The following is a 144,179-nucleotide window of genomic DNA, read 5'->3' as shown; positions in this document are numbered from 1 at the left end:
ATGCAGTAAAAGTGCTACACTCAATTTGCCAGCAAATTTGGAAAACTCAACAGTGGCCACAGGATTGGAAAAGATCAGTTTACATTCCAATTCCAAAGAAAGGCAGTGCTAAAGAATGTTCAAACTATCACACCACTGCACTCATTTCACATGCTAGTAAAGTTATGCTTAAAATCCTACAAGCTAGACTCCAGCAGTATGTGGATTGAGAACTACCAGAAGTACAGGCAGGATTTTGAAGAGGCAGAGGAACTAGAGATCAAATTGCCAACATACGCTGGATCATGGAGAAAGTTAGGGAGTTCCAGAAAAACATCTACTTCTGCTTTATTGACTATACTAAAGCCTTTGATTGTGTGGATCACAACAAACTGTGGCAAGTTCTTAAAGAGATGGGAGTACCAGACCATCTTATTTGTCTCTTGAGAAACCTATATGTGGGTCAAGAAGCAACAGTGAGAACTGTTCACAGAACCACTGATTGGTTCAAAATTGGGAAAGGAGTCCGGCAAGGCTGTATACTGTCGCCCTGCCTATTTAACTTATATGCAGAGCACATCATGAGAAAGGCAGGGCTAGATGAATCAAAAGTTGAAATTATGATTGCTGGGAAAAATATCAACAACCTAAGATATGCAGATGATACCACTCTAATGGCAGAAAGTGAAGAGGAACTAGAGCTTATTGATGAGGGTGAAGCAGGAGAGTGCAAAACTTGGGTTGAAACTTAACATTAAGAAAACCAAGATCATGGCATCCGGCCCTCTCAATTCCTGGCAAATAGATGGGGAAGAAATGGAGGTAGTGACATATTTTATTTTCCTAGGCTCCAAGATCACCACAGATGGGGACTGTAGCCAAGAAATTAAAAGATGCTTGCTCCTGGGGAGGAAAGCTATGGCAAATCTAGACAGCACACTAAAAAGCAAACATCACCCTGCCAACAAAAATGCATAGTCAAGGCCATGGTTTCCCCAGTTGCAAAGTATGGCTGTGAAAGCTGGACCATAAGAAAGGCTGAGCGCCAAAGAATTGAGGCCATTGAACTATGGTGCTGCAGAAGTCTCCTGCAAGTCCCTTGGAGTGCAAGGCAATCAAACTGGTCTGTCCTAGAGATCAACCCTGACTGCTCTTTAGAAGGCCAGATTCTGAAGTTGAAACTAATACTTTGGCCATGTAATGAGAAGGAAGGACTCACTGGAGAAGAGCCTAATGCTGGGAAAGATTGAGGGCAATAGAAGGGGACAACAGAGAATGAGGTGGCTGGATGGAGTCACTGAAGCAGTAGGCACGAGCCTAAATGGACTCTAGAAGATGGTAGAGGACAGGAAGGCCTGGAGGAACGTTGTCCATGGGGTCATGATGGGTCAGACACGACTTCGCAAATAATACTAACTGAAGAGGCATGTTTTAATATCTCTGTGGAAATGTAATAAGTTGGAGTGAGGGGAGGCTAGTTGTAAGGATTGGAACCATCATTGAGAAGGCTGAAACAATACTTCCTGAAGATGGTATTCTCTGGATGGTGGGATCCTAGTTGGTGGGGTCTGAATAACGATATATTGGCTTGCTTTAAGACTTTTCTTTAGAAGCCTCAACTACACTTCTTTAGAAGTCTTAACTTACATAAAATAAATGTCTATGGAGATCCTTAGTCATCCAAGTCATGGTTGTCCCAAAAGTGCTTCTCAAAAGGCATTTGGACTTTGTTTTTCCTTGAAGACATTTTGTTTCATTCAAGAAGCTTCTTCCATCTTCTTGGATGAGAAGTTAAATGTCTTCAAGGAAAAGCAAAGTCCAGTTGCTTTTTGAAAAAGCACCTTCAGAACTTACCTAGAATACTATGAGCAAATGTGGGGTTTTCTTGTGCTTTTGGTATATCGGTCAAAATGTATCCAAAATGATCACTATTTTTACTACTGGCATGGAATATTGCAATGTGATATGGCTATGATAAAACTTCTTAACATAAGATAGTGAAGGAATAGACTACATTAAGTTCATGTGATTGTAATCAATATCCTATGGTAATAAAAATGCTGAACCTTATTTCATGAAAATGTATACTATCTCTCTTAGCAGAAAGTTTCACTGTATCAAAGCTGGCTGCATCCTTTGTCATTATCAAGTTGAAATACCATTTAACTATAGTTATGTTAGAATTTCACTTTACGAGGAAAGGGCCAATGTGAAACAAAACAAGTATATTGGGCAAGGCATGAGAAAGAAGATGAGACAAGAAAATGTTTGCATTTGATTTGGGAGGGGCAGGGACATAAATCTAAAAATCAAATCACTAGATTTATTGTACGTAAATCTTAATAGATTTCCAATTGCACATATTACTTATGTTCTGTCTTATTGTAAAGACTCCACAAAGTCATTCAAAAAGATAGTTGATCCATTTTTTTTTTGCAAATAACTGATCCATTCTTTGCTCCATAATATTCATAGTTGGTTGAAGTTTTGGGTAAATGGCTTTGTGAATACTAGTACCCTATTTTCTAAGCATGTTGATTTAGTAAAAATGCATCAATATAATTACTAAAGCAGTATTGCAGACTTTTTCAACATTAACTGGATGTAAACAGCTTTTCATGAAGGCAGCATATACATAGATGTGTAAAAAAAATTCAAAATACAGCATATACAATATAAAAAAAATCAAGCTTTTTTAATTTCAGAGGTAAAGAGTTTTTAGCATTCTCCCCAAACTATTCTAAAACGTAATTTCAAATTTAAATAATTTATATATAGTAAACAACAATTACAATTCATTTCAAAAGAGCAAGTTGATCAAAATGCTGTGCATCTAAACAGTATGGCTTTACACAATGTATCTCAATCACATAACACTTTTTATGATTTATACATCCTATATTATAGTATTTATATAAAAAAAAGAACTAGCAAGTTCTTTCACTATCTTCTAGTCACCCTCTCCCCCAGTATAGAACACAGACAGTAACATCCATTCAGCCGCTCTGGAACATTCTTCCATTTGCTGCGCTAAAATTCTCAATATACCTCCACTCCAATTGTAGAACATTTGATGATTTGATACATGTATCTAACATTTTACTGAGTCACTATTTGTTTGAGTCCACAAAAAAGTGCAGCTGTCCGAAGTATGGACAAAGTACATTTGTTGTTGCAATAGAGGACCTAAATTACCACTCCCAGAAATAAATTTTACAAATAGAAGCCTTCTAGATAACTGATTACAAAAAAAGCATGGGACATTACAAAATTTAACCCCGTAAACTATTTTGTAAATGTAGTATTAAGCTTTCTGTTTTCTAGAAACTGATCCTTTGTTTATCTCTGAGTTAAGTAATAGTCAGCAGCTCTTCCAGGTTGTCATCCATAAAATTTGGTAAAACATTCAAAACAAGTACCAAAATTAGGGCTCCCAACATAAATGCTACTCAGTAAAAGGTTCATTCACTCAACACAACTTCAAGTTTGAGTCCCAAAAAAATGTAAGAAAGAGACATACTTAAGACAATTTAAAGAAAGATAAATGTTGGATTGAGCTTTTCTGCCGGCAGGAATATTGTCTGAATGAAGTTCCACTCAGAATGTTATTTTCCCTCTGCACAACACAGCAGCATTTGCTTTATTGTTCTGGAGAATTCCTCAGTCTTGTGCAGATTTGGGGAAGCATAAGTGACTTCAGGGGGAGGGAAAATGACACCAACAGCTTCCACCAGCGGGGCCTCTCTGTGAGTAAGGTCCTCCATGGGGAACGGATTCTGGATCCAACACTTTCAGTTCTACATTTACAAGCTTAGATGTAAGAGCACAGAAACATGGCTGGGATCAAACCGTTAAAAGTCAAGAGGCTTGGCAGTTGGGAGTAGTTTTGCTGTGGGGATTGGGTTTTTTGGCGATCCTCTATACCGAGTCTTTGTTCCTGCCATTTTCCTGAGAACATATTTATCAGGTGTAGCCACTGAAGCATTTGACCTTGTGCTCACTTTGACAAGAGTTTTTGGTGCTTCGTGGTTAGTTAAGTCCTCAAGGGCAGATTTGGAATTATTATTAAACGTTTCTTTGATGGTTTGCTCTGATGAATGTATCAACTGAGGATAAGATTTGGGAAATAGAGCCAACTGATCACGCTGTTCTTTGCATGTCGCTTTAGAAGGTAGTGAATTTGTCAATGAATTGTCTGTAGTTACTGCACAGGAAGACAGTGCAGTTTCGTAGCTCACTGATTTAGCAAGAGAAGTGCAGCCATCACCAGCTTTTTTGCAAGCAACTGATTGTTTATTAGTTTCCAAGAGGGAATTTATTCTCCTTACAGATTGACGGACTGGGGTACGTTGAAACTTGAGCTCTGGCTTAGTTCTGGTTGCAGAATATGGTTCCTTTAATGAAAGTCTGTTGAACCAGTGTACATGATCAGCCACTTTTCCTGAAGGGGAAGATTTAGATTTCTCATAGGATTCCGTTTGAAGAAACAGTTGGTCATTTTTATCTCCACCTTCTGAGAAAAAGGTCTCTTTCTTTGAATTACAGTATTTAGATTCCTTTTTTCCAGACATAAATTGCTCATTTGATTCCACCATCTCCTTCTGCACATTATTTATGTTATTTAATTGAACAACGGGAGATGTAATCAACTGGTCTTCTGGTTCTAATCCATCACTTTGGTTTAAAGTATGGGTCGGATGATCACTCTTATTATTTTGGAAGAGAAGTTCATTAATAGCATCCACCTGATCAATGGTATTTGATTTAGTGACTGATTTGGCAAACTCAGGCTCCTGCTTAAGATCTATTTTCTGATCCGTTGTTTGAAAGAGATCTTTCTTTAATTTTAGTTCTGGGTTCTTGAATTTTAGTAAATTTGATGCGGAAGACTGCGTTTCATACAAATCATGAAGGTTGCTTCCAGATTCAGAAAATGCTTTCTTAATTCTCAGCAGCATGTCTTCAGTTAAGTTATTTTCGTCTTCACAAAAAGATGTTTTTTGTTTACTGCTATCGCATTCACTATTTGCAAACATGGGCTCAGCAGGAATAACTAATGGCTTTCTATTGGCAGGAGCAGTTTCAGAAGAAGAGATTTCGGTTTTAGGACATCCCATTAATGAAACTCTGGTCTTCTGAGAGTCTGTGGTTGCAGGACCAATCCAAGACATTCGATAGTTTGCTGCAGTCTGACGGCTTGGAATTTGTAAGTGTTCTTCTGACTTGCTGAGGTTTTTCAAACCTTAAAAAATAGATACTTTAAAAAAGAATCAGCAAAATCAAAATTGTATACATTAAATGAACATTAATGCTATAATTCCAGACAACATATATCAGAACTCTGCTTTTCTACCATAGTACTATATAACACCATTGTTATAACATAACTGGCCTGGTAAGGGTTACAAAGAATCAAAAGAGCCATTAGTGGGCTAGCGTTAAAAGAACATATACACGTAGTAGTCACGACATTCTAGTCTCTTCTTTCTAACTTGGGGACACATTGTACTTCTCCCAGGTGAATTCTAGTGCCATATATGGATTATGTAGGAAGGAACAGAAATCTTAATGTTTGGAAAATGAAGCAATCTCCACAGAATCATTCTATACATTTAGAATGTATACTTAAAACTGAAATGTCAAATAGTCACATACTAGGAAAATCATTTGTAATTGCTCCATATCTCAATACACGGCCAGAATTAATCACTTGTGCTTTGAAGTGCAAGTCTGTGGACTGATCCTCCCCAATTATAAATGCATTAGTCTCATTTGGAAAGGGACAGTACACCAATATCATGCTATTGCTGCCTGTATGGAAACACAGTAGGACTATAAAGGTAAAGGTAAAGGTTCCCCTGCACATGCGTGCTAGTCGTTTTCAACTCTAGGGGCCGGTGCTCATCTCCGTTTCAAAGCCAAAGAGGACATATCCGTGGTCATGTGGCTGGCATGACTAGACACCAAAGGCGCACGGAACGCTGTTACCTTCCCACTGTAGTGGTCCCTATTTTTCTACTTGCATTTTTACGTGCTTTTGAACTGCTAGGTTGGCAGATAGGACTATATGAGTACATTTTTTTGAGAAAACAGATGCATCTGGACTGAGATTGACTCAACCCATCTTAGCCTAATGGATAAACTCAGTTCTAATAGTGACTACCTTTCTTAAATTCAAAGAGTCCACAAGATAGCTAAATACTGCATGATATTTCATTATATGGATTTTTTTTATCCCATTCTTCAACCAAGTAGAGTTCATAAAACAATTTAGTTTAGATCAAGAATTAACAGTATAATGAAACTCCCTTCCTCAGTTATGTTCCAAGAATCTGGAAAGTACTTGGTTGCAATAGAAATAGAACGTAAAATGCAATAAACATTTAAATTTCACATTGTACCCTAAACTCTCACTCTGTAATGTAGTGCAACATAATACTATTGCTACTAAAAAAGGTTTGCTATATCAAGGATTCATTGTATTTACTTTTTTAAATTATAGACTTACCAACACATGGGCTTAACAATGCTGTAGTCTTTGTAGTTCCCACTTCATTTTCTTTATCTTGATGACCAGCTAGTCGGTGACCAATGTTTTCAGCTCTGTTGTTATCTTCATGCTCCACTGCGGTATTCTTAAAATAAAAAAAAAGTTTGATAAAATTTTATTCAGACGTTTCTTCTATTCTTCTACATTCTCACAAATATAGACAGCACCTGGGATTTCTAACAAGAAGCCATATCATAAGAGAGAGTGGACTAGCAGACAGTGGCCATTAAGAAGAGGATGACCTGATAAGAAGAACGAAAGCAAGACTGAAATGCAGTAAATTGGCAAATGGTAATAATTAAAAACAGGTAAGTTTAAATCAGAAACATAGCAAACTTCTTCATGGAGATAATATCAGTAAGCAATTCTTCAGATGTTTAGACTATTTACCACACATCCTCTATCACTTAACAGATTGAATTACCCTTTAGTCTTTATTACAAATAATAAACCAACAATATTCTGCAAAAGACTGTTACTGGCCTAAAATTATGAAAGTGGGCTTCTAGGAGACGGTCAGATCAAACTGCTCTATTTTCCTCCTCATCGTCCAATCATAACCAGCTGTAATGATTTTTTTTATATGTGTATCCGTGTGAGTATTGGTTGCATGGATTTTATAGAAGCTACTATTTCCATTAAGGAGTGAAACATGGTTATTATATACCTGTCTGCTGCTTCGTCCAAGAATGAACTTTAATCGCAATGACCTGCGTACTACTTCTTTCCGGCTGATTTTAGGTGAAAAACAACCTGTTTTCCCAGATTCAACTCTGAAAGGAAAGAAAGATAAGTTGGCTGAATACTGTTCTAAACTACTGATGATATCGTGGTTAAAGTGCTGGCCTAGAAACAAGGAGATTGAGTTCTAATCCCACTTTAAGCAAGAAAGATGGCTAGATAACTTTGCACTAGTCACCTTTTCTCTTTCCGCTCAATGCACCTCATAGGATTGTTGTGGTGGGGAATATTGTGTGTGTTTGCTATCTAAAGGTAGGATAAAAATAAATAAAACTGATATTCTAAAATCAGTTAATTTACAAGGAAAGTAACAATTTAAAAATAAGCTGGTTATAAAGTAAAAAATTACAACAAAAGTGGGAAACTACTGAAAATAGGTTGTGGCAGCTCCATTCCTGAGTAGATAATAGATTAGTGTCAACTGCGGAACAGATATTAGTATTTTTCATATGATAAACATTGAATTTTCAATTTAATTCCTGGATATTTCATATAACTTTCCATTCATGAAACAAATACTAAAACTAAGGACAGCGCTAAATATTTCTAAATATATTTATCATGGATCTTATATTCACTATTCATAAATATAAGGATAAAGGACATGTATGTACATAGGAAAAATAAATAGATGAGGTACTATAGTAAAATAATATGGGAATCAAGAGAACAATTAGCTTTAAAAAAACCTAAAGGCCATAAGATTTGACTCATTGCATTTAATACTGTTCAGAATATAAAATATATTAACACCTTTAATTATAAAATATATATATATTATTACTCCTTCTATGCCAGAAGTGCCTATTTTGACAAACATACCTTTGTACTTTTTTATTGGCAATCCTTTTGCTCCTTCGACTTCTTCCATTAGAGAGAGATTTCTCACAAGTAGCTGAAGTAGACAATGAAGTTTGAGATGCATCCAGAGACACAGAAGGGCTATCTACAAATGGAGCTGTAGGATTTACAAAAGTAGCAGCTTATTTTAAAATTATTCTACTTAAGAATACAATTATTATACATAAAAATGTCACTGGCCCCCACTTCTTGGTAACAAGTTATAGAAATAGCATTTTTTTTTTAAAAAAATAGCTATTTTTAAAATCAACATGTATACTTTCATATGCCTATTTCTATTTCCCTTTTCAAAAGAACATAAAGGAAATTCTTCTTAGTCAAACCAAAAATTTATCTGGCCCAAAAATATACCTTTATATAATATTTTAAAGATAACCACCCCAGAGTTTATTAAAAGTATTAATAGCAGTTTTCATTTTATTTCCAACTCATCCAAATGTTAAGAAAGAATGTCTACCTCCATCAGGAGAATAAACCCCTGAAAAACACAGAACTGGACTAAATATGGTGTTGGAGGAAAAGTTGACAAAAGAAATATCATGTTAAAAAAATGGACTGGATCTGGCTGGGCATTGCAGAGAAAAAAAAATCCTGAAAAATATTTGCAATACATTCCTGTGGCAAAGAAAGTTGGGCAATGCTTCAGAATGCTTGAAGCTATTGTTTTAAGTCCCCTTCTCTTTGTACCACTAAGGTAGTACTACATCTGTTTATTTACACCGTGCCAACACAATCCCAAAATGTTGTAGTATATTATGGAATATAATGTCATCTATAATTATCCTCATGGGCAGTTCAGTTATTGATGACTGAATAGGAATTTAGGAATTTGTGCCAGAAAGAATAGCATGTTAAGAATTTAAATTAGTCTTCAAAGATTCAAGACTTTCAAAATTACTTCAAAATTTTTGTTCTTTTCTAACAATGAAATCTTTTCCAGAGCCTTTAGATATATACCGTATTTTTCGGACCATAAGACGCACCCAGTTTTTAGAGCAGGAAAACAAGGGAAAAAAATTCTTTCTCCTTCTCTCTCCCTCTCTCTTTCTCTTCCTCCGTCTCCCATTGTCCCTTCCTTCCTTCCTTCCCTCCCTGTCCTTCCCTCTCTGCATTAGAGCAGTACCCGCGGAGGCGGCCCTGCAGCCCGGCTTTCTCTTGCAGAAAACAAGCTGAAACGGAGTGAGGGAGATTGCCAGAAATGCGAATCGGCCGATCTCGCGCTCCTGCAAACTCCCTCGCTCGGTTTCAGCTTCCCTTGCTACAAGAGAAAGCAGGCTGAAACGAGGCAGATTGTAGCAGCGCGAGATCAGCCGATTCGCATTCCTGGCAATCTCCCTCACTCCGTTTCAGCCTGCTTTCTCTTGTAGCAAGGGAAGCTGAAACCGAGCGAGGGAGAGTGCAGGAGCATGAGATCGGCATTTCTCAGCACGTGCCAATTCGTGCTCCTGTCAATCTCCATTGCTTTCCACTTGCGGAGGTTGGGGCTGGCCATACGGATCACCTTCGGACCATAAGACGCACCCTCGTTTCCCCCCCCTTTTGGGGAAAAAAGTGCGTCTTATGGTCCGAAAAATACGGTAGTTCAGTGAAATGTCTGCTCAGCAATACTACACCAAACTAATTTATTTGTAAATTATTCTAAGCATGTGAAATTCTTTGAACGCTATATAAATGCTATTACGCAATGCAAGAAATTTAACAAATGTCATACTGTAGTAGTGTTGTTTGTACAGAGTATTTCTGCATTGCTGTCTGTAATAAGTGTGCAGAGATAGGAATTTGAACACCCGAAGAACATTGCTGAATATTTTTCACTCTACCTGATCCAGGTGTTAAGCTAATGTTAAAAAGGCTGTTTGGCAGCATTTCAGGACCCATGTTATGCCCAACGGATCGCCTTTTCTTGCTGGATAAACGTTGACAGGATTCAGCAGGATATTTACGCTTAAAATTTGGAGTAACCATTACTGGAGTCACTGATGAAAACACTAAAGAATATACATATATATGTATATATGCAGTCAAATATTTAATATGGGAAAACATACACATTATAGATTATTAATAGTAAGCATATGGAGAACAATTGTGCATAGTAATTATTTGCTTCATCCTGAAATTAGCAATGGGAAGAGCAAATGAAAAGGATAAACTGAAAAATTGGGAGGAGGAGGAGAAGACTTACTCTTCACCCTAAAAAAAGGACCTTGTGGAAAACTGGAACAGTCTACAACATCTATTCTTTCACATTAAATATTTTAAAATTGACAACAGTATTCCTTCAAGTATGAACTAAAATTAGGGCTGCAAATAATTATATTTTTAAGTTTAAATCTGTCCAGTTCAACAGACAAATAAAATGGCTTTCATTCGCTGGAGGCAAACAAGCCAAGTCTATATAGCCACTTGTTTGGGATGTTTTCATTTGGATTCCTATGCTAAGCAAAGGGTTAGATTTAGTGGTTTAAAGGGCTCCTCGCAGTTCAAAACTCCCTCATCGGTGCATATTGTTTACCATGTTTTGTAATGCTTAATTACATGCTTATATTCTTCTTTTCTTCCAAGAGCTCAAGTTGGTCTACATGAGCATTTCCATTTATTTGCACAACAGCAACCCTGAGATATGTTGGGCTGAGAGAGACTGACTGAGTGACTTCAGTTTCCATGGCTAAAGGTGGACTTGAACCTGAATCTCCCTAGTCCTAATCCAACACATTAACCACATTACATATATAAAATTAAGCACTGCATGGCAAGATAAAAATATTTCTATTTTCTGTTTCTTTCCCGAACCGTTTGCCATTATTTATTTTTTTAAAAATGCAACAATTACCATGTTTTGTTTTACAGATATTAGAACAAAGCCATGCAATGTAATACAAAAGAAGGATTTCTCATTAGCAATATAATAAGTAAAATGCTTTTGGAGCAAGTATGCAAACTGAAATAACAGCTGAAATATCCTTTTAGGTGTTATAGTTGCAGAGTACAAAATGGCACTCAAGCTTTAATATGCAGCAAAATAAGCAGGTCATATCTTAAGTGTAAAACTCAGCTCGATGGAATAGTACATGTAAGGATAAAACAAGAATTACTGACTTCTTTACATTGTAATCTACCATATACTATTCCTGCACTGTAATATTGTTAATATGTTCAAGCCTTGCTGACATGAAGTGCTTCATGCAAATGCACTATACCTACCACATTGGTCTCTCTGAGGTGTAGTGGAGGGTGTTCTGTTAGATTTAAGTTTATTCAGAGCTCCACTAACAATATCTGAAATTGAAGATACATCAAGCAATCAACATTTTAATGCTTAGTCTCTCTTTTTTTATGTAGCCCTTGATAAACATTTGCATTTTTTAAAACTTGAGGATCTTTTTTAAAAAAAATATGCAAAAGTAATTTACTTATTACCTCCTATGCTCTGCTGTCTCCTTCTCAAGTGTTCAGACGGAGTTTCAATTTCGCTTTCTTGATCATCATGGAGCGCAGGTGTAGAGACAGAATCATCAGTGCCAAGCATGGACGGTATTTTTTCCAGGATAAACTTTGGTATTTGTCCTGAAAAAGGTATAATTATGTTCCTCAAAAAAAAAAGAGAAGACAAAACAGTATTCTAATGTCATAATGCTGACCATCATCACCTTACCTATGTCTTCTGCATGATCAATCAATGTCTGCAGAACTCCAGCCTGCAAGCGGAGTTTCTTCTCTGTGTGCACAGACATTTTTTCAATTTCACTTGATTGGAAGAGGTTTGGAGCAAAAATTACTGCTAGATTACAACTATCCATCTTGTTCTCAGCAGATCTAGGCAATGAAAAAAACAGAATAGCATCAGATTTAATATTTGTTTAAATATAACTAATACTATTTAATATTCATTTTTCAAAATGCTAAATCAGCACTGATACCGAAGAGCTCTCAATTACAAACTAGTTACTGCAACTTTGGTTCCAGCATGAATAATAATAATAATAATAATAATAATAATAATAATAATAATAATAATAATAATAATAATTTAATTTAATAATATTTCTATACCGCCCTTCTCCCGAAGGACTCAGGGCGGTGAACAGGGCAAGAATAAAAATACAGGATTACAAAAGTTAAAAAATAATTAAATACATGCCCATATACTAAAAACACATCTTAAAACCCCAATAAAATAACAATAACCCCCCCCCCAGTCCCCCATCAGGCCAGGCCAGCTTGTTCAAAAAAGTATGTTTTTAGCTCGCGGCGAAAGGAGCGAAGATCGGGCGCCATCCGGAGCTCAACCGGTAGCTGATTCCATAGCTCCGGGGCGCCCACAGAGAACGCTCTCCCCCTGGGGGCCACCAATCGACATTCTCTGACCGGTGGCACCCTGAGGAGGCCCTCTCTGTGGGAACGCACAGGGCGGAGGGAAGTTGATGCCGGCAGCAGGTGGTCCCTAAGGTACTCCGGACCCCTGCCATGTAGGGCTTTAAACACCATTACTAGTACCTTGAATCTCACCCGGAAGACAACTGGTAACCAATGCAGCTCGCGGAGCAGAGGTGTAACATGGGAGTATCGGGAGACTCCCAACACAACTCTCGCGGCTGCATTCTGTACCATTCTGCATTCTGTATTATTATTAATAATAATAATAATAATTTTATTTATATACCGCCCTTCTCCCGAAGGACTCAGGGCGGTGAACAGGGCAAACATATAAAAAATACAAAAATACAAAAGTTAAAAAAGAATTAAACATATGCCCAAGCTAAAACAGTAAATACATATATTAAAAACAACAATAAAAACCCAACCCATCCCCCATCAGGCCAAGCCGGCTTGTTCAAATAAATGCGTCTTCAGATCGCGTCGGAAGAAGAAAGCTTTCCCAAGCTTGCTTCTATCTTATGCAGATATGCCCCCAAACAAAACAAAACAAAATATGAAAGTCTATCAAAGGCCTGGATAGGGTTTGCAATTCTTGGGGGAGATACATACACTTTGGTGCAAATCTCAAAGTTTAAATTATTTCAGAGAGAAATCTTAGAATGAAATATTATAATCATAGCATGATTTAGTCATTTATGCTTTTCTTCTAACTACATGCTCCAAAAGAAAAAGGAGTACTCTTCCTAATGAATCTAAAATTTTCTAAAATTGCCTAGAAATAGTTAAACTGTGATATCGTAACAATATGATGCATTTTGGGGGAAAATTGCTTACTAAAAATAAATATCAAAAATACATATACACGTAATACAACTCTGATTAGGTTAGAGCATCAAAAATATTCCAATTTAAAAGCAGAAAAGACTCTAAATCACTTCTATAGTTCCATTGCAGGCATGTAACAGAGGGCAAACCAAAGCCAAATCTTCATGAAACCTGCAACTTACCTTAAAGACACCTTTTTGAGAAATTGGAAGAAATATCTTAGAGTTTCAATTATTCCCTCATTTACAAGGCAGGAGATGAGCAATGTAGCAGAATTCCGCTCCTCGCTGTCTAACTTCTGGGCCTTAAGAAAAGCTTCTTGCAGGTTATATGGAAGGATTGGCTCAGGCAATTCTCTGAAGAACTGCTTCATAAGTCCCGCAACATCACATGGTAGTGCACTGGATAGGCAATTTTCACCTTTATCCAATTTATTCTAGGAATGGTAAGAAAATAAATTTTGTCAATGGAGAAAACAGTATACTTTGAGAAATGGCAATGGAGATCAGGAAACAGGCTCAAGTCTACTAATTCAAGGCATCTACACATAGACAACATATTTTGGTTTTGGTATAAATTTGTGGAAAGCGCACGCAGCAACATTAAGCACTTCAGTGTTTTTTTTTTTGTTTTTTTTCTGCCCAAGATGGCGACGGCCGCAACTTAGGCTTCGGGCGCTCTTTGAGGGCTTCAAAGGATTTAGCTCGGGGAAGCCCACGGTATGTCGAGGCAATTCTGGGGGTGGGGGGTCTAAAAACAGCTGCTGGGCGCTGTTTTTCTGCGGCGCTGATCCCCCCCCTTCGAGCTAGCGGCTTTTGATATCGGCCGCCTGTCAACCTGCCGGCTCATGATGGCGCCGAACGCTGCTACGCTGTGAAACCCGAGATGTCAGCCCTGCTTCTTCATCTGCTGCTGGCTGAGGCGACTTCGTGCTGCTGTTGGCTGTGGCTACTCCGGGACTCGGGGGTTTTTAAAACAGCTGCTAAGCGCTGCTCTCTGTGGCGCTGAGCCCCCCCCCCTCCGAAATAGCGGCTTGTGGATTCTAGCGAGCGGTGCCGAGAACTGTCTGTCGACTTGCTGAGCCTCATCATGGCGCTGAGCGCTGCCACGTCGTGAAGCTCGGGACGTCTGCTTTGTTTTCATCTGCTCGCGGGCTGAGGCAGCTTTGGGGACTGGGGATTGTTGGAACAGCTGCTGGGCGCTGCTTTTCGTGACGCCGAGCCCCCCCCCCAACCAGCGGCCTGCTGATTCGAACGAGCAGCGCTGAGAATTTCCTGCCGACCTGCCGAGCTCCGTTATGGCGCCGAGCACTATTACAGCGCCGGGAAGCCCGGGACGCTTTGCCTGTCTTCCTTTCTCTGCTTACTCGCCGTGGATACCCTCTGTTGTGGGAGGGGCAGCGGCGATGATCCCACCGGACGGAGATTCTTCTACTACCATCGGCTGGCTGGCACCGTTTTCAGCGGTGCGGAGCCTCCTTCTCCTCCCGGATGGTGGTTGCAGACTGTGGGCCTGGTCATCGGCCTCGGCGGACATGCTAGCGAACTTTTTGATTCAATATAGCTGCTGGGACTACCTCTTTCCTCCGTTGGAGATGGTTTGGACTGGCGGACGGGCATTGACTGACGGCGCTGATTGGCGGTGTGAGGATCAATAAGAGGCTTGGCCTCCTTGTCCTTTACTTTTTTGTTGCCAGGCAGGTGTTATGACTGGCTCCGTACCTGATGGGAATTAAGATCTCCCTATTGATAGTCTAATGTGGACGGGACCGAACCGTGGTGGGAGGACGGTTTTGGACTTGTCAGCGTCCACCTCACTGGTGTGAGAGACCAGTTGGGGTGGGCCTGGCTCAGGATCCCCTTTTTCTCTCTCTGCTCCAGTCAGATGCCTCAGCCGGAGTGAGAGGACGGCTGAGGTTGTCTTCTGGATTTCCATCTCAGGTGAGAGCTGAGATGGCTCTGCAGATTGAGAGATACGTCCACTGGACTTTTTCTTTTTCCATCTATGTACCATCAACGAGCAATCCTCTTGATATATTTGCAACATCGGCCCTGAGAGACTATTCGAGCGCAATATGATTTATCGTTATTCCGAAGCGGACTTGTATGCCCTTAGGGCGGTTCCTGCCTCATGGGCGCGACCTGTCGCCTGTTTCCATACTCCCCTTAATGACGGGTCCAAGCTTTGGGACTCCGAGAGGTGGTTGGGCTTGGACAGGGGCCTCGAGTTAAGACGCGCTAAGAGGCCCCTGATAAGATTCTTAGCCGGTTATTTTAAGAGGTTAGGGAGGGGGAGGGTGGGGAAGGAATCTATAACCGGCACTCAGTCTGGACCTGTTAGAGGTCCCGACGGGACGGGGTCGGGGGAGGTGGCTGCTGGCGCTGGGAATGTGGGGGTGGGGCATCGAATCCCCACGGCGATAGGGTATGGCAGCAGGTGTTTGCGCGGAGGGCCATATCAACATCTGGGATCGCGCCCCCGCTATCTCCGAGCGGTGGCGCGCTCCGACCCTCCGGTTAGCACCCTCCTACCCGGGGATGAGGGTGATCAGGCCCCTGAGCTCAGGTTGGTCTATTTTAACGCTAGATCCGTAGTTAACAAAGCTCCCCTCATCCGTGACCTGATCGAGGAGGAATGTGCGGATCTAGCGTGCATCACGGAAACTTGGTTGGGTTCGGAGGGAGGGGTGCCTCTCACCGAGTTATGCCCGCCAGGTTTCCGGGTGCTGCACCAGCCACGGGCTCAGGGCAGGGGTGGTGGGGTGGCAGTGGTTATTCGGGAGACTTTGTGTCCTCGGGAGGCCACCATTGTCCAGATGGCCGGGAGTGAATCCCTCCTCTTGAGATGTGGTCCTCGGGTTCAGCTGGGCTTGTTGCTCACATACCTGGCGCCCAGCTGTGTGGCAACAGCCCTGCCTGAGCTGCTCGACACCCTCTCAGGGTTGGCGGTGGAGTTCCCCAGGCTTATAGTCCTGGGTGACTTCAACCTGCCATCACTGGGGGGGTCGTCGGAGTTAGCTCGGGAGTTCATGGCTTCCATGACAGCCATGGGCCTGACCCAGGTTATTGAGGGCCCTACTCACGAGGGGGATCATACTCTCGACCTGGTGTTCCTGTCTGGACAATGGTTGGATGATCTGGGAGGGGGTTCTCCGTCCATCACCCCTCTGTCATGGTCAGATCATTACCTCCTGAGGCTGGTTTTCCGTCATGCCATCCCCCGCCGCTGGGCGGCGGAACCGACCAGGTGGTTCCGCCCCAGGCGCCTAATGGACCCGGACCGGTTCCAGAGGGCGCTTGGGCCGATACCTATCACCCTTACCCACAGCCCAGTCGATGCTCTGGTGGAGGCCTGGGAAACGGCTGCCACCAGGGCACTCGACTGTGTTGTACCCATGCGACCTCTGACTCGGCGCAGATCCCGTTGGGCTCCATGGTTCTCTGTGGAGCTCCGGGAGATGAAGCGTCGGAGACGAGGTCTAGAGAGCGGTTGGAGATCCAGCCGATCCGAACCCGACCGATTGCAGTTAAGAACCTTCATAAGGTCTTATCTTGCGGCGATAAGGACGGCGAAGTCTAACTACTTTGCCGCCCTTATCGCGTCCGCAGATAATCGCCCGGCCGCCCTGTTTAGGGTGACTCGCTCCCTCCTTAACCAGGAGGTGAGGGAGGATCCCTTGCAGGGACGAGCCGAGGAGTTTAGTCATCATCTGACGGACAAAATCGCTCGGATCCGGACCGGCTTGGACTCTGACTGGGCAGAGTCTGATGTGGAGGAATCAGGCGGTCTTGAGCACGTTATCTGGACTGAGTTCGACCCTGTTTCCCCTGATGATGTGGACAGGATCATGGGGAGACTGAGCTCCACCACCTGTTTGTTGGATCCGTGCCCCTCCTGGCTAGCTTATGCGGCTCGGGAGGGAACACGAGGCTGGTTCCATGCAGTAATAACTGCTTCTTTGAAGGAGGGTGTCTTCCCTGCCGCCTTGAAGGAGGCGGTGGTGAGACCCCTCCTCAAGAAGCCTGCTTTGGACCCGGCTGTTTTAAACAACTATCGTCCAGTCTCCAACCTTCGCTTCCTGGCGAAGGTTGTTGAGAGTGTGGTGGCGCATCAGCTCCCTCTGTTCCTGGAGGAAACTGATTATCTGGACCCGTACCAATCGGGCTTCAGGCCTGGACACAGCACGGAGACGGCATTGGTCGCGCTGGTGAATGATCTCTGGAGGGCTAGGGACAGGGGTTGCTCCTCTGTCCTGGTCCTATTAGACCTCTCAGCGGCTTTCGATACCATCGACCATGGTATCCTGCTGCGGCGTCTCAGGGGGCTGGGAGTGGGAGGCACCGTTTTACGGTGGTTCTCCTCCTACCTCCGGGGCCGCTCGCAGTCGGTGTTGACAGGAGGGCAGAGATCCGCCCCGAGGTCTCTCATTTGTGGAGTCCCTCAGGGGTCGGTTCTCTCGCCCCTCCTGTTCAACATCTACATGAAGCCGCTGGGCGAGATCATTCGTGGTTTTGGGGTGGGGTATCACCAGTACGCTGATGATACCCAACTTTTTCTTTCCACCCCGAACCAACCCAGTGATGCCCTCTCCGTGATGTCCCGGTGCCTGGAGGCGGTTCAGGTCTGGATGGGGAGAAACAGGCTTCGTCTCAATCCCGCCAAGACTGAGTGGCTGTGCATATCGGCGTCTCGGGTTAACCAAGTTATTCCACCTCTAACGATGGGGGGTGAGGTGTTACCCCCCGTTGATAGGGCTCGCAACTTGGGCGTCCTCCTGGATTCACGGCTCAATTTTGAAGATCACATAGGAGCCGTGACCAGGGGGGCTTTTGCACAGGTTCGCCTGGTGCGCCAGTTGCGCCCCTATCTGGACCGAGACGCCCTACGCACAGTCACTCATGCGCTTGTGACCTCCCGTCTGGACTACTGCAACGCTCTCTACATGGGGCTGCCCTTGAAGACCACTCGGAGGCTTCAACTGGTGCAGAATGCGGCCGCGCGAGTTGTAATGGGGGTTTCCCGATACTCCCATGTAACACCTCTACTCCGCGAGCTGCATTGGCTTCCGGTTGCCCTCCGGGTGAAATTCAAGGTGCTGGTTATCACCTATAAAGCCCTACATGGCCTGGGTCCGGGTTATTTGAGGGAACACCTGCTGCCGGCATCAAATGCCCTTCGCCCAGTGCGCTCCCACAGGGAGGGTCTGCTCAGGGTTCCGCCGGTGAGAGATTGCCGGCGGGTGACACCCAGGGATAGGGCCTTCTCGGTGGGAGCGCCTGCCCTCTGGAACCAGCTGCCGGTAGAGCTGAGGACTGCTCCTGACCTCCGATCATTCCGCCGGGGCCTGAAGACCTGGCTCTTTGAGCTCTCGGGCCCAGGCTGAGGAGAAAATTTTAACTGGGGTTTTAATCTACAGGGTGAATTTAATGCTTTTTTAATTGGTTTTAACTTTTGTATGTTTCGATTTTAATTCCCTGTAAACCGCCCTGAGTCCTCAGGGAAAGGGCGGTATACAAATGCAAATATTAAATTAAATTAAATTAAATTAAACCCATCAAAGTTGTTAAAAATAAAGCAGAATGGGCAAGTGCTGTACCTTTAAAGTTTTTAAGCGAACAACTGATCCAGATTTTCTGAAGAGTCCCTCTGTTTGAATATGTGCTTCCAAGTACTGACAAGCCTCAACTATAAAGCTGGAAAGAGAGAGATGGAGGTACACTTGAATTTAGTTTTTGCAATCCTGGTCTTAATTTTCTTATAATCAGATTGGTAAATATTACAGATAGAAGGATGAGATATATAAAATATACACTGTTTATTTCTGGACGAAGTGCAGCTTCCTTTATTCTGTCATTAGCAGCTTTGCAAAAATAAAAATATATAGTTACTTTTACCCTGAATATCTATTGTTCTTTCTCATCCTCTCCATTATTGCACTGTAATGGTAGAAACAAATTGTCAATCTATTAAGAAGTCATTATGTCTCCTGCTTAGACCAGAAACCAATGTTGCAATTTCCTTTTCCTTAAATAAGTCTCTTTCCCCAAGTATAGCATGCTTATTTATAAGAACTGACTGTCATATTTTGCCAAAATCTAATTTAAATATTATCTAACTTAAATTTGCCATACTTGTGAAGACTCTATAGCCAGATAACTTACCAAGGTATATTTCCATGTTCACATACAACTTGAGGTAATTCATGAAGTGGTATTCCAAATACTTTTCCCTGAAAAACCAAACAGAAGATTTAATAATGTAGAAAAATATGTTTCACTAACAAAATAAGGAACTAAAATCTAAAAAGAGGCTTCTAGTGTAAATCCATTTACCTCTTTTTAAATGTAGATATATTAGCAAACAAGAAAAAAAACTTGTAGTTTACAAGTCACTTATTCTAGGTTAGTCACTAGACAATCATTCCAAAATTAATAGTTTAATGACTATTTCATTTCAAACACTCTAACTCACCTTTTTCTGACAGTTAGAACAATTAATCAGTGGAACAACCTGCCTCCAGAAGCTGTGAATGCTCCAACACTGCAAGTTTTTAAGAAGAGACTGGACAGCCATTTGTCTGAAATGGTATAGGGTTTCCTGCCTGAGCAGTGGGGAGGGTTGGATTAGATGACCTCCAAGGTCCCTTCTAACATTATTATTACTATTATTACTATATTATTATCTTAATAAATATAAAATGCCTAAAACTGAAAAAGTCAACCTTCCAGAAACCTCCTATGAAAGTCTTCTATATAACTTGTATTATAGCAGTAGCTTCTTGAATACTATCTTATGTGATACAGCTTATTTAATCAGTTGAAGTTCCCCAATGGTACGTTGACCAGAAGAATAAACTATAGATAGCATTTATCTAATCACATTGTGCTCTTTTTGGGCATAGATATACTTGCTGACTCATATAAGAATAAGTAACCCCATGCTTGCTTACTTTGCCTTATAGTTCTAAGATACAAGTTATAACTATATCACAAGGATATGTAACAATGAACTTCTTTCTCTACTACTAAAATCACATTAATGTATCTATCTTTAAATGTCTCTTTTAAATTTTCCCTTTTTTAAGAGCCTACCAAAAAGATATATTTATTACCTAGAATTTAAAACATAGTTACAGAGCAGAGAAGGGAGGGGATTGATTCTATTATGCTTATTTGGACAGGGGGGAAAAATCTAGCAAAGTGCACTTCTAATTAAATCAAGATGTTTTCTTTTGCACCATTAACATGTAGATAAGCTTCTTAGCAAGAATATTTTTATCCTTTTAGAAATATTTATCTTTTCTGGTTGTAATGCTTTCAATGATGCAATCTGCCCAGAGTAGGTTTGAAATGAGAAAGGTGGCAAATAAATCAAATAAATAATAAAGTCATTACTTGTTTTTTATGCATGTTAGATCCTAAATCATTGCAACCTACAATCTCACACTGTATCCCTCCATGGGTAGTCTTAATAAATTTCTTTCATAGAATCAAATAGCGTGTTAGGGGAAAATATTCCTCAAGCAAGGAAAACTGCAAGAAGTTTTACTTCCCACATCTTAAGTACTCTAAATAGATCAAAGTTTCGGGGGCTAAAAATCACTATCAGATCCGACCTTTGAAGATAACTGCTATTAATTATACCAAGACACAGACCAACAGACTTTTCCATATTTCCATTTTCAAAATCAAAGTTGCATTTATTAATCAAGTTATTTTATGGAACACAGAATAGGGTTAGGGTCCAAATCTCTTTTCAAGGAGGAGACCTTATTCCACTCTGGACAAGTAGCTGTCCAGTTGCTTCTTGAAAACCTCCATTGATACGGAGCAGCACCTACAACTTCCGTAAGCTGCCTTCCTGATTAATGTTGTCAGGGAATTTCTCCTCAGTTCTAGAATCTCTCTTTAATAATCTTCCACCCGTTACTTCAGGTCCTGCCCTCAGAGATACAGCAGGCCTTGTTTGCTAATGCAGATACGCAAGAGCAAATACAGGTAATCCTCAACTCACAACCACAACTGAGCCCCAAATTTCGGTTTCTAAGTGAAGCGTTTGTTGAGTTTTGCCCCATTTTACGACCTTTCTTGCCACAGTTGTTAAGCACTGCAGATGACAAGTTAATAACCGTGTGGCTAAGTGAATCTGGCTGCCCCATCGACTTTGCTTGTCGGGAGGGTCACCCAAACAGTGATCACATGACCTTGGGGCACAGCAACGGCCATAAACGTGAACCACTTGCCAAGCATCTGAATGTTGATCACAGGATCGTGGGGAAGCTGCAAAGGTTGCAACTGCGAAAAATGGCCGTAAGTCACTTTTGTCAGTGCCCTTGTGCTTTGAGCAGTCGCCAAAGGAAATGCTGTAAGTCGAGGACTACCTGTAACTATCGCTTGCGGATAGCCGCTGTATTCCCACCCGAAGTCGTTATTACACAACCCGCCTTCTCCATGCCGTCCTTTCTTTCTGGGTTCTCGGGAACAAGTCAGGGGCACCTTCCAGCCAAAGGGAAGCTCCCAAACCGGTTGCAAGAAGGCAGCTGCTCGCTTCCAGCAGAGGCGGATCGCCTCCAGCCCCCCGCAATCCCCCACTGCTTCGCCGGCGCCTTCAAGAGTCCGCAAGGACGCCCGATGGCGGAGCAGCCCCCCATCCCACCCCGCAGGCCCCCCCCTCCAGTGTCTTCCGACTCACCCCTCCCGCGGCAATCGGCCTGGACGTCTTCCTCTTCGCCGTGCGGTTCTTCAGCTTGATTCCGTAGGCGGCTCGGAGCTGCTGCTGCACGGCCAAGCGGGCCAGCCTTTTTCCGGGACCGTCCATAGCCGCCCTTCCGAACCGCCGCTGCCCTTCTCACCGCTCGACCGTCATCTGCCCAAGCCGCCCTGGCCTCTGGCGCAGGCCGTCAATTAGCCATTCAAACAGAGCGCCTGCCCAGCCCTGCGATCTGATTGGATCGCTCCTGTCTTTCGAACGCTTCAGGACCCCTTGGCGCCTTCAACGGCCTCCGTGGTAAAAAAAAAAAGGGAAAAAAGGCAAGTCGCGTCAAAGCCCGCCATCCCTGGAGCAAGATAGGGGAAGGTGGTGGTAACGATATACTTTAGGTGCGGAGTCTTTGCGTTTCTTTCCGAGTCGCGTGTAAATTAGTCGATTTTGGAATCGTGTAAGAGAAAATAATAAAGGAGCCAAACATTCAGGCGATAGCTGTAGGTACCTAAAGGTCCTCGCATTTAAAAATGAAACGTAGACACAATAAAATGTAGATTGACTGTTCCTATTTTTTGAACCGGTTTGACTTCTGATTCGAGTCTTTCTGATAGTTCTACGGACAGATGCATATTATCATGAATTTCTTTAGAAATAGTTAAAAAAAAGTTTTAATACCATGTTTAAGTTACTTTCGCTTTGTCCGAGGTACAGTACTTTGTGGTTCATATATGGGGAGGAGCAAAAAAACAAAAGCCATCTGGCAAAGGTATTCGGTGTTTGTCAACAAAATTCGACGACTGAGTTCTTTCCAACTCCATACCAAATGGGTGCCTGAGTTTTATGGGCAACGTAACAAAACTTTAAGATCTGTGCCAATTCATCCAATGAAACTGAATAAGAGACCATAGTTTGATAATTAAGTTACGATTGGCTAGCTAGGGTCACTCAATGCAGCAAACCTAAAAGCTTGGTGTACAGATTGGGGAGGCTGAGTATGCGTAACGTGCTAAGCTCATCATAGATTACCTTTTGAGGGATAAGACTTAGGACTGTTACTAGGAAAAAACAAATAACTTCCTTTAATCTTGGTCATAAGGAACAAGGTAATTCAAGAAGTATTTTTTGCCTTGCAAAGCAAAATGTTGATTAACTTGCTAATCATTTTGTGGCTAGCAGCATAATTAGATCATTTCTGTTTACAGTATGGTAAAATGTGATATATAACAGAAGGGGGAGCTCTTGTCTGAGACTGAAAGTTCCTTCTGTCATCAACAATACAGCCTACACACGCTTGGTTGTTATTATTTTACATCATATTTCACAATATAAATTGTATTTTATTTTTATATATCTTTATATGTGTAGATTGTTACAGGTAGTCCTAGAGTTATAACTACAACTGACCCCAAGATTTCTCTTGCTAAGCAAGACAGTTGCTACATTTTACAAAGTTTTTGGCTACAGTTCTTAAGTGAATCATTGCAGTTGTTAAATAAATTGTGTGACCATTAACCAAATCTGGCTTCCCCCTTTGTCTTTCCTTGTCAGAAACTGCTGGGAAGGTTACAACTGGTGATTACATGACCCAGGACAGTGCAACTGTCATAAATACATGCCAGTTGCCAAGTGACAGAATTTTGATCTTGTGACCAAGGGAATGTTGTAATGGTCATAAATCTGAAAACCAGTAATAAATCATTTGTTCAGTGCTGTTGTAACTTCAAATGGTCATTAATGGTTGTAAGTCGAGCACTACCTGTACTTGGATGTTTCTTGGAAAAATATATTTTAACTCTACAAAACTAGATATTGAACTAATCAGATAATTGGTAGAGATTCTGTGTCTTCTTTTAATTTAATTCAGTTATTGTGGTATCAGTTCTGAATTAAGTTCTCTGTTGTGATCTCAACCTATTCTGAAATCTCTATTCAAAGTGATTTTAATTTAAATCCCTCTTCATCAAAGAGCCAAGAAGTTTGAATTCTTTCCTTTCAGCTGATGTGGAAAGATGAGTGAGCTGTTTATTATGATAAGTACAAAGGAATGCTCAAATTATGTTATTAAAAAATTATGCTACAAAATTGTTCTACTTCAGTTGCCGGAGATGTGTATTAAAATTTCAAGATATTTTCCTAATGAAAACTTTCAGACTTTTTATATAGAACAAGAAAGACTTAAAATAGTGTACAGTATTCATAATTTATAGAAAGTTTGGTGAAGAATCCAATAGACCATATAGCTTTTAAGATTTATTATATTTAGCTACTGCTAAGCTTGTAAGCCGCCCTGAGTCTTCGGAGAAGGGCGGGATATAAATGGAATTAAAATAAATAAATAAATAAAATATTTATTATATTTATTTATTTATTTATTAATGGGATTTATATCCCGCCCTATCTCCCAAAGGACTCAGGGCGGCTTACAACAATAACATATAAGTACAGAAATTAAGATAAAAATAAAATTAAAATTATCTGTGCAATAAATTAAAATTAAAAATTAAAAATAAATTAAAAATTGTAAATATAATTAAAATGCCTGTCAATCCAGGTCAGCCAGGTGAAAAAGGAGTGTTTTGAGGCCGCGGCGAAAGGACTGGAGATTTTGGGCCATCCGAAGCTCAGGGGGGAGCTGATTCCATAGGACTGGCGCTCCCACAGAGAAGGCCCTCCCCCTGGGGGTCGCCAGCTGACATTGTCTAGCCGACGGTACCCTGAGGAGGCCTTCTCTGTGTGAGCGTACCTGGCGATGGGAATTCGTTCCCGGTAGGAGATGGTCCTGCAAGTATCCCTGGCCTAAGTCATGTACGGCTTTAAAGGTAAGTACCAGCACCTTAAATCTCACCCGGAGGGCAACCGGTAACCAATGCAGCTCATGGAGCAGAGGTGTTATATGGGAGTATCGGGGAGCTCCCATCACTACCCGTGCAGCCGCATTCTGCACCAGCTGAAGCCTCCGGGTGGTTTTCAAGGGCAGCCCCATGTAGAGAGCATTGCAGTAGTCTATACGGGAGGTAACGAGTGCGTGGGTGACTGTACGTAGGGCATCTCGGTCCAGAAAGGGGCGCAATTGGTATATTAGGCGAATCTGGGCAAATGCCCCCCTAGCTACGACTCCAATATGATCTTCAAAACTGAGTCGTGAATCTAGGAGGACGCCCAGATTGCGTGCTCTATATGTGTGTGTTTGTGTGTGTGTCTTATTTTCTTAAAAAAAATCAAATAATAAAATCAAGAAACAAGAGCAAAAGTATATTGAATGGTATTACCACTGAGAAGGCCCTACTATATAGTTCCTGTAGATTGAATTTCTTTAGGGATGAAATCCCTGACAAGGTCTTTCCAAGATCTCATAAGATGAACAGAGTCTCTTTTGAGGCTTAATATTATGGTTGGTCACACATACCGTATTTTCCGGCGTATAAGACGACTGGGCGTATAAGACGACCCCCAACCTTTGAGATGATTTTCATGGGTTAAAGTCTTATACGCCGGAAAATACGGGTAAGTAGGAAGTCAGGGCTGCTTCTCAATTAGGTGAAGGTGTCGCGGCCCATGGGCGCGACATTCAGCGGGGGCCCTCTTCGCAGCACGGCGCACGGGCCTTGCCTGTCTCCCCACGGACGCGCCTTCCTCACTACGGGAGCCACCCCCGCCATCCCCGCACGCCACTGACGCAGGCCCACCTCGACTTGTCGTGAGCCAGCCTTCTCCCGCGCGTCGGCTGCATCTCCCGACCGTCCGACCCCGCCTTGGAGATCACCCGGCAGCTGGCCAGCGCGTGCATGTGCAGGACACCTCTGCCGGGACTCTCCCGATGCTGGCGGGCTCCGCAGCATCCTTGCCTGGGACCGGGACCGTCCGGGTCGCAGCGAGCCTGGACACAATGTGGGAGGGGTCAATGGCGGCGACAGTCTGTCTGAGCGGCAGCTTCAGAATGCGGTGATAGAGGCTGCGCCTGTTACACCTACTAGCCTGGCTGGGAACGCGGCGGCGTCAGAGCCCGTGAAGGCTGAAGAGGGGTCCATGAACTGGAGCTGGGAGGGGACCATGCACGGGTGGGTGATGGGCATGGTGGGAGGAATGGCGGGCCACGAGGAGGTGGTCCCGGAGTACAATGGAAGTTTACCTGGCGAGCGGAAGACGCCGGGAGGCAGGGGTGAGGCAGGAGACATTGTCAGGGAAGGGTGAGGTGGAAAAAGGGAGTGGGCGGGTGTAGGCATGTATGGGTGGGGTGGGCAGTTTATTTATGAGGAGGCCGTCTTTCGCCATTCTCGAGCGCTGGATTTGTCCATTTCCACTAACGGCTCTGCTCCCGAGGATTTACTATTTTCCGGCGTATAAGGCGACTGGGCGTATAAGACGACCCCCAACTTTTGAGAAGATTTTCATGCGTTAAAAAGTCGTCTTATACGCCGGAAAATACGGTAATATGGATTTGGCTTTTTTATCCAGGTATCGAAACCTTCCTAAAGATAGGCAAATGTTGTTGTTTGATGGATTGTAAGCTGTTCCAAGTAGCTGCCTCTATCTATCTATCTATCTATCTATCTATCTATCTATCTATCTATGTATGAAAGGAAAGAAAGAAAGAAAGAAAGAAAGAAAGACAGAAAGAAAGAAAGAAAGAAAGAAGAAAGAAAGAAAGAAAGAAAGAAAGAAAGAAAGAAAGAAAGAAAGAAAGAAAGAAAGAAAGAAAGAAAGAGGTTTTCAACTGATGTTCCAGAGATTCCACCTAAGGTCCTTATTACTATTGGTACTATCTTGCTTTCATTTTTTTTTTTCAATATTTGTATAGTTGCAACTGGTAAATAACTTTTCTTCCAGTAATCCTGCAGCTGCTGTCCCTGATTGCTCAGCAAATAGTCCTGTAGCCCATTTGTCACCAGATGTCCAGGAGCTCCAAAACCTAACATGATCCTTGTTGATCCAGGTGATGATTGATCTAGTGTGGTTTCTTTAAATTATGTCTCACCATATTGTTTATCCCCTTCATGGATTACTGCCTTGTCGTGGCGAAGGGGCTTGCATAATTCAATGAAGCTATGAGCTATGCCGTGCAGGGCCACTGAAGACAGAAAAGTCATAGCAGAGAGTTCTGACAAAACGTGATCCACTGGAGAAGGAAATGGCAACCCACTCCAGTATCTTGGACTGTCCCTATGGACAGTACCAAAAGGCAAAACGATATGACGCTGGAAGATGAGCCCCTCAGGTCGGAAGGCATCCAATATGCTACTGGGGAAGAGCAGAGGGCTAGTACTAGTAGCGCCAGAAAGAATGAAGCGTCTGGGCCAAAGCCGAAAGGACGCTCAGCTGTGGATGTGTCTGGTGGTGAAAGGAAAGTCTGATGCTGTAAAGATTTTTTCTCCATAGGAACCTGGAATGCAAGATCCATGAATCAAGACAAGCTGGACATGGTCAAACAAGAGATGACAAGACTGAACATCGACATCTTAGGTATCAGCGAACTAAAATGGACAGGAATGGGTGAATTTAATTCAGATGACCATCAGGTATACTACCGCGGGCAAGAATCCCTCAGAAGAAATGGAGTAGCCTTCATAGTCAATAAAAGAGTAGGAAAAGCAATACTGGGATACAATCCTCAAAATGACAGAATGATCTCAGTTCAAATCCAAGGCAAATCAATATTCAATATCACAGTAGTCCAAGTCTATGCCCCAACCACCAATGCTGAAGAGGATGAAATTGACCGGTTCTATGAAGCCCTACAGCACCTTATAGAACTAACACCAAAAAATGATGTCCTTATCATCATGGGGGATTGGAATGCTAAAGTAGGAAGCCAAAAGATAACCGGAATAACAGGCAAGTTTGGCCTTGGAGTGCAAAATGAAGCATTGCACAGGCTGATAGAATTTTGTCAAGAGAATACGATGATCATAGCAAACACTCTTTTCCAACAACCCAAAAGACGGCTCTACACATGGACATCACCAGATGGTCAACACAGAAATCAGATTGACTATATGCTCTGCAGCCAAAGATGGAGAAGCTCTATACAGTCAGTAAAAACAAGACCAGGAGCTGACTGTGGCTCAGACCATGAGCTTCTCATTGCAAAGTTTAGGCTTAAACTGAAGAAAGTAGGGAAAAGCACTAGGCCACTCAGGTATGAATTAAGTCATATCCCTGTTGAATATACAGTAGAGGTGACAAATAGATTTAAGGAATTAGATCTGATAGACAGAGTGCCTGAAGAACTATGGACAGAGGTTCACAACATTGTACAACAGGTAGCAACCAAAACCATCCCAAAGAAAAAGAAATGCAAGAAAGCAAAATGGTTGTCTGAGGAAGCTTTGCAAATAGCTGAGGAAAGGAGGGAAGCGAAAGGCAAAGGAGAAAAAGAAAGATATGCCCAATTGAATGCACAATTCCAGAGAATAGCTAGAAGAGATAAGAATGCCTTCTTAAATAAACAGCGCAAAGAAATAGAAGAAAACAATAGAATAGGGAGGACCAGAGATCTTTTCAAGACAATTGGAGAGATGAAGGGAACGTTTAATGCAAAAATGGGCATGATAAAGGACCAAAATGGCAGGGACCTAACAGAGGCAAAAGAGATTAAGAAGAGGTAGCAAAATTACACAGAATAACTGTACAAGAATGAGCTTAACATACCTGATAATCACAATGAGGTGGTCACTGTCCTCGAGCCAGACATCCTAGAATGTGAAGTGAAGTGGGCCTTAGAAAAGCTGAGCAACAACAAAGCTAATGGAGGTGACAGTATTCCAGCTGAGCTATTCAAAATCTTAAAAGACAATGCAGTAAAAGTGCTACACTCAATTTGCCAGCAAATTTGGAAAACTCAACAGTGGCCACAGGATTGGAAAAGATCAGTTTACATTCCAATTCCAAAGAAAGGCAGTGCCAAAGAATGTTCAAACAATCGCACCATTGCACTCATTTCTCATGCTAGTAAAGTTATGGGTCGGACACGACTTGCAGCTAACAACAACAACAAATATTGTTTATGGGAGACACATTCTTCATCTGATGAGACCTGTCTAATACGATTGAACCTCTAGCTTAGTTTTCACATTCTTCAGAGCACACAAGCCAATATTCTCATCAAAGTAGCAACAATAATGTATTAGAATATCTACAATTAATACCATTTGCTTGCAAATAAGGACTGGCAGGATCACAAAATAGACAAAGTAATAGAAAATGAAGATGCTAAAGGTCTTTGGAACTTTAGAATTCAAACAGACAAACCATATGGGACCCCAAATTTAACATTTGTCAATAAGACAGATCAAAAAGTACTTGGAGACAGCACAATAGAAGAAAAAGAGCTGGAGAAAATCATAAACTACAAGGATCTGCAAATATAAGTCAAATGACTATGGCAAAAGAAAGCAAAGGTAACAAATATAGTAATAAACTCCTTGGGTGTAATTCCAAAATATATGGAGCATCATTTGATTGCCATCAATATTTACAAAAGCTTGCATTTTGCTATGATAGCAATAGCAATAGCACAGACTTGTATGCAGCTTCATGGTGCTTTACAGCCCTCTAAGCGGTTTACAGAGTCAGCATATTGCCCCCAACAATCTGGCTCCTAATTTTACCAACCTCTGAAGGATAGAAGGCTGAGTCAATCTTGAACCGTCGAGAATCGAGCTGGTGGCAGTCAGCAGAATTAGAATGCAATACTGAATTCTAACCACTGTGCCACCACAGTGATACCTTTAACACCATTAAAAAAATCTGTCTATCTCAGGTCTGTGTGAAGGACTTGATAGGCGGATGAAAATGCCAAATGCAGTCTAAACATCTGGCTGACTGTGACGAACTGTAATAACTATCGTCATCATCAAACTGAATGCTGTCCAACTGTCAATGGGTTGGATTTATCATACAGTTTGTCTTTGAACTCTTAGGACCTAGTCTGCCATATTTTTTTTGGTGTGTTTTTTTATAGGTAGAAATATTTAGAGAGCCAGTTTGGTGTAGTGGTTAAGGCATCAGACTAGAAACCAGGGTGTTTACGTCCTGTTAGATACAAAGCCACCTGGGTGATCTTCAGCAATGGAAAACCACTTCTGCAGGTCTTGCCAACCTGGCAGAAACTTGTCCAGGTAGTAGCCAAGAGGCAACACTCTGGCTAAGAAATTTTGGGAGTTCAAGTGCCAAGTTTGAAAAATGCTGCAGTAGTGGGATACAATACTATATCTTTTATCATCTCAAAGTAGAAGACACAGAATAACAGAAATAGGAGAGCAGATTCTGATCGATTGGTAGAACAAAACTTCTAGTGGAACCATTTAGTCAAAGCTGTGATAGGCTGCTCTTTGCTGTACTGAATATGTTCATATATACTGAATATGTTCATATGGAAGTTGGTTGACTATCCATTGTGAATTATTTAATTTGAATCCCATTCCTAAATTGAATAGAGATTTATTCTCAGTGGCCTCTCTGACTCTATTACTCCAAGACTAATGTCATGGTTCCGACAGATAAAACTCTTCAAAAGAACTTTGAGGCATTGTTTATCTTAAAGAATCTTTTATTCAAGAAACAAAGTATCGGCACTACATAGTTGAAGACAAAAACTGAATTCCCCTCCCCTGGGCACACAATTCCCTCCTCCAATTAACAGACATAAATCACATTCCCCAATTAGTTTGAAGTGCAGGCTTTCTCCCCAGCTCTCCAGCCCACCAAATTTTTATCAACTCTGGGCACAATAACCTTGGATTCCCACAGCTGAGTTATTATTGTTATGACTAGGTGGACTCTCATCCACATCCCCCCTCCCAGCATCAACTAACTCTAGAAGCAAAAGAGAAAAGATGGCTACATTTCCATCTGTTGTCAGAGCAAGGACATTCAATGTTAACAGCGTTGACACTATGAGTTCAAAGAATTACTGGTAGATATACTGTCATGGACCCACTGATAATAGAGCAAGTATTTCTGTTATATCTCCACACTAGAGTTAACTGAACTAATTACTCTCAAAATATGTCATTCACTTTGTGTGTTCCTGCCCTGTTCCCCTCAGCCCTCATTAAAGTAAAATTTAGAACATGCAATTCATATATTAGCCTCTAAGAGTGATTAAGTTTCAACTTTTTTATTGTAGAAAGCAAGCATTTAGCGCAGATAAATTTGTAAAATCTACATTCTACAGCATAATCCTGCATATCATTTTTCAGAAATGTCCCTCTGTACTGAACAGGACTTCAGGATCTGATCTCCAAAGATTTTCTATAGTTGCATATGCATACATGTAATTTTTCACAATAATCAATCTAAGCTGATTGTGACATTTATCAAGAATCTCACAATCAGTCACTGAGATATTATGAAAACCCTAGAGTCTTCAGTTTGATTACAGTTCCTTAAAACATCCAGTGCAAAAACACTCCTAACCTCTTTGCCAATTATAATTTTAGCTAAACTACTACTCTGTTTTGTTTCACTTTAATTTTTTCTCTCTTTCAGTTGTTTTTTTTTTGCAAGAGCTCAGCTAAACAAGGCTTTGAAGATGCACAAAGCACCAAGTGATGGGTTGCAGTTGCATGTCCTCTTCAAGGATAGTGGTTTTGCTGCTACTTGACATAGTGAAAGCAGGTCTCTATATTAGTATGGCAAGCTGAAGAAACCACCACATCTAAAATTTGCTTCCTGTTCAGAAACTATGAACTACTGAAAGGCAAATGCTACAGGTCTTTAAAATAGGCTTTATCGGTGCAAGAGCTGTGATCCCAACACATTTCAAGTAGACTGGGCAAGATTCAGGCCTTCTAGTTGGGGACAATACTGCCAGCTCTTAGGGGTTTCTTATATTTGATCACAGAACAGCAGATTCCAAAGAAAAAGTAATATTTCTGTCAATTATGTCAAAAAGAATGTAGATTCCATCTCATTTTTTAAAATTAAAAAGAAAAGTGCTTTTTTTTTTGTTTTAGAATGAGAACTGAAATTTATGGCACGTCAGAAGCGTGTAAAACTAAACTAATACCCAGCACCTACAACAAACACACATCTAACAAACTGAAAAGATACAGAATCGGAAAAGAAAAACTTCATTTGAAAATTGGATGATATGGGAATAAAAGTGGTCCAGGACATGTAATAAATTACTGAACTGAATTCCGACTACCTTCACACAGGATTTTCTCTCAGTCACTTGTTTTTTGCACAATGTTATAATAAACCTGAAACGTTGTCATCAACTTCCTTCACACATTGAGCAATTAATCATTAATATAGCTAATTGGCATGAGAACGGAATAACTGTGCTTAATGAAAGTTATCTTCTCTTTAACTATGGAAGTGATTTCTACTTTTACGTTATTGTGGCATTACTCTTATCCAGATTGGGTAACCATAACTTCATAACCATTCAGGCGTAATGGTATAAGAGAAATCAGGTGTTGCTCTAAAGAATACAATTATAGTATCACTTACCAGAAAGCCCATCTGAAAATACACCTGTATTCAACCTGAACATACATTGTATGTTTTTATCATTTATATTTGCAGCCTTAACTGATGTTTTTTGTCATATTTTAAAAATATTTCAGAAAGCCACCTTTCCTTGTTTAAATGAGTGTCCCACAAAATAGTGTAGACATGTATCTGTATTACATATTTGATCACGTGTTTTTCAGTTTCTGTTTAAGGCAGACATGTCAAACTCACCACGTCACGTGATGTTGCAAGACGTATCGGGACTGTTTTGCCATTGCCGGCAATGGGGTGGGCGAGGCTTCCAGATGACACATCCGGCCCGTGGGCTGGCAGTTTGACACCCCTGGTTTAAGGTATCTTTTGAAAGCTTTATTATTCATTTGAATTTACAACTTGCAGTATGTAGGAGGATATGTATCAATAACAATTTGCCTGATATCTATGCTGAGATTTGCAGCTTGGATTGAGACCTGACTCCTGTGGGTAAAATCAACTCCTGAGCTTCAGTTAAATATAACTTTGATGGTCTTCTGAATGACAGAAAATATAAGGCTGTTTCTTGTTAGTTTTTTTTTTCTTTCTGCAGACCCTTCTATATTAATAAGCTTCTCTTGAGGTCCTTAAGAAAAGTCAGATAAAAGGAGACTCATAAGAAGAGACCTACCCATTGATATTGGCATCCCATAGCTAGGTCAAAAAATTGTATGGATAGAGTTTTTTCATCTTGAACCTGGATTCCTCCGTTCAGCTGACGGTTGGCCGGATGGCCGGATGTCTAAATTACTCCTTCTACCTCCATGATTTAGTGTGGAAGGTCCATCCAACTGCACATCTTCATGAGAAATAAATCCTATTTGATTTAGTGGTGCTTACTGCTGAAGAAACCTACACAGGGATATGCTGGTCTTTCTATAGCAAGCAGACCAAAGTGCACTGTCAGAAGATATCATTTGTCATACAGTCCAAGTATCTGGCATCTGGAAGTCAGTTTCCTTCTATTTTTATATATATATATATATATATATATATATATATATATATATATATATATATATATATATATATATATATATACACACACATCTGCTTTAACTCCCTTGTTTTCCAGTTGGTGATGTTTCTTGCAATAAGGGCACACATTAAACACATGAAATTTGTAGCTGGTGTACAGTTTGTACCACCTTGACTAACAGATATATTATTAACCCAATCCAAAGGAATGAAGGAATTCCATCCATAAATGGAATGCAAACCAATGAAAACTTACGCTGGGGCAAGGTCTTTCCTTCCTCATGCAATACCCCACACTGCCTGCTTCAAGGAAAAACAAGAGAACAGTAGGGAGAAAGATGAATCCTCAAACATGCCCTCCTCCTGCCTTCCTCTGGTGGGAAGTATTCTGTTCTGCTCATAGTAACTCAGGATGCAGCATTTCATTCAGTCTCATTGTAAGAGAAATGCTGAGCAGACTGGACAACAATACAGGATGAATTCAGTACATCTAGGATATGAAATTCATCCTATATTAACAGCACTATGCTATCAGAGGAATCTCATCTCTGAATGCCAATTGGAGGGGGGAAAACCAATGAAAGATGGTCTTGCTGTGAGCTTTTCATCGCCATCAGGTTTGCCACTGAAGGTAAAGAAGATACTAGTTCAAACCTGGTCTGATCCAGCACCGCTGTTTCCAGCATACCTCTTTATGTATCGTATCAGTCTCTGAGTACATAAATCTATAATATTGTAACTATTTATTACTGTATGTTTATTCCCAAGGAATTCCATTCAATTCAGTGAAGCTTATTCCCAGATAACTATCCTTATCCTAAATGTGCACCAAAATAATTGTATGGAAAGGAAGAAATATTTAGCTCAAATTCAGAAGTAAATCCAAATCACATCTATCTAAAGTTTACTTTTTTCCCCCCTGCTGAGTTAAATTTTATAAAATGTCTATGTAACATAACTGTCCCTGGAAAAACGTTTGCACATAATTGCTTGTTTCCAAAACAAATTTATCCAAGTTTACTAAAAATAACATTCTCTGCTATGACTCATTAAAGTTAATTGAACAATCTTTTGCTTCCAGTGTGAATTCTATTGGCTAAAAGTCTCAGATTAACAGACTTGAAAGATATCTAGCACTGATGCATAACCTTTGTCTGCCCAGAGCAAGCTGACATTGGTTGTATGTTCTTTGCATGGATGGTTAATTTTTAACTGCAATTAATTTTTAATCTTTTTTAAACTTGCTGGTTTATACAAAATATATTTAGTAACATTGTACTATGAGAGGATTACAGTATCAGTAACAATGGTAATCATATTATAAGCACTTAAGAGAAAGAAATTATTTAAAAATTCAATAAGCCATCTACTATTTAACCAATTAATTAAATAACATTTGCTTATGTAAAGCAACTATGTTATTATCTTTTCAACATTTGTTTAACCTTGCATCTGATGGATTCTTATAAATTCGTTTTATGGAAGACTAACAAAATCATGGAACTGGTGAATTAGTCAATCCCTATTGGATACTGCAACTACAGTATAGAAATGGTTCTGTTTAAGTATTGACCATGATGAACACTTTATCAGAAGTGGTATAATTAATTTGTTAATACATATTTGTTAGTAAAAAACCATGGCTTATAAACAAGTGGCTTGATTCAGACATTTTAAAAACCCAAACAGCAAACTATATTGTGTTTAGCAAAATGGGTGAACCCAACCAGCCTATTTTGTTGTCAGTAGCAGATTCTGCTTTCTTGTGAATTCTATATTTTTTTCTAGTCCCGTCATCTAAAAGAGAAGGGAAAAGAAGAGAAAGAAAGACAGAGTCCATCCCTGGTAATCAGGCAGATAACTGAAAGCCTCTACTATATTTCTCCTAATCTTGTCTTTTCCAAGTTACTAGATGTAGCTTTAAAAGCAACCTATCTTCACTTGAGTTTAGATGGTATTTACATCAAGTCATTGTCATGGATGGAGTATTTCTCCAATACTCCATCCATGACAATGACTTGATGTAAATACCATCTAAACTCAAGCACAGTCTGCCCCTGCTTTGTTTATTCTTACCTAATAAAGAGTCAGTGGGAACTGAAAGATTGCAGTTGGTTTGTAAACTTTATTTGTTGGCCTAATATTATGTCAGTAGCATTTTTTTATTTTCCACTCACATTTAAGGCGTTTGTTTGTAAGTCCATAAGCTCTTCAATCCTCTCGTATTGTGGTTTGGTATGCTGGTCTGACAGCCATGGATAGGAAAGTATTACAGAGGGTGGTGAGCACAGCACAAGACATTGTGGGCTGTCCCCTGACACCACTGGATGACATCGCCAGGGCTCACTGCCTTGGAAGAGTGAGGAAGATTCTCAGGGATGACTCACACCCTGGACGGTATCTCTTTACTCTCCTACCATCGGGTAGGAGATATAGGAGTATAGCCAGCTGTACCAACAGGCTGAAGAACAGCTTTTATCCATGGGCTTTTAGGCTTTTGAATGGGAAATAATTGTATAAACTTTATGTATAATTGACTTGCAAGGCCGGTGTGTTGTGCAATTAGCTCACATGGTGTAATAAGATGGAGGGTTTGTGTCACTGTAAGTTGGGGGTAGAGGCACGAAGGGAGGCTCAGCCAATCTCAATGTATACATGGTTGTACTTTGACAATAAAGGTTCATTCATTCAAATTTATCCCCCCACACCTCAAATTTAGGAAAACCAGGGGAAAAATTTCTATATCACACATCAGAATGGTGGAGGACCATTGTCAAAAATAGAAAGTGTATATAAGTTATCAGATGGAGTTTGCACAATCAAAAGACTGATTTTTCTTGAAGATTTTTTAAATGTCAAGCTATTTTGCATAATTAAACACTAAGAGAAGGTATTTATGAAGGTAATAAATGTGAAGCTTTGTTCCTTTCATTTGAAAACCTAAAATTCTTTTTAACAGGAACTTTACATGTCACCCTGATTACATGTACCCTAGCAACCAGAAAATTGTTAAAACATTAAGTGCATGAGTCACTGCAGGAGAAAAATGGTGAGATGTGAATTTTAATGTGTGTGGTACATTATTCTTACAAGAATTTTTCTTGTAGAAAATGAACCCCCAACCCCTTTGTGCTTTCATAAATATTCTTTTAATCAGATGGTTGTTTAGAAATTTTTTTAAAAATCTATATATGAAGAACAGTTACATTGCACACATACATATGTTCTGCCATCATTCTAAGGATACAAGAAAATAGATACATACATGCATACACTTTTTTTCTGTTTCATCTTCACCTGCCATGTACATGTGATTAGTTCATGCACAGAGCAAAGGTTTTTCCATTTCTTTAGTCAAAGAAATTTTGTCTAATTTCCTTTATACCTTTCATCTTGAGGTAATGACTTTCAAAGTTCTTTTTTAAATATGATGAACTGCTTTTTAGGAAATTATTTTTTTTAAATTCCATTTATATCCCGCCCTTCTCCGAAGACTCAGGGCGGCTTACAAGCTTAGCAGTAGCCTTCATTCTATGTATATGCCTGCTTATTAGGGCTTTCACACATACCCCAAGCGGCATTATTACAAAGTCAGCTTAATTGCCCCCAACAATCTGGGTCCTCATTTTACCTACCTCGGAAGGATGGAAGGCTGAGTCAACCTTGAGCCTGGTGGGACGCGAACCTGCACTAATTGCAGGCAGCTGGTGTTACTTAAGGAGGCATTAGCCCACTGCTCCACCAAGGCTCTTTTAATTTGGTGAAATTTGGTGAAATCTTCTTAACAAACAAACAAACAAACCCCAGCAAACATTCTACTTAGTTATCTCCAGTCTCTAAAATGCCTTTTAGACTGTACCTTGAAGAATCCTTTCAGATCTTTTCATTGTTACTAACCAAATTTTTACTACTTTTTAAGGTGGCATCATAGCAGTCTTACAAATGTTGTCTTTATGTTCATTTTTTAAAACCTTCAAAATTCTATAGTCCTACTCTGTCAGAAATTTAGAAATTGTCAGGAGCTCTGATGAATGTAGGAAATATGACATACAAAGTCAGAGTCAAACTTATCCTAATGAACTGTATGTTTTCAGCTGAAATAAGAAAATTAAATATACACATAGGATTACATATTTAACCTCAAACATGTTCTCATTATACTTACTCAAGAAAAGATATAATTCAGAACTATTCAGCTGTGTTTACTAAGTGGATGATGATTATAACAGAGAGGAAGGCTCAGTTAGAATTAGTATGTTTGTGGACTTCTTGGGAGAAAGTCCATACATATCGTTTTTTTAAGAGTTTAATCAATTTATTTTCATGTCTGTATAAGTAACTCTGAAAGCCATTTGAAAATCTTTTTAAGCATCCTCTCCTGCAGCTGGTGCATCACCTCCCTTGGTGTTTCGGGTGTAGATGACCTGTACTCTGTGCTTGGAGACCAGTTTAATTAGACCTTTGTCCAGGAGCTCCTGCAGTGCAGCTCACACGAGCAACCCCCAGATCTTTATTCTCTCCGAGACCATGGTGGGCATGATGAGCTTGTAGTTGGGCACCTCCTTGCAGAGCTTGTCGTAGGTGGCTTTTCGAAGAGGACTAGGTTGTTCAGCTTGTCCCTCACCTTCCCCTTAGACCACTTCTTCTTGGCTTTGCCACTGGACGTGATGGGGTCCTTGTCCTTCTTGGCGGAGTTGCCCGCGTCCTCCTTCTTCTTGTTGTCTTTGGGCGGCATGGCGCAGCTTGCAGCGCAACGTCAAAAGTCCATACATATCTATCATCTTATTGAAATGTCTCATATTTATAAACTTGGAAATTTAAATCTCAAATAGTTAATGTGTAGCAACCCTAGCAGCATCTAGTACTGGCTAATTATGTATAGGTATTGACATCACTGCTTTCAGATTAATCTTAGAGAGTAGTAGGGAGAGTTTGGTGGGAAAGTGAGAGCAGGTATTTCCATCAATATCATGATAGTCAAGAAGCTAAGAGCAGGCCACTGAGGGTATGGTAATGGAGACGTGTACCTCCAGCCCTCATTATTCACCCTAAGGTTGAGGATTCTTGATGGCTGTAAGCTGCACTTTATATTATTGAGTCTTAGATTGTTGTGCAATAACATTTGCCCTCATCCATGATTTGATTGTGAATGAGGAAAGTGTATTTAAGGCATGGGTGGTACCAGAGGGAAGAGTTTCTCTCGTGGCCTTACTTCCCACTGTGTTTCAAATTAGCACCAACTATGAGTTACGCATTGAACTGTGGTGGCAGCTGTCGTCCATGAAATCACAAGAGAAGCTTTGCTCCACAAATGTGAGATCCTCTAGTTGAACTTGGTTTCTAGAGACCAACTAGTTCTGATGCTGCTCTACTGTCCTCCCTGCTGCACAGCAAAATACCTGCCTGAGCTGCTAGATTTCATTGATTGGTTGGCAGTGGAATCTCCAACTTATAGTTTCTAGGGATTTCAACCAGCCCCAGACCACAAGGACAGCCCAGGAATTCATGGCAACCATGAACCTGATTCAAGTCATTGAGAACCTGACACATAATAGTTGTCACATACCAGTCCTGTGGTTTTTTTCTCCCTTCGAGACAGTTCCAACATGATCTGGAGAGGGAAAGTCCTTTGCTGTGTCAGATATTGTCTGATAACTTTTTGGCTCACTGTTGTTTCCCCTTAGAATGTTGGACTTACTAGACTGCTTTGCCACAGAAGCATAATAAACGTAATAGGGTTATAGAGGGAGCTTGCATTCCCCTGAGAATATAATAAGATGAAACTTAAAGCTTAGATTCACCTGGAATTAGACTCCAATTGGACAAGTTTTGTTAAGGAGGCAGAAGTATTTTGTGCTTACTTAAAGTGAATTTGAATCTGTAAATCCTAAGGAAATAGATAAATCTATTCCCGTGTACTAGATCTATGCCTCTCCTGGTCAACCCAGGGAGTTCATTAGTTGGGTCCATATGATAACATGAGAGAGGAAGCAGTACTGTCTTTCAAGGAGGCAGTCATATATTTCCTCCTCCAAAAATCTTACTGAACTTAATAGTCCTGGACAATTCTAATCCAGTTTCAAACTTTCAGAGGGCTATGGTGGATACATTGAAATGATTGACCAGTGGAACAACCAGCCTCCAGAAGCAGTGAATGCTCCAAAACTGGAAGTTTTTAAGAAGAGACTGGACAGCCATTGGTCTGAAATGGTATAGGATTTCCTGCCTGAGCAGGGGGTTGAACTAGATGACCTCCAAGGTCCCTTCCAACTTTATGTTGTTGTTGTTGTTATTTATTGAAATGTATAGATAGATTAGCCGTTCCAGCCTGGTGTGCTTGAGATATCTTGAAGTCTGAAATTTCCACTTACCATATTACAATGGAAGGTTGATACAGAATGTTATAGCAAAAATAATTACACTACTAGAGTCAGGTAAAATTATTTTATAAGGGAAATAGTAGTCAATCCTTCCCCAGCAATAGCTGATTCCAATTTCCTACTAGAAAAAAAATGAATTGATTACAAGTAGTTTTTGGGTTACAATAGTTCATTTAGTGACCATTTAAAGTTACAAAGGCACTGAAAAAAGTGACATGACCATTTTTCATGCTTACAACTGTTGCGGTATCCCGCATGATCAAAATTCAGATGCTTGGCAATTGATTCACATTTATGGTGGTTGCAGTATCCCAGGTCATGTGATCTACATCTGTAACCTGAAAAATAAAATCATTGAGGAAGCCAGTTTCACTTAACAACTGCAGTGATCCACTTAACAAATGTGGCAAGAAAGTTCTTAAAATGGGGCAAAACCTACTTAACAAATGTCTCATTTAGCAACAGAAATTTTGGGCTTAATTATGGTCATATGTCAAGGACTAAAGGTAAAGGTAAAGGTAAAGGTTCCCCCGCACATGCGTGCTAGTCGTTTCCGACTCTAGGGGCCAGTGCTCATCTCCGTTTCAAAGCCGAAGAGCCAGCGCTTGTCCGAGGACGTCTCCGTGGTCATGTGGCCGGCATGACTAGACGCCAAAGGCGCACGGAACGCTGTTACCTTCCCACCGGAGTGGTCCCTATTTTTCTACTTGCATTTTTACGTGCTTTCGAACTGCTAGGTGGGCAGAAGCTGGGACGAGTAACAGGCGCTCACTCTGCTACGCGGCACTCGGGATTCGACCCGCCAAACTGCCAACCTTCTGATCGACAAGCTCAGCGCCCCAACCCACTGAGCCACCGCGTCCCTTTGTCAAGGACTACCTGTATCTTATTTTCCTGATTTCATTATTCTAATTTGTTTTGTTCAGCAAGGAAACAAAAGAAGACTTTTAAGTGTATTGTTTATTTCAAACAAATATGCAGAGAAATACTAAACAAAAATTAAGAAATTAAGGAAGAAAGGAAGAAGGTTTCTGGAAAAGAAACATAGATAATCATTCACAGATTCACACATGCACAAAGTGACAAATACTTGATTGGTTGTGACCACTGATATTATTGGATTTTTAATTTAAAATAGGCTTTTAATGTTTTGTTAAAGAAGGATGATATCAACAATTGTCTACATCTGTGAAATAAAAATCAAGGTGCCTCAAAGACTCTTCAAAATATACTAACCCCACCTTATTCATTGAGTTTTACAGGTTGAAGTGATCTTGCCTTTTATTTGTAATTATTTTTTTACATTGTTTTCCCATTATTTTACTTTTCCACACAGATATACAGATACACCAATTATGGAAGAAAAGATGGAATTGCTACACCACCAGAATGACTGGAAAGATACATAAAAGCTTCCATGTCGTGGGGTGCATTTCTAGCAGAGTTTATTAGCTATTAGCTAGCCCCAGCTTCCCCAGTGTGGGAATGCAAATGCCCAAGGAGACTTCCCTCTATGCGTATCATACTCCCTGACCCTTCTGAGTTCCTACCTTTAAACCTAGTTTTAGAAGAAACAGCCATGATTTAAGGAAAAGTGCCACTGTCTCGAGTATCATCCAAAGAATGCCTCTGGATCCAAAAATATCTAAGTAAAATAAAATAAAAATAAAAGGGAACTGTAATCCATCCTTTTCCAGCTGGAAGTTGCTCAGCTGCTTGGAAAAAGATAGACGTAAGCATTGGTTCTAAGGATGCTTGTGATCAGTAGTCACACAACAAATGTAAAACAGTATTTTGGTTACATGGCATCTAGCAATGTGGTAATCTTCTGTTCCCCTTCATTGATTACTGACTTGTCGTGGTGAAGGGGCTTGCATAATTCTGTGAAGCTATGAGCTATGCCATGCAGGGCCACCCAAGACGGACAGGTCATAGCAGAGAGTTATGACAAAACGTGATCCACTGGAGAAGGAAATGGCAACCCACTCCAGTATCTTTGCCATGAAAACCCTATGGACAGTACCAAAAGGCAAAACGATATGACTCTGGAAGATGAGCCCCTCAGGTCGGAAGGCGTCCAATATGCTACTGGGGAAGAGCAGAGGGCTAGTACTAGTAGTGCCAGAAAGAATGAAGCGACTGGGCCAAAGCTGAAAGGACGCTCAGCTGTGGATGTATCTGGTGGTGAAAGGAAAGTCCTTCTCCCGAAGGACTCAGTGCAGTGAACAGGGCAATGCATGTTAAAAGACAAAATACAGAATACAAAAATTAAAAGGGATTAAACAGAATGCCCACAACTCTTACAATAAGTTAAAACACAATAAAAAAGTTAAAACACATTAATAAAACCCAACAGTGAACAGTGCAAAGAAATAGAAGAAAAAAAATAGAATAGGGAGGACCAGAGATCTCTTCAAGAAAATTGAAGAGATGAAGGGAATGTTTCATGCAAAAATGGGCATGATCAAGGACCAAAATGGCAGGGACCTAACAGAGGCTGAAGAGATTAAGAAGAGGTGGCAAAATTACACAGAAGAACTATACAAGATTGAGCTTAACGTCCCTGATAACCACAATGAGGTGATCACTGACCTCAATCCAGACATCCTAGAATGTGAAGTGGGCCTTAGGAAAGCTGAGCAACAACAAAGCTAGTGGAGGTAACAGTATTCTAGCTGAGCTATTCAAAATCTTAAAAGACGATGCAGTAAAAGTGCTACAATTTGCCAGCAAATTTGGAAAACTCAACAGTGGCCACAGGATTGGAAAAGATCAGTTTACATTTCAATTTCAAAGAAAGGCAGTGCCAAAGGATGTTCAAACTATCGCACCATTGCACTTATTTCACATGCTAGTAAAGTTATGCTTAAAATCCTACAAGCTAGACTCCAGCAGTATGTGGATCGAGAACTACCAGAAGTACAGGCAGGATTTCAAAGAGGCAGAGGAACTACAGATCAAATTGCCAACAAACGCTGGATCATGGAGAAAGCTAGGGAGTTCCAGAAAAACATCTAGTTCTGCTTCATTGACTATGCTAAAGTATTTGATTGTGTGGATCACAACAAACTGTGGCAAGTTCTTAAAGAGATAGGAGTACCAGATCATCTTATTTGTCTCTTGAGAAACCTATATGTGGGTCAAGAAGCAACAGTGAGAACTGGACACGGAACCACTGATTGGTTCAAACTTGGGAAAGGAGTCCAGCAAGGCTGTATACTGTCGCCCTGCCTATTTAACTTATATGCAGAGCACATCATGAGAAAAGCAGGGCTAGATGAATCAAAAGTTGGAATTAAGATTGCCAGAAGAAATATCAACAACCTAAGATATGCTGATGATACCACTCTAATGGCAGAAAGTGAAGAAGAACTAAAGAGCCTCTTGTTGTAGGTGAAGGAGAGTGCAAACGTTGGGTTGAAACTTAACATTAAGAAAACCAAGATCATGGCATCCGGCCCTCTCAATTCCTGGCAAATAGATGGGGAAGAAATGGAGGTAGTGACAGATTTTATATTCCTGGGCTCCAAGATCACTGCAGATGGAGACTGTAGCCAAGAAATTAAAAATGCTTGCTCCTGGGGAGGAAAGCCATGGCAAATCTAGACAGCACACTAAAAAGCAGAGACATCACCCTGTCAACAAAAGTGCGTATAGTCAAGGCTATGGTCTTCCCAGTTGCAATGTATGGCAGTGAAAGTTGGACCATAAGAAAGGCTGAGCGCCAAAGAATTGAGGCCTTTGAGCTATGGTGCTGGAGAAGACTCCTCCGGGTCCCTTGGACTGCAAGGCGATCAAACCGGTCAGTCCTAGAGGAGATCAACCCTGACTGCTCTTTAGAAGGCCAGATCCTAAAGCTAAAACTCAAATACTTTGGCCACCTAATGAGAAGGAAGGACTCACTGGAGAAGAGCCTAATGCTGGGAAAGATTGAGGGCAAGAGAATCTTTTAGAGAATATTCTTTTAGAGAATCACTGAAGCCATTTAGAGGTTTACCTGTGCCCTCAGGGTCACCTGAGTAGTGCAAATGTGTGTGGAGCCTTCTTGGTTGCAGGATGTTTTTTGCCCTTTGTCCCTTCGCTGTTGAACAGGGCGTTTCAACCTTTTCACCCATTGTGCCACTTTTAGGATATGGCAACATCCAAGTACCAGCAGTTGCCTAGCAAGGTGTCAAAACCTTGATGACCAAAAAAAAAAAAAAGAAAACGAAAAAAGTGATGAAGTACAGATAGTCCTTGACTTACAACAGTTCGCTTAGTGACTGTTCAAAGTTACAATGGCACTGAAAAAAGTGCCCTCCAAGCCACAGCCGAGCAAGACACCTGCCTGCCTGCCCGGCAGCGCTAGTCCTCCTGTCTGAGATTTTCATTGTTGTGAGCATTTCTGTTGAGGATTGGCAGCGGGGGTGGAGTGGGGGGATGTTTGGTTTTTATCCCCCCCATCTGCTGGGTGGTTACAGCAGGTTTTGGTCACTTCACATGACCCTGGGACACTGTGACCATCATAAATATGAATCAGTTGCCAAGCATCTGAATGAAAATCACAAGACTGTGGAGATGCTGCAACATTCCAGCTGATTGGCGCTTCTTCTGGGCTTAGCAGAAGCACTGGGATCAGCACCGAGCTCCAGCTGGAGCCTGGCGCTTCCGCTGAGCCCTGGCAGCCCTACAGCTCCACCCATCTCTTGGTCAGGCTTGTGTGGTGCTGCCACCAGTTCAGCTCATTCCCCTCCCCTGCTACTTTTCTAGGATGGTCACGTATCATCTGCCAGGTTCCAATGTACTACAGGTGGTACCCATATCACTGGTTGAAAAGCCCTGCTGTTGAAGATAGGCACTGGCTGCTGGGGATGAATCTATGTTGTCTGCATCTCAAACTGAACTGCAAATGGTTCCTGTAGTCTGCAATGTTTTCTGGAAATCCATTCATACTCCCTCACCATTCGAAGAGTGTTCATCCCAAAGTGCATAGCTAAATGTCTATGGAGATTCTCAGTCATCCAGGTCGTGGTTATCCCAAAGGTGCTTTTTCAGGAGGCAACTAGACTTTCTTGTTTTTCTTTGACATAAGAGATGAGATGAGCATCTGGTCATAGGAGGTATCTGTCTGTGTTGTGAAAAAGTTGTCCCAGGGAAGTTATGATTGCTGTCCTAGAATTCCAGCATCCAATATGAAGACTGTTCAAATAGATACGGAGAGCAATTTGTTGTGTCTAAAGTGAACAATTTAATATGCAGGGAATCACTTCTTTAATATGTAAAAGCGGGTTTAGTACAGAACCTGGGCACTTTATGACCCACAAACCATATCTGGCCCTTGGGGGGCAGCAGTGGGGGACAGGGCAGCAGTGGGGCAGCAGCCCTCCACAACGGTTCCAGGTTCTCATGTGACCCTTTGGGAAAATTGCCCGCCTCTGGTTTAGTATGTATGAAGCCCCACCTTGTCAAGTAGTAAGGATTTATTAATACAGTCTTTTAACTGTTCTGTAGTTTTATCAGTTTTATTTTAACAACTTGTCCTTTATCAGAGATCAGTTCAGAAATATGTGGCTTAACCTGGGCTTCTGCATAGTCTTAATGTGGGTGGTAGTTCCAGCGTCATGTGTTTTTTTTTACAAGAGCATCAAAGTCTTTTTTTTTTCAGGAATTCCAGACCATTTTTCACAGCTGACAATAATAACGCCTTGCTTTGCCCTAAACTCCACTGAATTTTCTGGTGGGAGTCTCTCTGTATTCTGCCTTTGTATCTTACTTTCAAACGTATTTATGTCCCTTGAGGTTGGCAGGTGAATTAGCAAGTTACACACAGAGTGAGAAATGGGGAGAGAATCCAGATTCTAATTTAGCTCTTCTCTGCCAGATAGTGAAAGATCTAGCAGCTGTTGCTTTTTTCAGTTCTGTTTGAAGGTCGCATTCAAGTGATCCAAGGGCTACAAACTTGTTAAAGGTGAGAGGGAAAATTTGGTTTTACTTACAGATTTCCTTTTGTAAAACATATTCTTCTCTTTGGCTATTTAGCAGATTTGGTTAAAAAAAAAAGGGGTGGGTGGGTGGGAAATCCCAGAATGACGCCACAGACGGTTCTTTTTCCCATGTTATTCAGATCCATTCAGAATATTTGCCTGCACCGTTTTATCTCACTTCAACGTTAATCAATCTATCTATCTATCTATCTATCTATCTATCTATCTATCTATCTATCTATCTATCTAAAAGCTAGTAAACCTAATAAAAATCAAATAAAGCTATTGAAACCTAGCATACTTACCATAACTTGGAACGAGCTAAAAAGAAACAAAAGTAGCTAAAAATGTGCTGTAGATTATAAAGTAACCTGAAATTGAAAGGGCAGGCCTCTGGCTTCTCCGAGATTACATTACAGGCGCTTTTTTTTCGGATATTTAAGAACGGCAACCCGAGTTGGGACTGCTTTTGTTTCGGAGTAGAGAAGGCGTGCCCCTTCATGGATTACTGCCTTGTCGTGGCGAAGGGGCTTGCGTAATTCAATGAAGCTATGGGCTATGCCGTGCAGGGCCACCCAAGACGGAAAGGTCATAGCAGAGAGTTCTGACAAAACGTGATCCACTGGAGAAGGAAATGGCAACCCACTCCAGTATCTTTGCCATGAAAACCCTATGGACAGTACCAAAAGGCAAAACGATATGACGCTGGAAGATGAGCCCCTCAGGTCGGAAGGCGTCCAACATGCTACTGGGGAAGAGCAGAGGGCTAGTACTAGTAGCGCCAGAAAGAATGAAGCGACTGGGCCAAAGCCGAAAGGACGCTCAGCTGTGGATATGTCTGATGGTGAAAGGAAAGTCCGATGCTGTAAAGATTTTTTCTCCATAGGAACCTGGAATGTAAGATCCATGAATCAAGGAAAGCTGGACGTGGTCAAACAAGAGATGACAAGACTAAACATTGACATCTTAGGTATCAGCGAACTAAAATGGACAGGAATGGGTGAATTTAATTCAGATGACCATCAGGTATACTACTGTGGGCAAGAATCCCTCAGAAGAAATGGAGTAGCCTTCATAGTCAATAAAAAAATAGGAAAAGCAATACTGGGATACAATCCTCAAAATGACAGAATGATCTCAGTTCGAATCCAAGGCAAACCATTCAATATCACAGTAGTCCAAGTCTATGCCCCAACCACCAGTGCTGAAGAGGATGAAATTGACCGGTTCTATGAAGCCCTACAGCACCTTATAGAACTAACACCCAGAAATGATGTCCTTATCATCATGGGGGATTGGAATGCTAAAGTAGGAAGCCAAAAGATAACTGGAATAACAGGCAAGTTTGGCCTTGGAGTACAAAATGAAGCAGGGCACAGGCTGATAGAATTTTGTCAACAGAATACGATGGTCATAGCAAACACTCTTTTCCAACAACCCAAGAGACGGCTTTACACATGGACATCACCAGACGGTCAACACAGAAATCAGATTGACTATATGCTCTGCAGCCAAAGATGGAGAAGCTCTATACAGTCAGTAAAAACAAGACCAGGAGCTGACTGTGGCTCAGACCATGAGCTTCTTGTTGCAAAGTTTAGGCTTAAATTAAAGAAAGTAGGGAAAAGCGCTAGGCCAGTCAGGTATGAATTAAATCATATTCCTGTTCAATATACAGTAGAGGTGACAAATAGATTTAAGGAATTAGATCTGATAGACAGAGTGCCTGAAGAACTATGGACAGAGGTTCGCAACATTGTACAACAGGTAGCAACCAAAACCATCCCAAAGAAAAAGAAATGCAAGAAAGCAAAATGGCTGTCTGAGGAAGCTTTGCAAATAGCTGAGGAAAGGAGGGAAGCGAAAGGTAAGGGAGAAAAAGAAAGATATGCCCAATTGAATGCAGAATTCCAAAGAATAGCTAGAAGAGATAAGAATGCCTTCTTAAATGAACAGTGCAAAGAAATAGAAGAAAACAATAGAATAGGGAGGACCAGAGATCTTTTCAAGAAAATTGGAGAGATGAAAGGAACGTTTCATGCAAAAATGGGCATGATAAAGGACCAAAATGGCAGGGACCTAACAGAGGCAGAAGAGATTAAGAAGAGGTGGCAAAATTACACAGAAGAATTATACAAGAATGAGCTTAACGTCCCTGATAATCACAATGAGGTGGTCACTGACCTCGAGCCAGACATCCTAGAATGTGAAGTGAAGTGGGCCTTAGAAAAGCTGAGCAACAACAAAGCTAGTGGAGGTGACAGTATTCCAGCTGAGCTATTCAAAATATTAAAAGACGATGCAGTAAAAGTGCTACACTCAATTTGCCAGCAAATTTGGAAAACTCAACAGTGGCCACAGGATTGGAAAAGATCAGTTTACATTCCAATTCCAAAGAAAGGCAGTGCCAAAGAATGTTCAAACTATCGCACCATTGCACTCATTTCTCATGCTAGTAAAGTTATGCTTAAAATTCTACAAGCTAGACTCCAGCAGTATGTGGATCGAGAACTACCAGAAGTACAGGCAGGATTTCGAAGAGGCAGAGGAACTAGAGATCAAATTGCTAACATACGCTGGATCATGGAGAAAGCTAGGGAGTTCCAGAAAAACATCTACTTCTGCTTCATTGACTATGCTAAAGCCTTTGATTGTGTGGATCATAACAAACTGTGGCAAGTCCTTAAAGAGATGGGCATACCAGACCATCTTATTTGTCTCTTGAGAAATCTATATGCGGGCCAAGAAGCAACAGTGAGAACTGGACACGGAACCACTGATTGGTTCAAAATTGGGAAAGGAGTCCGGCAAGGCTGTATACTGTCGCCTTGCCTATTTAACTTATATGCAGAGCACATCATGAGAAAGGCAGGGCTAGATGAATCAAAAGTTGGAATTAAGATTGCCGGAAGAAACATCAACAACCTAAGATATGCAGATGATACCACTCTAATGGCAGAAAATGAAGAAGAACTAAAGAGCCTGGTGTTGCGGGTGAAGAAGGAGAGTGCAAAACTTGGGTTGAAACTAAACATTAAGAAAACCAAGATCATGGCATCTGGCCCTCTCAATTCCTGGCAAATAGATGGGGAAGAAATGGAGGTAGTGACAGATTTTATTTTCCTTGGCTCCAAGATCACTGCAGATGGGGACTGTAGCCAAGAAATTAAAAGACGCTTGCTCCTTGGGAGGAAAGCCATGGCAAATCTAGACAGCACACTAAAAAGCAGAGACATCACCCTGTCAACAAAAATCCGTATAGTCAAGGCTATGGTCTTCCCAGTTGCAATGTATGGCAGTGAAAGCTGGACCATAAGAAAGGCTGAGCGCCAAAGAATTGAAGCCTTTGAACTATGGTGCTGGAGAAGACTCCTGCGAGTTCCTTGGACTGCAAGGCGATCAAACCGGTCAGTCCTAGAGGAGATCAACCCTGACTGCTCTTTAGAAGGCCAGATCCTGAAGCTAAAACTCAAATACTTTGGCCACCTAATGAGAAGGAAGGACTCACTGGAGAAGAGCCTAATGCTGGGAAAGATTGAGGGCAATAGAAGAAGGGGACGACAGAGAATGAGGTGGCTGGATGGAGTCACTGAAGCAGTAGGCGTGAGCTTAGATGGACTCCAGAAGATGGTAGAGGACAGGAAGGCCTGGAGGAACATTGTCCATAGGGTCGCGATGGGTCGGACACGACTTCGCAACTAACAACAACAGAGAAGGCGTGACGTGGAGAACCGGTATGCCAACATCGGTGTCACCACAAGCATTGCTTTTTCCCACCTCTTAACAGCGGCGCTGGGAAAACACACACACACACACACACACACACACACACACACACACACACACACACACACACACCAGTCGGCAGGCAGAAACTCTGGCGTTGCAGCCTCGCCGCTTGGCGGGCAAAGCGCCTTTCTTTCTCCGGGCCGAGCGGGAGCGCCTTCAGGCTGAAGGGGCACCTGGCGACGCTGAAGAAAGCCAGGCGGCCGAGACACGTGGTGGGCGCTTCCGCCTCGAGCGGTTCGGAGAGCCGCGCGCGCAGGAGGAAAATCTGAGACGTCGGCCGGGCTCGAACCGCTCCGCTACTTCCTCGCGCTTGCAAAGTTTTCCGTCGGTTCCGCCCCCCTCGGCGGTCCGCCTGACCGAACTCGGCTCTCGTCGCTCCAGCGGGTGGCTCGAGGCGGTTCGGACGGCGAGAGGCAGGAATGCACCGGCAGGTCCATCCTGGCTTCGGACGTGCCGTGCTGGGCGGGGTTCTTCGGCCAATCCAACGAGGCTGAGGCGAAAAAAAACAAAAACAAACCACGAGTCGGAGCCGGTAAGTTTGTTTGTCTTAATTTCCTCCCCTCCTCGCGCGGGCGCGCCGGCGCGCGCTCCTTCCCCGTCGTTTCGGTAGCAGTTCCTTCGTTCCTTCATTGGTCAGCGAGGCTCTTCCCCCTGGCGTCCCGTGTTGGTTTTGGGAATGGGCGTCTTTTAATACAACCAGATGGGAGTTTAGCTGCCGATGGGGAAGTCTGATCCGGGAGCAAGCAGTCAAGATCCACCTTTCTCTGTTCACACTGTTTTTGGGACGGCTGGTATTGAGTGTGCTGTATATGGGTTGAATTTTTCATATTGTAATTTTTCAAAAACCAAATAGGAAGAATGCCTCATTTCTGCTAGGCTGTCCCATGGCATCTTCTTTAAGAAGGCTTTTCGGATTCTTAAAGACATAGCATTATGGTTAATATATTTTCAACCCAACATTGTAGGCTAACTCCATTTGCCTAACACTAGGGATTGCAAGAATCTAACTAGCTGGTATGGCCGTATTGACAGGAAGCAACAATACCGGTAGCTGTTGTTCAACACATCTGGGAAAATAAAAAAAAAAAACCTCTGAAAAAGTTTGCACTGCTGTGCTAACTTGTCATGGGGATACATCTGTAGTAAAAGTTCTGTATTCATTACTCTTAAAACAGGTTGAAAGTTTTTGAATGTTGTTTAGGGAGCTAGATGTAAAAGACTCCTCAATACTTAATGGAAAAATACTTCCCTTCAATGTCATATTTTCCTATTTTTACCAGTGCTAAAATGTAGATGCTCTTTATGAAATCTAGAAACAATTGTTGCTATGTATCACTTCTTAAAACATTTCAATAAGAAATGTTGCTTTTCTGGGAGAGGCTATGCCAGTTGAATTATAATCCAGTAACTGAGTTCACACAACATAATTAGCCATGGTTAACTTGATCATGGCTTACTCAATTGACTAATTATCCATGTTTCATAAGCCACTTGTGCTGGGCTCCCACAATGTGCTTGTCTCCAGTTGTTTAGTTTGCTCAAATGTTAATTCTCATGGGAATGGTTGCTGCAAGGATAGCTTTTTAGCAGGTAAATATGTTGCACTCATAAAGATTCAGAAGATGGAAAACAATGGCCAGATGAGCCAAGAAAGGGTAGGTTTAAGGGTTGCTAAGGGCTTGTTAATGAGCTAAATGATATGCTATGATAATCTTTTTGAAAAGAATAAAAGGGTAGTAGAGGAGGCAGGGGACAAATAAGCCATAATCTTGAAGAAAGGAGTGCAGTGACAAGGCAAGTTAGTCCTGAGGGGAAAAGGACTAAAACATGCTGATTAGGGAATTCTGGAAACTGAAGTCCACACATTTTAAAATTGCTAGGGTTGAGAAACACTGCTCTGATGTGTCCTATGTATCCTTCACTCTGTGGGTTTACATTTAAACAGACGTTGGGATGAAACACATTTGGCTTGTAAGGAGGGGCTTAAAAAGATATAGCAAGTGGAAGACAAAATGATGTGATATCTATTTTTTTTTTCTAACTTGGCAGTCTCTGCAATCTATCTGGCCATAATGTAACTGACAAAATAAACATGCAAACGTGAACGTGAGCTTTTGAGTTCTTCTGAAGACATCCCTGAGCAGTGTTTGCCAATGTGTTCTTCAGTTCCCCCTCCCCCAATAGGAGCTTAAGGTAGGAAATGGAGGAAATACTTTCCTTAATAGATACATCAGAGATAGCTAAAACTCCTACACAAGTTTTAGGAGAAACTTGTTTGATCCTTACAAAATATGGGGAGGACATGCTACTAAATTTACCCTTTGTGAACACACATGGATACACATACACCAAGCTCAATTCCCAGCATTTTAGAACAGAGGGTAATGTGTATTATCATGGATGTTTTTGCCCTCTCTCTCTCTTATAATATAACTAGCCATGCAAAACCTTCTAGAATTTCTAAGCGTGTCTGTAAAAATTTGGTTGTTCTTTGTGTGCAGATTTTCCACTCAGAAGGACACATTAACATAAACATTGACTTGGCTCCCACCAAAAAGAGCTGTAATAAATAACTCTGTAGAGTTTATGAGCTCCTCTCCTCTGCATTCAGTATCCCAGCTCTTTCTGTAATTGATGGCTGACTCTTACCTTTAAAAAAAAACAAAACAAAACTGTATACATATTTGGTATTAGTGTAACTACTATAGTATACCAAATATTGGAATTGCACTCCTATGGCAATTCCTGTGGAAATGAGTTATCTGTCAGTGCCTGGTGATTTGATCAATTATTTATTAATTAATTTTTGAAAACTAATAATGGCCTTCTAGATGATGGCCCTATGTTAAAATAGAATAAGGTATCTAAAATATAATAGAATGAAGTTACCAAAACTACAATATGTAGTAAATTGCATAAACAATAAACCATCAGCGCTTAAAAAGACAGTAAGAACTGCTGTATAATAATAGTCCTTGTAAAACACAGATAAGAACTCACTAAAATAAGCATTCCTCAAATTATTATGCTACAAGCTAGAAATAATGTTTAGAACCTTGTGGAATACTCTTTGTTTAAAGATTTCCCAATAGCTGACTTTTGCTGATCTCCGAAGCTAAACACGGTCAACCCTGGAATAGTTGGATGACTGATTGGTATAGGTTATTCTGGGAAGTTACATAAACAGCTTTGAAGAAGGTAATAGCAAAAAACAAAACAAGTCTGTGACATTGCCAAAAAAATTGTATGGATGTCACTAAGAGTTGAATGCTAATTGAGGATGTCTTACCAACATTTCTGCATGGGGGTTCTTTATCCCTTCACCAAAATATTCTCCCTTCAGCTCAGTTTATAAGGAAGATGATTTGGATTTTTCTGCCAAAAACTAAGAAGTACAGAATTGAATAAATCTTGCCAGACCTGAAATACCTGGGTAACTATGCAGCCATGTGTCTTGCACACAGGGAATTAATCGCTAGTTTAATGAAGAGAAGGAGGGGGGGACATATAGCAGTGTTCCAATATCTCAGGGGCTGCCACAAAGAGGAGGGACTCAAGCTATTCTCCAAAACGCCCAAAGGCAGGACAAGAAGCAATGGATGGAAACTATCAAGGAGAGAAGCAACCTAGAACTAAGGAGAAACTTCCTGACAGTTAGAACAATTAACCAGTGGAACAACCTGCCTCCAGAAGCTGTGAATGCTCCAACACTGGAAGTTTTAAAGAAGAGACTAGACAGCCATTTGTCCGAAATGGAATAGTGTTTCCTGCCTGAGCAGGGGGTTGGACTAGATGACCTCTAAGGTCCCTTCCAACTTTATTATTATTATTATTATTATTATTATTATTATTATTATTATTATTATTATTATTATTATTATATTTAATTATTACCTGTTTCAATTTGCTTATTACCTGTTTGAATAAGCGAGGTTTCAACATACATTGAGAGTTCATTCTATAAAGAGTGTCATGGTTCCAACAGATTTATTTATTTATTTATTCAATTTATATACCACCCTTCTCCCGTAGGACTCAGGGCGGTTCACAAGGTATTAAAAACAGATACAACAATTACAAAAATCTTAAAATCAATTATATAAATTATAATTATATAAACCTTGCAATAAAACCCCAGTTAAAAACAGTTAAAATCCCAATTAATATGCTCAGACCAGGCCAGAGAGCTCAAAGAGCCAGGTCTTCAGGTCCTGGCGAAATGAACGAAGGTCGGGGGCAGTCCTAAGCTCTACAGGCAGCTGATTCCAAAGGGCAGGCGCACCCACAGAGAAGGCCCTCCCCCTGGGTATTGTCCGCCGGCAACTCTTCAAAGAACTTCGAGGCATTGTTTACCTTAAAGAATTTTTATTCAAGTGGCATAGCATCGGCACATACATGGTTGAAGCCAAAATCTGAATTCCCCTTCCCTGAACACATAGTATCAAAGCACAATTCCCTCCTCTAATCAGCAGTCATAAATCACATTCTCCAATTAGTTTGAAATGCAGACTTTCCCTCCAGTTCTCCAACCCGCCATTTCTTATCTTTTATTTCAAACAACCTTGAATCATACACTGCTACGATATTGTTATGTCTAACTAATTCCCATACACATTCTTCCTCCTTGCCCCCAGTATCATCTAATTCTAACTCTAAGAGTAACACATAAGTTAAAGAAAAAGGCTGCATCTCCATGTGTTGTCAAGGCAAGAACATCTGATGTTAGCAGCGTTGACAAAGAGATTATAAAGAGCATAAAGAGAAGAAATGGGGGAGACATCATAGTAGTATTCCAGTATTTGAGGGGCTGCCACCAAGAGGGGATGACGTTATTCACCAAAGCACCAGAGGGAAGGACAATAAACAATGGTTGGAAACTGATCAAAGAGAGAAGCAACCTGGAATTAAAGAGAAACTTCCTGATAGTAAGGACAATTAACCAGTGGAAGAACTTGCCTCCAGAAATCGTGAGTGCTCCATCACTGGAGATTTTTAAGAAGAGGCTAGACAGTCACTTGTCTGAGATGGTATAGGTCCTCCTGTTTGAGCAGGGGCTGGACTAGAAGACCTCCAAGGTCCCTCCAGCTCCATTCTATTCTATCTGGATTTTATTCACTATTTGTGAAACAAGTCAGGCTTTTTGGACTACATTTGCCTGTTCATTTTTCCCATTAAGGAAAATGTCTATAGATATTCTCAATCATGTTTGTCCCAAAGGTGTTTTTTCCAAAAGGCAACTTGACGTTTTTGTTTTTTTCCTTTCAAAATGTTTCATTTGTCATCCAAGAAATGTTTTGAAAGAAAAAAAAAACCCAAGAAAGTTTAGTTGCCTTTTTGGACAAAATACCTTTTGGGAAACACATGAAGGACAGTTTCCCATCTCTGAGACTCTGAATCTTGTCAACATGAGCTTCCTGCTTATCAGCTTCTCATTCAATTACCGGTACTATATTTTTGTGGTTACTAGACATAAGTAAATAAATATAAGTAAATGTCCTCATCATTTATGACTGTTTTACCCTATACAGGTAGTCCTCGACTTACAATGGTTCATTTAGTGACCAAAGTTATAATGGCACTCAAAATAGTGACTTATGACCATTTTTTCACACTTAGACAACTGCAGCATCCCCAAGTCAGGTGATTTACATTTGGATGCTTCACAACTGACTCATATTTATGACAGTTGCAGTGTCTCGATGTCATGGGATCCCCTTTTGTGACCTTATGACAAGCAAAGTCAATGGGGAAACCAAATTCACTTAACAGCAGTGTTACTAATTTAAGAACTGCAGTGATTCACGTAACAAATGTAGCGAGAAAAGTTGTAAAATGGGGCAAAACTCATTTAATAAATTTCTCACTTAGCAACATATATTTTGGGCTCCATTGTGGTCGTAAGTTGAAGACCACCCTTTATTGGTTATTTTGCTTGTATACTATTATTCTGTAGAAATACTAAGAAGATTACAACATTAGGAAACATTCAGACCACACAATCCAACCCATATCTTACTTAATTTATTTAGAGAAATTGGATCTTTTCTTTTAATATGAACCATGAGATCTGAACCAACAGGATCAGATGTTAAAAGAGGAGGAGTGTTGGTAGCACAGTACAATTTATTCAGAAGCAGACAGAGATGGATTTTTCATTACTGGAGGCTTTTAAGCAGAACTTTGCTGAGTGCCTTTCAAGGATTCTATAGCAATGGTTTCCTTTAATGGCAAGAAGTTGAACTACAGTACAGGTAATCTTCAACTTATGACTGATCAGATAGTGACCATTCAAAGTTACAATGGATTTTGAAAAAGGAACCTATGATTTGAATTTGACTTCCCATTTCCACTTGGCAACCAGCCCACATTTATGGCCATTTTTAGCATCTATAGTCATCTGACTACAATTTATGATGTTTTTCCAGAAAACTGTGTTTACTTCCGGTTTCCGGCAAAAAATGCCCCATAGTGAGCATTGAGTTTGGTTAATGATGAATGTATTTGATTTACAACCACTATGTTTGCTTAATGACTGCTGTAAAACAGGTAAAATTGGGTGTGATCATGTGATGACCCCGTTACAACTTATGACCAAAATTGCAGGCTCCATTACATTCATAAGTCGAGGCTACTTAGAAATGGAATTGCTCCACTTCTGTGGTTCTGTATTAGTTCATACCATATGTTAAATCATAATGTGCTTGGTTTAGTTTTAGATAATAATAATGATGATGATGATGATGATGATGATGATGATGATGATGATAGAAAGGACCTTTGAGATCTTCTAGTCCAACCCCTTGCTCAGGCAGGAAAACCTGTCCTATATCATTTCAGACAAATGGTTGTCCAGTCTCTTCTTAAAAACTTCCAGTGTTTGAGCATTTACAACATTCTAGGGCAGGTTGTTCCACTGATTAATTGTTCTAACTGTCAGGAAATTTCTCCTTAGTTCTAGGTTGCTTCTCTCTTTGGTTAGTTTCCATCCATTGCTTCTTGTCCTGCCTTCAGGTGCTTTGGAGAACAGCTTGACTCCCTCTTCTTTGTGGCAACCCCTGAGATATTGGAACACTGCTATCATATCACCCCTAGTCCTTCTCTTCATTAAACTAAATATACCCAATTCCAGCAACCGTTCTTTATATGTTTTAGCCTCCAGTCCTGTGATCATCTTTGTTGCTCTTCTCTGCATTCCTTCTAGAGCAGACATGTCAAACACAAGGTCCGGGGGCCAGATCTGGCCCACGAAGTGGTTTCATGCGGCCCGCGAAGCCATCCTGGAAACAGTGAGGGAATGGCCTCCACTGCCTTGGCCCTGGCCCAGAGACCCTCCTTCTGCCAGAGACCCTCATATCTGTCCCACTCTTGCCCAGGCCCCCATAGGCACCCTTGATGCGAACGATGTAGAGCTGGCCACGCCCACCTAGTAGGCCATATGCACTCTAGCCACGCCCACCCAGTAGGCCACGCCCACCCAGACCATACCCACCCGGCCCCCTGAGGGCAACCGCAATGCTGATGCGGCCCTCAATGAAATTGAGTTTGACACCCCTGTTCTAGAGTCTCAACATCTTTTTTACATCATGGTGACCAAACCTGGATGCAGTATTCCAAGTGTGGCCTTACCAAGGCATTATAAAGCCGTATTAACACTTCACATGATCTTGATTCTATCCCTCTGTTAATGCAGCCTAGCACTGTGTTGGGTGTTTTTTTTTTTGGCAGCTGTAGCACACTGCTGGCTCATATTTAAGTGATTGTCCACTAGTATTTCAAGATCCCTCTCACAGTTACTACCATTAAGCAAGGTACCATCTATACTGTACCTGTGCATTTGTTTTTTCTTGCCTAAATGTAGCACCTTGCTTTTTTCACCATTGAATTTCATTTTGTTAGATAGCACCCAATGTTCAGGTCTATCATGATCCTTCTGTATCTTAAGCCTATCTTCTGGAGTGTTGGCTATTCCTGCCAGCTTGGTGTCATCTGCAAATTTGTGTGAAGTTAGTTATTATATATTATGCTTTAGTATATTATCTAAAGAAATAAAAATGTGATTTCTTATTTGTTCATAGGTGAAGGGACTATGACTTAGCACAATGTATGCATATATGCAAGCTATGATTTTGGTTACTCATTGCTTCTTTTTCTTACGGTTTCTTGTGTATGCTTAAAGACTTAAAGAAAATGGACAGAGATTACTGATGGTTGTATAATAATAGAGAGCTTTGCGTGCCATAAGAACCACATGTGGTTCTTTAGAAAACATGGACTAATGAATACATTTATGGAAGGAAATATCTTCCATGGAATCTTTGATGTATTAAGTGGGAAGGGACTGTTTCAATAACCCAGTTCCTGTGATCCTGGCAACTGTTGTATTTTATAACCTGCTGCAGAGGCTTTTGTGAGATGTTATTCTATCATGTGACTGGTGTTCTCTCCCTGTTCTTTCTTTAGGAACGCTTCAAAGATGCAGCATTGATCCAAAGGCAGCTACTGATCTTCAGATCTTGCTGAAACTACTGAATTCTGCATAATGATGTCGTTGGGACACTTAAGCAAGGGAGTCAGCCTAGATGAACTTATTGATACATGTATTGATTCTTTTGGTGAGTTGATTGTATTTTACCCATTTTCACAGTTCTTGAACAGTGTTTTTAGCTTTTGAGTAATTTACTTTGTAGTGTTTGATATATAATTATGTGTGACTTGACTTTTAATATTATTATTACCAAGTATAAACCATTACATGTTTTAGCAGTACTGATGATGCAAGTGCTGCCTTTGCAAAAATTAACCAGTCCACCAGAAATATCACAGGTGCTATTCCATGCAGTCTATCTCTGTCCAGCTCTGAATAATTTTACTTATATGAATAAGTAAAAAAATGTAGATGGTATTTTGCAGAACTGAACTAAGTATCAGATAAGGATATTTTTTTCTATTCTGCACTTTTAAAACATAGCTCACAACTAAATTGATAACTAATTTGAAGAAAAGTACTTGTTCTATCATAGAAACAATATTTCAGCCTTGTAAAAAAAGAATATAATTTATAAAACTGTGTTAAGCCTTTAGTTGGCATATCCATTATTCATGCGTTTCAATATTTTGTTGACAGAATAACTTTGAATAGAGATAACATTGTACAGCCAATCCAATGCATGCTTTGGAATATGTCCCTGGGGGTTGAATGGGGTTTAGTCCCTGGTAAGTTATATTCAGTTGGATTTGTAAATGTTTAAAATCTTTTTATTCTGTTTATCAGTTTCCTTTAGTTTATAAATTGCTATTTATTTTGTTCATAAGATGCACATAAATGCAATAAAATTATTAAGTGAAAAATGCTGGAATTTTGATTTTTGTGACTTTATATTTCAAAGTATTGTCTACATTGCTTCTTACATTTTCATTTGCTATGCCTGTTAGGTTGTATTTGTGATCAATATATAACTGTAGGTATATTATTCTAGTAGCAGGTGAATAAGCTGCTTTTTGTCCTTGTTTATTCCTCCTACTTACATACAAAGCACGACAAGTACAGATAGTTAATCCATTTGAATTATAGTTCATTCATGTGCATGTAAAATAATACACTTTGATAGCTTTTTTTTCCTTGTGAGCAATTTAGAGCAGTGAATAGACTTAGCAGTTAACACCAAACCTTCCTGACTAATTCCACCATTACATTCAGAGGAAAGCCTGCACATTATTTATTTATAACAAAGCATTTATAAAAAAATATTTGATTAGTGGAATTTCCAACAAAATTATTGTTTTCTATTGTTTGTCTCCATATCATATCTAATTCATGTAATGGTTATGCTTTATTCACAGTGTGATAAAGAAGTGAAATCTATACTTTCACAATTATCAAAGTAATACATATTATTCGAGTTTCTGCTTTAACAAATTAAATGTACTAAAGAACATAGTACCCCTTTTGCTGATGTGTTAAATAATTGAATTGAAGGGAAATTTTCTATGTATATTGTTTACTTATTTGATTTTTTAAAAATCCCATCTTTTATTATTTTATAAATAACTCAAGGCAATGGACACAAATAATAATCCTTTCTCTTACTATTTTCCCCACAACAACAATCCTCAGAAGTGGATTGGGTAAGAGTGACTGGCCCAATGTCACACAGCCTTGTTTCATGCTTAAGGCAGGACCAGAACCCACAGTCTCCTGGCACCTAGTCTAGTGCCTTAATTTCTGGATCAAACTGGCTCTCATCTTTCATTTAATATTAGTAACTAATTAGCTTTTTTCCAAATATGATAAAGATTGCATTGAGGGGTCCTTGGTGCTCTCTGAGCTTGTTTGTTTTCTTCCAGATGTTTCATTACCCTAACTAGGTAACATCATCAGTGCTAACTCGTTTCAACCCTGAGCTACAAATATTCTCCTTCAAAGATTGCATCATGAGACTAATGCTGGGCAAACTGACATGGGGGTGGAAATGCTACTGGAAACTTAAAGATTCACAGATTTGTTTGAGCTTATGGGTTGACTTATCTATTATGTTCCTGTAAATTAGTTGTGAAAAAGGAACAATTAACTGTGGATTAAATCACTTTATATAGTACAGTATGTTCAAAAACTCTGTTTCAGCTTTTATTGTTTCTGAAGTGTTCTTGTGCTGTTTGTTTTACAAAGCTCAAGAATGCCATTAAAAAAGTGGGTTTTGAAATGAAACACCTATAATTTCAATGGTATACTTGAGTGAAATTGGTTTGGAGAATGTACATTGTGTTGAATATGCTGAGCGTTTCCAATAGTTCTATACAATGAAGAACTGAGTACAATAAACCAGAGAAGTTTTAAAGAAGTTTCTCAATTACTTTTGGAAACTATAAGTAATACATTGGTGGCTGATCTACTACAATATTTCAAATGCAAAAAACTATGTGTTCAGTTAATAATAGCAATAGTAAGTATAGTTCAGGGATGTCAAATTGCCAGCCCACGGACCAGATGCGTCATCCGGAAGCTGCGCCCACCCCATTGCTGGCAGTGGCAAAACTGTCCCAATACATTGCGCGATGTTACGTGACGTTGCGAGTTTGACATGTCCGGTATAGTTGATACATTGGAATTGCTATCAATACAATTTTTGCAGTTCAAAAGGTACATAGTTTAAATTCAGTATTATGCAAAAGCATTTTGTTTCACTAAGTTTAAATTATTTAAAGTATGGCACGAAGGATAAATCCTTAGGATTTTGAGCTCAGATAATACCATTTAGGTCAAAATGTGACCGCTACAAATTGTTGATTATGTAAGATAAATTACTTTTGGAAGAGGTGGTTCATAAATTTCTCACTTGGAATTAAAATGAGTTTTAAGTCCAATATGCACACATTTAGATTTCTGAATGGATTTACAGATATGTATCTGGCTGGGTTTTTTTAGAGGGGATCTGAACATAGTTCAGAAATATATGTCAGGAATGGACAACATGTCACTCTTCAGATGTTAAGGAATGATGGGAAATACAGTCCAACATTGTATGGAGGAGCATACTGTGTGTGTTGACCATGTAGGAATTTTACTTCCATTATATCATAATTACTAAATTAGACTTGTGCTTGACTCTGCTACTAGGCAATACTTTAGTTGTATAAATACTTATTGTGTTCTTTATAAAACTATAGATCTTACTGCTCCTTTCCATTAATAATTTTTCTGATGTCTTCTAAGCTAACTACCATTCATTTAAATACTGGTCGAACTTCTGCAGACCTATCTGAGGAGTATTTATAACTCAGAGTAATACTACTACTACTACTACTAATAGTAATAATAATAAACCCCAGTGAGGCACTATCTTGACGTGGTTGTGGGGCTTGTGTACTCTGAGGAAGATGAGAGCTATGCCAGAGGTTGAACCATAGAGTGTCTCTCCCATAAAAAATATGGTGAGACGTAAATTTCAGAATGCCATACTGGCTCAGATGTCGCCCGGGTTAACAAGGTCCGTGCTAGATGTTGGAGTTCCTGGATATCTGGTGAAAAGTGGGTTACAGGACTCAGGACTGTTGGCTGAGCAACCAAGGCCAGCAGCTGCAGAACTACTGGAAGAAAATGTGTTTACCCATCGCAAATACACAGTGATTGAAGGAAACTGCCCCAATAGCAGAGGAACAAAAGATCAACTCCTAATAGACAAAATGATCTTGGAAAACTGCAAGAAAAGGAAGACCAACCTGAATGTGGCATGGATTGACTACAAAAAGGCATTTGACTCTCTGCCACATGACTGGATAATCAAGTGCCTAGAAATAACAGGAGTCAGTAGAAACATCAGAAAATTTGTGCAAAGATCAATGGCACAATGTAAGACACAGTTGCAGGTCAATGGTGAAAGACTGGGAGAGGTTAATATCAAGAGAGGAATATTTCAAGGAGATTCATTATCACCACTACTATTTGTTATTGCACTGTTTCCTCTGTCAGCAATACTGAATAACTCAAGACATGGCTATCAAACATCAAAAACATCTGCCAGACTATCCTACCTCATTTACATGGATGATCTGAAGCTGTAAGAAAAAACATCATCTGAAATAGAATCCCTGTTGAACACTGTCCGTATATATAGCCAAGATATTACAATGGAGTTTGGCTTGGACAAATGTGCCACACTTACTCTCCAACAAGGAAAAATAGTGAAAACTGAAGGAATAAAGATGCCTCATGAAAATAACATTAAAAATCTGGATGAGGAAGATTACTACAAATACTTCGGTATTTTTCAAGCCGTCAACACTGAAGTGAAGAAAAAGATTAGAGGTGAATACATCAAGAGAGTGAAGAAGATCTTAAAGTCCAAACTCAATGGAGGAAATACCGTGAAGGCAATCAACACCTGGGCAATTCCAGTCATTAGATACACAGCTGGAATAGTGGACTGGACTCAAGCAGAACTAAAAGCAATGGATAGGAAGACAAGAAAAATAATGACAATGAATCATGCCCTTTATCCATGCAGTGACATTGACAGACTCTATCTACCGAGGCAAATAGGTGGACGTGGAATGCTGCAAGTACATCAGATGGTTGAAGAAAAAAAAGGCTTTGGAAGAATATCTGAAGGACAATGATGAAGATGCACTGAATTTCGTATATCAGGAAGGCTTACTGACTACTGGAGAGACCAAACTGGCCTACAAGAAAGACCAAATGAACAGAATAGAAGCATGGGAAGACAAAGCACTACATGGCTTTTAAAAAAATAGCTGGGAAAGCAGATAATATCAAGACCTGGCAATGGCTAAAAGCAGGAAAGTTGAAGAAAGAGACTGAGGGACTAATTCTGGCTGCACAAGATCAAGCCTTAAGGACAAATGCATACAAAGTCAAAATTGAGAAGACAGCAATAGACAGTAAGTGCTGCCTATGCAAAGAAGCTGAAGAAACAGTGGACCGCCCGGTAAGCTGCTGCGAGAAGATCACACAGACTGACTACAAGCAGCGGCATGACAAAGTAGCAACAATGGTGCATTGGAAGACCTGCAAGAAATATCATTTGTCTGTAAGCAAGAACTGGTGAAATCATAAAATAGAGAAAGTCATAGAAAATGATAAAGTTAAACTGCTCTGGGACTTCAGAATTCAAACAGACAAGCACCTGCAACATAACACCCCGGACTTAACAATTGTCGATAAGAAAGACAAAAAATTCTGGATAGTGGATGTGGCAGTGCCTGGAGACAGCAGAATAGATGAGAAAGAACTGGAGAAGATAACGAAATACAAAGACCTACAAATAGAAATAGAAAGACTGTGGCAAAGGCAAGCAAGGGTAGTACCAACAGTAATAGGCGCCTTGGGTGCAATCCCAAAGCAACTGGAGCACCACTTGAACACCATTGGCATTGACAAATTTGCCATTAGTCAATTGCAAAAGGCGGCCTTACTAGGAACTGCTTCCATCCTGCGACGATACCTGTAATACCATCAAAGATCCATATCTGCCTATCCCAGATCCTTGGTAAGGACTTGATAGGTAGACAAAAATGCCAAATCCAGTCTGAACATCTGGTTGACTGTGCAATGATTAATAATAATAATAATAATAATAATAATAATAATAATAATAATAATAACAACAACAACAACAACAACAACAACAACAACAATAATACAGTTGGAAGGGACTTTGGAGATCTTCTAGTCCAACCCCCTGCTTAGGCAGGAGACTATCATTTCAGACAAATGGCTGTCCAGTCTCTTCTTAAAAACTTTCAGTGTTGGAGCATTCACAACTTCTGGATGCAGGTTGTTCCACTGATTAATTGTTCTGTCAGGAAATTTCTCCTTAGTTCTCGGTTGATTCTAGATTCAAAGTTCTGATGGTTTCCACATCTGTGGTCACATGACTGCACTTCAAGTGTTTGGCAACAGGGCTGCATTTACAGGTGTTTACAGTGTCCCATGGTCATGAGACTGTGCTTACAACAGTTTTGTTGAAAACCTACATTTACGTCTGGTTTTTAGCAAAACTGTGCCCATAGTGAACCATTGGTTTGCTTGACAATTGTGGATTCGCTTAATGACTGCAGTGATTCACTTAACTCTGCCACAAAAAAGTTGAAAACTGGGCCTGTCACATGACCAACCTATTTTGGAACTGTCAGGAATTACAACCGTGATGGACAAGCTCCATTACGGTCATAATTTGAGGGCTATCTACACACAAATCTGTTAAGGGATGAAAAATGAGTTGCAAAATGTATTTTGTTCCTAGTACTAATAACTGCGAGTTCAATTTTCATGGAGGAAAATGTCTAATTCTCTTAACAGAACACTTTTTAAAAAAAAATACTATTTAAATTTGAAAAGTTACATTATTTAAATGGCTCAATCATGATATGCTTTAATAAGATATTCAGATTCCATGGTGAATGAAAGCTTATGTAGCATTACTACTCTAGAGCTTTTTTTTTTTAGCAAATGAAAAGTTATATAACAACTTTGTAACTGGGGAAAGAGTAAGAATTTGGCAGAAGGTAAATCAATCAGTTCTTAATTTCAATAAGAATTGGTGCTCCCAACGTAACTGGCATTTCAGAATTAGGTGGAGGAAGAGCTCCATATATGTATCTGCAGTAGATTTTTAGCTTAAACACTTAATAGTCAGAAACTACTTGTTTTATCCTAGTATGTATTGAACAGGTCTTCTGGTATCATAGGAGACAATGGGTTTCATGAATAAGTGTGAATGGCCTACTGGAAGAAAGACAATCCAATTTTTTTCCTCCAGCACGAAGGGAGAAATGCTTGGTTTTCATGCTGACTGACTATATGACTATATTTGTCTTTGTATCTAAAGAGTCCTAATATTCTTCTAAATACCGATTTTGAAAACAGAAGAAAAAGACTGCCCTGGTTCACAGGCGGGATGAAAACACAACCTATTAGCAAGTTAATGAGAAGATTTGTGGCTAAGTAGCTTTCTTTTGAAGATGTAAGACCACATTGTGTAGAACTTATAAGCCTTGTGAATTTTTATAGAAGTGGAAACTGCATGAAGCCAAAGGAAGACTGAGTCCGTATACTGTTTAGCCAAAAGAAAAACAGCCCCAAGTTTTAGATCTTCCTTCCCTCTGATAAAAAAAAGCTTATGTTAATAATTTGTGAATTTAAGATGACTTTCCCATTTTAAAATTAGACATTTTGAAGAAATGTCTAACCTTTTCAGATAAATACAGAAGTTGGTTCCTGTGATGTTTTGGAGGATGTGGAACAAGGATGCAGAGTCTCTCGGAATTCTTCCTTCTAGAAAAAAAAATACTGTATGTTTGGTATTTCAAGAACAGATAACATCTTTTTAAATGCTGTACTTGTCTATTTATATATCAAATTATTAAGCATGAATATTCAGAAACCAAATTAACCAAGGCTTCTCACCTGCGCTTAGTCAACTTCATTGAACTCCATCATATATCTGTGTAATATATAGTCGGATTCCAAAGTATTTCCAAGTGTGAAAGTCAATCAGTTTCACTCAGTATACAGTATGTTACTGAAATTTAACTTGGTTCATAGAAATTCTGGTAAATTGTAAGTGTAAGTGACACTTAATATATTTTATGTTGTCTCTATGTGCCTTAAATACTGAAACAAATTTGTTTTTGTTTATTTTAGTCCTTTTAAATGTTAATATATGTATTAAAATATTGGTCCCCGAACTGTAGTTTAAGGTTCTGTTCTCAGCAAACTGCCCAGATTTATTACTATGTTTAAATGAGATTAATCTTGTGCTTTTAGCTCATTGTACTGTAATTTTGTTAAAAATGGCATAAAAGCCTTAATGTTGCTTGGCAACTGAAATGAAGTTAATGGGAAACTAACCATATTATGGTAATACAGAACTTGTTTAGAATTCTTAGAATACTAATTTAGTTAACAAGAGATGATTGTGTTTAACTACCACAAAGTAGCTATCAATAAATTAACATTTACCATAGAAACAATTAAATGAAAATTCAGTCTCAATTATTTTTTTAAAAAAAAATCAAAATTAGAGACAGATTCACTGACTTAATGAGCAACAAGAGCATTTATTTAAATGTATTTAATATCGTATAACTTGATGAAACCTGTTGAGATTAAAATTGTTATTCTAGTGCTTGGAAATCTATGACTGAAATCCTATTTTATATATTAAAAGGTTGTTAATGTTATTTAGGTTCCTTTTCTACAGAAATATTCTTAATCTTTTTCCCCCCAAGGACTTCATTAAGTGAAGCAAGAAAACAAAGAATGTTGCCAAATTCTAAAAAGATTCAGGCACACATGAATTAAATAAATTTGTTTTCTAATAGGAAAAATGGCCAAATGAGCCCAACTTTTAGTGAAAAGTAAACTTGTGTTGCATGTACATTGGGTTAATATTTATATACAATGCAGTTTGTTCTTATATCTATTTATATGTTTATTATTTTCATTTATACATCGCTTGGTATATATTTCCCAACTTAATGGTGCTCTGGATGGTACTGAGAAATCTAAAATACCAACAGAAGTAGACTAATTCCATGTTACCAATCCAATATTATAAAATGTAATAATTTATAGTATATCTTGTTAATATTTACATGAAGTTGACCCTCAGATTTGAACAAATTTAATGCATCTTTTGTGCAGCAAGGCTTTTGATTAATAATAAATCATTCCATGTTTGCTAAAGTAAAAGTAGTTTCTTTCCTAGGTGAGTGAAACTCTTAATGTTGTCCTAGTAAATAGTTTTTCTTTCAAAAGAATGATAGTGTAGCTTTGTTAATTAGCCTTAATATTGCATCCTCCGCGAATCTTCATATGGATGGATCATTTATGGCTTCATAAAGTGCTTCAGAGAAGTTGCCACTCTGGCTTGTGTTTGTTTGTTTGTGTGTGTGTGTGTGTGTGTGTGTGTACACACACAGGCATGGACACACATAGGCATGGATGGACACACACATACTCTGTCTATGTATACGTGGTAAAAGAAGAGAAGTTATATCCTGTGACATCTTTAATATGAAATATTCTTTATTACCTACATGAAGTTGCCAGGAGTGAATGTTGAGAATATTCTTAATGGATTTATGATCCTCAAATCTAGTTTTGTTTCTGTCACCTGATACTGGTGATGTTCTGGAAATGTCAAACTGTTGAGAGGAGTTTTGGAATGAATTGGCTAAAATTTAAAATCTTACATTTTTTGCTCTCCCACTTTAAAAAATTGTGCAGAATCTCAAAGGAGCTTTTATTTATAGGGTTATATTTATATATATATTTACCATAGTCAAAGTTAAAAATTATACATTTGTGGGACATTTATTGAATATGTAAAAATAACTATTAACATTGATAAAATATGTTTCATGAAAAAAGTCAACATTTTTTTAAAAATCAAACTGTTAATGAGAACAGTGAAATCATTTTGCATATAACTTCAATATAATTTTTATTTCTTAGACCCCCGAAAGGGACTTTGGGACCACCGCAGGTCTTTGTACCAGTATTATAGGCTTTATCTGTGTATTGGAATATTTTGTAATCCACATTTTAATTCCTTCCTTAAGTAAGTGCCATATAAAAACACAGAATTTTCCAGAAAATAACCTTGAAGGTACAAAGTGCTGTTCACTCTTTAAGCTAAATAGGTATGGGCCTAATTACTAGCTGAATGGGAAATCATGAGAGTTTTTCTTTATATCAATCTAGAAGTCTAATAAATGTCATTTAAAATATATAACTAGACAATTTCAGGTGTTGGGAGTATTGAGTCAAATAGTTGAGGATCCTCTGGTGTAAGAGCCTACGCATCTTGCCACCAAAAACTGTATTTCCAAGGAAAGAAATTAGTTGTAAAGTATTATTTGGAAACATATTTCACCAGCTTGTAATGTTTATATTATTTTATTTTGTATCCATAAAGTACTATGTTAAAATTGGGTATCAAGCATGTGTTTCTATGCTTGCAGATCTTATACATCTCCTTCACCAGAGATTGTATTCTGTTGAAATCAAACAGTCTTCATCTTTTAGAAGAAAGGAGAGATCTTCAAGTGCCAGTGCCTCGTTTCTTTTAGTAATAAGTTTAAATAATAAGAGTAATAATAAGTAATAAGTATTTAGTAATAGGTAATAAGAATAAAAATTAAAAATAGATGATTGTTTTGAAGTATAAGGATAAACTAAACCAGGGGTCTTCAGACTTGGCCCTTTTATGACTTGTGGACTTCAATTCCCAGAATTCCTCAGCCAGCATGCCTGGCTGAGGAATTCTGGGAGTTGAAGTCCACAAGTCATAAAAGGGCCAACTTTGAAGATCCCTGTACTAAACCAACATAGCTAGTACAAAGCATTGATTGCTGAGTGATTCAGCAGTCAAACTAAAGATGAACGAGGACTTCTAAACTGCAGTCTGCCAAACATTTTATTTATTTATTTATTTAATCCCATTTATATCCCACCCTTCTCCGAAGACAGGGTGGCTTACAATCTAAGAAGCACAAATCAATGTGCTTAGCAATAGCCTTCATTCTATGTATATGCCTGCTTATTAGGGCTTTCGCCCCCCCCCCAAGCGGCATTATTACAAAGTCAGCTTATTGCCCCCAACAATCTGGGTCCTCATTTTACCTACCTCGGAAGGATGGAAGGCTGAGTCAACCTTGAGCCTGGTGAGACTCGAACCTGCACTAATTGCAGGCAGCTGGTGTTACTAAAGGAGGCATTAGCCCACTGCTCCACCAAGGAGCAGGTCTGACATGTATATCTATTTAGTAATTTTAAACTGTACCTAGAATTTAAGGACAGCGTATGAGTAATTATCTCATTGTAAGTACAACCATAAAACAGATCAACCCCACTAATTAGTATCACATTGATTTAATACAAGAATCAGTAAATAATTCCTCAAACCCTGACTCTTCCACAATTTATCTAAAGCTACATATATTAACTTCACGAACCAGATCATTATTAGAGAACTGCCTAGAGAGAGAAAAACTCACTGCTGCCAGTGGTTAATAAATTGTCCAGTCAATCAATACATTTTAGGAAAATTAGGTGGATCTATCCAAGAGTTGACAGCCAGTTTGGCATAGTGGTTAAGACAGTAGGCTAGATATGCATGAGTTCTAGTTCCATTTTTTGGCATAAAGCTAATTGGGTGGCTTGGGCCAGTCATTCTCACTCAGCCCTAAGAAGGTGGCAATGGCAAACCACTTCCAAAAATCTTGCCCAGAAAACTGAAGGACTTGCAAGGACACTGACTTGAATATACAAAAAACAAACCAAAACTAGCCCTGAATATGTTTCACTCATACTTCAAAACTACTTTCTTGAACTCCAACCCCCAAATCTCTTGGGCAATGTCTGCTCGTTTACTGATAGTAGTTGGAGTGAAAACCACTGTTGCTAAGCAATGCGGTTTAAGGTACAAAATCACGTGACCATGTTGACTTGCTCTGACAGCTATTGTTAGCCAAATCCCGTATGGTTGCAGCATCTCACAGTCACACAATTACCACTTGTGACCTCCTACCAGCTTCTGCATTGTCTTGGTTGTTTTGATAGCCGGCACTGAAGATTGCAAATGTTGATCATGTGATCACAGGATGCTGCAATGTCATAATTGCGAGCAGATTGCTGAGCTCAGAAATTGCGATCAAGTGACCAGAGGCATGCTGCAATGGCTGCAATTATAAGTACAGGTCATAAGTACCGCTCATTCAGTGCTGAATGAGAAGACGTTAAATGAGGACTATCTGTAATCTAAATGATCACTACGTTGCAGTTAAGAGAGAAATATTTTTTGCTTGATACAGTATCTAATAGTCAGGTTAATACTCCTTAAAAATAGAAAAAAATAATTGGATAGAATCTGCATATATTTCGTGCTGATGTGTTGTACACACAGTATGTGTGAAATGTGTGTAAATACAGCACATGTTCAACAGCAGCCACAGCCCCATTTCAGATATGCTTTAATGGCATACTGTAGGGGTGGGGTGATTTAAACCACATTTTTTTCTTCACATCTCTGAGACAAGAAGAAAGCATGGCAAAGCAGCTGTAAAGAAGAGCCCTGGAAAATCATGTTTGTTTGTTTGTTTGTTTATTTATTTGTTTATTTATTCATTCGGTTTATTTATTTATTCATTCAGACCTACTCCCAAAGGACTCAGGGCAGTTTACAAGGCAAAATTTAAAAACGATACAAAAATTAAAATTAAATTAAATTAAGTCTAGCTGCAAAAATTAAAATCACAATTTTATTATGTTAATATATATATTAATATAAACAGAAAAGCACTGTTTTTAATAAAAAATTTTTTTATAATGCACTGTTTACTTCTAAAATAGTTCAACTGCTCCACATTTTAAAGCATGTCCTTAATACAAAGTACAGTACTTCTTGAATATTACTTATTTTAACATTACCTCTGTGGGGATCTCACTCAGTGGGATATATAGTGGTACTGACTTTGCTTGCTAAGACTGAGTTCAGTTCCAATGAATATTGAAACAAATTACCGTGTAATACTTTTAATAATGAAAAAATAAAATGTTCATAGTATTGTTCTAATGTTACCATGGATACAGTACGTAACTTCTGCATGAAAATTTATGGATAAAACTGGATTCTGTAATTGGGAATAATTCAAGTTTTGACTATAGTTGATGATATAATAAAGGATTTATGAATAATTACCAGTGGTGGGAATCAGATATGTGAACAATCGGTTCTCTGTGTGGATGCCGCTTCTGGAAGTCCATTCTGCGCCTGGGCAACAAAAAATTAGCTACCGGTTTTGCCGAACTGGTGCGAACCGGCTGAATCCCACCACTGATAGTTACCCATTAAGTAGTCTTGGATGCTACATATATTTCAGTGTTTTTTAAAAAAAATAATTCTCCATCTCTTTCTAGTTGTCAAATAATTTTGTCCCAATTGCTTTGCAAATACATTGATGAAGACTTAGATGAAACCTTTATAATCTACTTTCCCAAAATGTCCTCTGTTGCTGAATAATATCAATAGGAGCTAGGAATCTCAGCAGTTCTTATTTATTACTGTATTTACCCAAATGAAGATGAACTTAAGTCAAGGACATTCCCTCAGACTTTTCAATGTCTGTTTGCCCTTATTTTTCCTTTCAGTATTGTTTGTTCTTTATATTCCTCTGGCCTTCATTTACATCCTTGCTAAAGGTTGCTATCTCCAGGCCTTTAGGGAATAAATCCTACAGTTCTAAAACCAGGTTCCTGGTTTATTTCCTTGTAAATGTGATGGCTTTTAAAGAAGCTTAAACACAGTTTTTAATTGCTCTGTGAGTTAGTGTATGGTCTGGTTGTTTTCTTATTTAGTTGTTGATTAATTTTTTTTTAAATTCCATTTATATCCCGCCCTTCTCCGAAGACTCAGGGCGGCTTACAAGCTTAGCAGTAGCCTTCATTCTATGTATATGCCTGCTTATTAGGGCTTTCACACACACACCCAAGCGGCATTATTACAAAGTCAGCTTAATTGCCCCCAACAATCTGGGTCCTCATTTTACCTACCTCGGAAGGATGGAAGGCTGAGTCAACCTTGAGCCTGGTGGGATGCGAACCTGCACTAATTGCAGGCAGCTGGTGTAATAACCCTTGTTTCAAATGATTATCTGTTTACCCCATTCCCTACACAGACATTTTTTTTTATCTCAGAGCATTGTTTGAAATGTTGTTGTATTGGTTGTTTTAGGGGTCATATTGTTTTAATATATTGCACTGATTATTTCTTTGTGGGTTCTGAGCTAATTTTATTGAATTGATTTTGTGTGGGGTTTTCATAAAGAAGCATAATATACATTAACAGTGAACTGATTAGTCTTGAACAGAACCATCTGGCATAAGGAGGGAACAAATTTTTCCTTTGTCTGGAATTAATTCATAGACCATTTGTATCTATCAGGTATTGCTCAGTATAGTTTTTTTTAAGCTATCTTAATATATATTTTTTCCATTCAAAGTGAGCTCACTTTATCCTTGCAGCTTGCAAGCTCTTCATAGTCAAGGTAACTTCTCAGCTTCTCCATGGTATCAAAATCGGAATTTTTAGAAAGTTTGATATCCTTTAAATTGTCTACTCTAAGTTTATTAAAGCTATCATTGAAGTTGCAAGATACAAGTGAAGTTGTCTTCATTCAACAATTGCCTTATTTAATGACCATTCATAATTACAGCAATGATGAAAAAGTAACTTTACAACCAATTCGTGCATTTATAACATTTGCAGGTCTGTAAAGCTAGGGATCCCTTCATGGATTACTGCCTTGTCGTGGCTTGTGTAATTCAATGAAGCTATGAGCTATGCCATGCAGGGCCACCCAAGACGGAAAGGTCATAGCAGAGAGTTCTGACAAAATGCGATCCACTGGAGAAGGAAATGGCAACCCACTCCAGTATCTTTGCCATGAAAACCCTATGGACAGTACCAAAAGGCAAAACGATAGGATGCTGGAAGATGAGCCCCTCAGGTTGGAAGGCGTCCAATATGCTACTGGGGAAGAGCAGAGGGCTAGTATTAGTAGTGCCAGAAAGAATGAAGCGACTGAGCCAAAGCCGAAAGGATGCTCAGCTGTGGATGTATCTGGTGGTGAAAGGAAAGTCTGATGCCGTAAAGATTTTTTCTCCATAGGAACCTAGAATGTAAGATCCATGAATCAAGGCAAGCTGGATGTGGTCAAACAAGAGATGGCAAGACTGAACATCGACATCTTAGGAATCAGCAAACTAAAATGGACAGGAATGGGTGAATTTAATTCAGATGACCATCAGTTATACAACTGGGGGCAAGAATCCCTCAGAAAAAATGGAGTAGCGTTCATAGTCAATAAAAGAGTAGGAAAAGCAATACTGGGATACAATCCCCAAAATGACAGAATGATCTCAGTTCGAATTGAAGGCAAACCATTCAATATCACAGTAGTCCAAGTCTATGCCCCAACCACCGGTGCTGAAGAGGATGAAATTGACCGGTTCTATGAAGCCCTACAGCACCTTATAGAACTAACACAAAAAAAATGATGTCCTTATCATCATGAGGGATTGGAATGCTAAAGTAGGAAGCCAAAAGATAACCGGAATAACAGGCAAGTTTAGGCAAACAGAAGTAGTTTTAAATAATTAATCTAGGTAGGACACATATCTTCAAATCAGTCTAACTCTTGTAGCTGAAGGAATAAGATTTTAATCACCTTTTTCATTTTTCCTATATGATTATATCTCTCTCTACTACACTGTACACAGAATAAAGTAGCAAGAAGTTAATTGCTATGAATTGCTTATACTGTATATAAAGTTCAAATTTGAAAGCAAAACTACTGGTTGAAATTCTTGTAATCTGCTTATAATCTTTCCTGAAAAGATCAAAGAGACTTGGTCTTTGTTGTTGTTTTCTCAATCCTGACTGTTGCTAGAGAAATCTGGCAGATGCATCCAAAACTGTATAATCATGCCTCTTATCTAGTACACTAGCCAAATGCCTTAAAATTATCACTGGTCTTAAATATTTGCTGAACAAAGACTGCATAGCTATTTTGCTTATCAGTTTTGCTTGGATAATATAACAGAATGACAGAGTTGAAAGAATAGAATAGAATACAGCTGGAAGGGAGGTTGGAGGTCTTCTAGTCCAGCCCCCTGCTCAAGCAGGAGAACCTATACCGTCTTAGACAGGTGAATGTCTAGTCTCTTCTTGATTGATTGATTGATTGATTATATTTATATGCCGCCCTTCTCCCTAAGGACTCAGGGCAGCTCACAACAATAAAAACTAAAAAAGAACATGAAAACACAAAATTTAAAAAAGAATTAAACAGTAGATATGTTCAATACATAGTAATTTAACCCCATAAAACCATTTAAAACCATAGTCAGTCCAGGCCCAATTGTTGAAACATCCATGTCTTCAGGTCACGGCGAAAGGACCGAAGGTCAGGGGCCATCCGCAGCTCTGGAGGCAGCTCATTCCAGAGGGTCGGCACACCCACAGAGAAGGCTCTCCCGCTAGGGGTCACCAGCCGGCATTGCTTAACCGACGGAACTCTGAGTAGGCCAACCCTGTGGGTGCGAACCGGGCAATGGGAGGTTGACAATGGCAGCAGGTGGTCTCGCAAATACCCGGGCCTAAGCCATGTAGGGCTTTAAAGGTAATTACTAGCACCTTGAATCACACCCGGAGGACAACCGGAAGCTAATGAAGCTCGCGCAGGAGTGGAGTAACACGGGAGTTTCGAGGAACTCCCATAAGTACTTGCGCGGCTACATTTTGCACCAGCTGAAGCCTCCGGGTGTACTTCAAGGGCAGCCCCATGTAGAGAGCGTTACAGTAATCCAGGCAAAAAGTGACAAGGGCATGGGTGACTGTGCATAGGGCATCTCGGTCCAAAAAGGGGCGCAACTGGCGCACCAGGCAAACCTGTGCAAAGGCCCCCCTGGTCACAGCAGTTAAATGTTCTTCCAAATTAAGCCGTGAATCCAGGAGGACACCCAAGTTGCGAGCCCTTTCAGAGGGGGGCAATACCTCCCCCAATCAAAAGAGATGGAACATGTTGGACTATACGAGATGCTGGTATCCACAGGCACTCAGTCCTGGAGGGGTTGAGCCTGAGCCTGTTCCTTCCCATCCAGACCCGTACCGCCTCCGGGCACTGGGACATCACGTCAAGGGCATCACTGGGTTGGTTTGGGGTGGAGATGAACAACTGGGTATCATCCGCATATTGGTGATACCTCACCCCAAAACCACAAATGATCTCACCCAGTGGCTTCATATAGATGTTAAACAGGATTCTTAAAAATCTCCAGTGATGGAGTGCCCATGATTTCTGGGGGTAAGCTGTTCCACTGGTTGATTGTCCTCACTGTCAGAAGGTTTCTCCTTAATTCCAGGTGCTTCTCTCTTTGATCAGTTTCCAGCCATTGTTTCTCATCCTTCCCTCTGGTGCTTTGGTGAACAACTTGGCTCCCTCTGCCTTGTAGCAGCCCCTCAGATACTGGAACACTGGTATCATGTCTCCCCTATTCTTTTCTTTAGACTAGTCACTAGCCAAACCCAAGTCCCGTAGCCGTTCTTTGTATGTTTTAGTCTCCAGGCCTTTGATCATCTTAGTTGTTCTTTTCTGAACTTTTTCCAAACTCTCAACATCTTTTTTGTGATATGGTGACCAAAACTGGCTGCAATATTCCAGGTGAGGTCTTACTAGGGTTTACTAGAAATTTACTAGAACTTACTAGAAACCTTGGAGGTCTTCTACTCCAACCCCTGTTCAAGCAGGACATTTCAGACAAATAGCTGTCCAAACTCTTCTTAAAAACCTCCAGTGTTGGAGCACCCACAACTTCTGAAGGCGAATCATTTCACTGATTAAGTGTTCTAACTCTGAGGAAATTTATCCTTGGTTCTATTTTGGTTCTGTTCATGATTGGTTTCTCAGGATATCTCAGGATGGCTTTTGCTAATTATACAATTTTCTTTGTGGTTTTATTTATACCTTTTCCAAGCTACTGAGTAAGATGTAATTGTGATGTTTTATTTTTATGAAATAGATTAAACTAAGAGATCCATAGTAGTCCAATATAACCAGTGACTGATTGGCTATAAAAAGCAAGCCTAAGTTCAATACTCTTCATTCAAAGTACAAGAATATGTTAGACTCCCAGCATTTATTTAGCATACAATTGAGTTTCTCCACACAGAGGCTATATTTCATGATAATATTATTTGATATTAATATTTGTTGTTACTGGCGGAATTTCATTTAGTGGTCACATTTATTATATTTTACCCAGTTTTATTGATATTGGAAGAAACTTCCAATTTTACTCCAAACCAACAGTCTATCTTAGGCACTATATGAGTTGCACTCTTTATCTGCAAACCAGAGTTATAAGTGGCCATTAATACTTACATATAAGTCTTCCTTTTAGTGGTAATACTAAAAAAATATTCATGTTGATGCATCTTGCAAAGAAATGTGTGTGTCCTTTTTTTAGTACTTAGGTGTTTTGTGGGAAAGGAGGTGTTATGCCTTTTTTCAAATAATTTTAGAACCTAGCTAAATTTTCTTGGAAGAGCTTGTTCAGTTGAGTGAATAATAACTATGACTATGTCCCCTTCTAAAAATCATTGCTGTTACAACACATTTATTTGATTAGCATATGAATGGAAACTCTTGAAAGTAAATGATTAAGATGAGTATAAAAAAGTCAAGGACTAGTTTCTCTGCCTTATGACTGCCCACAGTTGAATTTTGAGAGAGGGTTGTTGCAGTAGAAGATAATATATATACCTCAGGGTTGAATTGGTTGAATTCTTGGTGCTTTCTGAGCTTGGTTGTTTGTTTACAGATGTTTCATTACCCAACCAGGTAACATCAGTGTCTTCATCAGAAAGTTGTTGATTATTCTTTAAAGGTAAAGGTAAAGGTTCCCCCGCACATGCGTGCTAGTCGTTTCCGACTCTAGGGGCCGGTGCTCATCTCCGTTTCAAAGCCGAAGAGCCAGCTCTTGTCCGAGGACGTCTCCGTGGTCATGTGGCCGGCATGACTAGACGCCAAAGGCGCACGGAACGCTGTTACCTACCCACCGGAGTGGTCCCTATTTTTCTACTTGCATTTTTACGTGCTTTCGAACTGCTAGGTTGGCAGAAGCTGGGACGAGTAACAGGGGCTCACTCTGTCACGCGGCACTCGGGATTCGACCCGCCAAACTGCCGACCTTCAGATCGACAAGCTCAGCGTCCTAACCCACTGAGCCACTTCTTAACTAATTATGTTAATTACATGGATTTAAAAGCAGGACAAAAGTATAGTTCTATATCAGGTGTGTCAAACTGCCGGCCTGTGGGCTGGACGCATCATCTGGAAGCCGCGCCCACCCCATTGTCAGCAATGGCAAAACTGTCCCAATACAGTGTATGACATCACGTGACATTGCGAGGTTGATATGTCTGTTCTATATTGTTATACAAGTTAGATTTTATGAAACCATTTCCCAATAAATACATTTTTAAAAAAATCACACAATACAATTAGTTTATCTCTAATTATCAGGATCCCTGGTGTCCCTGTATTCTTTCAATTTCTTTTCCCACAATATATTCTTGCTAAGCTATTACGTATATTCTTGCAGATCTACCTTAGTCAAGAAAAGAAATTGCATGCACACAAAACAAGCAAAACAAGTTAGAAGAGGGGATATTTAATACAGTATAAGTCAGAGTTGCCTGCTTAGCAGGAAGCAACATTCAGCCGATATGGGCTAATTTCTGAAGCTAAGCAGAAACAGAATTGCTTGGTATTTGGATCAGAAATTTACTGGGGATTTTATGGCTTTTGGTTAGATTAAGAAGAAAAAAAATCTCACAAAATGGTAGATGAAATCCATTTTTATAACATTTCTTAGGGGGGTTATGCATGTATCAGAAAATATTCCAACTAACACTAAGCTGCTTAATATTTTCAGATGCAGATGGAAACTTGTGTAAAAATTACCAGCTCCTGCCAGTAATTTTAACCATGCACCGACTTATCATCTCCTCCTCTGAAATACTGCGAAAATTAATAGATCTATATCCTTTTATATTTTTTCAATTAATACTTTAATTGGTAATATAAAGCTGTGACAACACAATGATTTGAAAATAATATTCCAACATAATATTTTTCTTTAGATTAGAAATGGTATGTGTGTAAATCTCTATATTATTTTTATATATTTAAATAAATCAGGTCTCTTAAATATTCTTGACCTTATTTCAATCTATTATTTTGAAAAATCTGAGCTTCAGTTAGTAATAACAATAATGGCTGTATAGACTAAATTTTGATACTATTAAAATGTTTTGGCTATTGTATGTCTGTGTTTCTATTTCTCCCCTTTCCACAACCTTGTATTACTTGGAAATGTATCCTTAAAGTCCTTTCTGAGCAGGTTTTGTCTGTTTCAAAATGAAAAGTTACTATTCCTGTTACATTTGCCAAACTATTTTGCATTGTTTTCAGTTTCTGTTTATATTAATTTGCCCCACAGAATTTGTTGTGGATTTTATTCACAAGCTCTATTTAATTTCAGTTTTCTTATAATATATTTGATTGACCTATTCCCTCTTGTAGAGTTTTAATATATCAAGCAGCTAGTCCTTTGTAATATTTTTGAAGTTAAACTAGAGGTTAAATGCAAACTATTTTTAAATCAAAATAAAAAGATATTTAGTTACAAAAAATAAATGTTGGGTTAGGTAGGACCACATAACAAGGGATCTCTATTTATGAAAATGCATAAGGAAAAAAACTGACCTTCACAGCTGATTAGAAGTAGAGAACTGATTATTCTGGGTTTTTTTTCCCTAGCAGGTATATTGAGAACCCTTGGTGCAAGCTAACACTACATGTACCTGATAAGATTCAGTCTGTATATCTGTAGAATCACTGACACTGTTTTCTAAAACTGTAATTAGGTACTTTTTATTTCTGGACTTTAGACACCTGGTGTGGGGCTCTTGTAAGCTTTCCCATTTTTCCTATATGATTGTCTATATGGATCTTATTGTTTTTAAATTATAAAGAGAATTAGTCCTGCAAAAAAAAAAGAGTATATAGTTGGAGAAAACCCTACTTATCTGGAGGGGTACCCCCACTTCAAATAAACATGCATAACTTATCTAAATTAGAGGAATAGGGCGTGTTTATCTAACCCAAAATTGGCACTTGGAGTTCATGTGATCATCAGAACCATTTTGTACCCTTCCTGATTGTATCGTTTAATTTGGTGGCAGAATTGCCAAATTTTAGCAAAGTGATTTGAGGCCTTTTTCAGATTTTCGGTTAGGTTTGAAAATGGAAGTTTACCTGTGGGTATTCTTCCTCTCCCATCTAACCTTTTCAAGCCAATATCCTTGGCCAGAAAAAAGAATGAAAATGTTTCTTTTGGTTATGTCTCAGCATAATAAGAAAATGTCTTATAGCTCTTCAGACACTTAGAAGGACGAGTTGCTGTCCCAGTGGCATATATCCCTATGGTTATTTCCCCCCCACACAAAAAAATATCTGATTTTTAATTGGTCTTTCTTTTCTATTTGATAGTCTGAATTCCTTTGTATAATTTTATTTATTATTTTATTTATTTTATTTTCTTTTAGACCTCAGGAATATGCATTCAAGGGACTAAAGTTCTGAAAGAATGTACTTAACTTTTGTAATAATGTCTTGGTGGGAACGATGCAATATGCATAGTTTGCATAATGATATAATGATGCAAATGATTTAAATCTCTTCAAATTATATATTTCCACATTTGACAAATATTTGTGAATAACCCCCTAACATAAAATATTTTCTCTCCTAATTAAAATTGTATATTTTCGTTATTAATATGGCATTTAATTTCTTATTTTTCTTGTGTTTTAACATATTTTCCTTAGCATATACCTACATATAAGGGTGCCTTGGAAAATAATTCTTTGCTCTGCTATAAGATATGTTACCTTGTGAGGTGAGAACACATTTTTTATAAGAATTAACCTGCAAAATCTCAGTTTATTGGATCTCAGTGCAATAGCTTTTGCATGCAATGGATCTGATTTCTGTGGCGATTCATATAATTCGCATAATATAGTCATTTTGCAAATTACCAATGAAGTAATTTTTATAATTTTATTTCAGCTTGCAGGTTTGTGTATTGACATTTTTGTGCAAATGAGCAAAATTGTGACAATGACACACTTACATATTTAACCGACATATAATTTGCTATTATGAATTCTTTTTGTGAATATCCCAGGGCCATCTTTCTTTTGTTTGTTTATTTCTGCACATGTAGCTAGATATGCTAATAGTCTTGGCCCTACACATTATGCTTTAGATTGTCACAAATACAATTTTAAGCATACTTAACTGGTACTGGGAATGAGCACCACTAAAATTGGTAGAGATAAATTTTGAGAAAACCTCCATAAGATAATACTGTAAGAAATGGAGAGTGCTCATGTTGTAACCTTAACCTAATATGGAACCATATTTTAGGTGCATGATATGAGTTGTTAATTGTTTTTAAATGTTGATCACAATATTTTTAATTAAATATATGTACAAAGAGAAAATTGCTCAGGAAGTGCAATACAGTCATATATTTAATTATAAAAGGGAATATTTCCCAGAAGTAAGTAGAAGTAGAACTCAAAAATCTGAAGCAACCACAAATTAAGAAGGAATTTGAGGAAACACTGCTAAAAGTGAAAATGCCAGATATTACATAATAAATGATATGCAAGGAAAAAAGTGAACAGAAAATTAAGATGCAATTTTCTTTAGTCATAAGTAGAAATCAAATCTATTTTTTGCCCAGGTATTTGAAAGATATCTGATTAATTAAGTTAAATTAACACTGCCATTATCTATTAATTTTTTATGCTTCATTCATTTGCAAGGCCTTAAGAAAGCACAGATAAAAAATATATAGGATAACATTCTTATTTGCATAAATACAAATAGTATCCTTATTGTCAGCCAGAATAATTGATGAAAGCTTTAACAGTGAATTTGTGACATGGCTAAGTTATTATTAACGTGTATTATTTTATTTACTTGTTTAGTTCCACTGTTATAGTTTTTTAATATTTTAATAATTATTATATAATGGTTTTAGGTAATGATTGTTTTATATTTATTGTTTTATTGGTTTGTTGTATGCTTGGAATGAATAACTTTCCAAGACATGGGCAGCCATATAAATTTGATAAATATATAAATAAAATTGTACAGAAAAACAATAAAACAGAATATATTAAAAGAAAAAACAATATAACACAGATCCTGACTAGAATATATTTCTCTTTCCACCAAGGTAGCTACATTTTTTTTTGAAGAAAGAGCCCCCTCTTTTCTTGTACCTTCCTTTTTTCTGGAAATTGTACCTTTAATATGAAGTTCTGGAAAACAATATTAATCCTGTTTTTCCAGCAAGCACTCAAATCTTCAGGGAGAGGCCAGAGTAACATTTTTAATCTACATGACAAAGAGCCTCTATCCTTGTGAAGATGTGGATTCCAAGTCTACAGTGTGCATAGGGCAGGGGTCTTCAAACTTGGTCCTTTTATGACTCTTGGACTGGCTGAGGAATTCTGGGAGTTGAAGTCCATGAGTCATAAAAGGACCGAGTTTGAAGACCCCTGGCATAGGGTGATATTTAGTGGGAATGTTTGAGATCTGTCAGCTGACTATAAAACTGCATTCATGAGTGTATTACCAATTTTGCTATTTGGAAGAAATAACATCAAGAAAATCTTGAATACATATACATAAAGAGCTGCAATTTGCAATTATATATAGTATATAATTGCAAGTACCACGTTTCTTTCTTTTTTGTACACAGGTATTGGATAAGAGAATTCTGGATCATGTTTAAAACAGATACCAATCTTACAAATACTATGGAAGAATTTCAGGAATTGGTGAAAGCTAATGGTGAGGAGTTACACTGCCGCCTAATTGACACATCTCAAATGTGAGTGTCAGTGCCTTAGTATAGAATCCCCAGTAAATAGTTTATATGGCCATTGGTGTGTGTGTGTGTGTGTGTGTTTGTGTGTGTGTGTGTGTGTCAGAGAAAGGGAGGGGGAGGGGTTTTTTGTATGAAATGACTTCTTCATATGATTAAATGGCAGTGGTTAAAAACCATACTCTTTTTAGTTTGTATATCTGTGATAATTGCAGGTAGTCCTTGACTTATAACCATTGTTGGTGACTGAAGTTACGATAGCACTGAAAAAAGTGACTTATGACCATTTTTCACACTTATGACTGTTGCAGCATCCCCATGGTCATGTAATCAAAACATTGTAGGATGTTTTCAATTTAACTAGGGATACTTTTTATTATTAAAATGTGTAGTATATTTTTACACATGTTTTAGGCCATCCAGAGTTGCTTGGACAGTAAGATAGAAAGCATATCAATTTAATGGTTAAATATTAATCCACACAGACAAATATTTTTCACTATGTTTAAAATACAAACAAAGCAACCTCTATATGAATAAAATCAGAAAACTCCACAAGAGACACATGTTGTATGATTTTAGCTTGGTTTTAGCTAATTGCAGAAACTCATGCTATGAATTGAAATCTATTTTCTAGCAGTAGTATAACATTCATCCACTAATTCAGATGATGATACCTTTTTAGATAAAAAGATACAATTTCTAAGCTTCTTAACTTTCAAGTACACTTACTTTTGCCATTTTGGATTCATCTACTACAGAGATAAGGGACGTGGTGGCTCAGTGGGTTAGGACGCTGAGGTTGTTGATCAGAAGGTCAGCAGTTTGGTGGGTCGAATCCTGAGTGCTGCGTAGCAGAGTGAGCGCCTGTTACTCATCCCAGCACGTAAAAATGCAAGTAGAAAAATAGGGACCACTACGGTGGGAAGGTAACAGCGTTCCGTGCGCCTTTGGCGTCTAGTTGTGCTGGCCACATGACCACGGAGACGTCCTCGGACAAACGCTGGCTCTTCGGCTTTGAAACAGAGATGAGCACCGGCCCCTAGAGTTGGAAATAACTAGCACACATGTGCGGGGGAACCTTTACCTTTTTACTATAGAGATATAAGTTAGACCTGCTAGAAGTTGTTCAATATTACAGTAGCACTTCTTTTCATTGCTGGTACTTGCATGATTTTGAGAGACAAAGGAACATGCTAGTAAATATTCTTGCAGGTAAAATTTGATTTTCCTTTTTCCTTCTTTCTAAAGAAATGCTCGAGATTGGTCCAGAAAGATAACCCAGAGAATAAAATCTAACAGCAGTAAGAAACGAAAAGTTTCACTGCTCTTTGATCATCTGGAACCAGAGGAGTTGTCAGATCACCTCACTTACCTTGAATTCAAGTCCTTCCGAAGAGTATCAGTGAGTCAATGACTTTTTATAAGTTAATTGCAATTATAATTTATAAATAACTTATAAATTATGCAGTTTCTTTGAATAATGCTTGTAGTGAGGTAAGTTCAGTGTGGAAAGATGAAAGTAATGAAGTAATCATGCTGAAGCGGAATAAATTTTCCACCTACTTTTACATTTCTGAGAGCAAGGAAAGAGGTTGTGATGAGTGTAAATTGGTGCATGCTTAATAATATCCATTGACCTGTTATACAACTGACAACTTTCCAATAGAATGCAAAGGTAATTAATTCAAGTAATTCAAATTCAAATAAGCTTAAAGGTTTATTATGCAAGGTATGGAAATTATGAGAAAAGGCTTTCTTATAACAAGCACACTTCTTAAACATCTTGTTTAGAATAGAGAAGCAAGAGTCCATTTGTTAGTCAAAAATTTGAAGGAGTTGGAAGTATCTCCTTCCCATTCCATCTTGAATTAAAATTGGTCCAATAAATGTAGTCATACTGGGAACAACAGGCAGTGGTGTGGACAAAATTAATAAGTGCACCTTTCAGTTGTAGTATGTATTGTTTGTGCACCTTGAAATTTAGTTGGTTGAAATTTGACTGGCCCTCTCCCTAATTATCATTCAAAACCAGTGGAACAACCTGCCTCCAGAGGTGGTGAATGCTCCAACACTGGAGGTTTTTAAGAAGAGACTGGACAGCCATTTGCCTGAAATGGTATAAGGTTTCCTGCCTGAGCAGAGGGTTGGACTAGATGACCTCCAAGGTCCCTTCCAACTACTTCTACTACTACTACTACTACTACTTCTTCTTCTTCTTCTTCTTCTTCTTCTTCTTCTTCTTCTTCTTCTTCTTCTTATTATTATTATTATTATTATTATTATTATTATTATTATTATTATTATTCTTATTCTTATTCTTATTATTATTATATGTTGGAAATAGATCTTTCTTAGGACAAATGACACTGTTGATGTATCTGTGCTCTTAAGTACAATTAACTTAAATTATTGTTTGGCATGACTGGCCTTCTTCCATTTCTAAGTAAAATTTTCTAATGATTTAATTGTAGAATATATATGTATGTATGTATGTATGTATGTATGTATGTATGTATATGTATATTCTACACACAATGTCAGAATCCATTTATATCACATTTCATAAATGTATAGGTAGAACAATGTGCTTATTCTGGGGATTCTGCCATCTCTCCGAAGGGGGGGGAGAGGATAGACTTTAGGCGATCTTCAAACAACAGGGAACATTTGAACTGGGGGAGGGAGGGGGAGAGACAGATCTGGATTGCATCTTCATTTACAACTAAAAAGAAAAGCAATAACCATAAAACCAAGGAGAGTTCCCTTTCCCATGGAAGGACCTGACACCTAAGCAAATGATGAGAGCCTGACCAAATGGATGAGGGGAGGGGCTGAAATGGGAATGCTTTATATACTGTAGGATTGAAATGTAACTTTGTTAGATTCCGTCTTGTATTGCCACAATCGATTCCATCCTAGTAAACATTTTCCTTTTGGACTAAACTTGCATCCAAGAGTTCTTATTTCCTAAGATGTGGATTGAGGTGGGTCCTGACACACACACTGTGCGCAATTATTAGGCAAGTGAGTATATTGACCATACCATCATTTTCATGCATATTTTCCACCTCCAAGCTGTATAAACCTGAATGCTTAGTGGATATAAGCATATCAGGTGATGTGTATTTATGTAATGAGGGAGGGTGTGGCCTAAGGAGATCAACACCCTATATCAAAGTGTTCGTAATTATTAGGCAGCTTCTTTTCCTCAGGCAAAATGTGTCAAAAAAGAGATTTAACTGACTCTGAAAAATAAAAAATTATAAAAAGTCTTTCAGAGGGATGCAGCACTCTTGAAATTGCTAAGACACTGGGGTGTGATCACAGAACCATCAAATGTTTTGTTGCAAATAGTCAACAGGGTTGCAAGAAGCGAGAAAAAAAGATGCCATTAACTGCCAAAGATTTGAGAAAAATCCAATGTTAAACTCCCAGGAACCCATCATCCTCCAGTGCTGTCATATTCCAGAACTGCAACCTACTTGGAGTGCCCAGAAGTTCAAGGTGTTCAGTGCTCAGAGACATGGCCAAGGTAAGGAAGGCTGAAACCTGATCACCACTGAACAACACACGTAAGTTGAAATGGCAACACTGGGCCAAGAAATATCTGAAGACAGATTTTTTTCAAAGGTTTTATGGATGAGAGTGACTTTTGATGAACTAGTTGAATGGGCCTGTGGCTGAATCAGTAATGGGCACAGAGCTCCACTTCAACACAGACACCAGCAAAGTGGAGGTGGGGTACTGGTATGGACTAATATTATTAAAGATGAACTAGTTGGATCTTTTAGGGTTGAAGATGGATTCAAAACATTTGATGGTTCTGTGATCACGCCCCAATATCTTAGCAATTTCTAGAGTGCTGCATCCCTCTGAAAGATTTTTTACAATTTTTGACTTTTCAGAGTCAGTTAAATCTCTTTTTTGACCCATTTTGCCTGAGGAAAAGAAGCTGCCTAATAATTACGCACACTTTGATATAGGGTGTTGCTCTCCTTAGGCCGCACCCTCCCTCATGAGACAAATACATATCTCCTGATATGCTTATATCCACTAAACATTCATGTTTATACAGCTTGGAGGTGGAAAATATGCATGAAAATGATGATATGGTCAATATACTCACCTGCTTAATAATTGTGCACACTATTTATGCATGTATGTATGTGATTGGATAAATGAAATAGATGGTTGGTAAATAAGGAAGGAAGGAAATATACTGTATTTGTAAACAACTACATCTAATAGTCAGTATGCTCTTACAAAACATGCTTAAGCTTATGTAAAACACAGTATACCCAAATTTGCCAAATCTTTTTCTGTGGTCCATATTTCATATAGAAGGACAGTATCTCTGGAAGGGAGTGATTGGACTAAGTAAGAGTGGTTAGCAAAAATTATATGTCTTATTTTGCATAAGTTGAAGGGTTTTCCTGTAGCAATGAAGCCTTGCCTCTCAGCCTACGGCTCCTTCTCATCCTACCAGTTGTAGTGCCTATGCTTGTGGGAGAACTATTCCATTGAGTTTAAAGCTAAGAACATAAAATCAGGTGAGCCAGGAAGCGTGGTAGGCTGAAAACAAATGCAACTGGCCACATTGAGCCCACGGGGACCAACATATTAGTTTATAGTGGTATGTCAGCAAAAAATAGCATTCATCAGGAAGGCAAAAATGGAGTAGGGGTTAGTTACTAAGCAAGGACAGATAATTTATCAATATTGGTTCTTTATCTCCTTTTGCTTGATTGCTTCAAAGCTTTGGAATGAGTCCCTGATCAAAGAATCAATGTATACTTGTCTCCACCTATGTAAGTTTAGCAATTCAGGTGATTCTCACTTAGTCATGCGTCAGTACTTTTTATTTTGAACTCTTGTTTTAGGGCTTTTCTCATGTGCTTAGTTAAAATACAGTATAATGGTCGTGGAAACTGGCCATATCATCATCTAGTAAACAGCAATCCATTTACACAAAATTGATATTTAAGCTTGTATATAGCCTATTTTTTCCATTTAGGTTAATGGCTGTTGGCTAAGAACAACAATGCCTTGTCTTTTTTAATAAAATCAATCTTGATTGCATTAAACAGGCCATTTGGTTACATAACAGAGTTGATGATAAATGAATACTAAGATAATTTTGTTTATGTACAAATGAAAGAACTACCGTATTTTCTGGCGTATAAGACGACTTTTTAACCCATGAAAATCTTCTCAAAAGTCAGGGGTCGTCTTCTACGCCGGGTGCTGAAAGTTTAGGGACAGGGCTGGCTGGAAAACCTGGAGTGGATCTCCCATTTGCTCTGTGGAGGGAAAGCGGGACCAATTGGAGAAGAAGCTGCAGTCTGTTATTTTTTACAGGCTGGGGTCTTCTGGGCGTCTTTCCTTCTAAAGTTGAAGAGCAGCTGCAGTCTATCCCAACTTGAAAGGCAGGTGGGGAATGCAGCAGCCAGAGCAGCTGCTTAGCTCTAAGGACACATTTGACTCAGGAACTGGGCGGGCTGGCTGGAAAACCTGGAGCAGATCTCCCATTTGGTCTGCGCAGGGAAAGTTTTAGAGTGAATTAGATAAAAGGTAAAGGTTCCCCCGCACATGCGTGCTAGTCATTTCCAACTCTAGGGGCCGGTGCTCATCTCCGTTTCAAAGCCAAAGAGCCAGCATTTGTCTGAGGACGTCTCCATGGTCATGTGGCTGGCATGACTAGACGCCAAAGGCGCACGGAACGCTGTTACCTTCCCACTGTAGCGGTTCCTATTTTTCTACTTGCATTTTTACGTGCTTTCGAACTTCTAGGTTGGCAGAAGCTGGGACGAGTAACAGGCGCTCACTCTGTTACGCAGCACTCAGGATTCGACCCGCCAAACTGCTGGCCTTCTGATCAACAAGCTCAACGTCCTAACCCACAGAGCCACCGCGTTCCTTATGCATACCTTTAAAGAATGCCATATTTAGTTAAATGTTTTAATAATTTTTGTCTATGCCACAAGTAATGAAATGTTAAGCTTGAATTAGGAAAAGTTTAATCCACTTGCACTGTTTTATGTTTACATGTTTGATGACAAACAGCCTTATGTTTATAAGTGAGTTTTCCTACTAAGTACCTGCATGTCATAAGCATTTGAATTAAAATTACCATATTAAAATCAAATCTGATGTTTTTTAATTTTTATTTGGTGTGCGTTGGAAGAGGGGTAGTCTTATACTGTGAGTATAGCCCAAACCCTATAATTTAACAGGAAATGTAGGGGGTTGTCTTATACGCCCAGTCGTCTTATACACCAGAAAATATGGTATTTTATGCACTGATGTTAAAATAAATAAGCAGTTGCTTTTGAAAGAGCATATTTCATAGTAGTGTCCATGTTCTGTTGCTTTGTTTTTGTTCAGGATCTCATTCCCATAATAACTGTGTCAAATGTTGTAAATGCCAGGGGAAAATACTTTAAATGAGTCAAAATACTTTACTGTGGATCTTGCATATAAAAATAGAGGGCAAATATCTGTCTGTATAGAAATTGATAAATAAAGCAGGAAATTGATTTGAGTAGATTATTTTTTTAAAGCAAGTTTCAGCATGGAGATTCTTAAAATAACATATCCATCATAAAGGGCTTACAGCATTTGACATAACAATAAGAGATTTTTCTAATCAATTTTCCAGACAATTGTTGTTTAAAACTAGCTAACTAGCTTCAAATTATACTTTAATAACCGTAGATTTCCATAAACTTAAGTACAGGTAGTTCTCCACTTACAACCACAATGGAGCCCAAAAATTCTGTTGCTAAGCGAGACATTTATTTAGTGAATTTTGCCTCGTTTTACAATCTTTCTTGTAAGGGAATCACTGCAGTCATTAAGTTAGTAAGATGGTTGCTAAGTGAATCTGACTTCCCTATTGACTTTGTCAGAAGATCGGAAAAGGTGATCACATGACCCCAGGACACTGCAACCATCATAAATATGAGACAGTTGCCAAGCATCTGAATTTTGATCATGTGACCAAGGAGTTGTTGCAATGATCATAAGCATTAAAAATGGTGATAACCTGCTGTTATAACTTCAAACAATCAAAATGAACAGTTGTAAGTCGAGGACTATCTGTAGAGATTACATAAAATAATTTAATGTAAAACTATATTTGTTTAACCTGTCAATTAATAGTTACTCTACCTGAAGTTTCCAGATTATCAAAACTACATCATAAATGGATGTGTGAAGGACAATCCGACAATGGAACGCTCAATCACACTTTGTAATGGTATTTCACAGTGGGTGCAACTAATGGTATTAAATAGACCAACACCACAGCTTCGAGCTGAAGTATTCATCAAGTTCATTCATGTGGCTCAGGTCAGCTCAGTTATGATTTACTTTCAGTTTGTTTTAGTCTTTATTTGTTCATTTAATAATTGGTGTTACCTTCAATTCATCATCACCATCATAGCTCTCAAGAGGTTATCAGTGCCTGCTGCTAAATGGGGTGTTTAGAAATGCTGCAGTGATCAGTCATTTCCCTTTTTGAATGGGCTTAGCTGACATTGCCAGCATTATTAGATGGGGGCTGAATGGATTGATACAGAGTATTGCATTGTGAGAAATGCATAAAAGCTGCCAAGAACATTAGTACCACTGTCCATAGAAATATAGGAAAAGGAAATGGGCAAGATAAACATATGCCTGGGGGGCGGGAATTTCTTGGAGCATGTGGCTTGGTATCCATCTGTTTATATTAGATACTGATGCTAGGTCTGGTTCTTTTATCTAATCAGATCACGTTTCCTATGGGGAAAAAGTCAACATTAAAAATCTGTAAACTAAAAAAAAAGCATTTCTCTAACTCAAAGTTAGTGGGTTAGATAACTACAGAGCAAAATTTTGTTAATAACACTGAATAAAAATGTATTTAATGTATTGGGAAAATGTTCCTTTAAATATTATTGAGATAATACCCAGTTCAATTATATTAATCAAAAATAGTATATTTTTCATCAAGCAATTGTACTGGCTTTTTAAATACAGAAACTTCATCAGTTACAAAATTTCAACACATTAATGGCTGTGATAGGAGGGCTTTGCCACAGTTCCATCTCTAGACTTAAAGAAACAAGTTCTCATGTTCCTCATGACATCCATAAGGTTAGTTGTGCTTTTTCCTGGTTTTTGTTCATTCCCCAATATCCATATTAAAGCTGCGCAAGCAGTTTAGAAAGACACCAGGCAAAGTGAGCTCCAATTTTCTGAACATGCTGTTCCAAATGTTTAGGCACTGTTTCCTCTTGCCAAGTTATTCTATTTTGGTGGTAATTCCACTGGAAGCATCTTTGTTATATAGACATACATACTGAGAGGGTTTTTTGTCATTTCATACCTTGAGCCACAGGTTGGACAACATCTCTGCCATTTTGTTATGCATTATTGTGAATGATTTGCAGAGTTTTAATTAACACACCATCTTTCAGGCTATAAGGCCATTTAAGACCATTCACCAACATGGTGTCAAAGATTAATACGTCATAAAGATGATGAACTTCATAAATATTTTAAAAATATTATTCTATTGAGCAGTTTGGAAATAATGATTAATTCGTTGTGGTCAAAGTTTGCCACTGAAACTGTATTTTCCAAAAGAGATTGTTATATAGGATTCTGGTATGATTGCAAAATGCTTGAATATATGTCTCAAATGGCTATAACACTAAGCCATAATTCAATAATATCAGAACCTGTCATAATATCTTTCTGGAAAGAAGAACTGCAAATTTTAGATTAACTACATGGGAATCTGAGTAAGTGTTTAATCTTAAATATAATGACTGAAATTCTAATTTTTGAGGGTGACTTTCAATGGACTATAGCAGTGGTTAATTTAAATTGTAAGCAGAGACTTTTAATCACTTTCTTGCAGTTATGTCCAAGGAGGGTGGTTCATGAATTTATTCTTATTATTCTTAATTATGACGGCATTATATCAAAACATAAATGTTATAGTGTTTCATTGCAAACTTGCTACAGTGATTTACGGTATTTATTATATTATACTAAAAATTTATTATATTATACTAAATTACGAACAAAGCTGACTTAATTTGCTTTTGTTGGTTTGCCTTTAGATATTCAATGAAATGACTGATTTGCTATCATCTGGTAGGAACTATGATAATTACAGACGTGCTTATAATGAGTGCAGTAACTTTAAAATCCCTATTCTTGGAGTACATCTGAAAGATTTAATTTCCCTTTATGAAGCTATGCCAGATTACTTGGAAGATAAAAGAGTTAATATGCACAAATTGTATTCTTTGTACAATCACGTTAATGAATTGATACAGCTGCAGGAGATAGGTCCTCCTCTGGAAGCTAACAAAGATCTTGTCCATCTCCTTACGGTAAGTGTCGATATTTATAGATTGCATTTTATGTAATCTGCTTTCACTTATTTTAGAATGTTACACATTGAAAGTCTCTGTTCAACTCTATACAGTACAAATATTTAACTGATAGGAAAGCAATCCCTTTCATTTCTGAAAAAAACAATGTTAATTTGTTTTCTACATACTCTTTGGTTCCACTGCTTTGTGAGCCAGCTCCTACTGTATGTTGCTTAGTACTGTGACACATATTTCTGTAGAATACTTTAGTCAGGGTCAGAAATGGGTTTCATTTATTTTAGATTTCTGAAGATTTAGAATTATAGAGTTGCCATCCTAAAACTACATTGCTTAACATCCATGTCAGTGGTCCCTCACTGTGAATATTGAATGGAATGTAGCTGATCATATAAGAAGCTGGTTGAACATTAGTAGTTGCTTTGTGCTTTGAACCCTTGAAAACAGATTTTGACAGCATAACACTCTGCTACTAAGATCTGAATTGGCTCTAAGACCTTAATCTTAAAAACATTTTTCTAATTATATTTCAGCAAAATGATACCTGCTCAGAATTAATAGATTGTAATCTTCCACAGAGCTAGTGTAAAGCTAAGTGAGAGTATAAATACAAATGGTTTCTTGTGAAAAATGAAATAGGATTTTAATTACTAATATTGCTCCTCTAAAAATACTGTCAATATTATTTAACTAGTTCCAATCCTCCCTACTCCCCTCTTTCTCACACTCACTCACTCACTCACAGATACATACAGTGTCACCTCTCTTTGGATCAGCTTGAACAGTCAAAGGGAAAGATTGTAGGAACAATGAAAATTATGTATTAATTTGCCCATGATCTTCTGCTTCATTGTGATAGTTTCTAGAAAACATCGAAATCAGGGACAAGAGAGAAGACTATATACTTGTCTTTCCTGATACCACAACTAGTAAATGTGAGCAGATGTCACAGAATAAGGTCTGACAGGAGGTTGTTTGACTAAATTGGAAAGTTTACATCCCATGAACCTGAAATCCTCTTGTAATCTATTAAGATTTGAAAGTGGGTCAGTGGGCTAGGATGCTGAGCTTGTCGATCAGAAGGTCAGCAGTTTGGCTGGTCGAATCCTGAGTGCCGTGTAGCAGAGTGAGCGCCTGTTACTCGTCCCAGCTTCTGCCAACCTAGCAGTTCGAAAGCACATAAAAATGCAAGTAAAAAAACAGGGACCACTACGGTGGGAAGGTAACAGCGTTCCGTGCGCCTTTGGCGTCTAGTCATGCCGGCCACATGACCATGGAGACGTCCTCAGACAAGCGCTGGCTTTGAAACGGAGATGAGCACCGGCCCCTAGAGTTGGAAACGACTAGCGCACATGTGCAGGGGAACCTTAACCTTTACCTTTTTAAACTTTCCTTCAAAGCAGATCTGAATTATTTTGTCACTGCTTGCATTTCCAGTATTTTTTTTTGTTTCCAGAAAAATATATTTAAAATGAGAGTAGATTTTGAATAAATTGCTTTGGGGGCAAGGTCAATTGCTGATATCAGAAACTCTCATATTTGCTCTGCTCTGACCTACAGCACTAAAATATATTTGGGTAAATGCTGGAAAAATGTGTTCATTTTTTGATTGTGATGTTTAGACTTATGATATCTAGGTGTTTGTGCTATATTAGAGACGTCAGATTCAGAAAAGCACAACATTTTTGGAGAACAGTATAGCTTTTAAAAAGTAAAACTGTTCTTGTATTTATTTTCAGTTGTCACTTGACCTTTACTATACGGAAGATGAAATTTATGAACTTTCATATGCACGAGAGCCAAGAAGTCACCGGGCTACAGTAAGAAATTTTACTCCAAAACAGGATGTAGAGCTAATTTAATTATATCACAACAACAACAACAGTTATAATAATTTAATATAGCATACAATAGTAATTATTAAATAAGGGCAATACAAATGCACTTATATGTTGCAAACATACATTTATATGTTGCAGTAGCAGTATTAGCTACTAAGACATGTACTGTTTAGGGCAGGGGTAGGCAACCTTGGCTCTTTTATGACTCATGGACTTCAACTCCCAGAATTCCTGAGCCAGGATGGCTCAGGAATTCTGGGAGTTAAAGTCCACAAGTCATGAAAGAGCCAAGGTTGCCTACCCCTGGTTTAGGGCAAAATTTAATAGGCAGTCAAAAGCAATTCAGTATCCAAGTACAATAGCAACAACAACAACAACAAAACCTTTCCTTAGGAAGTCAGTGTGCTAGAATAGGGAACCTTCCACTGACCAAAGACCTCGCTTAACTTTTTTGAAGGGAAGAAGTATGTGAAATTAGAGTTTCAAACCATTTTTTAAAATTATGATTTATTTGTTAAGTATAATCATCAGAAGATATGATACATACAAGCCAAAAAGTTTGTCCTGCTAGTAAAATATTTTAGTACTTACACAATAATCCTTAAACTGTGCCATCATTGTCAACCGTCTTGACCACAAACGTCTGCGAGGGCTGTAAAAAAGAGAACTAGAGCTGCTACTGCTAAATGAAATCATAAATACGAAATACCTCCAAATCACAAAATATCTAATTTTAGAAATTGCTGACCCACAGTCTCTTTTTCACAAACTCAACAGTATCATGGAAAAGGCCAGTCCAACCTTCACACCATCAGCAATAATGACAGGGGAGGATAGTTACAAATGCATTCTTAAGAGATCTTCTAAAGCTGAGGGTCTTAAATAATAAATAATAATAAATCCGACTGTCTTCCCTGTATGAAAGGATTGGGCAACTCCCAATTTGGTTTTGTGACTTGAAGTGTCCTTTCCCCAGTAATGCCTCCATTTCTGGTGACATTAGTTTTATGCCCCCTCAGAAACAATACTTTAAAAAAAATGAAGGGCAATCTCCTAGAGTGCAGGGGATGAAGTGGCTGAAAAAAGGGTATTCACAATGCCCTTTTTGCCTTTTTCAAAGACAGTCTGCCTCACAAGAGGTACTTTGCTCTATGGTAGTGGCTAATGATGCTGTCCAATGTTGTTCCCGATTGAGATTTCCAGACACAAGAGTATTAGTAAAAGTGTAGTTTTCGTAATTTGGGAAATTAATTAACTAATTAAATTTTTGTAGCACTCAATCCTCAGCAACACTGTATATAATATATAAGAGAAAAATATTACACAAAGTTGAGTTACCCAAACCGGCAGCTTCACTTTATTAATGCTTACTAGTATCATACTAAATATTGAAATATTCTAAACATATCACTGCTTTTAAACATTTAGGAATGCTTTTCCTCAATAAATATCTAAATACATTTTACTTTTTTAGCCACTGACACCTTGTAAACCACCAGTTGTAGCAGATTGGGCATCTGGAATTGCCCCCAAACCTGATCCAAAGATAATTAGTAAGCATGTCCAGAGAATGGTAGATGTAAGTATGCTGTTTTATTTATTATAATTTTTTTATGTAGTCTTCTGAGTCCTGATTCATGCTATATTGGTTGCAGCTGTTCATTGCAGAATTCCCATGTCCATTAGGGTATTACTAGAAAATATGTTTGCACTACTGCTGTGCTTCTAGATCTTAATAACTTATTTTTCATTTACTTTATTTCATTCCAGTTCTTTGCTTGGAAACCCCCACAAAAGCAGCTTTTCAAACAAAGAGGCTGGGAAGAAATATATGGCTACCCTCTATCCATATACTACCATCCCTATGGGTATTAGACCATTATGTACTTACAATAAATAAAATCTAGGGCTTCATGGGCTTTATGATAATAGAATAGAATAGAATAGAATAGAATAGAATAGAATAGAATAGAATAGAATAGAATAGAATAGAATAGAATAGAATAGAATAGAACTGGAAGGGACCTTGGAGGTCTTCTAGTCCAGCCCCCTGCTTGAGCAGGAGAACCTATATACTATTTCAGACAAGTGACTGTCTAGTTTAACCCCTTTGTCTCAATTCATGATGTGAAGGAACATTTCTGCTAGCAGCTTCCCATGATATAAATCCAGAAAAATGAACTTCAGAGTAACCTAAATTAACACTCTACATGATTGCAAATCTGAGACCTGGCTACAAAAGTTTGAAAAATGTAGCTTGAAAATCATGGTGCTAAACTCTTGAGAATAAATGGTTAAGTATCAGACTAGAAAGCAGGAGACTACAAGTTTTATATTTATTTATATTTCAAGTTTCCCGCCTTAGCCATAAAAGCAACTGGGTATCTTTGGGCCAGCTACTCTCAATCATCCTAACCCACTTCACAGGGTTGTTGTTGTGAGGAAAGGTATGTTGGATATGTTCACTGCCTTGAGTTGTTTGTAAAAATCATAAAGGTGGAATACAAATAAATAAAGTAAGAATTGAAGGGAAAGAAGGAATAGCACTGCAAAAAAGGGCATTTGCATCATTTGATGTTAGAACTAAATTATTTGAAATTTCTATGAAATTTTTAAATAAGTACTTGACTAAGCTGCATGCTGTGATTATATATTATGCAGAGGACTAAGTGGGGACCCTGTATTTTAGTAGAGAGTGCAGAAGCTAAATACTGTATATAAATGAAACACTTTTAAATGCCAGATAATTTTTAATGATTTTAGAGAAAAGGAGAAATTGATAGTTTTCATTGTTTGATACTTTTTAAAAAGTACTTTAAAATTAAACCATGTAAAACACCCCAAATCTCTATTTTGCTATTTGTATATTGAATGCTATTTCATAGAATTGGAAGGAACAATATAAGCAATAGAATCCAATTTCCTAGTTAATTAAGGAACTTCAAGTGGTATTTGATTTATTTCAACTACAGCTTTTCTTACTTTCTTATTACTTCATGCAGTCTGTTTTTAAAAATTATGACCATGATCAGGATGGATATATTTCTCAAGAAGAATTTGAGAAGATTGCTGCGAGCTTTCCATTCTCCTTTTGCATAATGGATAAGGACAGGTATTTACTAATAATGTATTCTTGGTTATCTTTTTACGGATATCATTATTCAAAGAAAGTATTGGACTTGTGTGATATAGAATTGTACATACTTATATTGCCTCCTTGTTCTTACCATCTTTGAAGCCTTAAGTTTGGTTCTCACTGAGGATGGGATCATTCCTTGAGCTTTTGACCAGTTGACAAGCCTTGTCTATTACTCTCTTTGTGTGATTGTTGGATGATGTTAGTGAAAAGCTTGCTTATTATGCAAGGTTTCAAATAATTGATCTTAGAGCAAGAGATTATAAATGCTTTTATATTTAAAGAACGCCTAGCGTGCATTTTTCCTTCTCCTTTAAGCTTGTTCATTCTCTCAAACAGACTTAGAATTCATAAAGAGCAATTTGAAGGTACCGTATATACTTGAGTATAAGCCGAATTTTTCAGCCCACTTTTTGGGCTGAAAAATTCCACTTCGGCTTATACTCCAGTCAACAAAAAAAACTTACCGAGGACTTGTGCGCGGCCGAGGCTTTGGTGCTTCCGGGATCGCCCGCACCTCTCCCAAGCCACCGCCGTCCGAGACCTGCCGAAGTTTGGGGAGGTTTGGGGAGGTGCGCGCGCACCTCCCCAAACTCCGCGCCTTGCCTGCCTGCTTCTTTCCGCAGCGGAAAGAAGCAGGCAGGCAGGGCGCGGAGGAACGGAGACTTGCCGACGTTTGGGGAGGTTTGGGCGTCTCCCCAAACCTCGGCAGGTCTCCGTTCCTCCGCGCAGACCTGCCGACGTTTGGGGAGGTTTGGGCGCCTCCCCAAACCTCCCCAAACCTCGGCAGGTCTCCGTTCCTCCTGCCGACCTTTGGGGAGGTTTGGGCGCCTCCCCAAACGTCCCCAAACCTCGGCAGGTCTCCGTTCCTCCGCGCAGACCTGCCGACCTTTGGGGAGGTTTGGGCGCCTCCCCAAACGTCCCCAAACCTCGGCAGGTCTCCGTTCCTGTTTGGGGAGGTTTGGGCGCCTCCCCAAACCTCCCCAAACCTCGGCAGGTCTGCGCGGAGGAACGGAGATCTGCCGAGGTTTGGGGAGGTTTGGGGAGGTTTGGGGAGGCGCCCAAACCTCCCCAAACAGGAACGGAGACCTGCCGAGGTTTGGGGACGTTTGGGGAGGCGCCCAAACCTCCCCAAAGGTCGGCAGGTCTGCGCGGAGGAACGGAGACCTGCCGAGGTTTGGGGACGTTTGGGGAGGCGCCCAAACCTCCCCAAACAGGAACGGAGACCTGCCGAGGTTTGGGGACGTTTGGGGAGGCGCCCAAACCTCCCCAAAGGTCGGCAGGTCTGCGCGGAGGAACGGAGACCTGCCGAGGCTTGGGGAGGTTTGGGGAGGCGCCCAAACCTCCCCAAACAGGAACGGAGACCTGCCGAGGTTTGGGGAGGTTTGGGGAGGCGCCCAAACCTCCCCAAACAGGAACGGAGACCTGCCGAGGTTTGGGGACGTTTGGGGAGGCGCCCAAACCTCCCCAAAGGTCGGCAGGTCTGCGCGGAGGAACGGAGACCTGCCGAGGTTTGGGGACGTTTGGGGAGGCGCCCAAACCTCCCCAAACAGGAACGGAGACCTGCCGAGGTTTGGGGACGTTTGGGGAGGCGCCCAAACCTCCCCAAAGGTCGGCAGGTCTGCGCGGAGGAACGGAGACCTGCCGAGGCTTGGGGAGGTTTGGGGAGGCGCCCAAACCTCCCCAAACAGGAACGGAGACCTGCCGAGGTTTGGGGACGTTTGGGGAGGCGCCCAAACCTCCCCAAACAGGAACGGAGACCTGCCGAGGTTTGGGGACGTTTGGGGAGGCGCCCAAACCTCCCCAAAGGTCGGCAGGTCTGCGCGGAGGAACGGAGACCTGCCGAGCTTTGGGGAGGTTTGGGGAGGCGCCCAAACCTCCCCAAAGGTCGGCAGGAGGAACGGAGACCTGCCGAGGTTTGGGGAGGTTTGGGGAGGCGCCCAAACCTCCCCAAAGGTCGGCAGGAGGAACGGAGACCTGCCGACGAGCCGCGGCTACACAGGGTATTCCTGTGTATTCAGGCTTGCAAAATGGCGGATCGAGCCTCTGCTGGCGGCAGAGGCTTGCAGAACGGCGGATCGGCTTATACTCGAGTCAATAACTTTTTCCAGTTTTTGGGGGTGAAATTGGGGGTCTCGGCTTATACTCGAGTCGGCTTATACTCAAGTATATACGGTACATTGGAGGTAATTATTCCCCGGCCTGCTTCTTTGTTTTGATAATTGTACACCATGCTCAAGATTATTTGTGAAGGCTACTTCTCAAGCTGGTTTTGAAGAACTATGAAGGAGCCCTTGTGATCTCCTTGGCAGGATCATGTAGGGTGTGTGCTTGTGTGTTTCATGTACTTCTAAATATTCTTTGCTGTGAAAATGAAATTAGTGCTTTTATATTAATGAGCTGATAGATGTGTGGCTGAATTGAAATGAAGGAGGGAGACACTGTTAATTCCTTCTGATTTAGATACATTAAGCCTCAACTGACCTGTTTGTTTGTTTGTTTGTTTGTTTGTTTGTTTGTTTGTTTGCAGGGAAGGTCTGATTAGCAAGGATGAAATAACAGCCTATTTCATGAGGGCCAGTTCAATCTATTCAAAATTAGGCCTTGGCTTTGCCCACAATTTCCAGGAGACCACTTACCTAAAGCCGACATTCTGTGACAACTGTGCTGGATTTGTAAGCTTGGGGGTAGGGGGGTATTTGAAAAGTAAAATTATATCTCACAGTGTGTATAACAAATTGTTATCAGGTAATGTTTGGTTGAAATAGTAACTCCAGCTTTTTGTTACTATGGAATTTGTTTCATTTCATTTCATTTTTGTGCCCTTAATACTTATTTACTGTTAACCTGTAAATTCCCTCATTATGAGCTGCATGCTTTGCATAATTAAGGTTTTAGGTCAAATTTCAGAGATTTTCAGTTTTAGCTCTAGAACTCTGAGTCCTCTGAGTATATGTAAATCCTGAAAAGTTGCTGATGCAACATCAGATTAACCAATGATCTGATTCAATGGAGGCATCTTTCCATCATAGAATTCAATAGAACTGAATGTAAATAAATGTCAACCATTAGATGTCCTTTGAAGGCAATGACAAGGCATTCTCACCTTCTATATGTGTCCTTAAGCTTTGAAAATATATTTGGTTATTGAAACATCTGTATTATTATCAAAGGTAGTTTACCATGATGATATCTCAGAGCTCTCACTAATCTCCAGACATTTATTTCATAGCTTTCACTTATAATTTATGGCAGAAGTTCCTGGTGTCTTCATGGGGAGGAGATTTAACTGTCCCTGGCTATAGTATTTTGATAGGAACCATTTAAGCCATCTGGTCTAACTTTTGCTATGCATAGGAATCCAAATTAAAGCAACTAGTTGATATCTAACCTCCTTCTCAACACATTAACAAAACCACCGTTGCTTTTGTTAATTGTTCTACTACCGTGGAACCACTGTTACTGTTAAAGGATTATGTTTCACAGTCAGTACTTTGCCTTCCTTTAACTTAAATATTTTGTTGCGTGTCCTGCACTTTGGAATGAGCTAGGAAAAATGTGACTTTCTTTGATGTGATACCCTTTCAAGTATTTGAAGGGTGCTTTCATATCGACATTCCACAAAATAATGTTTACTCAAAGCTAAACATACCCTCCTCCTTTGATCTCTCTTCTTAGTTTTAGTTTCCAGTCTTCTGCTTATCTTTATGCCGTTCTCTGAATCTGTTTCTATTTGTCTGAGTCCTTGTTAAAGTGTGGTACCCAGAATTTGGATACGGTAGTTGGAGTAGGAGTCTAACCAAAGAAGAATGAAATGGAATTATTATTGCTTGTGATTTGGAAATCATGCTTTTTTTTGACGCAGCCTAAAATGTAATTTGCCTTCATTATAATCAAATTATTTGCCTTCTTTACAACTATACCATTCACTTTTCAATCAACTGCTATTCTAATACCTCTTTTGAAAGTAATTTTGCTAAATCAGGTATTCTGTCTCCCGTATTTATAACATTTGATTTTGGTTTTCTAAGTGAAAAACTTTGTCATTGTATTTGTTAAATTTCATTCTGTTGCTTACAGTACATTTCTAAAATCTCAAATAATTGATTATTATTTTTCATTTCTCTCTGGTGATATATTACTTATCCCTAAATTATTATTATTCTGCAAATTTGATAAGCATTTCTTCCATTTCACTTCATCATTCAAAACAATAATAATAAAAAGAGTAGAATTCCAGGATTGATACTTGTGGCCCCCACTTAATGCTTCTTTTCAATTTGATGATGAACCATTTCTAAGTGTTCTTTGAGTGTGGTTTACAAGCTGTTTAATTTGTCATGCCATCCATTCCACATTTAAATAATCAGCATATTATAGGTACTTTGACAAATTCAAATATATTATGCCTATAGTATTCCCACAATTTTAAAAGGAAGTTACTTAATCAAAAACCTGATGGGGTCTGGCTAGATTTGTTAGTCTGGCTAGTTTAACAAATCCATGATGACTTCTGATAATGGTATTGCATTTTGTAATTTTTGCAATGTTTTGTAGACTTATACCTTTAGTATTTTTAGGATCCAGATATTCCTCTGTAGTCTCCTGGTTCTTTTTCTCCCCTGATCCTTTTTTGTAGATAAGATCAGACTTTCACTCTTTCAGTTCTATAGTCCTTCATTGCTCTTTGAAAATATCTCAAAGGTAATACATAAATATTACCTCAGTAGTAGAAGTGATTCTTTTTGTCCTAGAGATTTAAACTCATTCAAAATAAATCAGTATTCATAATCTTGTTTCTACCAGCCTCAAAGGTTAGTCCTTCATTTTGTGCTTCACTATTTCTTAGTAGAATACATATTTTGTTGAAGAATACTGAAACAAATGAGAGTTTGATAGTTCTGTTTGCTTTGTTTTCTGCTACACTTTTGTGTTCTTTACAAAGCAGTTGACCTTTTGTTTTTCACTGTACATATCTGAATTTTTTTGCGGTTGTGCTTTTGAGATCTCCTACTTTAGAAATTTGCATCCATGTTGAGGTTTTTTTTTTAGCTTCACCTACTGTGGGATCCTATTATCATTGCTTTAAGTTTATTAACATTACTTTTTGAAGTCCAAAATGAATATTTGACAATGTTCAGTTTTAATTTGTCTTTAATAGTAAGGACTTCAGAATTACACAATTTCCACCTGCTCCTTCTACTTTCTTTTCTAAGCCTCCCTAAAGTTTAGTATGAAATCAAAGTATATCCTCCAATTGCTATATTCCAATCCTGACCGTCTCTTCAAATAATTCATTAAACCTGTTATATTTTCTTCTGTACTATAAAGTCAAATTCTTTTTGGTTATTTACCACATTCTGAGCATGAATATGAAGGCATGGAATGCTACCCATTTCTAATACTTTTAATCTTGGGGATTATTTAATAGTATTATTCTAATAATATTGAGACCTCTCAGTAAAAACAGCTTTTGGAATTCCTTGCACTGAAAGTAGCTTTAATGTGAGTCAGGGAAAAAGATCTGTATTTAAATTTTGATAATAATCCACAGACCAGCAGCTAACTATTCTTAACTTGTATAAATTAAGTTGAAACTCTTGCATCTTCTCTTGATCATTTTAAATGCAGTTTGCAAATGAAAATAAAGATGGAATTATTTTAAAATACTGTTTTAAATGTTATAAAAATTGTAGACAATGATTAATAATTAACTAAGACACAATATTTTATGTTGTGTCCATTAGCTATATTGTACTGTTTGGGGAAGATTTTTAATTTTATTCCAGGGGGAAAAAGAAGCTTTCTTCTTTCATTGGTTTCCTGCATGGCATTTTTGCCTGCTTATATAGTCATATGTGTTACATTTTTGATAATTTCACGAAACTAAAATTTGAAAAAGAGCAGCTTAAATTTATGTTGTAACTTGAATGCAATATTGTAATGTGTTTTTCCTTATCTTTTTAGCTTTGGGGTGTTATTAAACAAGGATATAGGTGCAAAGGTAATTAACTTTGAGTTAAATCATCTTTGATGGCAAATTGGCCATTGTGGTGCCTCTTTTTTTTCTCTTGAATAACAGATTTAACATTATTTTAGAAATAGGATTTTTAGCATAAACAACCTAGAACCTAAAAAATTCTGCATCTGTATCTATATCCCTCTATTGCTATGTTCGTTTCCTGAGTAACTGCAAAATCTGGGGAGAAACAACCAGGAAAATATACAGTGATTGTTATATCAGTTCATGTTCATCTTAGGTTATTAACTGGCAGGTAATTTTATTAAAAGGAGTAATTTGACTTATAAATATATAACCTGCAGCATAAACAAAGAAAAGCCGATGACATTGCAGTTCTGTACATGTACAATAGTGGGATTAAACCACTTTAGGCCTTGTCTCTAGCAGATCTGAATTACAGTTTGTGTAGCAGTTCTTTGGTCTTTTGCAAAATTTGGAAAGAAGTAGGAAAGGAGTTGAGATAGAAGAAGAATTAGTATGTGGAATTAGTATTTTACTTTTTGCCACTAAGCCAATGAGCTGACTTTGTTTTTATTTGTTTGAAGACTGTGGAATGAACTGTCATAAGCAATGCAAGGATCTGGCTGTATTTGAATGCAAGAGAAGACCCAAAATGACCACTGTGGATAACAGTCCAGCAACAGCTCTTGCATCTAGCCTCTGTCCCATGGGACTTAAAGAGCACATGCATGGTAAGTTCAGTTTAATGTAACTGTAACTATGTTAATAGTTTGTCTATTTTTAAAGAATAATAATAGTTAAGGTTAATAGGTAGGAATGATTTTCAAAATGGCCTCCCACTGTTAATACATCAGCAAATTGCATCTACTCTGCAAAAATTCATCAGGGCTTCAGAAAACATATATATTTAGGAAATAATTGTTATGTTTAACCTTGGACAGTGGAGGATCTCCTTTTCTATGCAATATCTTTGTTTTTGAAGCCAACACAATTAGTTGTCAGTACTAAACCAAGTAAGCAATAAGTAGAACTGTATTACAAGGCAGGGAGATGCTCCTTTCAATATTTCAGCATAAAACAATGTTACTAATTAAAATATATTATTTGTAATTAACATCTAAACTCTAGCTAGAATTCACACAGATTTACAAAGATATGTATCAGTTTTTTTTACATCATGTGTAATAGGTAAACCTTCAGGTTTCTGGGTTCTATAATCTCCCAGGACCTGAACTGGACACCTAACATTAGAACAATCATTAAGAAGGCACAATAAAGAATGTGTTCTTCCTGTATCAACTTAGAAAGCTCAGACTGCCCAGGGAGCTGCTGATACAGTTCTACAGAAGAATTATTGAATCTATCATCTGTAATTCTATAACTGTTTGGTTTGGTACACCAGCCAAACAGGACAGATACAGACTTCCAACAGATAGTTAGGACTGCAGAAAAACTATTGCAACCATCCTACCTTCCATTGAGGACCTGTATACTGCATAAACCAGAAAAAGAGCTGAGAAAATATCTACAGATCCCTCACATCCTGGACATAAACTGTTTCAGTTCTTCCCCTTAGGATGCTGCTATAGGCATGCCAAAATAACTAAATACAAAGACAGTTTTTTTTCCTTGTGCCATCACTCTGCTTAATTCCCACACCACTGTCTTATTACCGATGTAGTAGGGCTATATTACTATTACTATTATCCTTCTCATCTTTTCTTTTACCTTCTACTGTTGGTATCTTATGATTATATTACTTTGTTGTTTGTATGTACATTGAGAGCTTATGCACTGGAGACAAATTCCTTGTGTGTCCAATCACACTTGGCCAATAAAGATTCTATTCTATTCTGTTCTGTTCTATTCTAAATTTCAGAAACTAAATATGATTTTTAGCATGTGTATATAATGAACCTAAGACATTGTTGTTTGTAAACCATAGATAATATGATGTGTGATCTAACCACAGTTGTTCATTAAGAAATGGTGGTTAAAACAAGCCATAGCTTAATGTCATGTGTGATCTTATTTAGAAGTGATCACTACGAGCATGTTATTATATTCCATTATATTTTTTTCTGTTGTAAAACCTTCCTACTCTTAAAAAATCAGTAGTAGGATATAAATGTTTCTCACCAAAAAGCACTGAGTTATAGGGCCAGTATTGTTAATGTAATGGACAAATTACATTATGAAATGTAATGCTAGGAATAAAATTAAGGAAATACAGTAAATAGTGATCTTTAAATATTTCCCTTATTATTTTCACTGAACATTCCAGAATATTGTGTCGCTCATTAAGATCCCCACTGCTCATTGCTTGTGTTCTATGTTTTTCCCCACCTTAGGGCTGGAGGAAGGAGGATTTCCATTTCCTAATGGTGAGATGGTTGACCATAATGAAGGCAGCAAAGATAGAACTATTATGCTTATGGGAGCCTCAGCCCAGAAGATCTCAGTAAGGCTAAAGCCATCTGTGGTACACAGGAGTACACAAACTGATGTAATGATGGTGCACGGTAATGACATGTCTAATTTACAAAGAGAGTCTGGAACATCACCTGAAAGTAGTTTTCTCCAGCCATCTCCTGTGTTTCCATGTCCAAGTCCAATCCTTGGCCGTAAAAAGGCGTATGTGAAATGGGAAAATAAGGATTGCAGTCAAAAAGTGAAGGAAAATCCACAAACACTAAAACCCACATATCAAGAACTAGAAAAGGTATGAAACAGCTGTGAAAACTGCACAGAATAACTAAGACTATGTTGATATGAGTTTGAAGTATACAAATGAGTACTTTTAAAAATAGAAAGAAATTTTCAGGCACACCATTCCTTTATGACAGTAACAATAAGTGAAATAAGTGCAAAAATTCCTGAGGCTAGATTCCTTGAATTTCTAGTTTTTAAATGGCCGTTTGAATTAAAAAGGATAATATTTGCAAAAATAATACCGGTAATTCTCAAGCTACATCAGGGCATTTAACAAACATTTAAAGTTACCAAAGACACCCGCCTTCTAAAGCTACATATGACCCCATTTCAAAGTTACGACAGGCCCAGCGGTCATTTGCTTTTATGACCCACCACAAGGTTGCTGCACCATCCCTCCCTTTCTCTTCCCACATCCCACCCCACCAGAATCCAGCAGCTCTTACGCCCCCACATGCTCATCTCACACCACACCTTTTGAAGCTCTCCATACCTCATAAGGAGGGCAGACTGTGCGTCTCTGGGATGTGTGACAATGATCCAAATGTGGCTACCATTTTGTCCTTTCTGCTTGTGGACAGGGACAAAATGATGACTGCCAGACAAACTGCTTCATTTTGCTTCCTTAGAGAAGTCTGCACTGTGCTTCAGAAGTTCTGACCACCACTTGTGGCAGCAACTTAAACGTGGCTGCCATTTTCCCCCACCCTCAAACACTAGACAAATTGCTTTGTCTGTGTAGGGTGAGGGGGAGGGTGTGGGATCCAGTGGGGCAGAGAAGCAAGTCCAAGGCCCGAGGGGAACCCAAGGGGTGGGAAGTGGAGTAGGGGGTGCTTCAGGAGCTAGAGGAGGCCTGGGGCAGGCTAGATGTGAGCTGGGGAAATGGGCCTGCTCCAGGCTACCAAGGCTTTCCCCACTTCTGAGGCATCCAACGCTCCGCTTAATAACCCATGCATCTTGAGTTACATGGAGACCCATTAACTATCGCCACCTCCCTTCTTTCCTGCAGAATGGAAAACTCGGGGGTAGGCAGAAGATCCATCATTTAAAATAAGGATGTTTTCTTCCAGTTAGAAGATGCTGTTTGCAAATGAAAGCATGTGTTTACCAAGCTCTCTTTTCTCAGAGACACATTTGTGGTAATTGTTCTCCTCTTGGGCAAACAAGTGCGTATCTTTCACCCCATTTACTGCTTAAGTCACATAGTTCTTAAACTAACATGCCACTCAGGCAAGTGTTCCTGCTAACAAAATTAAATATTCAGAAACTATTCTGTTCTGATGGTATATTTTTGTTTAGGAAAGAAATGTTCTGACTGCAGAGAATGAAGCTCTCAAGCTGCGCCTTAAACAAGCTCATAAGAAGATTGAATTCCTCAGCATTCAACGAAATCACATACTGGACACTAGGGAACATGGAGATTGCTTGTAGCTTAGAAGAATGACATAGTGAGGAAAAGGATAAAGCCAGTGGGGTTTTTATAGTATATTTAAGTGTATGTTATTAAATGTGGCAGCATGGCAGGAATTTAAAGTAAGATTGTCTTATTTTGATTGCTATTAGTACTTTTGGATGTATATATTTTGTGCTATCGGTTTAACCACTTTGCCTTCTGTTTGGCTGAAACTACATCATTTGGAGTGCCTGTTATTTTTAGAGCAAGGAACACACCTGTTGCCAAAGTAACCAAACTGCATTATCAAATAGGAATGTGTATCCTGGACTAATTTGGGCAATGTGAACTTGAAAACAGGCATGATTTTTTTATTTGAAACTTCACAAATGTTGCTGCTTTAATGGGCATATGAGTCAAACAGCCATTTCCATATTCTTTTCGAATTGGTTGGTTTCTTTTTCCAAGGATGCTCATTTCAGATAGGCAGTTCCAAAAGCTTCCTCTTTGCAGAGGTGTGCAGAAATGGGCAAAAATATAAAGATGCCAGCCACAAAGGTACAATCAAAACTCCATCTGTTATTTTGTGTACACTGCATACACACACCCAACCAGTGGCATGGTGGCTCAGTGACTTAAAAATCCTACTACTGCGTGATGAGAGTGTGCTCGTCACTTGCCTCAGTTCCTGTCAGCCTAGCAGTTCAAAACCATGTAAATGCAAGTAGATAAATAAGTAATGTTTTGTATTTTATCATACATTTTGCACTGCAGCGTGATGACTGGCCACATGACTGCAGAAATGTCTTTGGACAGTGCTGGCTCAGTGGCTTAAAGTAACGGAGATGCGCAACAAACCCTAAAGGTGGCTGCAAGTAGTGGAGTAAAACCCACTGGGACTCTTTTCTTTACACACACACACACACACACACACACACAGAGACAAACCAGATGCTCGGCACCACACTCTGCAGTCAAACCTATGTGAAAAGATTTTCAGTCTGGACTGACGTTCTGAAACAAAGTCAAAATGAGGGAATTCACTGACTAGATTTGCATGATCCAGCTGTAAAAAAAAAACTTTTTTAAAAAATATCCCCAGAAAAAGGCTCCTGACACTAACCATTTTGATTTAGTTTCTATTGTAGTCAATAGGCCAGAACTTCATTTTGCTTGTAAACCTTTAATCAAGTTCAGGCTTTCATAGAATATAGAGAAGGAATGATCCAGATTAGCAGTTATTAATTATAACTGTGCCACATGGACCATTTTCTGCTGACAGTAAAGTCAATGCTGGTCAGTTTTAGTCTAATAATAGTCATATTTTGCCACAAGCACAACAAAGCTGCAATAGTATTGCTTTTGCTCCACTAGCTGGAAGGTACAGGTAATTCTTGACTGTTCAAAGATACAATGCATCTCTGCCAGAAATACTTATGACTCAGTTCCAAAATTCTGATGACTACCTCTCCCTATGAATTTACAGATGTTCGCAGCATCCTGCGATCACCTGACCATGTTTTAGAATGGTTTTGCTGAAAACTGGCGTTTCATGTTTCCAGCAAAAAAGTCCACAGCAAACCATTACCTGTGCTTAAAAGCCTCAGTATTTGCTTAGTGACCATGGTGGCTGCTTTATAATTGTAGTAGATGCTATACAGCTGTCACAAAAAAGCTCACAAAATTAGGTCAGTCATGTGGGTGACCAGGTTTATGACCATCACTAGTTATGGCCACGATGGTCAGGCTCCATTACAGTCATAAGTCAAGGAGTAACCATACAGTGCATTGTATTGATAGTTATGATGCAAAATGAGAAAGAAACAATGTGTGAATTCAGTGTGTACCAATGTGATAGAAATAAGATGGTTTTCAAGAATAGAAAAGAATGGAGAGTTATAGCAAATCATGATTGTGCAAACTAGATTCAACTGGATTTCTTTTCTCTTTTTGCTCACCACTTCTAACTCATTTTCTGTGCTTTGCATAACACTTAGTTTGCCTTGAAAAGAAATAGCAAAACGAAATAGTATGTTGGGTATGTATTTATGCTTATACATAATTTATCACATTCCCTCATAGTGAAAGGTGTTATACTTCTTTTTAGACTAGTGTGAAAGAAAATATTCTCTCACTTGCCAAATCCATGAGCAGGATTCCCCAGCCCCTCTGCACTTTTGCCAACCCAACCACTTACAAACATCTGTGTACCTTCCCCAACCTGCTCAGCACCTCTTGTGTATCTCTCTCTGACCATAAGTTGAAAAATACTTGATAAGCACAAGAGATGCTAAAAGCCACTTTTATGTTTCATGTCTAAATTTCTTTTTTTAATAGTAATTTTATTTAAAATTGCAATTACAGTTGCAACAATAAAAAGTAATTATTAAGGAAAAAGAAAAATATAAAAGAAAAAAATATAATATATATAAAGATGAGTCCCCCCTTCATCACAAGTATAAACAATTTTAGTAACATATTACCTCTTAAAAATAACTATCTTGATCCCATATCCTATTATCTAGAAACAAATAAAACCTCATTTCAGTCCTAATGTTAGCAAAAGTCCATTAAAGATTACCAGAGATAATGTATCTATTTTAACCTTGATCAAATAAACCAACTTTATATTCCTTCATTTTACTTCTCATGTTGATCTTTAGTCCCTTCATATAATGTCTTAGAACAGGGTTGTCAAACTGCCGGCCCATGGGCCGGTTTCATCATACTGAAGTCGCACCCACCCCATTGCCGGCAATGCAAAAAGAATCACGATACATCATGACACGTTACATGATGTGGCGAGTTTGTCACCCATGTCCTAGAACTTGCTTTCTTTTCTCTTTTTGTCTCCTCTCACAAAAGCTTTAACAAGGCTTTTTTGTAAATTCAAAATGGGAAAATTATCCAGCTCATTCTTGATTTGTTATTTGTATATCCCTTTTAATTGTTAACAAATTAGCTGGGGGTTTTTATATGTTCAACATAGCGTCATTTTCCATGTCATTCTTTACAATTTTTGAAGGCAATTACAAAAGGAAGTATGCAAACCCAGTGTCCTTTTAAAAGCACTGACTACTATTTGAGCAAGGTGGCTATTGCCTCATCTGTCAGAGCCCTAAAGCCACTGGTGACTGCAGTGTTATAGTCCTTCCACAAGAAGCAAATATCTGGAACACTTGTGGGTGATCTCAAGTGTTCTCCTTGTCTGAAGAGGAATTACAAAGAAGTTGTTTAAGTTGCTGGCTCTTCCTTCTACTACGGTCATTGGCTCTGCTTTTCATGGAACTGTCTTCAGTTCTTGATTTCTTCCCTGGAAATGTCTAAATTCACATTCTGATTCTAGAACTGACAGATTAATAGTACACTCTAAAATATTGTGTAACACACTTGATTTTCATGTAGCTTTTGTTATATTTATTTACCACCTTATTTTAAGGCTCTGATCCCAAATGTAATTTATTTTTTATAACGATGTGTTTCCCCAGCTATAATATTTGTACTTGGTGTGTAATATATACTCTTTTTTTAAATAATGTCATGGTACTATTATATTTGTACATTTCCTTGTAAGACTCAGCTTAATATGTTAGATTCTTTAAATAAGCAGCTTTTGTAATATAGATATTTTTCAGAAAATGTCTCCAGTTGATGTTAGGTTTAAGTCTGATTATTTAACGTAAATTATTTTATATCAAAAATGATCAATGCATGTTTTTTTAAGGTTGAATTGAAAACCAGAAGTTATACACTAAATGTGAACTGAAAAAATGAAAAATCACTGGGTTGCACTGGATAGTTGTCTGTATTCTTTTCCAATATTTACTTACCTTTAGCAGTCATATATAAGCAAGCCAGAAACCTCTTTTAAGGGGATGTTGACAGGTGTGATGTGTCAACATCTGTTCACACTGAATCACCTTTTCCTCCTCCCAGCCTGTGTGTGAGCGTGCATGTGCGCACATGCACATATATATCATGTTTCATACAGATAACCCTCAATTTATGAACATAATTTTGATCATAAATTATTATGGTTGTAAGTCATGGCATCCTGTTTTTTTTACCATTTTTATGTTGGTCTTTCAGTAAATCACACGTTTGTTAAGTGAATCCATTCTCAAGTGAATGGGCAATTTTTGCCAAAAACCAGGAAAAAGCATTGATCAGTTATGTGACTGTGGGAAACTATAACTGATCATAAATGCAAGCCAGAATGTGACCATGGGGCAACACATTTTACAATGGTTGAAAGTGCTTAACAGGCTGTAAAACAGCCTTTCTGTTATAATTTCAAATGGTTGTTAAATGACTGGTCATAAGTCAAGGACTATCTGTACACAAGGCTTGCTGTGATTCTGTTATGTGCTGAAAAAGGAGTATAGTTTTATTTATATCCTGCAAGGAAAATTGAAAGATGGACCGATAAGATTTATGTACTTATATTTCCCACAATGAGTCTGCAACTGCATCTGAATATGATAAAAGTATAATTTTCCATTATATTAAAACTATGATGGGTGTGAGATTATCTATGGTTGCATTGGTTAAAGAAATCCTGTTAAGTGATGGCTTGTAGAACTACATCTGGCCACCTTAGTTTTGATATATTGTATCAAGATTTTCCTACCTCAACAGAACATGTTGCTTAAAGGAGGTGCCCCCATGTGGTGATGGCTAGTATTTCTATCAACCAGTTAAAGAAAATTAAGCATCAGAAAGGTCTACTAGCTATAAACATGCAAACACATTCAGAATTAAAACTGGAAATCTGGTGAATTCCAGCAGAAAGTTATCTTATCCAGTGCAATGGCTGTCATGTCTCTCCTCCATGCCGAACACTATACAACTGCTAATTTGAAGATATATCTTTGTAAAACCTCTACTAGGTTGATATGGATATATTTTTTCTCTGTAGCCAGTGGCTAACAAAATAAATGATTACTTCTACAAATTTTGCTCAGTCAAAGAATAACAATGATCTGTTCATTTTCAATGACAGCCAAAGGTAGGTATATTCAGTTTTAAACAGGTGAGCAAAACATGCCAAACTGCAATTGTTTTCAGTGTGGTCAAATCTTAATAAAAATCTTCTAAAAATACCCATTTCAAAATTCTACTTTAAGAAAACCTGTAATTTTTCAAATGCATTTCATCATAGATGTCTACATATATCCAGCTATATAGTAACCAGTTAACACCACCTTGATATCAGCAGGTTTTCCAAAATTAAATGTGTTTTTAGATATATGTAGCAAAAGGATTTGAGAATTTTTAATAAAAGAATGAGATTCTTTTGAAGGAATAAGTTATTATATCTACTGTAAGACAGCTACAGCAACAACTTTACTATATTTTATTTCTCAGTGTTCACAATTGTAAATGATCTACTACTTAAACCATTTTCCAGGTAGCTATTAAAAGATACTTTTTCTCAATAGATGTTTCATGTATATGAACAGAAACACAACACTGGATAACTGTTAATACAAACTATTTATATAAGAACATTAAGTTCTGTAAAATACACTCTTCAGATTTAAACATATAAAAGGTATTGAATGTTTATTGCATTGTTAGAGGTTGTCAAAACTACAGGCATACAATTACCAGAAATTATTATTCATCCTTAACTTATTTTGAAGTGTTTTCTGATTTGCGAAGGGCAGGAAATTTTAAACAATTACTAATTAAAAATAATCATTCTCTCTTCACTTTTGGCTCAGGAGAACAGTATGTCTTGCTTTTCATTTTTGATCAATTAAAATCCTCTATACTACACAACTTCTGGAATAATACCTTAGCGTACATCAGTATTTCTCAATCTTGATAACTTTAAGATGCGTAGACATCAATTCCAGTCAGCATGGGAGTTGAGATCCAACTTCTTAAAATTGCCGAAGTTGAAAAACACAGGTGCACATAACTGGAACGTGAGAACAATGAACTTGAAATCTAAAGAAACTAACAGGCAGAACTGTAATAGTCATGGCAGTCAACTGAGATCAGGGAAAATGATATTGAACAGCTGCTCCATTAATCAGTTAAAAGATTCCTGTTTCTGAGCTATATACTTCAACAGGCACATGTACCATAATCCTTGGCAAAACCAAGAACTACAGAAAACTCTTATTCAAGAAAAGCCTGCTTTGGCCTTTTAGGAAAAAATGGTGGAGATGGGATAGGGAATACATTCTATGAAACTAAATATTCTGTGTGTCATCAGGCACCCCATCAATAGCATTATCGCCTAAACATTTCCATCAGAACACCAATACTGATCTAAGTGCATCTCCCAGCAGACTATATTGATTGAAGTGCCTTATGTACCTTCACTAAGCTAAATCCAATGCTGCTGCTTTCTTTGCTTGGTATTTTGCAAACAGAAAGGCTAGATGAGGCAAATGCAAAAAATTTCAATTTCAGTGTCATATGTTTATCAACAGCCTTGTTAAATAAATAAAAATCCAGATCAACAATAATATAAAACAAATAAACTAAAAAAAATTGAACCAAAGTAATTAGGGACACTTCACACACGTTTAAGAGAGAGATGAGTTTTGCACAGAAAACACCACATAGCCTGCAAGTTTAGCATCAAATTTGTACATCAAACTTGTACGTAATCATTTTGTTGTGTATTTGCAACCCGAAGGTTTTCCATCAGTCATTGCTTCCATTCATGTATATATTGCTGGTAACGACAAATGCATGAGTACATATGCTTGGATAGACAGTCATCTCTGCAGTGAAAATTAATTTTGTGTAAGGTGGTTTTGAATGAATGGAACAACCCTAATTCATCAATAAGGATGATCAATGCAGTTTAAGCATCACATTTGCCCATCAGCGATAATGTATTCTGAGACATTGCTCTCAAGGTATGCATGTCGGTCAATGTTAAGATGTTAGTATCGCCTATAGCCACCTCCCCTTCTACCGTATGACTCCCCATATCCTCCTCTCCCACTGTAGTCACCCCTCCCTTGATATCCACCCCCTCCCCTCCAACTTCCCCCACCCCCTCTACCACTCCCACCCCATCCACTCCCTCCTCCCCACCCACCCTCCCCACCCCATCCACCACCACCTCTATTTCCTCCCCCTCTTCCTCTTCCGCCATCTCCTCCCCAACCTCCCCTGCCTCCTCTACCCCCACCATCCTGTCTCTTCTGCCATGGGGGCATTTCAGGAGGCGGTGGATCAATTTCTGTTGGTCGGCCACCACGATCTGGTACTCTTCCCATCAAGACCTGTTCAGAAAACATAAAGTCCAGTAAGACCACACTTCCTTCTTAACTTCGGAATATCAAATTATTGAGAGAAAGCATGTTCATTTATGCATGTGTATATGTCTGTGGTTAAAACCACTAGGTTTTCATACATTACTGTATTATTCCAAAAGAATATAAATAATCTAGGATCGAATAGTCATTTATGAAGAATTTCATACCAGTAAAAACATTTAACACCAAATGGCACTGAGTATAAAATACAAGGCTACTCTGCATTAAGTATATATTACTGTATTTTATATAGTGCAACAATGAGCTAGAAATTCCTGAGATTTTGCAAATTACCAGAAACATTACAATTTCCGAGAACTAGCACAAATTCTTAAAGGTTCTGTAGTACAAGAAATCTATAGCTGCCACATTAATAAAAAGCATACCTTATTGATTGCACAAATAGTCTTTTCTCGTGTAGATCCACTGCTTGTTCTTGTAATCTTTGACAAATCTTCACGAGCAGCTAGAAGATGAGCTATTGAAATTGTTGATTTAGAAGTAAGTCCGTAACGTTTGGGTTGATAAATCCTTGCAATATCATCCGTTTTTACCTAGGGAAATGGATAAGACATTTATAATAGCTACAAACCTATCACAAAGTAAAGTGACATACATTAGGAAGTTTAATTTTACTGCACCATGTAGTTATTAATATCATGTATATTATTAGCTTCCATTTTATAGTTTAGTTTCAAGTAAGTTCCTATTGACAAAGAAAAAGCTGCTAAAAGGCTTAGGAATAACACTTGTTTAAAGAATATCACAGTGCAGTTAAACTGAATTAGATAAAGTAGGTTTATACAATTAATAAGAAAAAAACAAAGTAAAATAATCTTACAGTATATATATTGTAAGGTTACATTGTTTTTCCCCCCCCCCTGAAAAAATTTACCGTATTTTCCGGCGTATAAGACGACTGGGCGTATAAGACGACCCAACTTTTGAGATGATTTTCAAGATTTTTCGTCTTATATGCCGGAAAATCAGCGAGCCCGGGAAGGCACGCCCTCCCCTCTCACTGTGGAAGAAGGAGGGCAGGCTGACGTCTGGCGGGAGCCCGCAGGACAGTCCTGTGCACGCGCGCACTCCCCGGCTGCTCCTTAGCAGCTGGGGAGTGCGCGCGTGTGCAGGACTGCCCTGCCGGCTCCCGCCCGACGCTCTTCCCTCTTGAGGCAGCATTGCTCCCCGGCTCCTAAGGAGTCCTCGGGGATGCTGCCTCAAGAGGGAAGAGCCGGCTCCCGTCCGACGCTCTTCCCTCTTGAGGCAGCATCCCCGAGGACTCCTTAGGAGCTGGGGAGCGATGCTGCCTCAAGAGGGAAGAGCATCGGGCAGGAGCCGGCAGGGCAGTCCTGCACACGCGCGCACTCCCCAGCTGCCAAGGAGCAGCCGGGGAGTGCGCGTGTGCGCAGGACTGCCCTGCCGGCTCCCGCCAGATGCCACCCGCTGATTTTCCGGCGTATAAGACGACTGGGCGTATAAGACGACCCCCCAACTTTTGAGGTGATTTTCATGGGTTAAAAAGTCGTCTTATACGCCGGAAAATACGGTAATGTATACTTTGAAGACATTCTCAGGCCAAGGAAGGTTATGCTTACTTCAGGGCAGATCCATGCAATTTCACTAGCTATAACCCAGAAGCGGTTTGCCATTTCTTCTTTTTCAAGAGTGATTTTCAACTACTGAGTCAAGCTTGTAGCCCTGTTGTTCCCTCATGGTTTCCCACCTAAGGCCCTTTTTAATTTCTATGCATTGACTAATTTGGCCAAGTGCTTCACCTGCTGAAATGTAAATGAGTAAAGGAGAAACCAATAGTTGGAATTCTCTTTCTTCTATACAACAGAAACTGTGTTTTTAAATCTTCCACACCAGGATTCTACTCAATCCAAAAGAACTAAAGAATAGCACATACTCACCTTAGCTCTATCAGACCACCCAAAGGACTGTACAGTTACATCTAAACGCTTCATTAACATCCGCCTGCGGCATTCATATTCAGTGAGAAGAGCCTCATTGATTTTTTCCAACTGCTTCTACAGCAAATAGAAGTCACTTAAAAATAATCCCTTTTGTAGAAATGATTTAAATCCAACAACCCCAGGATGGGGACAGTTCATCACTGAAAAAAATCTGTTTCTACGGCTGCTAAGAGTCGATGGTACAATCAATCAATCAAATCCAGTATCAATAAACATAAATTCATATATTCAAATAAATGCAAACAAACTAAACCTAGCATATAATATATCCAATAATTAATTTGTATGCCCACTACATATGTAAGTTTGGGGGGGAAAAAAAGGTAGTTACCATTTGGTTTGTATTCAAAGGAGTTTTTAGCAGAGGTTTCTCCATGTATGCTTTTGGAACTTTTGACAAAACATCCTTAAGCTGAAAAAAGTAGAAAAGACATTCTTAACCTTTATGCCTTCCAAAAATTAATATCCTATATATCTAAGCAATTATATTAAAGTATGAAACACCCATCAGCAGAAATTGGGTACAATGATTTCAAGTGATCTTACTGCGGCCAATACACGGTTTTCTACATGCAGACAAGAAGCCTTTTATCTGTTTCTCTCCCCTTTTCCCAAGGATGGAGAAATACATCATTTACCTGAGAAGGGCAAATACAATCCTCCATTTCCCAATTATGGAGAAATTATATGGAGTAATATGTGACTGGCTCACCCAAAGAGTTGCATGTTAAATGCCAGCTCTCTTATGTATCTTCCTGCGGTTCCTCTACCAAAGGAAGTGAGATAAATTGCTACAAAGCCTTTTTAGCTGTGGGACCCTTGTTGTGGAATGCCCTTCCAGAAGTTACATGCCTGACCCCCACATTGGTGCCAGACCACAACATTCCTCCTTTTCCAGTTTTATAGATTTGTAGTCAATGACTTTTAATTCCAATACAAGAGAATATATTGTTGCTGTGCCGTGATGGGAAGCGTAGATATTAGAAGAGTTCTTGGTTCTCTCTAAGCTTGGCTGTTTGCATTGAGACATTTCACTGCGTAACTATGTAACATCATCAGTGAGTATGAACATGGAGTTTGCTATCTGTTTATATACAGTAACTTGTCCTGCCATTTTGGTGGGAGTGTGGCTTCCTCCTTGGGGGTTTCTTGGTTATTGTTCTGTATTTTTTTTCACAATAGATGGAAACTAATATAAAGCATTCGGATGTACAAAATATACTATACCTTTGACTCTATATTGTTTAATGAGACCGGGAGAGAATAAAAGTCAGAAGATGCTGATGATTTTGGCACCCCTAAAACTTCACAGATCACCTGGATTTCCTGATGAATTTCATCATTCTTTGCCAAATGAGAACCTTTACACTGTTTAAACTGTAATATCTGCAAAGCCTGAAGTTCTGTGCTTAAAAATACTATAAAATAAGGAAGAAAAAGAAATATGTTAAAACTTGATGTTTGTGTTTCATCAAAAAAAATAATAATGATCTGGCAAGCTGATTGGGATATCAATATAAAAACTAAATAAAATAAAAATAAAGCATGAAGCAAATAAAAACTGGACTAAAAATAACAGAGCAACCATTATTCCTTTAGAGGAAAAAATATTAATCGATTAATATCAGTACATTCATCCACCATCACTTGGTTATCATGAATCAGACTGTTCTTGGCAACTTAGCGGAATTTAGCAATAGGAATGAACATACTACTAATCAAATTCTAATAACATAGTAGGCAGACATCCTCCACGCATTGCTCAGTTGTTTCAGCCAATCCTGTCCAGTCTGGCAGGATATTCCAAATCTCATTATCTAAAGAAGGGTAGCTGGCAGGACTCAGAAGTTAACCCTTTTCTGACGTAGTGCCTACACCCCCTTCCCCAAGATCAGATTCGTCCACTCCCTGCTGGCCTTTCAAAAAGACCTGGTACTTAACTCAGATCTAGGGCTATAAATGTATAAAGCAGCTACGTCCTAAGTATATTAATCATTACTGTTTTCTCAACTGCTGAGTATTGAAACGTTTTTATTTTTAAAATTATTCTTTACTTTTTTAATAACGTGAGCTGCTCAGAGTCGTTTGTTGAGATGGGCAGCTATATAAATTGCTTAAATAAATACATAAAAATCTTATCTCCTACTTAATGGCCCTTTATTCTGCATGCTTGCTATCAAATCTTCTATGGCACAACTTTCAGAAAAAGTAGATTTCTTTCTTTTCTGGAAAAATGCAGGAAACAAAGCAAGCAGATATAATATTGCAGCAAGGAACACTCTACTAACTTACACAAGACTTTAAGACAATCTTCTTTCTTTTTTAACCGGTCTTTAATTTCTCCAGACACAAGTGTGGAATATGGACAAGCCAATTCTTTTAAGAAGCCACTCATTTCCAGTTGTAAACTTTCAACATCTTCACCACCTAAAAAAAAAACACAAGTTAAGAGAGTATTATATATCTTCAACTCCATTAACGTTTTAGGCACAATTACACACACAAAAAAAAATCCAGAGTCAGTAGTCTTTTAAGAGCTTTGAGCAAGCGACATTCTGCAACTATGTCCTTTGGACAGTAATGAATTACCGTATTTTCCGGCGTATAAAACGACTGGGCGTATAAGACGACCCCCTACATTTCCTGTTAAATTATAGGGTTTGGGCTATACTTGCCGTATAAGACTACCCCTCTTCCAACGCACACCAAATAAAAATTAAAAAACATCAGATTTGATTTTAACATGGTAATTTTAATTCAAATGCTTATGACATGCAGGTGCTTAATAGGAAAACTGTCACTTATAAACATAAGGCTGTTTGTCATCAAACATGTAAACATAAAACAGTGCAAGTGGATTAAATAATAATAATAATAATAATAATAATAATAATAATAATAATAATAATAATAATAATAATAATAATAATTTGGAGGGGACCTTGGAGGTCATCTAGTCCAACCCCCTGCTAAGGCAGGAAACCCTATACCATTTCAGACAAATGGCTGTCCAGTCTCTTCTTAAAAACTTCCAGTGTTGGAGCATTCACCACTTCTGGAGGCAGGTTGTTCCACTGGTTAATTGTTCTAACTGTCAGGAAGTTTCTCCTTAGTTCTAGGTTGCTTCTCTCCTTGACTAGTTTCCATCCATTGCTTCTTGTCCTGCTTTCAGGTGCTTTGGAGAATAGCTTGACTCCCTCTGCTTTGTGGCAGCCCCTGAGATATTGGATCACTGCTATCATGTCACCCCTCACCCTTCTCTTCGTTAAACTACACATACCCAATTCCAGCAACCGTTCCCTATTTTCCTAATTCACTTTTTCACTTTTCCTAATTCACTCTAAAGCTTTCCCTGCGCAGAGCCTTAAGTAACACCAGCTGCATGCAATTAGTGCAGGTTCGCATCCCACCAGGCTCAAGGTTGAGTCAGCCTTCCATCCTTCCAAGGTAGGTAAAATGAGGACCCAGATTGTTGGGGGCAATAAGCTGACTTTGTAATAATGCTGCTTGGGGGGGGGGGTGAAAGCCCTAATAAACAGGCATATACACAGAATGGCTATTGCTAAGCACATTGATTTGTGCTTTAAATTGTAAGCCACCCTGAGTCTTCGGAGAAGGGCAGGATATAAATGGGATTTTTTAAAAAAAAGACCAAATGGGAGATCCGCTCCAGGTTTTCCAGACAGCCCGCCCAGTTCCTGAGTCAAATGTGTCTTTAGAGCTAAGCCCCTGCTCTGGCTGCTGCCTTCCCCACCTGCCTTTCAAGTTGGGATATACTACAGCTGCTCTTCAACTTTAGAAGGAAAGACACCCAGACCTCAGCCTGTAAAAAATCACAGACTGCAGCTTCTTCTCCAATTGGTCCCGCTTTCCCTGGGAGATCCACTCCAGGTTTTCCAGCCAGCCCTGTCCCTAAATTTTCAGCACCCGACGTAGAAGACGACCCCTGACTTTTGAGATGATTTTCATGGGTTAAAAAGTAGTCTTATACGCCAGAAAATACGGTATTTGCTTTATTTGCGATGGAATGTATTAAGGTGCAACTTTTGTATGTGTGTGTTTATGTATATCCTACTAGTATGTATTAAACCTTCATCCTCTGGAAAAGTCAATCCACAAAAAAAGTATGTAAATAATATCAATCATGCAATCATGTTTATACTGGCTTGTGCTCCAGACAAATAAATAAAACTGATACAATTTAAACTTAATTTAGTTGGGCCTTTTTGTCTTTCCTTAAAACAAAGAGAAAATCCTGCTATTTAAATTCATGGACCAGTTTTAAGAATACTGTGAACAGAGCTAGTTACAAGTATGCAGGAACCAATAAAAGGCAACCAAAAAGAAGGGGAGAAAAACCTGGTTCCTGTTAAAACCACAATGAAGAGTCAAGAAGGGGGGGCACCTCCAGGAAATCCCAGAGCGCGCTCGGTGCCTTCCCCTTCCCTGAGCCTCCCTAGGACGAACCAAGCAGCTCTCCTGGAAACCAGGCTTGCCAAAAATGATATGCAGGTTCTGAGGTTTTGCTGGTAAAAAATACAGGAAACCCAGAAGTTGCCTTCAAGCTTTACGTTTTTATTCAGCTGAACAAAAAGAGGGGCTCCTCTAAATGAGAGCAGCCCCAAAAGACAAGAAATGCTTGTATTTGTTCTCTCTGGTTACACAAGCAAGCCATCCAGCAAAGCTGACACACATACGATAAAACATTTCACCCAGTAAGTCTGGCATACTGTAGATAAGAGAGCAGAAGTAACAAAAATGTTCCCTTTTGAGTGTTTCCCTAAAGATATCGTATGTTCTTGGGTGGGTATTTTCCTTGCTGGCCTTTCATGACCCTGCATCCAGGACTTTGCAAGAGCCCAAAGACAGTAGGGCCATCTGCACATTCACAATTGATATTTCCTATAAAGGTAAAGGCAAAGGTTCCCCCTCACATGCGTGCTAGTTGTTTCCAACTCTAGGGGCCGGTGCTCATCTCCGTTTCAAAGCCGAAGAGCCAGCGCTCGTCTGAGGACGTCTCCATGGTCATGTGGCCGGCATGACTAGACGCCAAAGGCGCACGGAACGCTGTTACCTTCCCACCGGAGTGGTCCCCATTTTTCTACTTGCATTTTTACGTGCTTTCAAACTGCTAGGTTGGCAGAAGCTGGGACGAGTAACAGGCGCTCACTCTGCTACGCGGCACTCGGGATTCGACCCGCCAAACTGCCGACCTTCTGATCGACAAGCTCAGCGTTCTAACCCACTGAGCCACCGCGTCCCCTAATTCCAGGTCAACAATAAACCATGGAAAGAGCTAAAAAGTTAGAAGCACACAAGGGCATTTCTAGAGAATATCAATAATAATCAACATGTAAACTGTCTACAGACGTCAGCAGCAAAGGCCATCATCTCTCTACTTGGTATCTCATTATTGGATTCACATTGCCTATTAAACCATATTGATATTTCTTTGAGCTAAATATAATGCAAAGCTGCAGTCAAATCAAATTAGTGGAATAAAATAAACCATGACTTGTTTTTAGTTTACTAAATCAGTTGGAAACTGATTTACAGTTGACATATTTATTGCAACTATAATTTAATAAAATATAAAAATAAGAATGAATTGTTGGATTATGGGTTCCTGGCTTACTATTAATTTGCTTCTTTAACCAATTAAAGTTGCTAACTAATCTACAAATCAGTAGAAGGTAAATGCAGCAATAAAAAAAGTATTCCTAGAATTGTACAAGCCATTTTGTTTCGTTTTGCAAGAAAAAGTGGGTTGCTCAACAATTCAGTGTCATGTTAAAGGTTAAAGCTGAATGTGAAACTTCACAAAAACTTCCATTGCAATGTTACGTTAAAACATGGAAGTGAGATTACTGACATTATAATGGTTTAATTTCAATTTATGACTCTTTATTTCCCATAAAGTATGGAACAGTATTTCCAACAGTTTCAAATAAAAATCAGGTAAGAAATACCAGTTGTTGAGGAGATGCTTTCTTCCAGATTACACAATGGCTGTATTCTGGAACTTAGCCAAACACAAAGGTCACAGAAATCTTGGGAAGCCAGCCCACATTCTGCTGCTTTATTAAGAGCATCTTCATCCAGAAGAGGACCTTTATATCTAGAGAAAAATACAAAATTCAAAACATATAAATCAAATATACACACACACATGCATATTCAAATTATCATCTTGGGATCAATAGCAAGTTTATTTTTACAACTTCTCCTAAGAGAATGATATAAATACTTGAAGAAACTTGAAGATGTCGCATCCTCATGCCTGTGAAAAATAAAGTCTCTCTTGATCTTGACTTCAATCCTGAAGACCAATCAATCAATCGGAATAGAAGTGGAAGGGATGTCGGAGGTCTTCTAGTCCGACACCCTGCTCAAGCAGAAGACCCGGCCTATACCATTTCCGACAAGTGGCTGTCCACAGACCAACTGCTGGGATATTTTTTTACAATGTAGAGGGCTGGGATTTCCCATCCAAGTACTAATAAGATCCAATCCCACTTAACTTTTTCTAAATCAGCAAAGTTTAAAATATGGTTGTGGTATATTTATTCATTTAAATTTATCTGTACCTTCACCCAAATCTTGCCCCCTGGTGACTGGCTGGATTAGTGTCTACAGGGGTTTTTTTTTGCAAGATTCTTGGAACTGGTTTGCCATTGCCTTTTTCCTAGGGCTGACAAGTGTGTGCCTAGCCCAAGATCACCGTCTGGCTTTATGCTTAAAACAGGACTGGACTCACAGTCTCCCACTTTCTAGCATAATGCTTAACCACTACTCCAAACTGGATCTCTTATGATGTATTACAATGCACATTATTTGGAAGTTACTGAACTGAAAGCAACCTGCCATTTTTCCACATATTCATCTTTAGGATCAGACTGTCAGCTGACAATCAATCAATCTACAATTTTGAAAAATAACTTCCCACAAGACTCTAGCACACTGGTGTAATTCTTTTAAAATGCCCGCTTCCCCTCTATACCCTCTAGCAATTTAAATCGGGTAGCAAAATACAAATCTTGCGTTTGAACAGATAAAATTGCCACGTTCAGAGGCAATACAAACATTAGCTACAGAAAAATGAAAACTCTGTGCAATAATGAAGAGGACGAATCGAATACAGAACATAAAAGAAGAACCTTCATAATGAGCCTTGGTGGAGCAGTGGGCTGATGCCTCCTTAAGTAACACCAGCTGCCTGCAATTAGTGCAGGTTCGCATCCCACCAGGCTCAAGGTTGACTCAGCCTTCCATCCTTCCAAGGTAGGTAAAATGAGGACCCAGATTGTTGGGGGCAATAAGCTGACTTTGTAATAATGCCGCTTGGGGTGTGTGTGTGTGAAAGCCCTAATAAGCAGGCATATACATAGAATGAAGGCTACTGCTAAGCTTGTAAGCCGCCCTGAGTCTTCGGAGAAGGGCGGGATATAAATGGAATTAAAATAAAAAAATAAAAATAATTACAACGAGTTTTGAAAAAATTTCTCCGCCAGTCTTCGATTGGCAGAGGCGGGGAGAGATGCTTGCCATCTACTTGGGCGCACGCGCACAACAAACCCCTCCAACAAAACCGTGGGAACGACCTCCTTCCCCCTCCCTCCCCGCGTGGTTTTTTTTTTTTAAATGAATCACGACGAAGCACTTCGATTTTCCGGTGGGAGAACCGGGCGGGAAAATCTGGAAGGAGGCGACCGAGGACTTTTCAACCAGCCCGCTCAAGCCTTCCATTCTGCACCACCAGGGAGATCCTTTTCTCTAGCCGCCGGATTGAATGTTGCCATCGCTGCACGGCCTCCATTCAAACGGGAACCCCACCACCGTTGCCCCGAGTTGGTGGCCCTCCTCCTCCTCCTCCTCCTCCTCCATCTCACCCTAAAGACTCGAGCGCATCCAAAATAACACACTCCATGTTTGGCTCTCTTATGTTCTCAGCGCTTCCATTCCCGCGACTGCAGCGATCTCAGTCCCGCCTCCCGGTTACAAAGAGCCCGGTGTCTCATTCAAACGAGCTCGTCGACCTCCGCGGGGCCAGGCTTTTTGGTTCCGGTATTTTGTTTACCGCCCCGCGGTGGTAAACAAATCTCATAGAGGGCTGCTGTCGGGGTGTCCTCAAGTGCTGTTCTTTTGCCTTGGCGCCTTTACGCTACTTCCCTTAGGTCTTAACTGAACGCGCATGAAATTGCTTGACGCCGGTCCTTGGCTCCCGCTTTTCTCAAAAGCCAGGAAAACCTCGCCCGGGTTAATGCTCCGCGGCAACCGGCCTTCCGTGAATGTCGCTAGAAGGAGCTCTTCCCAACGCCCAAGTCGTTCGCTTTCCCGAGTCAATATATATAAAACCTTTATTGTCAAAGTACAACATGTGTACATTGAGATTAACTGAGCCTCCCCCTCCGTGCTCTCTCCCCCCAACACAGTGACAACCCTCCATCCTACCACACCATGTGAACCAACTACACCACACACCGGTCTCCCAAGTCAATTCTGCATAAGATTATATGTCCCATTTAAAAGGCGAGGATCGAGTGAAAGCTTCACGCCCAAGGGCGGCCTTTTCTCAAGTCATTGGCAACATCAAGGGAATCTTTAGAGGTCTCCCAGCCGGCCTTCTCTTCGGCGGGTTTCAACTCTCCGTCCGGCCGCCGGCGGGGCTTTGAAAGTGACTCTGGCGAAAGCCGAGGGACGCGGTTTCGGCTCCGCATCTTTGTGTGCGCCGGTTCGGAAAGGCGACGTTGCATCTTCAGACTTTAGGCTGCGCTCGCTCACTTCCAATCTCGGCGCCCGGCGACTTCGTCTCGCTTCCTGGAGGCTGGAAAGAAGCGACGCGGAGGCGATCCCCTCGGCTGGCTGGGCTTTTGGGCCTTCGGATCTTCCAGTCGCAAGGGCGCGGAAAGATGTTTCCCGACACGAACCCAACCTAACATGAGAATCTCACCCAGGATGAGTTGATAAATCCTGAGTAAGGAAGGAAAGTCGTTAACGATAACACCGCCGTCGTATCTGAAGCCTTATTGTAACCGAAGCCTTAGATAACTCAGAATCTCCATAGACACCTCTTGTCTTATGCTAGGACACTGAGGTCAGCATCAGACAAGTCTAATAAGGTCAAAAGAATCCCTTTTGAGCTCAAAATTGTTTCAGTTGAACTGACAATGGTTTGCCCATATGTATTCTAAGCCATTATGGTGAAACTCTTCTGTGTGATATCATGGGAAACCCCTGGGCCTTTGAATGATAAGTTCAAGAACATGTCAGCAGTAAGAAGAAATCAAAATGTTTATTGATGAAATTTTAAGAAAACCAGCTACTACAAATTACACTAGTGATTACACAATATAAAAAGCACTATACATTATATAAAGAGACGCGGTGGCTCAGTGGGTTAGGACGCTGAGCTTGTTGATCAGAAGGTCGGCAGTTTGGTGGGTCGAATCCCAAGTGCCGCATAACAGTGAGCGCCTGTTACTCGTCCCAGCTTCTGCCAACCTAGCAGTTCAAAAGCAGGTAAAAATGCACCACTATGGTGGGAAGGTTGGCTGGATGGAGTCACTGAAGCAGTAGGCGTGAGCTTAAATGGACTCCAGAAGATGGTAGAGGACAGGAAGGCCTGGAGGAACGTTGTCCATAGGGTCACAATGGGTCGGACATGACTTCGCAACTAACAACAAATGGTGGGAAGGTAACAGCGTTACTAGATGCACCTTTGGCATCTAGTCGTGACCACGGAGATGTCCTCGGACAAGCACTGGCTCTTCGGCTTTGAAACGGAGATGAGCACCGGCCCCTAGAGTCGGAAACGACTAGCACGTATGTCCAGGGGAACCTTTACCTTTATACATTATATAGGAATCAAACTTATATTTAACCAATTTGGAGACTTGGTTAAATCACAAGCTTATGAACTGGAAACCATGACTTCTACCGCACCTTAGACACAGTGCTCTGAGCCAGTCACTGTCTCAGCCCTAGGAAGGAGGCAATGGCAAACCACTTCCAAAAATGTCTATGGAGATTCTCAGTCATCCAGATTATAGTTTTCCCAAAGATGCTTTTTCACAAGGCAACTGGACTTTTCTTGTTTTTCTTTGAAGATGTTTCACTTCTTATCCAAGAAGCTTCTTCAGCTGTGGATGGTGGGGAATGGAAGGATTTATACTCCTGCAGACAGCTGTTCATTTGTATTCTTTTAGCGAGTCATTAAAGCTACCTGGAGGCTAATCTGTTTCTTCAGGGTCACCTGAGTAGTGCAAATGGGTGTGGAGCCTTCTTGGAACTGTTCTGTCATCTGGGTTAGTCTAAAACTCCAGTTGGAACCCACATAGTTAATGGCACATGTGGCACACATACACAAACACACATATACACATACCTTAGTATCCCACAGTCACATGGGAATCACAGTGAGAAGGCAAGGATTTAGCAGCAGCCAAGTGCCCTCAAAGTGTAAAACAGGTCCTGAAGAGCCAGCTCAATGGGAAGAATAAGATCTACACCATCAACATGTATGCCCTGCCAGTAATCAGATACCCTGCTTGTAGGTCTAGGGCAACTTCAGTCAATCAGAATAGAGCTGGAAGGACCTTGGAGGTCTTCTAGTCCAACCCCTGCTCAAACAGGAGAACTTAGGCCATTTTAGACAAGTGACTGTCCAGTTGTTTCTTAAAAAACTTCCAGCAAGCTGTTCCATTGGTTAATTGTCCTCACTGTTAAGTTTCTCCTTAATTCCAGATTGCTTCTCTCCTTGATAAGTTTCCATCCATTGTTTCTTGTCCTGCCCTCCTCTGGTGCTTTGGAAAATAATTTGACCTCCTTCTCTTTGTGGCAGCCTCTCAAATACTGGAATACTGCTATGATGTCCCCCCTAATCCTTCTTTTCTCTAGACTAGCCAAACCCAAATCCTGCAACCATTCTTCATGTGTTTTAGTCTCCAGGCCTTTAATCATCTTCGTTGCTCCTCTTTGCACTTTTCCCAAAGTCTCAACATCTTTTTTGTAATGTGACCAAACCTGGATGCAGTATTCCTGCCTAAGTATAAAACCTTGTTTTTCCTCCAAATTAAATTTCATGTTGGATAGGGCTCATTGTACAACTCTGTAAGACTTTTTTTTAGATCCTGAGCTTGTCTTCTGGGGCGTTGGCTATTCCTGCCAGCTTAGTGCGATTCCTGCCAGCTCACCTCAGCCAACTCACCTGGCTGTCTCTCCCCGGCTTACTTGCCCCGGTTGACTCGCTGTGGGACAATTCACCATAGGACAATTCAATGCAGGCTAACTCAAGAGAGGGATAAGTGAATTGCAGTAGGCCTTGTCTTCCTTTAGGTTTGAACCTAAGTTAAAAAATAAAAATATCCCCATGTCAATATAGTTTTCCGTTAACACAACCTTGCAGTTTCTTAGCAACAGTGCAGAAGTGATTTGCATTGCTTGCTTCTGGGATGTTTTTTTTTACTTTTCTGAATAGCTTACAGCCCTAGAGTTTCTGCCAATTCCCTCACTTAACAATCACTCATTCAACAACTGTTCAAAGTTAAGACAGCACTGAACAAATGGTAATCACAACCTGTCCTTGAAGTCCTCCTGTGGTCACATATCTAGCCCAGATTTACAACTATTGCAGCATCCCCATGATTTCTGGCCTTTCCTATTGGCTTTCCACAAGCAAAGTTAATGAGGAACGTAGTAGGAAGTCAGAAATCATGACCACATGAAATTGTTGTTTAATGACTCTTGATGATTTGCTTAACAATGGCAACTGGAGACTGCCAGAATTGCCATCACTAAGCAACGTGGTCACATAATATGTCACTTTATGATTGCATTGTTCACTGACAGAAATTCCAGTCCCATTTGCTACCAATAAGGACTATCTGTGTTTATATGTTAACTTGGCTTGGCTTCTGATGGCCAGATATGATTGCCTGAAACAATCAAAAAGAGCAACAATTCCTATGAATAATCACTTTTCCCCTCAGCTCTCATGATCACAAGAGTTGCAGTTGGCAAAAACAACGTAATAATGCTCTCCATTTATCTATTTAGATATTTTTTCATATAAAACATCTCATTTTTATAGTAAAACACAGATTTATACACACACATTTTAAAAACAATGTTTCTCAAATTTGGGCAACATCTAGATCAGGGGTCTCTAACCTTGGCAACTTTAAGACTTGTGGACTTCAACTCCCAGCATTCCTCAGCCAGTGAAACTGGTTAAGGAATTCTGGGAGTTGAAGTCCACAAGTCTTAAACTTGCCAAGGTTGGGGATCTCTGATCTAGATGTCTGCACTGAATTATCCAAACCACCATCTGTGAAAACTAAAGTAAGACTTGGCTGGACCATTTTCTGTATTTTGAATGAAAAACAGGCAAGTTTTATCCCTGTGAACATATGACTTAGACTGAATGGTGTTATTCAAGTGTAGAGTAATATATGAACTAAACAACCCTTATCTAATATGGAGAAAGGCCACTATGAGGACATCTTACTCATTGAGATACTAATTCTTCCTGCTTACTCTTCTCTTAGTATGCAATTATTACTGATTTAATGGAAGTAGCTAATGAGCATGCAGTTACTCACCAACTAGGAACTGCCAAAAGGAAACTTATGGCATTAGCCAAATCTAATTCAGTGGGGCTTTTTTCAGATCCAGTTCCTTATATGTGGATATAAAGTCCAGCAATGCACATTGAACAATACATGTAAATAATGCACTACCAGAGTTATTTTTTCAAAAGCACAGGGAAATAAATAGTAGGTAGCTCACAGAAAGAAAAATGACTGTAAAATATTCTACTGGGTTTCAAACTAGCAATAGTAGTAGCAGAATTGTCTTGCAAGGTGTCTATGCAGCATTTGTAGGATTCAAATCTGCATTTGATTCCATATAAAAAAAGTATTGTGGAAGAATCTGCAATCTACCAACATAGAAAAACAATTAGTTTTATTAATACATAAACTCTACAGTAATGGCAACCTGAAGGTAAGATGTGGTCGCCAAGGACTGTTAACTTAGTCAATCATTACACTATAGGAAGTAAAGCAAGGATGTATTCTTGCTTTATTACTGCTCACATTTACATAAATTGAGTTACATAATACTTCCATAAAAGTAACTTTCACCATCCAAAACTAACCGGTAGAGACTTTTCAGTTTTCTTGTATGCTGACAATATGGTTATTCTGTCACTGTCTGTATTAGGAATGTCAAGAGCTCTTAGATTTCTTACTGAATATTGAAAAAAAAAGATGATAAAATACCCCCCCTTCTAATCTTTAACAAAACACTTAACGTTCATAAATGACCTGTTAATGGCAATAACATGGTTTAACTACTCGAGAGTTATCTTTCATTCACCAAGACATAAGAGTCTCATACCTGGCCCACACATCACAAGAGGCTCAGAGAAATGCTGTAGTTATCCTGAAACTATTTGAAGCAAAAAGAATATCATAATTACAGTATGTAACTATATAAATATAACAAAAATTCCCTTCTCTTAAGTGTAGTGTCTTCCTCAAAACTAGATCCTCTACCAGAGGCCTGGATTTTGAGGATTTTGCCCAGTATCTTTGCCGTTTCTAGCATTTCACTCTTTTGGACTGATGACCTAATATGACTTTTAGGCAGTGCTTTTTTTGTAAAAGAAAATGGTGCCGGCACTCACACATGTCATACAATCCACCTTGCCTACCCTACAAGGTTCCATCCAAAAAAGTTGCCGGAACTCCGTTCTGAGCGTTCTATGACAAAAAAAGCCCTACTTTTAAGTATGTGCAAGTATTACGAAGTCCATCCTATGTGGCCTAGGGACAGAGAGCTGTGATGTTCCTGGAATCTTTTGGAGTCACTTTCCCAGGTTAGAAATCATAGCCCTGAATGCTCATACCACTACTGGGACCATTTTGGCCTTCCCTTTCTATGCCCTTTCTAGTTACTCCTTCAGGCCCTGGTATTTCTCCAGCTTCTCATACTCCTTCTTGACGTTGGTGTCACGTGGCACCACATCTACCACCACTGCTTTTTTCTGGTCCTTGTCTTCTTCCACAATGATCGGACCTGCCTGTCTGTCTGGATCTGGAATTCCCACAGGATCTTAAACCCTATTATTCTCCATGACGTTCTATGGAATTCCCCATTTGAACTTGGGAGGGTGCATTGTGCAGATGTCCCTGTACACAATGCCAGCTACTTGGTCAGGCTGTTCAGTATATGCTGTTCCAATCTACCACTGTGTGTTGGACTGTTTCTGAGGTCTCTCCACATAGTCAGCATCTCGGATCCTGTCTCAGTTATCTGTCAGTGGTACATATCATGTCTCACCATGGCATTTCCTCTACTTGATCATCAGGTCTATTGATGCCACAGGCATTTCTCTCAGCAGTTCATCTTTGGATGCCATCTTATTTATATGCTTCTGGATGCTCTGAGTTTTCTCCAGGATGGAGGCTTTGACACTCACAAGACCCTTCCCACCCTCTTTCTGCCTGGTGTACAGTCTCTGGATGTTGGACTTGGTGTGGAAACTCCATACATTGTGAGGAACTTCTGAGTCTTCACATTGACAGCTTCCATGTCCTCTTTTGGCCAGGTCACTATACCGGCAGAGGGAATTGGACAACTCACCCTGGCCAACTCGCCACGGCCAACTCACCACGGGACAATTCAGCGTGGGATAATTCAAGAGAGAGTCAAGTAGAATTGCAGCTCTCCCCAGACTCGAGTAATGTGAAGTTAGACTGACACTGAGATATTGGACAGCTTTTCTGAGAATGAAATATTATACGTGCAGTGAATCACCTTAAGACAAAACTAACTTCATGGTGTTTTTAATGAAGCTAACTGAGATGCCAGCATTTTCAGGGAAAAATATAATTGTAATTCAGAACTGTTGCTTTGGGGAATAACTCCATTTGTGAGAACTTCCTCCTCCACTCGGCAAAATAAATTTGTGAGAACTTCCTCCTCCACTCGGCAAAAGCTCTTGGCAGGATCACTGGCACCAGATTTAAGGTGGAGGACTCCTTAACCACTCATGAGATTTCTTGAAGAAGGATCTGAATTTTTTCCTGGTCCCTAATATAGTTTAGCAATCAAAATATTCTTAATATTATCTTTTGTAACCACTCCCAAAGAAGGAAACAACTACTTTAAAGAAGTACATCATTATGTCTTAGCTTCTGATGATTTCCTAATCTTAAATATGCATATCCTCTACTCATATGGGCTATGCATCTGGAGAAGTGAGGCTGCAGTTAGTGAAAGCTTATGCCTTTTAATAAAAGCTGTTACCAGAACTCCTAATTTTGGCTTATCAAAGAGGAACATGGCTGCCTGCCTACAGTTCCTAGTCACACTTAAATCATAATGCAAAATTCCACTGACTCAACCAAATGTCTCTCTGACCTATGACCAAGTTTGAATTGAGACTGAAATAGACTTAGGCAAACTGCTTCAGCCAGAATTCCTAGGGCAGTTTTTTTCATGAGCATCTTGGCTAAAGTGTGGACTAGTCAGGACCAGCTGGAAATTATCTAATGCAATTAGTTCCAGCATCATCTTTTTTAGAAATGGTGGCACCACACGTTTTGTAGACCTGTGTCTTTATCTAATCAGTATCTTGAAAACCTTTTGGTAAATTAGGAGCAACCAAAATTGAACAAATACAGGACAGGTATCACCCTAGCAAATAGATCCACATTCTGCTGCTGTACAGATTGTAAATCACGTGTAAACAAGCTGGCTAGACTTTACAAGTAATGGTATTGAATCTGGGATGAGGTATTTCATCTCTGAAAGATGTTGAACAATAAGTCTAAAGATAAATGGCCACATTCTGAGTCAAAATCTCTCATCTAGTGATCCCCAAACTGGACAACTTTAAGATATATGGACTTCAGCTCTGAATTTGCTAGGCAGCAGCCATTTCTAAGAATTCTAGGAATTGAAAACAACAGATCTGGAAGTGGGGAAAACTGCTCTTGACCATCTGGAAAAAAAAATCAGTTGTTCCAGTGGTAATGGAAAAGTATCATATTTTTGCTTTTTTCAGTGCTGTTGTAACTTTGAATGGTCATTAAATGAACTTCCGTAAATTGAGGACTACCTGTATTGACCATCCATGTAAACTCATTCAGGTCCACCCAGCATACTTTGCAACATAGCGGATATCTGTGGCAGCTTTACAAGGCTTGCTTGCCAGAGAAATAAATCTTGGGGAGGATCCCTGAGTAAAGGAATTTTAAAAACCACTGATATAAATTTAAAACTATTTTGTTAAGCAAATATTTTTGTTTGAAGCAAGATATGTGAAACACCCTTTCCAGTGGTGCTTGACTTGGGACAGATGCTTTGTCATTTCCTGCAAAGTCGGTTTGCAGTCTATATGGGGGGAGAGGGGATTTGCTGTTATTGTTTTTGGAGTTTCCATCTGTGATGTCAATAAATAGCTTCATAAGATCGGACTTGCTGTTTTACGGAATTGTCAGCATGAATTTTCAGAAGCACAATCTGAAATTGCTTGAGAGGATTTACATGCATTCTTGTGGCCAAACGTTATTTATTTATTTATTTATTTCGATTTATATACCGCCCTTTTCCCGAGGGACTCAGGGCGGTTTACAGGGCAAATTAAAACAATACAATATATACAGGTTAAAATAAAATTAATATGTTTATATTGATATTTCTTAAGGAAAACCCCATATACTGTAATATCCACTGTGGTTTCTTACAAATTGTGGGATGTTGCAAACTGAGAAAAATAACAGGCGATGGAGATACTTGATCTCAAAGCTGATTTGAGGTGTGTGGAAGGAACAATAGATTTAATCGAACAATTTGAAAATTGTTCAGTCCTCTGTAGATCAGTGGTTATCATAAGGCCATCATTTATTGTTAGAAAGGAAAGTAGTATTTTTGGTATTTGCATAGAGGAAAGGTAAGAAGTGAGGCTTCTTTCAAAGAGACAACAGCTCCTACACTAACCAGTCAAAGCCTTTGCTCAGGTATTCCATCCTTCTCTTCTTAATTGATTTTTTAATTAATTAAACCAACTACTATCTTTATTAGTGACTAGAATCTTCTTAAGGACTTTTTGCTTAAAAAAAAAGAATTGATGATTTATGGATGTGATGATTCAAAAGGGTAGATCATGGAAAGAAGGAAATTTTGAATGAGAGAGTAAATTATATGTACTTAGAACTCATTAAGTAGATTGGAAGTCACTTTTTATTCTTCTTCATTTTTTTCTACCTCTTTTTTATTTCTTTATCACTTTTCAATTATACTGTGTACACAATTATTAGGAAAGTGAATATATTGACCATGTCATCATTTTTATGCATATTTCCCATCTCCAAGCTGTATAAACTTGAATGCTTAGTGGATATAAGCATATCAGGTGATATGTATTTGTCTAATGAGAGAGGGTGTGGCCTAAGGAGATCAACACCTTATATCAAGTTGTGCGTAATTATTAGGCAGCTTCTTTTCCTCAGGCAAAATGGGCCAAAAAAGAGATTTAACTGACTCTGAAAAGTCAAAAATTGTAAAAAGTCTTTCAGAGGGATGCAGCACTCTTGAAATTGCTAAGATATTGAGGTATGATCAAAGAACCATCAAACATTTTGCTGCAAATAGTCAATAGGGTCACAAGAAACATGTTGAGGAAAAAAGAAGCACATTAACTGCCAAAGATTTGAGAAGAATCAAACATGAAGCTATCAGGAACCCATCATCCTCCAGTGCTGTCATATTCCAGAACTGCAGCCTACCGGAGTGCCCAGAATTACAAGGTATTCAGTGCTTGAAGAGCTGGGCAACGTAAAGAAGGCTGAAACCCGACCACCACTGAACAAGACACATAAGTTGAAACGGCCAAGAAATATCTGAAGACAGATTTTTCAAAGATTTTATGGACTGATAAAATGAGAGTCACTCTTTTTTTTTTATTGAAAAGTTTTAAAATACAATTTTCCTTTAAAAAAACCCCCTTCCCCCTCCCTCCTCCCCCCCTACCTCCCCTCCTCCCCCCTCCCTCCTCCCCCCCTCCCTCCCCCCTCCCCCCCTACTTCCCAGAGCTGAATACAAGGTATATATATATAAAAAAAAAAAGCAAACCTAAGCAACCATATACTAACAACTATAAATTCTAAAATCCATCACTCTCTAGCTTATATAGGATAAAACAAACCTTAACAATATTAAATATATGTATAAAAAAACTAGAATAAGAAAAGGACACTCTCTAGCTTATATAGAATGGAACAAACCTTAATAATATTAAATATATATTAAAGACAAAAAAAAAGGAAAAAGAAGAAAAAAAACCCTTCTCAACCCTATACTTATCCTAAATAAACTCCATCCATTTTATCCATTCCATGATATAACATTCTTACAAATAATTTTCCAAATTAACCAAGGATCCCAAATCAAAAAACTTTAAAGTCAACTCTTCTGTAATCGGCCGTTCCTCTTCCAGTACCACAATCCAAAAAAGCTCACCCTTTCCACAGAACCACCAAATATAAAAATATATTGCGTCTACACCCAAATCTTTTCCCCCCTCCCCTACATGACTACTTGACTATATCGTGAAAGTTCCATAGACTTCTGCAATTCCTGCTACTTTCTCTTCTTAGATCGTTTTGCAGCAGCACGCGTCACCCTCTGTTTTATAGATTCATCCGACGAGGTTGTATCTTGATCTCCTCCAACACCATTGTCTTCTATCTGACCATCTTCGGCCTCTTGATGCACTCCTTCTCCAGATCCCTTTCCAGCTTCCAAAAGTGTTAATGGCGTTGCATTTAAAACATTATTGTAGAAATCACGCGCTTGCATCACAGTAACCAAACGGTACTTTTTACCTTCGTGCGTCACCATCAACCCCACTGGGATCTCCCATCTGAACCTTATATCTCGCTGCTTGAGCTCTTGCACAAGAAATGTAAAATCCTTCCTTCTCCTTAGAATCTTTGGAGGAATTTCTTTTAAGACCAAAACTTCTTGATTAGCAATCATAACTTTAGTATCATAAGCAGCTTGTATAACTTCATCTCTAGTTTCCCTTTTTGCAAAATATACCACCACATCTCTAGGCAACTTTCTCTGTCTGGCAATCCATGAATTCACACGAAACACTTTGTCCATGCCTCCTTTTATTTCAGATGCTGGCTGTTTCAACACTATTTCAAAAGCCTCAGAAACCAGCTGCTTTAGATCTTCCTTAGTATTCTCCTTTAAGCCTCTAATTCTAATGGCAAACTGCATCTGGAAATATTGAGCAAGACACAGTTCCCTTTCCATTTTATTTTCATTCTCCAATACTTTTGCTTCTAATATAGCATTCTTTTGAGTCAAGTCTTCTAGCTTTTCCTCCAATTCTTCCACACACCGAGCCACTTTAAACACTGAAGTCAAGATGTCTACCCTCATCGCTTTGAGCTTCTGTTCCATCCTCTCCTCCATTCTCTCCTCCAATTTCTCCAATTTCTCCTCCATCTGTGCAAATCTAATATTAATTGATTCCAAAATTACCTGGGTATGTTTTTCAAGAGCATCTTGTAAGTCCTTTGATGTCAATACATCAGGAGGATGCAGCGCCTGCAATAATGATTGTTGCACGGGAGAAGTTCCAGCACTCCGAAGAGTTTTAGGGGGTGGTTTAGCCGCCATCTTTTACCAAATATGACGCACTTTCACTTCAGATTTGTAATCCAAAAAAGTCCATCAAGCTGGAGAGCAAAACATAGTAATCCTCTTTACCATTTCCTCTTGTATCGCTCTGCCTGCTCCTTTAAATCATAGTCATTCCTTCAGGCAGGGGTGGTCGCAGACGGCTGGCTCTGCTCCAAGAAGTCAGGAGCAGAGGCGACGGCCAGCTGGGAGCAGCCCAGGCTACGGGGGAGTTCAATCCTTCAGCCGCCCAAGCCATAAGCTCAGGCGGCCCTGGAGAACTCTACCCCTACCTGGGAGCTCGCCCCCTCCTCTTCTCCCGAGGAGGGGGCTTCGGATTCGCCCGAACAGCTGATCAGCGCTGTTTCGGGCGAAAAAACAACAGCTGAGCCGCGGGCAGCCCGGGAAGGCTCCCTCCGTCGCTGCGGAGCCACCGGAAGTCAAATGAGAGTCACTCTTGACGGGACACATGGATGAGCTTGTGGCTGGATTAGTAATGGACACAGTGCTCCACTTCGACTCAGACACCAGTAAGGTGGACGTGGAGTACTGGTATGGGCTGGTATTATTAAAGATAAGCTAGTTGGTCCTTTTTGGGTTGAAGATGGACTCAAAATCAACTCCCAAACCTACTGCCAGTTTTTAGAAGACATTTTCTTCAAGCAGCGGTACAGGAAAAAGTCTGCATCTTTCAAGAAGACCATTGTTTTTAGGCAGGACAATGCTCCCTCGCATGCATCAAAGTACTCCACTGTGTGGCTAACCAGTAAGGGCCTGGCCACCTTCCTCACATGACCTAAACCCTATTGATAACTTGTGGTACCTTCTTAAATGGGAGATTTACAGTGAAGAAAAACAGTACACCTCTCTGAACAGTGTCTGGGAGGCTGTGGTTGCTGCTGCACAAAATGATCATCAACAGATCAAGAAACTGACAGACTGAATGGAAGGCTTATGACTGTTATTGAAAAGAAGGGTGGCTATATTGGTCACTGATTTTTTTTTAAATGTGTGAGATGGGCAAGTTTTCATTTTTCATTTAGTTGCATGATAATTTTACACGCTAATAGTTTCCCATTAATTGTGCATGCATAGATATTATCCTAAGAAAATCAAAACTTCATTTTTACTTTCTTAAAATTTCAGGTTTGAGGTTTATTAGCATTTTGGATTGACTGAGAGCACTGTAGTTGTGCAGTAAGAACATTAATCCCCCAAAATACAACTTGACTAATAACTGTGTCCACAGTGTACTTTTAACTTAAAATTTGTATTCATAGAAAAACTTGTCAAATAAAAATTAGATATAAAAGAAAATGATAAACCTGTTTGTTTCAGCATAGGCAGTCATAAACCTCTCATATAACATTCTGATGGTTTTGATCTTATTTTATTTGGGTTTATTATTATGGTCATTATGTGGCACATTAAGTATTTCTCATATTATTATTATATAATAATGTATAGCATTTATTTTGGTTTTGATACTAGGTTTTCCATGGAGATTAGCACATGCTTGACACTGAGCTGTGACCATCTTCTCTACAGGATACTGTTAGTTTTCTTTTTTTTCTCCCTGTAGTAACTGAGTAGTATCATTACTTTTAAAAAAATGGCAGGAAAAGCACTTTTATAATAGGCATCACTATAACATAATTTTGGTTTTGTTTTACATGTTATGAATCAGTAACAGTCTGATCATCTTCCTCTGCCCCAGACAACTTACGTAAAATATGTTAAATATTTAGGAGATAGGAAATATAGAAATAATAAACTGAACAGTATGTTACATTGATAGGCCACATTGAAATTCCTAAAGAAAAGGATTTTTTTACAAAAGAACAGAAGAATATTCTCACATATTTATGTTTTCAGGCCAGGCAATCCACTGGGGCTGGGAGTGGGGAGGGGAAGAGAAAAGTTGTACAGTATTGTGCAACTTGAGAATGTTCTTCTCTGCCAAACTAAATGGAATTCCAATGGCTGGATTCTTCTTAGATACAAAAAAAAATTAATCATAGCGAGTGACATTTCCTTTCGGGACATTAATAACGAGCTAAATTCCATTGAATTCAGATGATGTATTGAGAATCATTATATGCTAAAATAAATTCTCAGTGGGAATGAATCAAGAGGCTTTTTATATCGCAAGAAATATTCATCAGGATTTCCTTCTAACCTTTGCAGTTTCCTGTAACATAAAACTCAAACTGTGGTCATTCATTTCCTTGCAAAGAGAACACCCACGTGCTCCAGTGAAACATGCTGGAATCTCCACTTGGAATAGGATTGTTATTTCAGAGTTGGAAAATGTTCTTCAACTAATTCTGATGGTTGCAGCTTTCGTCTGTGAAACTTGGGACTCGTGGCCCATTCCAAATGTTTTCACACAGGCAGTCCTCAACGTACAATCACAATTGAGCCCAAAATTTCTGTTGTTAAGTGAAACATTTGTTAAGTGAGTTTGCTCCATTTTTATGACTCTTCTTCCCACAGTTGTTGAGTGAATCACTGCAGTTGATAAGTTAATAACCTGGTTGTTAGGTGAATCTGGCTTCCCCATTGACTTTGCTTGTCAGAAGATCGCAGAAGGTGACCACATGACCTTGGGGACACAGCACCGGCCATAAACATGAACCACTTGCCAAGCATCTGAATTTTGATCACACGATCATGGGGATGCTGCAAAGGTTGTATCTGTGAAAAATGGTCATAAGTCTCATTTTTCAATGCTGTTGTAACTTTGAACAGTCACTAAACAAACTGTTTTAAGTTCAGGACTACCTGTATTTGTCTCCCAGTAGCTTCAGATCTTTCCCCCTTAAAGCCCCATTTCAACCCATTTTCTGTTATCTATTAGCTCACCAATAGTCAAATAGGAGAAAGGCATATTATTTCTCAGACTGGTGATGGGCTCCATTACTAAATCATTGTCATATTAAATGTCTGGAGGAAAGATTGCTGAGCATCATAACTTACTAGGCCTTTCTTATTAAGAGCCCAGGGGTTTTATAAAACAATGCCATTCTTTTTTATTAAGAGGGTTTTTCCATTTGGGTCTAACTATGATCTGACAAGCAGTCTTTGACTTCCTCCTTCACTCTGGGCAATCAATCTCAAGAAAGGGAAAGGGGAAAGGAACCATCAATTGCCTGTTGATTGTAACTCAACTTAAAAAAACCTCCATCTGTCTCTGGTAGATGTTACACAAACTGGGAACAAACTGAGACTTGAGACACTCAGTGACATTTTTAATCTGGAATGTTGTAGGAGCTTACATTAGACTTAAATCTGAACAGCAAATAACACTAGACATGAACACACCACCTATCTGCAATTCTTTAAAGCAGGTGTGTCCAACCTTGGCAACCTTAAGACCTGTGGAGTTCAAGTCTCAGAATTTTCCAGCCAGACATTCTGGCTGGGGAATTCTGGGAGTTGAAGTCTACAAGTCTTCAAGTTGCTAAGAGTGGACACCCCTTCTTTAAACCAATGCATCATTTTCCAGGTTCTTGTGGTAGCTGCAGAGGGCAGCTACATGATTCTAGGGAAAGATATGGGTGCTTTAAGTAGTTGGAAATAGGTGCTTGCATGCATGGCCCAATGCATTTTGAAATCCCCTTTTCCCTTCAGATTTGAAGGACTATTCAGAGTAATATTTTCCAGTGCTATCTTCTAGTAATGACCAACCAAATAAGCACAAGTAGACCTTGTTTAACTACCAATTGTTCAATGACTGTGATGGAATGTGGTAAGGAGTTGGAGTCCCAGGAGGGAGGATGTACATTCCAGAGGAGTAAGAGGCAACTCAGTCCAAATGTTATAGTAAACAAAGAGGGTGAGAATAGCGCTCCCTAATAATTCACAGAGTATGCAAGAAAGTGATTTAAATTGTTCAAATATCTTCTTTGTCTCAGGCCTCAAAAACTGTCCCATGCACATGGCTAAGAACAAGATACTATACTTTGGATATATTTTTAATAACAATTCATTAGGACACCAATGGCTCATCAAGGCAGTATATAAAATTAACAATTCTATAAGAATACACAACCAAATACAGGAATACCAGATCATTGGGGAAGTAATGCAAATGAAAGAATTTCAACCATCCAGCATCAGTCAAATGGGTCCACAAATTTCTGGACTCTCTTGAAAAGCCACTTTTTAAAAATACTTTGAAAGGATAGCAGAGTCAGGTCAAATGGACCTTGGGGAGAATGATATCCCAGAAGCATTCGCATAATTGTGCTAATTAGGGATTCCAAGTCCTGCCAGATGCAACTGCTTTACCGTCTAAATTTGATACAACAAAACATCTTGGTGGTGTTTTCTCCAACTGTAATCTGTTAGGCTCATATTCACCTGTTTTTCACTTTAGTATTGTCTTTATGCCAGGAAAAACCCCACTATTTTATGCTGGTTCTAGGACTGCATGGTTTGAGTTTACTATATTTTTGCCTTTTATGTTTAACTATTTTGTTAACTATCCTGGGAATGACACTGAAGTATTTTTGTTGCAAAGAAATGCCTTTCTGGAGGAGGAAAAAAATGCCCCCTGTGAAGGTTTATGTGCTTGAACAAAGTTTCTCAGTTCAGCTTTTGTAGAGCATGTATTTGTTATATTTTTTGGTAGAAAAATTCCTAGGTACAGTTATGTGTTTAAGATTAAAATTGAAGCCCCTGAATAAAAATGTAGCAATTTATAATTGCTAAGCACATTGATTTGTGCTTAGAGTGTAAGCCGCCCTGAGTCTTCGGAGAAGGGCGGGATATAAATGGGATTTAAATAAATAAATAAATAAATAAATAAATAAATAAGATAAAAAATGAGCAACAAACTGGGACTTCATAATTATGAATAAACAGTGAAAAAAGTAATATAAAGTATAAAAATATGATGATATCACAAAAACATGCTGAAGTTTGTATAAATTATCAACATGTCTGTCTTCAAAGAGGTTATTTATATGTGAACAAACCTAAAGAGGATAATGAGTTTCAGCTGGAATTAAGTACATATACATCAAAGACTCCATCCACAGATTCTCAAAGTGCACAGCAACCCATGTGTCAAAGAGATACACATATTTTACCAGCACTCGTCAAATAATTAAGTAGAGCCACCTATAAACGTTTCTGATACTAGCCATTCTCACCATATATGCCTAACCTGTGTATATTTCTAGAAAGACCTGAAGTTTTCTATCATAGCCTATACTTTTTCAATCATAATATCAAAATATTGAAATAATCCAATGTGCAGGGAGCCCCCCAATTTATCACAAAAGTCTGGCCATGCTCAGACTAAGATTCATGAAATTGCTCTCTCAGGAGCTTCATTTGTAAGTTCCATGATAAACTCACTAGGGATGAAAGCCCATTGGATAGAATTGGCTCTATTCTTGATGCTAATTGTACTCTAGATTGTTTACCAGAAGGGGAGATGCTTTGGTAGATCTAGAGCAGGGCTGTCCAACCATGGCAAATTCTGGGAGTTGAAGTCCACAAGTCTCAAAAGTTGCCAAGCTTGGACACGCCTGATGTAGAGAGTGTACAATAGTGAAGTTTCATTTTGGTGAAAGTCTTGTGAATAGCCTTGTTTCTTTGTGCATGGCTTTTTCTTAATGATTACCCTGTTTTCCTAGGGTATGTTACTTATGTGACATTTTATGATTTTGTTTTTATATTATTTATTGTTATAATTCGATGCCATAGATGTTTGAATGAGATCAAGATGAGATACAAATATTTTCATTCAGTAAATATAACTGTGGTCTGGAAACATGCTGACTTCTCACCACTGAGTAAACCCCAGCAGTATTTGGCAACATGGAAATGGGTTTTGAGACACTTCTAACATTTAAATCTGGCTTCTCCATTGACTCTGCTTGTCAGAAGGTCGCAAAAAGTGATCATATGACTCCGGGACACTGCAACCCTCATAAATATGAATCAGTTGCCAAGCATCTGAATTTTGATCACATGATCGTGGGGGTGCTGCAACAATCATAAGTGTGAAAAATAGTCATAAGTCACTTTTTTCAGTGCTGTTGTAACTTTGAACGGTGACTAAATAAACTTATAAGTTGAGGACTACCTGTATATGGTCACAAATGCTCCATCTTTGCTCTACATTATCACCAATGATAATGTAATATGATGATACTCACTATCTTAGATGACTTTCTAAATGTAATAAAGATGCCCCCAGTTTGAGTTTGATGCTGCAGTACCACATCCATTATGGAGGTGGTTTCTAAGGGGTGGTTTGTTTGATTTTTTGCCTTCCTAGTCTAAATTTTCCTTGGGAATTGAATAAACTTATGGAAAATGGGCATATTTCCAGATAACAAGGCTCAGTGGATGAGAATTGTGAGAGCTGAAATCCCAACACACGTGCAAGACCTCAAGTTGAGAAAAACTGGTTCCAGATTTGTCATTTGATGCACCAAGTAATCAGACCATCCATTTCAACAAAGCATATATGTTCCATTTGAAACATTATTTGGACACCCCCCCTCCCCAAAATAAATAAAATTCTATAAGTAAGAGTAGAAATAAAGCTTTGGTTGAAGAACAAAGGCTTGGATTAATTGACAACAAGCACATGAGTGTGGTCTTTATGGAAAGAGAATATCGTACTTACATGGCAAATGACTGATTGGTGAGCACTATTCCACCACACAGTCTTAGTCAGGCATTTTTGCTGTTGGCAAAGGAACTGAACTGTCATATCTTATGCTGTCATATTTCCCATTACCCTGAGGATACAGGTTATTGCTAATGCAGTTAATTGATCTCAAAATATACAAAAGAAGACTATGAGCACAAGGGAGAAGGGAAAAAAGAACGTACTGTTAATGAGTTTTCAAAACTTAGTATGTCAAAATGTTAAGTACAAATTCACCTAAGAATTAGAATTAGGACTGGAAAGAACATTTATTCCTTATTTTTTTAGCAAGCACTTTACAATATTTGCTGTATTTATTCCCACACGGTGACGAGGAAATAGCAATATGCATGCTAAAAGATTGGCAAAGTATCCATCAAATCAATCCATTCCTGTCGTTGCTGGGAATGAATATGAATGTGAAATGTTCAAATAAATTGAAAATTACTAGGCAACATTAACTGGTTTTGCCATTACAACTTTTGAATTAATTATATGAATCTGAGTCATTGCTGATTCAGAATGTGCATAATTTATATGGGAGAAACAATAATAATGGTCCTTAAAATTTTGCAGCCTAGGACATTGCAACAAATGCCTTGTACGTCTTTTCACAATGACTGGAGGCTGTGAGGGTCTGGATAGGGAACATCATATAAAACTTAGCAAGACTGAGTGGCTCTGGATTTTGAGGCCAACTGGTTCTAGGATCATGCCATCTTTGGTGTTTTATGAGAATAATTTAATTTTAATTTTAATTCCATTTATATCCCGCCCTTCTCCGAAGACTCAGGGCGGCTTACAAGCTTAGCAGTAGCCTTCATTCTATGTATATGCCTGCTTATTAGGGCTTTCACACATCCCCCAAGCGGCATTATTACAAAGTCAGCTTAATTGCCCCCAACAATCTGGGTCCTCATTTTACCTACCTCAGAAGGATGGAAGGCTGAGTCAACCTTGAGCCTGGTGTGATGCGAACCTGCACTAATTGCAGGCAGCTGGTGTTACTTAAGGAGGCATTAGCCCACTGCTCCACCAAGGCTCTTGGAATACACTGGCCCAAACAGATCCAGTATGCAATCTGGGGATCCTCCTAAACTCACAACTCCTGTTTGATGAGCAGGTGGCAGTTGTTGCTAGGAGGACCTTTTCACAGCTCCCTCTTAGGCACCAGTGACCTTCTTTCCTGGATCAGCAGGCCCAGCTTACACTCACTCATACCCTAGTGCAGGGGTAGGCAACCTTGGCTCTTTTATGACTGGCTCAGGAATTCTGGGAGTTGAAGTCCATGAGTCATAAAAGAGCCAAGGTTGCCTACCCCTGCCCTAGTGACCTCCAGATTGGACTACAGTAATGCACTCTACATGGGACTGCCCTTGAAGAGTATCTAGAAGCTTTGGCTGGTATGGAATGCAGTGTCATGGCCAGTTACGTGTGCTCCTAGAACAGGGCAAGTTACACCTGTTCCGTGAGCTGCATTGATTCTCAGTTTATTTCTGGATCCAATTTAAATTGTTGGATTTAACATGACAAGTCCTTCATGGCATGAGACTGGGCTGTCTGAGAGACTGCCTCTTCCCAGTTATTTTAGATTAGATTGGGCAGAGAAGGTATGTTCTCTTCACCTAGGGCAGGGGTGTCAAACTCAATTTCATTGAGGGCCGCATCAGCATTGCAGTTGCCCTCAGGGGGCCGGGTGGGTATGGCCTGGGTGGGCATGGCCTACTGGGTGGGCATGGCCAGAGTGCATATGGCCTACTGGGTGGGTGTGGCCAGCTCTACATCATTCGCATCAATGGTGCCTATGGGGGCCTGGGCAGGAGTGGGAAAGATCTGAGGGTCTCTGGCAGAAGGAGGGTCTCTGGGCCAGGGCCAAGGCAGTGGGAGCCGTTCCCTCACTGTTTCCAGGATGGCTTTGCGGGCCACATGAAACCACTTCGCAGGCCGGATCCGGCCCCTGGGCCTTGTGTTTGACATGTCTGACCTAGGGCTTTGTGTGTGTGTGTGTGTGTGTGTCTGTGTGTAAATTTTTTGGATTGCTAACAAAGAATTAAAGGGAAACTGATATGATCATTTCAAACTTATTTGTTCTCATCAGTCAGCCATACCCTTCTGAGATTCAAACCTGGGACGATTGCACCTTAGGCAATTGTTCTAACCTTTAGGCCAAAGTCTCCCTTTAATTCTTTGTTAGCAATCTAAAAAATTTACATACACACACATACGGCTTTTTTTCTCATAGAACGCTCAGAACGGAGTTCCGGTACCTTTTTTGGATGGAACCTTGTAGGGTAGGCAAGGTGGGTTGTATGACATGTGTGAGTTCTGGCACCTTTTTCGTTTACAAAAAAAGCACTGTATATATATTTCTTAAAGTGGATTTTAAGTTTTTT

At 39.3% G+C, this 144,179-nt stretch overlaps 3 protein-coding genes and 1 pseudogene across 6 annotated transcripts; 1 reads left to right on the top strand and 3 right to left on the bottom strand.

The window, feature by feature from the left end:
• Positions 1-2,584: 2,584 nt before the first annotated feature.
• ARHGAP11A (Rho GTPase activating protein 11A) lies at positions 2,585-11,946 on the bottom strand. Its single transcript, XM_083353046.1, has 8 exons — positions 11,787-11,946; positions 11,552-11,698; positions 11,336-11,410; positions 9,952-10,119; positions 8,093-8,228; positions 7,197-7,302; positions 6,488-6,614; positions 2,585-5,221 (listed from the first exon to the last, which is right to left on the bottom strand). Exons 1-8 carry the CDS (start codon positions 11,929-11,931, stop codon positions 3,831-3,833), a joined length of 2,295 nt encoding a protein of 764 aa, XP_083209172.1. The 5' UTR covers positions 11,932-11,946; the 3' UTR covers positions 2,585-3,830.
• A 25,871-nt stretch (positions 11,947-37,817) lies between these two features.
• On the bottom strand, positions 37,818-38,262 carry LOC310637760 (small ribosomal subunit protein eS25-like; annotated as a pseudogene). Its single transcript has one exon. The product of its transcript is annotated as a small ribosomal subunit protein eS25-like (transcript).
• Positions 38,263-79,635: 41,373 nt separating this feature from the next.
• Positions 79,636-110,678, top strand: RASGRP1 (RAS guanyl releasing protein 1). 2 transcript variants are annotated; one of them, XM_083348130.1, is made up of 14 exons: positions 79,636-79,689; positions 81,568-81,699; positions 82,945-83,098; positions 88,873-89,046; positions 89,716-89,832; positions 90,807-91,082; positions 92,822-92,902; positions 94,398-94,502; positions 95,926-96,035; positions 98,590-98,734; positions 102,027-102,063; positions 102,627-102,773; positions 104,394-104,764; positions 106,054-110,678. In XM_083348130.1, exons 2-14 carry the CDS (start codon positions 81,593-81,595, stop codon positions 106,183-106,185), a joined length of 1,956 nt encoding a protein of 651 aa, XP_083204256.1. In that variant the 5' UTR covers positions 79,636-79,689; positions 81,568-81,592; the 3' UTR covers positions 106,186-110,678. The 2 variants fall into 2 exon arrangements, with proteins under 2 accessions (XP_083204256.1, XP_083204255.1); XM_083348129.1 differs by having other exon boundaries at positions 88,858-89,046.
• A 946-nt stretch (positions 110,679-111,624) lies between these two features.
• On the bottom strand, positions 111,625-123,388 carry FAM98B (family with sequence similarity 98 member B). 2 transcript variants are annotated; one of them, XM_083348131.1, is made up of 8 exons: positions 123,302-123,388; positions 121,382-121,530; positions 117,705-117,839; positions 116,640-116,830; positions 115,744-115,824; positions 115,350-115,466; positions 113,820-113,987; positions 111,625-113,400 (listed from the first exon to the last, which is right to left on the bottom strand). In XM_083348131.1, the coding sequence occupies exons 1-8, from the start codon at positions 123,337-123,339 to the stop codon at positions 113,056-113,058; spliced, it is 1,224 nt and encodes a 407-aa protein (XP_083204257.1). In that variant the 5' UTR covers positions 123,340-123,388; the 3' UTR covers positions 111,625-113,055. The 2 variants fall into 2 exon arrangements, with proteins under 2 accessions (XP_083204257.1, XP_083204258.1); XM_083348132.1 differs by having other exon boundaries at positions 115,350-115,463.
• Between the last annotated feature and the right edge of the window lie 20,791 nt (positions 123,389-144,179).

This window comes from Vipera ursinii (genome assembly GCF_947247035.1).
Source record: "Vipera ursinii genome assembly, chromosome: 1".
Taxonomy (NCBI): Eukaryota; Metazoa; Chordata; class Lepidosauria; order Squamata; family Viperidae; genus Vipera; species Vipera ursinii.
This window is presented reverse-complemented; position numbering and strand designations above follow the sequence as displayed.

What these genes read in the sequence shown, in the direction of transcription:
- RASGRP1 (XM_083348129.1), top strand. Translation starts at nt 81,593, where the DNA reads ATGTTTAAAACAGATACCAATCTTACAAATACTATGGAAGAATTTCAG. An exon ending in ACAAGGATATAGGTGCAAAG is followed by an intron (nt 102,064 to 102,626) that starts GTAATTAACTTT and finishes ATTTGTTTGAAG; the next exon opens with ACTGTGGAATGAACTGTCAT. An exon ending in CATATCAAGAACTAGAAAAG is followed by an intron (nt 104,765 to 106,053) that starts GTATGAAACAGC and finishes ATTTTTGTTTAG; the next exon opens with GAAAGAAATGTTCTGACTGC.
- FAM98B (XM_083348131.1), bottom strand. Translation starts at nt 123,339, where the DNA reads ATGGAGTGTGTTATTTTGGATGCGCTCGAGTCTTTAGG. An exon ending in GATGCGCTCGAGTCTTTAGG is followed by an intron (nt 121,531 to 123,301) that starts GTGAGATGGAGG and finishes ATTTTTCTCTAG; the next exon opens with ATATAAAGGTCCTCTTCTGG. An exon ending in GGTGGTCTGATAGAGCTAAG is followed by an intron (nt 113,988 to 115,349) that starts GTGAGTATGTGC and finishes CCATTTCCCTAG; the next exon opens with GTAAAAACGGATGATATTGC.
- ARHGAP11A (XM_083353046.1), bottom strand. Translation starts at nt 11,931, where the DNA reads ATGGATAGTTGTAATCTAGCAGTAATTTTTGCTCCAAACCTCTTCCAA. An exon ending in GAGACAGCAGAGCATAGGAG is followed by an intron (nt 11,411 to 11,551) that starts GTAATAAGTAAA and finishes CTTCAATTTCAG; the next exon opens with ATATTGTTAGTGGAGCTCTG. An exon ending in TAGCTTAACACCTGGATCAG is followed by an intron (nt 8,229 to 9,951) that starts GTAGAGTGAAAA and finishes TAAATCCTACAG; the next exon opens with CTCCATTTGTAGATAGCCCT.